Source organism: Camellia sinensis, chromosome 4 (assembly GCF_055761805.1).
Source record: "Camellia sinensis isolate YWXY chromosome 4, ASM5576180v1, whole genome shotgun sequence".
In the NCBI taxonomy this organism is placed as follows: domain Eukaryota; kingdom Viridiplantae; phylum Streptophyta; class Magnoliopsida; order Ericales; family Theaceae; genus Camellia; species Camellia sinensis.
The window spans coordinates 92,134,750-92,278,928 of NC_138964.1; the positions used below are offsets into that span (position 1 = coordinate 92,134,750).

At 40.1% G+C, this 144,179-nt stretch overlaps 2 protein-coding genes and 2 pseudogenes across 16 annotated transcripts in view; all 4 read right to left on the minus strand.

The window, feature by feature from the left end:
* Positions 1 to 25,949: 25,949 nt before the first annotated feature.
* Positions 25,950 to 84,753, minus strand: LOC114277671 (arginine--tRNA ligase, chloroplastic/mitochondrial-like). 12 transcript variants are annotated; one of them, XM_082925331.1, is made up of 19 exons: positions 84,014 to 84,753; positions 82,585 to 82,683; positions 82,247 to 82,438; positions 81,875 to 82,006; positions 81,031 to 81,174; positions 80,554 to 80,732; positions 78,692 to 78,818; positions 76,467 to 76,530; positions 76,204 to 76,332; positions 72,327 to 72,387; positions 72,108 to 72,184; positions 70,917 to 71,001; positions 31,870 to 31,945; positions 31,298 to 31,458; positions 30,779 to 30,859; positions 30,439 to 30,522; positions 30,081 to 30,185; positions 26,832 to 27,018; positions 25,954 to 26,670 (listed from the first exon to the last, which is right to left on the minus strand). In XM_082925331.1, exons 11-19 carry the CDS (start codon positions 72,152 to 72,154, stop codon positions 26,597 to 26,599), a joined length of 900 nt encoding a protein of 299 aa, XP_082781457.1. In that variant the 5' UTR covers positions 72,155 to 72,184; positions 72,327 to 72,387; positions 76,204 to 76,332; positions 76,467 to 76,530; positions 78,692 to 78,818; positions 80,554 to 80,732; positions 81,031 to 81,174; positions 81,875 to 82,006; positions 82,247 to 82,438; positions 82,585 to 82,683; positions 84,014 to 84,753; the 3' UTR covers positions 25,954 to 26,596. The 12 variants fall into 12 exon arrangements, with proteins under 12 accessions (XP_082781463.1, XP_082781457.1, XP_082781456.1 ...); XM_082925330.1 differs by having other exon boundaries at positions 72,327 to 72,431; XM_082925328.1 differs by having other exon boundaries at positions 72,327 to 76,332; positions 82,610 to 82,683.
* On the minus strand, positions 32,934 to 33,843 carry LOC145824728 (fatty acid elongase 3-like pseudogene; annotated as a pseudogene).
* Positions 84,754 to 99,134: 14,381 nt separating the features above from the next.
* The window catches only part of LOC114317669 (arginine--tRNA ligase, chloroplastic/mitochondrial-like), a 53,350-nt gene continuing 8,305 nt past the window's right edge, over positions 99,135 to 144,179 (minus strand). The window contains exons 6-16 of one of the 4 annotated variants that reach the window (XR_014366740.1): positions 108,874 to 108,968; positions 108,671 to 108,746; positions 108,428 to 108,529; positions 108,099 to 108,314; positions 107,584 to 107,664; positions 107,243 to 107,326; positions 106,888 to 106,992; positions 104,381 to 104,559; positions 103,626 to 103,812; positions 103,393 to 103,462; positions 99,517 to 99,587 (exon numbers count right to left, since the gene is read on the minus strand). Coding sequence is in view for 2 of the 4 variants with exons in the window: in XM_082925325.1 (XP_082781451.1) it covers positions 99,518 to 99,587; positions 103,393 to 103,462; positions 103,626 to 103,812; positions 106,888 to 106,992; positions 107,243 to 107,326; positions 107,584 to 107,664; positions 108,099 to 108,314; positions 108,428 to 108,529; positions 108,671 to 108,746; positions 108,874 to 108,935 (1,053 nt within the window). In the remaining 2 variants the exon portion in view is untranslated. Of the gene's footprint in view, positions 99,588 to 103,392; positions 103,463 to 103,625; positions 103,813 to 104,380; positions 104,560 to 106,887; positions 106,993 to 107,242; positions 107,327 to 107,583; positions 107,665 to 108,098; positions 108,315 to 108,427; positions 108,530 to 108,670; positions 108,747 to 108,873; positions 108,969 to 144,179 lie in introns of all 4 variants that reach the window. The other 3 variants (XM_082925325.1, XR_014366741.1, XM_082925326.1) reach the window with 3 other exon arrangements.
* On the minus strand, positions 109,714 to 124,829 carry LOC145824727 (fatty acid elongase 3-like pseudogene; annotated as a pseudogene).

Sequence of the window (144,179 nt, forward strand, 5' to 3'; positions counted from 1 at the left end):
GTGCCTCCAGATTTTCAAGGCAAAGATCACAGCTGCTAACTCTAGGTCGTGTGTAGGGTAATTCTTCTCATGTATTTTCAACTGACGTGAGCCATAAGCTACCACTTTTCCCTCTTGCATCAACACACAACCCAAACCCTCTCGTGAGGCATCACAATAAACCGCATAACCCAACCCTCTCTCCGGAATAATCAACACCGGAGCAGTGGTCAATCTAATTTTCAGCTCTTGGAACGACTTTTCACAAGTCTCACTCCACACAAACTTGACTCCTTTCCGAGTCAGTCTAGTCAACGGTGACGCTAACCTGGAGAAATCTTTCACAAACCGACGGTAATACCCAGCTAATCCCAGAAAACTGCGGATCTCAAATACACTCTTAGGCTGTGCCCAATCTTGCACTGCCTCAACCTTGGATGTATCAACAGACACTCCTTCCCCGGATACCACGTGGCCTAAGAATTTGACTTCCCCCAGCCAGAACTCACACTTCCCAAACTTGGCATACAGCCTATGGGCTCTAAGTAACTCAAGCACCACTCTCAAGTGTGCCTCGTGCTCCTCCTCAGAAGACGAATAGATAAGGATGTCATCCACAAAGACAACCACAAATCGATCTAAGAACTCCCGGAAAACCCGGTTCATCAAGTCCATAAAGACTGCCGGTGCATTGGTAAGCCCAAATGGCATCACCAGAAACTCATAATGGCCATACCGCGTACGGAATGCCGTTTTCGGAATATCCTCATCCCTGACCCTCAACTGGTGGTAACCCGATCTCAAGTCTATCTTAGAGAAACAACGGGAACCCTTCAACTGGTCAAACAAATCATCTATACGGGGCATAGGATACTTATTCTTAACCGTAGCCCGATTCAACTTCCGGTAGTCTATACACAATCTCAAGGCACCATCTTTCTTTTTAACAAAGAGGGCCGGTGCTCCCCACGGTGAAACACTAGGGCGAACAAAGCCCTTATCGAGCAATTCCTGGAGCTGAACTTTCAACTCAACCAACTCTGCTGGAGCAAAACGGTAAGGTGCCATAGAAATCGGCGCCGTGCCGGGCACTAAATCAATAGAGAACTCTATCTCTCGGTGAGGTGGCAAACTAACAAGATCTTCGGGAAAGACATCCGAATACTCACAAACCACCCTCGGTAACACAGCCTGGGTCTCACCACTCTCACCACTCTCAAAGCTGACAAGTAGACTACTAAGCTCACTTCGCCCTCGCGAGTCATACCCCGGTGGCAAAACACTACCAACCCGGTCCCCCAAGAAATGGAACCACTCCCCACTCAAGGTACACAATGTAACCCTCTGGCGGTAGCAATCAATAACAGCCCGATATGACGATAACCAGTCCATACCCAAAATAACATCAAAACCCTTCATGGGCATGACAACAAACGGAAAAGGAAGCCTATAATCGGCGACCTCAATATCACATCCTCTAACACCCTGTTTCAGGATCAACTCACCACCCAAAGGCGATACCACACAAATAGGAGATGCTAACTGTGCTAACTCCAATTCCAAAACAGATGCAAATATACAAAAGAATGAGATGCACCCGTGTCTATCAACACACTAGCAACTGAGTTGCAAAACAGAAAAGTACCTCTCACTACTGATGGAGCCGGTACTAAATCCTGCGCGGTAACAGCATACACGCGCCCCGTAGGCCCCTGGTCTACCTGCTCACCTCTCGGAGCAAAAGACTGCTGCACAGACTGGGATGACGAAGCTCCCGGATTGGCCCTCGAGGCCTGCACAGACTGAGCTGGCTGAAAACCCTGCGTCTGCCTAGAACCAGACGCTCCCGAAGTGGCACTCAACTGTGGGCAAAACCTCTTCATGTGCCCAGGTTGTCCACACTGATAACAAATCAAGAGCTGCCCCCTGCCCAAACTCTGACTCGGCGGTCTAGCTGAAGAAGAAGCAGCTTTCTGACCCCCACCCTTCTGCGGGCAAACAGAAACCTTGTGACCCAGCTGGCCACACTTGTAACAAGTGAATTCCCCCTGACTGCCTCTCCCCGAGCCTACACTCGGCACTGGAAAGGTCGATCTAGAGACTGCACCCTGAGACTGCTGAGGGTTATAACCCCTCTGCCTCCTACCATCACTCTGACTATCCTGGCTCCTCTTGGAGCCTCTCTGACCCTCATCCTCCTCCTGCATCATAAGCTCCATATGAGCTGCAGCGTCCACTAGGTGTCTATATTCTCGAATATAAGACCCACCAATTCTCAACTTAAGGCCCCGCCTCAATTTTCGCTCAAACTCATAGCAATGGCGTTCCTCAGACGCCACCAGTTCAGGTGCAAACCTAGACAGACTGGTAAAAGTAGCCTCAAACTCGGCCACTGACAAGCCCTGCTGATTAAGCCGGCTAAACTGATCCCTCAGCTTCTCCCTAGCTGCTGCTGATAAAAACCTCTCCTGAAAAGCATTCACAAACGCCTCCCAAGTACCACCAACACGAGCTTTCTCGTACTTCCACCATTGACCCGCATCTCCCTTCAGTTGGAAGGATGCCAAGGTCACTTTTAGTGCTCCGTCCTCGATGCCAAGCATCTCAAACGTCTTCGTTGTCTGTTCGAGCCATTCATCTGCCTTAAGCGGCTCTTTAGGATCCCCGATAAACTCGTCCGGATTACACCGAAAGAACTCCCTCTTCAAGAAGGAAGGCCCTGTCTCAGCTGCCTGATTCCCAGCTCTAAGAATACCCAAAGCTCCTGCTATCTCTCTGGCCAAGGCACCCATAGCCTGCTGACCCACTGGCTCGACCACATTGGCCTGCCCAACTCCCTCCTGCACTGCCGGAATCTCACCCTGTAACGGTACTTCTTGCCTCACAGGTCTACCACGCCTAGCACCTCTTCCTCGTCCTGACATCCTAATAAAGGTAACACAGAATGTTAGCACATTCATAGGTGTGCCGAAACTAATCACTCACGTCCTAATGCATGGACAACTGTAATTCACTCCACATAAGCACATAAACACATAAGCACTTACGAATTTCATTTCCGGATAATGATAGTCCCATGGCGTTACTAGAGTTCCGGTTAGAAATAGCATTGATCAAGTGCCTTTCCAACAAGACTCCCAGAAACTCAAGGATCCAATCAACATCCTAGAAATTAAATCCCATACCCACATAGTCACATAAGCATGTTATCACTTAAGCACATAGCATATGATACCACATCTAAGTCTCTATCAAGCGAGACAAACCCATTGTGATCCTAATCACTTCCCACGTACCCAAAGTATTCGAACCCGGTACGCTCTGATACCAAGTTGTAACGCCCTCAAAATAACAACAATAAACCCATCTAATAAGACATACATTTACATATAAACTAACCACATTCTTTCATTTATTAGAGTTCCATTACATAAGTATTACATGTTAACCTCATAACAAAATGCCCTACGGGCTTACAGCTTTCCAAGTTAACACTTGGTTACAACAAAGAGTTCTAACTCGTTTACACATTAAGCCCTTGGCTTGAAATTACATGTAATACATCAACAGTAAAACGACAAAACTATGTCCGCCACTAGCCTCCCAGCTATGTCCTTGGAGGTGGCATGCTTCCTGCACCTGAAAATGATATTCCCATATAGGGTGAGCCACAGCCCAGTAGAAATACACTAAACCAACCATGGACAATGACTAAAACATTAGCAATTGATAGTTGGTCAACACTGATACAATCACATAAATTACATATTTATGTCAATGACTTACAAGTCCCAAGTACTTTTCATTTTCCCTTTTTCAACAGATAAGCATGCTAGCTCTATCATCATTTCCACAGATATGTATAAAAACTATATCTCACATTCAGATAAGCATAAAAGCTATATCCACATTCTCAACAGATATGTATATCAACAATATCCACAGATAAGCATACAAGCTGTATCCACACTCTACAACAGATATGTATATCAACAATATCCACAGATAAGCATACAAGCTGTATCCACACTTCACTTCACAAAGATAAGCATATGAGCTCTATCTTCACTTCTCTAGATGAGCATATGAGCTCTGTCTACGGAGTACATCCCCTATCTCCTCCAAATACCTATCCGGTTTAGAGGTCCATCCCCTATCTTCCCCTAAACCGCGGAGTACATCCCCTATCTCCTCCTCTACACATAACGTATATAAACACATTGGTTCTATATACAATCACACAATACAAACAATTAATGTATTCTAGCAACTGTCAAGTTCCATAACACATTCCATTGATTAGTTTCAGTTTGCCTAATCAACATACATTGTCTACAACAATCACGACTATCCTCCACCGATAGCCCAAAGCAGTTATTTCTAAAACAGAAAATAAATGCACAAATGGATATTCAATCAACATTTCATTTCCTCATTTCTCATCAATTAATTATCCCAATTAATTAAACAATGCAATTAGACCATTTTCCATAATTACCATTTCAACCCTTAGGTCCCATTTTCTTCAATGATTCAGCAATCATTCCATTTTTTTTTTGCTAAACATGCATCTAGGTTTATTATGAATAAAACCCCAACTTTTGTAAAATTACACAAAAGCCCCAAACTTTCACAAAATTACCAAACCAAGCCCAACATCTCAAAATACCCAAATTCAAAGACAAAACCCATAGAGAGGAGTAGGTTATCCCTACCTTGAAGTTTAAGCCACAAAGGAGATGAAGACTCCAAGATCAACTTGCTCCAAATCCAAACTTTTTCAGATTAAATCGAAGCTCTCAACGCCCTCTATCTTTTTAACAAAGGCCCTAGGCTAGATTCACACCCTAGGGAGATCAAATCTTAGAGAGAGTGCAAGTTTAGAGAGAGAGAGTGTCGGATTAAGGGTTTGCTCAAAGAAAAGAAATGAAAAAGTGATGTTTTAGACGCTGCTGTCCGCTGATATAAAACACCCTCGCTCGAGCGAAGGATTGGTCGCTCGAGCGACCAGACACAGAAAACTCTCGCTCGAGCCAAGAAGTTCTCGATCGAGCGAAGAAAAACCCAGACCGCTCGAGCCACGAAACTCTCGCTCGAGCCAGAAACTACAACTCTCAGGTCCAGAACCGGGGCAACACTACTCTCGCTCGAGCGACAAACTCCTCGCTCGAGCGAAGGACCAAAAATCTGGGCAGCAACACTAGGCTCCCAAGCACAACAAACCTGTAACAAACCTGCCCAACACATCCCATAACTCAAAATACAAAGTAAAGAGGATGCAAACTAGGAAATAAACAACTACCAACATCCACGGACACATGTCCGGATCACTGTACAACAAGGGTAAACCTGAGATCGCTATAATAATTTACTAAGAATTTACTGAATAATTTTCTGAGAATTTTGCGTGTAATTTATTGAGAATTTTACTCGGTAATTTAATGACAATTTACTGAGTAATTTATTGAGAATTTACTGCGAATTGACTAAGAAATTTACTGATAAATTACTAAGTTCTTCACCGGGTAATTTAGTTGGAAATTACTAAGTAATTTATTGAGAATTTACTGAGTAAGTTACTAAGAATTTATTGATAATTTACTTAGACTTTATGGATTAATTTATTGAGAATTTACTAAGTAATTTACTTAAAATTTATGGAATAATTTACTGAGAATTTACAGGAAATTTACTAATTAATGTTCGAATAATTTACTGAAAATTAACAAAGTAATTTCCGAATTTTTTTTGATAATTTTATGAGTAATTTACTATCAATTTACTGAGTAATTTATCAAGAATTTATATATAATTTGTGGAGTAATTTGCTGAATAATTTACTAAGAAATTACTTTGAATTTACCAAGAATTTTCTGAGAATTTATTGAGAAATTTACTTATAATTTACTAAGTAATTAACTATGAATTTAACAATAATTTACTGAGTAATTTACAGAGAATTTATCGAATAATTTATTGACATTTTAATGAGAATTTACTAAGTAATTTACTGATAAATTACTGAATAATTCACCTATTAATTTACTTGTAATTTACTGAGAATTTAAGGAGTAATTTATTGAGAATTTACTTAGTAATTTGCTTAGAATTTATTAGATAATTTTCTAAGAATTTACAGATAATTTACTGTGTTATTTTCTTGGAATTTACAGAGTAATTTTCTAATAATTTACTAAGTAATTGACCAAGAATTTTTTGAGAATTTATCGATAATTAACTGAGTACTTTACAGAGAATTACCGTGTAATTTACTGGGAATTTACTTAGTAATTTACACATAAATTTAGTGAGTAATTCACCGAATAATTTACTTAATAATTTATTTAGAATTTACTCAGTAAATTACTAAGAGTTTATTGAGAATTTACTGAGAATTTGTTGAGTAATTTTCTAGGAACTTACCAGTCATTTACGAAGCAATTTACTGAGAATTTGCCGAGTTATTTACCACGAATTTACTATAACTTTAATGAGAATTTGCTGAGTAATTTACTCATAATTTATGGAGAATTTTCTTAGAATTTATTGAAAATTTTTAAAGTAATTTACTTTGAATTTATTGAGTAATTCACCGAGAATTTACCGATAATTAACTGAGTAATTTATAGAGAATTTATTGTATATTTAACGAATAATTTATTGAGAATTTACAACCAATTTACTGAGAAATTACAGAGTAATTCACTGAGTAATTTTTAAAAAAAATTCTGTGAATTTACTGACTAATTTACCAAGAATTTAAAATAAATTTTCGGTGAATTTATAGAGTAATTGACTCGTAATTTACTGAGTAATTCACAAAAAAATTTCTAATGATTTTCTAAGAATTTACACAAAATTTTCTAATAATTTACTGAATAATTTTGCGTGTAATTTATTGAGAATTTTACTCGGTAATTTAATGAGAATTTACTGACTACTTTATTGAGAATTTACTGCAAATTGACAAAGAAATTTACTGATAAATTACTAAGTTCTTTACCGGGTAATTTAGTTGGAAATTTATAATTAATTTATTGAGAAATTACTGAGTAAGTTACTAAGAATTTATTGATAGTTTACTTAGACTTTGTGGATTAATTTATTGATAATTTACTAAGTAATTTACTTAGAATTTATGGAATAATTTGCTGAGAATTTACAGAAAATTTACTAATTAATGTTCGAATAATTTACTGAAAATTAACAAAGAAATTTACGAATTTTTTTTTGATAATTTTATGAGTAATTTAATATGAATTTGCTGAGTAATTTATCAGGAATTTATACATAATTTATTGAAAATATCCAAGTAATTTATTTAGAATTTATTAAGTAATTTATTGAAAATTTACAGATAATTTACAAAGTAATTTATGTAGAATTTATTGAGAATTTAACGAGTAATTTGTTGAGAATTTTCTACGAATTTATGGAGTGATTTGCTGAATAATTTACTAAGAAATTGCTTTGAATTTACCAAGAATTTTTTGAGAATTTATTGAGTAATTTACTAATAATTTACTGATTAATTTACAAAAAAATTTCTTGCAATTTTTTGAAAATTTACTCAGAATTTTCTTATAAATTACTAAGAATTTACTGAATAATTTATAGAGAATTTTACGTCTAATTTACTGAGAAATTTCTTGAGTAATTTAGTGAGAATTTACTAAGTAATTTACTGAGTAATTAACTAAGAATTTACCAATAATTTACTGAGTAATTTACAAAGAATTTATCGAATAATTTATTGACATTTTAATGAGAATTTACCAAGTAATTTACTGATAAATTACTGAATAATTCACTCATTAATTTACTTGTAATTTACTGAGAATTTACTCAGTAATTTGTTTAGAATTTATTAGATAATTTACTAAGAATTTACAGATAATTTACTGCGTTGTTTTCTTGGAATTTACAGAGTAATTTTCTAATAATTTATTGAGTAATTTCCTGAGTAATTGACAAAGAATTTTTTGAGAATTTACTGATAATTAACTGAGTAATTTATAGAGAATTTACCGAGTAATTTACTGGGAATTTACTTAGTAATTTACAGATAAATTTAGTAAGTAATTCACCGAATAATTTACTATGAATTTACTTAATAATTTATTAGAATTTACCCAGAAAATTACTAAGAGTTTATTGAGAATTTACAGAGTTATTTCTGAGAATTTGTTGAGTAATTTTCTAGGAACTTACCAGTCATTTACAAAGCAATTTACTGAGAATTTGCCGAGTTATATACCATGAATTTACTATAACTTTAATGAGAATTTACTGAGTAATTTGCTAAGTAATTTACTCATAATTTATGTAGAATTTTCTTAGAATTTTTTAAAAATTTGCAGAGTAATTTACCTTGAATTTATTGAGTAATTCACCGAGATTTTACCGATAATTAACTGAGTAATTTATAGAGAATTTATTGAAAAATTAACGAATAATTTATTGAGAATTTACAACCAATTTGCTGAGAATTTACAGAGTAATTTGTTAAGTAATTTTTAAAAAAATTTCTGTGAATTTACTGAGTAATTTACCAAGAATTTATATAGAAGTTTCTTTGAATTTACAGAGTAATTGACTCGTAATTTACTGAGTAATTCACAAAAAAATTTCTAATGATTTTCTAAGAATTTGCACAAAATTTTCTAATAATTTACTAAGAATTTACTGAATAATTTTATGAGAATTTTGCGTGTAATTTATTGAGAATTTTACTCGGTAATTTAATGAGAATTTACTGACTACTTTATTGAGAATTTACAGTGTACTTTATTGAGAATTTTACTCGGTAATTTAATGAGAATTTACTGGTAAATTACTAAGTTCTTCACCGGGTAATTTTGTTGGAAATTACTAAGTAATTTATTGAGAATTTACTGAGTAAGTTACTAAGAATTTATTGATAATTTTCTTAGACTTTGTGGATTAATTTATTGAGAATTTACTAAGTAATTTACTTAGAATTTATGGAATAATTTACTGGGAATTTACCAATTAATGTTCGAATAATTTACTGAAAATTAACAAATTTACGATTTTTTTTTTGATAATTTTATGAGTAATTTACTATGAATTTGCTGAGTAATTTATCAGTAATTTGTACATAATTTATTGAAAATTTTCTGAGTAATTTGTTTAGAATTTATTAAGTAATTTACAGATAATTTACAAAGTAATTTATAGAGAATTTATATAGAATTTAACGAGTAATTTGTTGAGAATTTTCTACGAATTTATGGAGTAATTTGCTGAATAATTTACTAAGAAATTACTTTGAATTTACCAAGAATTTTCTAAGAATTTATTGAGTAATTTACTAAAAATTTACTAATTAATTCACAAAAAAATTTCTTGCAATTTTTTGAGAATTTACTCAGAATTTTCTTATAAATTACTAAGAATTTACTGAATAATTTATAGAGAATTTTATGTCTAATTTACTGAGAAATTTCTTGAGTAATTTAGTGAGAATTTACTAACTAATTTACTGAGTAATTAACTAAGAATTTACCAATAATTTACTGAGTAATTTACAAAGAATCTATCGAATAATTTATTGACATTTTAATGAGAATTTACTAAATAATTTACTGATAAATTACAGAATAATTCACTCATTAATTTTCTTGTAATTTACTGAGAATTTAAGGAGTAATTTATTGAGAATTTACTCATTAATTTGCTTAGAATTTATTAGATAATTTACTAAGAATTTACAGATAATTTATAACGCTATTTTCTTTGAATTTATAGAGTAATTTTCTAATAATTTAATCAGTAATTTACTAAGTAATTGACCAAGAATTTTTTGAGAATTTACCGATAATTAACCGAGTAATTTATAAAGAATTTACCGAGTAATTGACTGGGAATTTGCTATGAATTTACTTAGTAATTTATTTAGAATTTACTCAGTAAATTACTAAGAGTTTATTGAGAATTTATTGAGTGTTTACTGAGAATTTGTTGAGTAATTTTCTAGGAACTTACCAATCATTTACAAAGCAATTTACTGAGAATTAACCAAGTTATTTACCACGAATTTACTATAACTTTAATGAGAATTTGCAGAGTAATTTATTGAGAATTTACTGTGAGTTTAATGAGTAATTTACTCATAATTTATTGAGAATTTTCTTAGAATTTATTGAAAAATTTCAGAGTAATTTACTTTGAATTTATTGAGTAATTCACCGAGAATTTACCGATAATTAACTGAGTAACTTATAGAGAATTTATTGAAATTTTAACACATAATTTATTGAGAATTTACAACCAAATTACTGAGAATTTACAGAGTAATTTTTTTTAAAAAAAATTCTGTGAATTTAATGAGTAATTTACCAAGAATTTATACAAAATTTTCTGAGAATTTACAGTGTAATTTACTCATAATTTACTGAGTAATTCACAAAAAAATTTCTAATGATTTTCTAAGAATTTACACAGAATTTTCTTGTCACGACCCCAAACCGCCCCTAGTAGTTTGGTGCCGTGATGGCCAGTAATCCGTAATTACCGAAGGCCAACTTCCAAAAGTTTAACAAGATCAGAGTATAATAAACGGGGCTCTCAAATGCGGAAGCAATAAATCAAAATACAAGTGGTCCATAAGAGCAGTGCATAGATCCAATGTAATGGCGTACATCTTTACAAACTTGAATACAACAAAAGCAAGATATGTGTTACATCTTGATCAAAAGGCTTCTCGAGCCGACATATATAAAATACAGTGAGTACAAGCCAAGAAGCATAATTTTCAAGAAGTGCCGACGTGAATACAAAATAACGCCGACATAATCATGGATCCAAAACAAGCTTTCAAAAACACATTCTAGGCGTCGCCGACGTCCTGCTCATCACCTACATATATATAGAGAGGGTGAGCTTGGATACTCAATGAATGGTACTAAAAATAAAGATTTTGCATGAATATAGCCGAAGTCTTTCAAAACAAAACACGCCAAAACTATACAGATATTAGCCGAGATTCCTTCAAAGCAAAACACATCAAACTCTATCAAAACAAGGGATGAACCGTATTCATCAATCAAATCTCACAAGTCTCAAGGGATGCTTACTTACATCGGTAAAACAAGGGATGAACCGTATTCATCGATCAAATCTCACAAGTCTCAAGGGATGCTTACTTACATCGGCAAAACAAGGGATGAACCGTATTCATCGATCAAATCTCACAAGTCTCAAGGGATACTTACTTACATCGGCAAAACAAGGACTGTACGATCCGTAATCGTTGAGTCAAAGGTACTGCGAAAGTTTATAGTCCTCCAGCACAAGGGACTTGTGTTACTTAAGCCCGTAGCTCCTTTTAACACGATGATCTGGTGTTACTTAGGCCCGTAGCCCGATTTAACATTATGGCACTTGTTACTTAGGACCGTAGCCCGATTTAACATTCTAGTGCTCCCAAGAAAGGACCGTATCCTTTTATACTTAGTGCTGTGAAAGTTTAGAGTCCTCCAGCACGAGGGACTTTTGCACTTGGTACTGCGAAAGTTTAGAGTCCTCCAGCACGAGGGACTTTTGCACTTGGTACTGCGAAAGTTTAGAGTCTTCCAGTACAAGGGACTTTTGCACTTGGTACTGCGAAAGTTTAGAGTCCTCCAGTACAAGGGACTTTTCAAGGATGACATCAAAACAAGGCTATTCATTCATGCTTAGCAAATACTTTCATCAAAACAAGCAAAGCAAGACTTATCAAAACAGTGTAACATAGCTTTATTAAAAGCACCACTCACCTAGTTCTTCAGGTGTAGGCTCAAAGCAAGGGTCAAGATCCTACAATCACATGGCAAATCACATTCTCAAAACAAGCTTTGTATATATACGAATGATCTCGGCATTCTTTCCAGATCCAAGTCAATAACGAAGCAAAACATGCTGGGAGTCTAAACACTGCTCCCGCCCCATGAAAACACACTGGGTACCAACCAGGTCTTTGCTGAGGTCCCACACATCCTTGCCGAGGTGTGGTCCCGCTGGCCACATCAAAAGCAAAGTCGGGAAAACCAGGGTTCCCTTTGAAGAATATGAAGAACAAGATCATTTGGAAGATGGATGCAAGTTCACAACTTGTTACAAAAATCTGAGTTTTCAAGCCAAGAGTTCAAAACATGGACCTGGGTACCCATACAAGAAGGTCATGCAAGAATAAACACAAAAACATGGTTTTCGTTCCAAACTTTCGGATCAAAACGAGACTTTCTTCAAGAATCATATAAAAACCATTTTCTCTTTTTAAAACCAACTTCAAAGCAATGCATGACATGCAAAACGAATCCGATCACGTAATGCAGCTAGATGATCAACAATAACAATCAAAGTAGATCAAGATTCTAACCTCAAAACTCGAATCCAACGAATCAAACCTCGAAGATCAAGCTTGGAAGACTTACTCTCACTCAAGAACTTCTCTTCCTTCTCTCTAGAGCTTCTCTCTCTAAAAACAAAGATTTGAGACCAAAATGATTTGTTTCCAAGTCTGTCGGCTGTCTTAACCATCAGCTCGGACACGTGGCGCCAACGGGTTAGCTCAACTAAAAAAGGTGATTGATAGATAAGACAAGTCTCTGACAATGCGTATGCGGCAAGCTAGGGCAAGGCACATCGGCAAGTAACAACATCGGCTAATGTCAAAGCTTCGGCAACAGGGTGACAAAGACATCGGCTAGAGAGGACGACGCTTGACTAAGCTGTGCCACACCTTGGCCGGGGTGTGCCACATCTCGGCCTAGGCCATACCTGCCTGCGGACAAGGTTCACTAATGTGCAACACATCTCGGCAAAAATGCCCGAGGTGAAGATGGTATCGACCAAGCGGTTCCACAACATTTCAAAGTACCAAGGCTCAGGGTTGGTCAAATCTCAAGATGACCTCGGCTACACGCCGAGCAAAGAACAAAATCATGCAAGCAATACTTAGCCAAAACGAGGCAAGGCAAAACTAGCAAAATAACATATCAAGACAAGATCATGCATGAACGTATGCAAGTATGACAAGAGTAAGGTGAGGGTTGTTACATTTCTAGTAATTTACTAAGAATTTACTGAATAATTTTCTAAGAATTTTGCGTGTAATTTATTGAGAATTTTACTCAGTAATTTAATGAGAATTTACTGACTAATTTATTGAGAATTTACGGCGAAATGACTAAGAAATTTACGGATAAATTACTAAGTTCTTCGCCGGGTAATTTAGTTGGAAATTACTAAGTAATTTATTGAGAATTTATTGAGTAAGTTACTAAGAATTTATTGACAATTTACTTAGACTTTATGAATTAATTTATTGAGAATTTACTCAGTAATTTACTTAGAATTTATGGAATAATTTATTAAGAATTTACAAGAAATTTACTAATTAATGTTCGAATAATTTGTTGAAAATTAATAAAGTAATTTACGATTTTTTTTTGGGTAATTTTATGAGTAATTTACTATGAATTTACTGAGTAATTTATCAAGAATTTATACATAATTTATTGAGAATTTTCTTAGAATTTATTGAAAATTTTCAAAGTAATTTATTTAGAACTTTTAGAATAATTTACTAAAAATTTACAGATAATTTACAAAGTAATTTATGGGAAATTTATTGAGAATTTAACGAGTAATTTGTTGAGAATTTTATACGAATTTATTGAGAATTTATGGAATAATTTGCTGAATAATTTACTAAGAAATTACTTTGAATATACCAAGAATTTATATAGAATTTTTCGAGAATTTATTGAGTAATTTACTCATAATTTACTGATTAATTCACAAAAAAATTTCTTGCAATTTTTTGAGAATTTACTCAGAATTTTTTTATAAATTACTAAGAATTTGCTGAATAATTTATAGAGAATTTTACGTCTAATTTACTGAGAAGTTTTCTGAGTAATTTAGAGAGAATTTACTAAGTAATTTACTGAGCAATTGACTAAGAATTTAACAATAATTTACTGAGAATTTATCGAGTAATTTATTGACATTTTACTGAGAATTTACCAAGTAATTTACTGATAAATTACTGAATAATTCACTCATTAATTTTCTTGTAATTTACTGAGAATTTAAGGTGTAATTTATTGAGAATTCACTTCTTAACTTGCTTTGAATTTATTAAATAATTTACTAAGAATTTATAGATAATTTACTGCGCTATTTTCTTGAAATTTACAGAGCAATTTTATAATAATTTAATGAGTAATTTACTAAGCAATTGACCGAGAATTTTTTGAGAATTTACTGATAATTAACTGAGTAATTTACAGAGAATTTATTGAGTAATTTACTGGGAATTTACTTAGTAATTTACAGATAAATTTAGTGAGTAATTCATCGAATAATTTACTATGAATTTACTTAGTAATTTATTTAGAATTTACTCAGTAAATTACTAAGAGTTTATTGAGAATTTGTTGAGTAATTTTCTAGGATCTTACCAATCATTTACGAAGCAATTTACTGAGAATTTACCGAGTTATTTACCATGAATTTACTATAACTTTAATGAGAATTTACTGAATAATGTATTGAGAATTTACTGTGAGTTTAATGAGCAATTTACTCATAATTTATTGAGAATTTTCTTGGAATTTATTGAAAATTTTCAGAGTAATTTACTTTGAATTTATTGAGTAGTTTACCGATAATTAACTGAGTAATTTATAGAGAATTTGTTGAAAATTTAACGAATAATTTATTGAGAATTTACAACCAATTTACTCAGAATTTACAGAGTAATTTTAAAAAAAAAATTTGTGAATTTACTGAGTAATTTACCAAGAATTTATACAAAATTTTCTGAGAATTTACAGAGTAATTTACTCATAATTTACTGAGTAATTCACAAAAAAATTTCTAATGATTTTCTAAGAATTTACGCAGAATTTTCTAAAAATTTCCTGAATAATTTTCTGAGAATTTTGCGTGTAATTTATTTAGAATTTTACTCAGTAATTTAATGAGAATTTACTGACTAATTTATTGAGAATTTACGGCGAAATGACTAAGAAATTTACGGATAAATTACTAAGTTCTTCGCCAGGTAATTTAGTTGGAAATTACTAAGTAATTTATTGAGAATTTATTGATAATTTACTTAGACTTTACGGATTAATTTATTGAGAATTTACTAAGTAATTTGCTTAGAATTTATGGAATAATTTACTGAGAATTTACAAGAAATTCACTAATTAATGTTCAAAAAATTTACTGAAAATTAACAAAGTAATTTACGAATTTTTTTTTGAAAATTTTATGAGTAATTTACTATGAATTTACTGAGTAATTTATCAAGAACTTATACATAATTTATTGAGAATTTTCTTAGAATTTATTGAAAATTTTTAGAGTAATTTATTTAGAACTTTTAAAATAATTTTCAGAAAATTTACAGATAATTTACAAAGTAATTTATGGGGCATTTATTTAGAATTTAACGAGTAATTTGTTGAGAATTTTAGACGAATTTATTGAGAATTTATGGAGTAATTTGCTGAATAATTTACTAAGAAATTACTTTGAATTTACCAAGAATTTATGTAGAATTTTTCGAGAATTTATTGAGTAATTTACTCATAATTTACTGATTAATTCACAAAACAATTTCTTACAATTTTTTGAGAATTTACTCAGAATTTTCTTATAAATTACTAAGAATTTGCTGAATAATTTATAGAGAATTTTACGTCTAATTTACTGAGAAGTTTTCTGAGTAATTTAGAGAGAATTTACTAAGTAATTTACTGAGTAATTGACTAAGAATTTAACAATAATTTACTGAGTAATTTACAGAGAATTTATCGAGTAATTTGTTGACATTTTACTGAGAATTTACCAAGTAATTTACTTATAAATTACTGAATAATTCACTCATTAATTTTCTTGTAATATACTGAGAATTTAAGGTGTAATTTATTGAGAATTCACTCCTTCACTTGCTTTGAATTTATTAAATAATTTACTAAGAATTTATAGATAATTTACTGCGCTATTTTCTTGGAATTTACAGAGCAATTTTCTAATAATTTAATGAGTAATTTACTAAGCAATTGACCGAGAATTTTTTGAGAATTTACTGATAATTAACTGAGTAATTTACAGAGAATTTATTGAGTAATTTACTGAGAATTTATTTAGTAATTTACAGATAAATTTAGTGATTAATTCATCGAATAATTTACTATGAATTTACTTAGTAATTTATTTAGAATTTACTCAGTAAATTACTAAGAGTTTATTGAGAATTTGTTGAGTAATTTTCTAGGATCTTACCAATCATTTACGAAGCAATTTACTGAGAATTTACCGAGTTATTTACCACGAATTTACTATAACTTTAATGAGAATTTACTGAATAATTTATTGAGAATTTACTGTGAGTTTAATGAGTAATTTACTCATAATTTATTGAGAATTTTCTTAGAATTTATTGAAAATTTTCAAAGTAATTTACTTTGAATTTATTGAGTAATTCACCGAGAATTTACCGATAATTAACTGAGTAATTTATAGAGAATTTGTTGAAAAATTAACGAATAATTTATTGAGAATTTACAACCAATTTACTGAGAATTTACAGAGTAATTTAAAAAAAAAAATTGTGAATTTACGGAGTAATTTACCAAGAATTTATACAAAATTTTCTGAGAATTTACAGAGTTATTTACTCATAATTTACTGAGTAATTCAAAAAAAAATTTCTAATGATTTTCTAAGAATTTACGCAGAATTTTCTAAAAATTTCCTGAATAATTTTCTGAGAATTTTGCGTGTAATTTATTTAGAATTTTACTCAGTAATTTAATGAGAATTTACTGACTAATTTATTGAGAATTTACAGCGAAATGACTAAGAAATTTACGGATAAATTACTAAGTTCTTCGCTGGGTAATTTAGTTGGAAATTACTAAGTAATTTATTGAGAATTTACCGAGTAAGTTACTAAGAATTTATTGATAATTTACTTAGACTTTACGGATTAATTTATTGAGAATTTACTAAGTAATTTGCTTAGAATTTATGGAATAATTTACTGAGAATTTACAGGAAATTCACTAATTAATGTTCAAAAAATTTACTGAAAATTAACAAAGTAATTTACGAATTTTTTTTTGATAATTTTATGAGTAATTTACTATGAATTTGCTGAGTAATTTATCAAGAATTTATACATAATTTATTGAGAATTTTCTTAGAATTTATTGAAAATTTTCAGAGTAATTTATTTAGAACTTTTAAAATAATTTTCAGAAAATTTACAGATAATTTACAAAGTAATTTATGGGGCATTTATTTAGAATTTAACGAGTAATTTGTTGAGAATTTTAGACGAATTTATTGAGAATTTATGGAGTAATTTGCTGAATAATTTACTAAGAAATTACTTTGAATTTACCAAGAATTTATATAGAATTTTTCGAGAATTTATTGAGTAATTTACTCATAATTTATTGATTAATTCACAAAAAAATTTCTTGCAATTTTTTGAGAATTTACTCAGAATTTTCTTATAAATTACTAAGAATTTGCTGAATAATTTATAGAGAATTTTACGTCTAATTTACTGAGAAGTTTTCTGAGTAATTTAGAGAGAATTTACTAAGTAATTTACTGAGCAATTGACTAAGAATTTAACAATAATTTACTGAGTAATTTACAGAGAATTTACCAAGTAATTTACTGATAAATTACTGAATAATTCACTCATTAATTTTCTTGTAATTTACTGAGAATTTAAGGTGTAATTTATTAGAATTCACTCCTTAACTTGCTTTGAATTTATTAAATAATTTACTAAGAATTTATAGATAATTTACTGCGCTATTTTCTTGGAATTTACAGAGCAATTTTCTAATAATTTAATGAGTAATTTACTAAGCAATTGACCGAGAATTTTTTGAGAATTTACCGATAATTAACTGAGTAATTTACAGAGAATTTATCGAGTAATTTACTGGGAATTTACTTAGTAATTTACGGATAAATTTAGTGAGTAATTCATCGAATAATTTACTATGAATTTACTTAGTAATTTATTTAGAATTTACTCAGTAAATTACTAAGAGTTTATTGAGAATTTGTTGAGTAATTTTCTAGGATCTTACCAATCATTTACGAAGCAATTTACTGAGAATTTACCGAGTTATTTACCACGAATTTACTATAACTTTAATGAGAATTTACTGAATAATTTATTGAGAATTTACTGTGAGTTTAATGAGTAATTTACTCATAATTTATTGAGAATTTTCTTAGAATTTATTGAAAATTTTCAGAGTAATTTACTTTGAATTTATTGAGTAATTCATCGTGAATTTACCGATAATTAACTGAGTAATTTATAGAGAATTTGTTGAAAATTTAACGAATAATTTATTGAGAATTTACAACCAATTTACTGAGAATTTACAGAGTAATTTGCAGAGTAATTTTTTTAAAAACATTTTGTGAATTTACTGAGTAATTTACCAAGAATTTATACAAAATTTTCTGAGAATTTACAGAGTACTTTACTCATAATTTACCGAGTATTTCACAAAAAAATTTCTAATGATTTTCTAAGAATTTACACAGAATTTTCTAGTAATTTACCAAGAATTTACTGAATAATTTTCTGAGAATTTTGCGTGTAATTTATTTAGAATTTTACTCAGTAATTTAATGAGAATTTACTGACTAATTTATTGAGAATTTACAACGAAATGACTAAGAAATTTACGGATAAATTACTAAGTTCTTCGCTGGGTAATTTAGTTGGAAATTACTAAGTAATTTATTGAGAATTTACAGAGTAAGTTACTAAGAATTTATTGATAATTTACTTTACGGATTAATTTATTGAGAATTTACTAAGTAATTTGCTTAGAATTTATGGAATAATTTACTGAGAATTTACAGGAAATTCACTAATTAATGTTCAAAAAATTTACTGAAAATTAACAAAGTAATTTATGAATTTTTTTTTGATAATTTTATGTATAATTTAATATGAATTTACTGAGTAATTTATCAAGAATTTATACATAATTTATTGAGAATTTTCTTAGAATTTATTGAAAATTTTCAGAGTAATTTATTTAGAACTTTTAAAATAATTTTCAGAAAATTTACAGATAATTTACAAAGTAATTTATGGGGAATTTAACGAGTAATTTGTTGAGAATTTTAGACGAATTTATTGAGAATTTATGGAGTAATTTGCTGAATAATTTACTAAGAAATTACTTTGAATTTACCAAGAATTTTTATAGAATTTTTCGAGAATTTAATGAGTAATTTACTCATAATTTACTGATTAATTCACAAAAAAATTTCTTGCAATTTTTTGAGAATTTACTGAGAATTTTCTTATAAATTATTAAGAATTTACTGAATAATTTATAGAGAATTTTACGTCAAATTTACTGAGAAGTTTTCTGAGTAATTTAGAGAGAATTTACTAAGTAATTTACTGAGTAATTGACTAAGAATTTAACAATAACTTACTGAGTAATTTACAGAGAATTTATCGAGTAATTTATTGACATTTTACAGAGAATTTACCAATTAATTTACTGATAAATTACTGAATAATTCACTCATTAATTTTCTTGTAATTTACTGAGAATTTAAGGTGTAATTTATTGAGAATTCACTCCTTAACTTGCTTTGAATTTATTAAATAATTTACTGCGCTATTTTCTTGGAATTTACAGAGCAATTTTCTAATAATTTAATGAGTAATTTACTAAGTAATTGACCGAGAATTTTTTGAGAATTTAACGATAATTAACTGAGTAATTTACAGAGAACTTATCGAGTAATTTACTGGGAATTCACTTAGTAATTTACAGATAAATTTAGTGAGTAATTCATCGAATAATTTACTATGACTTTACTTAGTAATTTATTAAGAATTTACGCAGTAAATTACTAAGAGTTTATTGAGAATTTGTTGAGTAATTTTCTAGGATCTTACCAATCTTTTACGAAGCAATTTACTGAGAATTTACCGAGTTATTTACCACGAATTTACTATAACTTTAATGAGAATTTACTGAATAATTTATTGAGAATTTACTGTGAGTTTAATGAGTAATTTACTCATAATTTATTGAGAATTTTCTTAGAATTTATTGAAAATTTTCAGAGTAATTTACTTTGAATTTATTGAGTAATTCATCGAGAATTTACCGATAATTAACTGAGTAATTTATAGAGAATTTGTTGAAAATTTAACGAATAATTTATTGAGAATTTACAACCAATTTATTGAGAATTTACAGAGTAATTTAAAAAAAAATTTTTGTGAATTTACTGAGTAATTTACCAAGAATTTATACAAAATTTTTTGAGAATTTACAGAGTAATTTACTCATAATTTACTGAGTATTGCACAAAAAAGTTTCTAATGATTTTCTAAGAATTTACACAGAATTTTCTAGTAATTTACCAAGAATTTACTGAATAATTTTCTCAGATTTTTGCGTGTAATTTATTTAGAATTTTACTCAGTAATTTAATGAGAATTTACTGACTAATTTATTGAGAATTTACAGCGAAATGACTAAGAAATTTACGGATAAATTACTAAGTTCTTCGCTGGTTAATTTAGTTGGAAATTACTAAGTAATTTATTGAGAATTTACTGAGTAAGTTACTAAGAATTTATTGATAATTTACTTAGAATTTACGGTTTAATTTATTGAGAATTTACTAAGTAATTTGCTTAGAATTTATGGAATAATTTACTGAGAATTTACAGGAAATTCACTAATTAATGTTCAAAAAATTTACTGAAAATTAACAAAGTAATTTATGATTTTTTTTTGGATAATTTTATGTGTAATTTACTATGAATTTACTGAGTAATTTATCAAGAACTTATACATAATTTATTGAGAATTTTCTTGGAATTTATTGAAAATTTTCAGAGTAATTTATTTAGAACTTTTAAAATAATTTTCAGAAAATTTACAGATAATTTACAAAGTAATTTATGGGGAATTTATTTAGAATTTAACGAGTAATTTGTTGAGAATTTTAGACGAATTTATTGAGAATTTATGGAGTAATTTGCTGAATAATTTATTAAGAAATTACTTTGAATTTACCAAGAATTTATATAGAATTTTTCGAGAATTTATTGAGTAATTTACTCATAATTTACTGATTAATTCACAAAAAAATTTCTTGCAATTTTTTGAGAATTTACTCAGAATTTTCTTATAAATTACTAAGAATTTGCTGAATAATTTATAGAGAATTTTACGTCTAATTTACTGAGAAGTTTTCTGATTAATTTAGAGAGAATTTACTAAGTAATTTACTGAGTAATTGACTAAGAATTTAACAATAACTTACTGTGTAATTTACAGAGAATTTATCGAGTAATTTATTGACATTTTACTGAAAATTTACCAAGTGATTTACTGATAAATTACTGAATAATTCACTCATTAATTTTCTTGTAATTTACTGAGAATTTAAGGTGTAATTTATTGAGAATTCACTCCTTAACTTGCTTTGAATTTATTAAATAATTTACTAAGAATTTATAGACAATTTACTGCGCTATTTTCTTGGAATTTACAGAGCAATTTTCTAATAATTTAATGAGTAATTTACTAAGTAATTGACAGAGAATTTTTTTAGAATTTTCCGATAATTAACTGAGTAATTTACAGAGAATTTATCGAGTAATTTACTGGGAATTTACTTAATAATTTACAGATAAATTTAGTGAGTAATTCATCGAATAATTTACTATGAATTTACTTAGTAATTTATTTAGAATTTACTCAGTAAATTACTAAGAGTTTATTGAGAATTTGTTGAGTAATTTTCTAGGATCTTACCAATCATTTACGAAGCAATTTACTGAGAATTTACCGAGTTATTTACCATGAATTTACTATAACTTTAATGAGAATTTACTGTGAGTTTAATGAGTAATTTACTCATAATTTATTGAGAATTTTCTTAGAATTTATTGAAAATTTTCAGAGTAATTTACTTTGAATTTATTGAGTAATTCGCCGAGAATTTACCAATAATTAACTGAGTAATTTATAGAGAATTTGTTGAAAATTTAACGAATAATTTATTGAGAATTTACAATCAATTTACTGAGAATTTCCAGAGTAATTTGCAGAGTAATTTAAAAAAAAAAATTGTGAATTTATTGAGTAATTTACCAAGAATTTATACAAAATTTGCTGAGAATTTACAGGGTAAGTTACTCATAATTTACTGAGTAATTCACAAAAAAATTTCTAATGATTTTCTAAGAATTTACACAGAATTTTCTAGTAATTTACCAAGAATTTACTGAATAATTTTCTAAGAATTTTGCGAGTAATTTATTTAGAATTTACTGACTAATTTATTGAGAATTTACGGCGAAATGGCTAAGAAGTTTACTGAGAAATTACTAAGTTCTTCGTTGGGTAATTTAGTTGGAAATTACTCAGTAATTTATTGAGAATTTACTGAGTAAGTTATTAAGAATTTATTGATAATTTACTTAGACTTTATGGGTTAATTTATTGAGAATTTACTAAGTAATTTACTTAGAATTTATGGAATAATTTATTGAGAATTTACAGGAAATTCACTAATTAATGTTCGAATAATTTACTGAAAATTAACAAAGTAAGTTACGAATTTTTTTTTGATAATTTTATGTGTAATTTACTATAAATTTACTGAGTAATTTATCAAGAATTTATACATAATTTATTGAAAATTTTCAGAGTAATTTATTTAGAATTTTTTAAATAATTGACTGAAAATTTACAAATAATTTACAATGTAATTTATAGAGAATTTAGTGAGAATTTAACGAGTGATTTGTTGAGAATTTATGGAGTAATTTGCTGAATAATTTACTAAGAAATTACTTTGAATTTACCAAGAATTTATATAGAATTTTTCGAGAATTTATTGAGTAGTTTACTCCTAATTTACTGATTAATTCACAAAAAAATTTCTTGCAATTTTTTGAGAATTTACTCAGAATTTTCTTATAAATTACTAAGAATTTGCTGAATAATTTATAGAGAATTTTACGTCTAATTTACTGAGAAATTTTCTGAGTAATTTAGAGAGAATTTACTAAGTAATTTACTGAGTAATTGACTAAGAATTTAACAATAATTTACTGAGTAATTTACAGAGAATTTATCGAGTAATTTATTGACATTTTACTGAGAATTTACACAATAATTTACTTATAAATTACTGAATAATTCACTCATTAATTTTCTTGAAATTTACTGAGAATTTAAGGTGTAATTTATTGAGAATTTACACCTTAACTTGCTTTGAATTTATTAAATAATTTACTAAGAGTTTATAGATAATTTACTGCGCTATTTTCTTGGAATTTACAGAGTAATTTTCTAATAATTTAACGAGTAATTTACTAAGTAATTGGCCTAGAATTTTTTGAGAATTTACCGATAATTAACTGAGTAATTTACAGAGAATTTATCGAGTAATTTACTGGGAATTTACTTAGTAATTTAAAGATAAATTTAGTGAGTAATTCACCGAATAATTTACTATGAATTTACTTAGTAATTTATTTAGAATTTACTCAGTAAATTACTAAAAGTATATTGAGAATTACTGAGAATTTGTCGAGTAATTTTCTAGGATCTTACCAATCATTTACGAAGCAATTTACTGAGAACTTACCGAGTTATTTACCACGAATTTACTATATCTTTAATGAGAATTTACTGTGAGTGTAATGAGTAATTTACTCATAATTTATTGAGAATTTTCTTAAAATTTATTGAAAATTTTCAGACTAATTTACTTTGAATTTATTGAGTAATTCACCGAGAATTTACCGATAATTAACTGAGTAATTTATTGAGAATTTACAACCAATTTACTGAGAATTTACAGAGTAATTCGCTGAGTAATTTTAAAAAAAAAAATTCTATGAATTTACTGAGTAATTTACCAAGAATTTATACTAAATTTTCTGAGAATTTACAGAGTAATTTACTCATAATTTACTGAGTAATTCACAAAAAAATTTCTAATGATTTTCTAAGAATTTACACAGAATTTTCTAGTAATTTACTAAGAATTTACTGAATAATTTTCTGAGAATTTTGTGTGTAATTTATTTAGAATTTACTGACTAATTTATTGAGAATTTACGGCGAAATGACTAAGAAGTTTACTGAGAAATTACTAAGTTCTTCGTTGGGTAATTTAGTTGGAAATTACTAAGTAATTTATTGAGAATTTACGGAGTAAGTTATTAAGAATTTATTGATAATTTACTTAGACTTTATGGGTTAATTTATTGAGAATTTACTAAGTAATTTACTTAGAATTTATGGAATAATTTATTGAGAATTTACAGGAAATTCACTAATTAATGTTCGAATAATTTACTGAAAATTAACAAAGTAAGTTACGAATTTTTTTTTGATAATTTTATGTGTAATTTACTATAAATTTACTGAGTAATTTATCAAGAATTTATACATAATTTATTGAGATTTTTCTTAGAATTTTTTAAATAATTGACTGAAAATTTACAAATAATTTACAATGTAATTTATAAAGAAATTAGTGAGAATTTAACGAGTGATTTGTTGAGAATTTATGGAGTAATTTACTGAATAATTTACTAAGAAATTACTTTGAATTTACCAAGAAGTTATATAGAATTTTTCGAGAATTTATTGAGTAGTTTACTCCTAATTTACTGATTAATTCACAAAAAAATTTCTTGCAATTTTTTGAGAATTTACTCAGAATTTTCTTATAAATTACTAAGAATTTGCTGAATAATTTATAGAGAATTTTACGTCTAATTTACTGAGAAATTTTCTGAGTAATTTAGAGAGAATTTACTAAGTAATTTACTGAGTAATTGACTAAGAATTTAACAATAATTTACTGAGTAATTTACAGAGAATTTATCGAGTAATTTATTGACATTTTACTGAGAATTTACACAGTAATTTACTTATAAATTACTGAATATTTCACTCATTAATTTTGTTGAAATTTACTGAGAATTTAAGGTGTAATTTATTGAGAATTTACTCCTTAACTTGCTTTGAATTTATTAAATAATTTACTAAGAATTTATAGATAATTTACTGCGCTATTTTCTTGGAATTTACAGAGTAATTTTCTAATAATTTAATGAGTAATTTACTAAGTAATTGACCTAGAATTTTTTGAGAATTTACCGATAATTAACTGAGTAATTTACAGAGAATTTATCGAGTAATTTTCATAATGTATGTGAAATCTGATTCAGAATTTCTGAAACAAAATTTTCATTCTCCAAGTTAAGGGAGCTCCTAGTTGGTAGTGAAAGCTATAGAGGAAGAGCACCACATGAACAGACAGCTAAATGGTTTCTTATAAAAAAGTTGGCTAACATAAAGTAAAAAGTGATTTTAGTTCAAATAAGAATCTTAAAGGAATTATAAAAATAACCAAAACTGACCCAAAAACGGTAAAGAAAGTTGTCAAAGTAAATAGATAAGTTTGAGTAAAAATGAACACATGCACGCGCGCACAGATTCACTACATGGACCAAACATGTGACAAAGTACATAAACTATCTTAAAAGGCTTCAAAATTGCATATCGTTTATGAAAGATTAATCACAAAGACCAAACATGTGACGAAGTATCACATAAACTAAATAGCCAATAACAACTATCTTCATTTTCATTTCTCCTTCAGAATGTTTAAGATGATGCAGTTGAAACTTACATTAAGTGACCAAAGTATAAGGGTCTTTCTGTGCCAGTAATGTTAATTTCCAGTTCCACAACAAAAACTCATCTCTAAACCATAAGGATGCTCGACCTCCTAATACTTACATTGCTATGATTAATAACAAGAAATTACCAAAAAGATGTATAATTATCTGCACAAAAATAAGGAAAAGATTTACCCACCTTTATATTTGAATAAGGCAACTTTGTGTCAATTTTGATCAAATTGATAACACCGATTACATTTTAATCAATCGAAAACCACTAACAACTTAATCAATGAGACAAAATCATGAATCCTGAGTCAATTGACATAAGGACCGAAATTTTAAACATCAAAATGACATAAGGACCGAAATATAAAAAATATCAACGTAATTTACACAATTAAGTATTTTTATAACTTTAGAGGAAAATATTTCATCAATATACTTGAGATGAATATAAAACTACTATTTTCATGTGTTTTTTCCTATCCTAATCATAATTTAATATGCATTAACATATTAATGCGTATATTTAAAGTGTTTTGAATAAAAGACTTGTAGGAAGAGTTAGATTAAAGATTTGAAGAAGAATTTGGGAGGCATGGACAAATTGTTACAGAACATTTTTTAGGATACACCACATCCACATGTAATATATTAACATTGTTTTACCCCAAACATTGCAACTGTCAGTTTACAAAGACAAAATCCAACAACAGCAACACAATCAACATTTTTTTTAACAGCAACAAAAGAAAGATTTTATTAAGATAGAAAAGAGAAGTACAAAAGGAGGACAAGCAACACACAGTCAACATTGCCAAGTAAAAAAATTAACGAGGATAGAGGATCTTACTTAACAGCCCCATAACCAACTGCCTCAGCTGTTTGATCAAGCTCCTCCTCTGTCCATTTATCAGCTTTACCTGATCAAGATTTGAAGAGATTATATCAAAACTTCAGTTTTAACTAATGTATCAAAAAGATGAGATGCTATGTCATGCATGAGTTCATAGATATGAGGAACATAAAAAGCGCTACCTTGCTATAGGAAAACAACTAGAGTGCAGATCATTCATTATTATACCTCGTTCTACAAGAGCTGCTTTACAGCGACTCTTTGCTTTATCCAACAAATCAATTAATCGAACCACTTCAGTACTGCGAGTTTGAAATCGTTTCCCATCCTCTCCAAGAACAAGACCAAAACCCACATGGTTAGTTTTAGGATACATATTCTCACTAGCTGGAAGCCAACCAACACGTTTCGCAGCCTAATAGAAGGAGAGATAGAAAGGAAGGCCGTCAAACTCACAGTGGTATGTTACCCATCTCTCTACAAAGCATGAAAAGTCATGAAGCACAGGACATGACATTTGATACTTGTAGTGAAAAACATTTCAAAGTGCTCTCGCTGGCCAACATAATTACATGGATTATCCATTCGGCTTTTTCTTCGTTAAGACGATACCTAATTATTGAAAGCAGCTGGTTTAACTGAAATGCACTCATTCCGCTACCGCTCCAACAAAAGGTGCACAAGCAATGCATGTCCAACCATGACATTTAAGTTCAAATAGCAGTCACATATTACCCAGGTAAACTTTAAAATTGGGTCATAAAATTCCATCTAGCAGATCTCTTTTCAATCACATGAACCACAAGATGATTCTATCATATAATTTATATCTTTAAAGGAAGAAACATGGAGAGATGCATTATATAAATCATGCAGATCAGATGCTAGATTAAACATATATAAGTATAGATGCAAGAATGAATGACATATTGAAGGGTCATATAATTTACACTTTAATCAACTCCAAATTTTAAAACACTAACCAAAGAGCCGCAAGATCAGTGGAAGCATAGTTGAAACCACCATCCTTCTTCACAACAATTAAAGGTATATTTTTCCCCTCAATAAAGATCACACAAGCACCTTCACTTTCTTCAATTAATCCTTGCTTACCCAATTCCTCCAAAACTCCAGGTATATATGGATTGTAAAAGCTTTCTCCCCGACGGGAAGGCAAAAAACAAAATAATTACAAGTGATTTTGCCACTCAATCATAGGAACAGTTGATTTCATGAGTACGATATGTTCATTACTCATGAAATTCAAGGGCGGGCAAATCATGCCACCATCTGACACTCCCTACAACTTCACTTCCAAATAGGGTTTTAAATAGCATGTGTAACAATAATCAAATTCAAGAATAAGCAAAATGTAAGACTTATGAGAGAGAGAGAGTTGCTATATATCACAAAAAGTCTTCACCCCCTCTGTGTTTCCCATGTGTCATGGTAAGTCCCACTATGTTTTAATATGGTGGATCCTACACATATACTACACATACACATTGCTTTTATTGCATGGAAAACATAGGAAGCAAGGTTCTGAAAAGCGGTTGCGGTCGCCATAACGATGGCGGTGGCTGTGGCGCGGTTGCGGGGTGTAAATGCCGTAGTGTAACGGTTGCGGTAACCGGAACCGTGAATTTTTTTATTTTTCACACAATTTGAAAAAAACTTACTGATACGCATATTTTTTTCCATGATCATATTTATTGGGTTAAAAATAAATATTGATCAATTTTTGTAAATTTTTAAGTATGATCCAATATATTTCATATTTTTAAATCACTATAAACTGAATTTTTTACATTTTATTTTAATAATGAATGACTTTATATTATACAAAAAATCAATCACTAACTATTATATATAAGATAAACAATGACAAAAGTAAGAGAAAGAATAAGAGCCTAAATATATATATATACATATTTTAACCAAGCTAAATAGCTAATGACCATATTTATTATTATTATTATTATTTTCAAACAATATATAGATAGACATACACAAACAAAATGGTTGAGTGATAGCAGTTGAATAGAATAACATAGGTTTTACAGCTTCAACAAATCAATAACATGTTCTTCATCTTCCCTCCTCTCTCTATCTCTTGCTCCTCCATTTTCTCTTTATCTTCCCTCTTCTCTCTATCCCTCTTCCCCCATTTTCAACTTTTTTTTGTGTGTTTTTTCGAAAGAAACAGTTTGGAACCGTTACGTAACGGTGCGTAACAGGCCATTACGGCTGTTACGACACCGTTACGACCGCTACGGCAGCTGCTACGGCCGACACACCTGTGAATCTCAATCACACTGCAAAAGCGGCCGTAACGGGTGGCGGTAACCGCCAAAACCGTTACGTAAGCTTTTTAAAACCTTGATGGGAAGTGAAATAAAATGGTGAAAAAAGAATTTGGTGATAAATAGCATTTCTCTATCAGAAAACATTAAATATATAGATATATGCCATTATAGTGCATTGTTCTGCTGAACACTTGACCTGTATCAGATGTGAAGCAGAAGAATTTCTCAATGTCAAAGACTATCACTGGGCAAACACACAACTTTGACTTCATACTGATGAGACATTTTATGGTTAACATAACCACAAATCAGCATTAACCAACTTAGTCACTCTAGCCTGAACATGTTCTGATGCATTCCTCACTCGTTACACATCTACCATTCAACAATGAGAATCCAATAATTATAAATATATATATATATATATATATATATGTATAACATTTTCCATAAACTTTCAATTTTACAATTGTTCAAAATCCATTGTAAAAGAATCATCGTCTACAACACCAAATGCCACCTCAAAACCAACACCTATCTATATCTTTACTTTTAATTTTCCTGATTGAAACTAGCATATAAAATACTAGTTCTATTGAATTGAGTAATTTGCTTGAGTCCAAAATAAAAAAGAATAAACAATGATAAATTACATTTATGGGCCTCTGGCCTCCCATACTCTAAGCCTGTACCATACTAATGTCCTCATTGCATAGGCAATAATGTAATTCAACTAAGATTCATAGTCTAGTCTTGCCACAGTTCTTGTGCCCACTAATTTAAAGTAATCTTTTAGTTATTACAGCTATACAAGAAGTAACTAAGATGACGAAATAACAATGTTTTGCCTTTGTAGAATTGTGATCTTAGATATCAAGCTACCATCAGTTCAAGTAGTCATACAAAATGGCCAACCTGACAACATCAGTCAAAATATAAAGTGACAATGACTTAAAGCAGATACATTTGAATCGGATGAAATATACAATTGGTGGGGCAGGGGGCTGTGAACCATAAACCAAGAATGTTCTATTTTCAGCATGCACGCTATAGATTGAAATCAAAAGTTGGGGTCTTTTTTACGTGGCTCCATGGCGCATAAACAGGTGTGGAAAATACAATCAATGTTTGATATTGTCATTAGTTAGAAAGAAAAATATCAGTTAAGTACCTTCTCCTCTATCTTAATTCCTAGGCGTTGATAAACTCTTGGATATCCCCTTCGACTGATTTCACAGATTTGTGCCCATGCCTTTCGATACTTCTCTTCCCCACCCTGTGATACAAGTTATGCCATAGGAAATGAAACCAAATAAGATAAATGATGAAACATAATGAAACCTCGAGATAAAATCATTAACCAAATTTTCTTCCTAAAAGAAGAAACAAAATTTATAGTTTATAAATCAGATTTCCTCCAAAATAGAAAATTGAAATTTACAGCTTTTAAGTTCTTTTACAAATGAGAAATTTAATTATTACTATAATCAACCTCACAAGTCTTCAAGGCATAAAGGTAAGTGATTCACCTGGAAACTGACCACCGCTTGTTGTGCCCTCTCCTTGAATCCAGGATCACCGTCAAGTCTTTGCTTTGATGCCTTATAGAATGCCTAATAACAGCATTCAAGTTAAACCAATAATACCCACTTTCATTGAATTTCATGATTCATTTCAATGAAAAAAAATTGAATCAAAGGCATAAGTTGCTCAAGCAGCACAAGCAACTAGTTACTTGAATTGTTTGCTAATCTAAGCAAGGGACTTTGTTGCTTGGATGTAGCATAAAAAATATTCAAGTGACATGAAGAAGTATTATGTCTGTACCAATTCAGGAAATGGACCTATTTTCCAAAATTTTTATCTCACCTCGGGATCTCCGATAGCTTGATCATTGACAACCTCCACGTTCGGAAATTTTTCGAAAAGAAATTCAATTAGCATACCAAACTGCAAAACATAAATAATATCTTTAAGACATAATAGGAAAGTAACAAAAAAATTATCGAAATAGGCTTTCATAATTCAGACAGCAAAGAGGCCATAATATTATCACCTTCTAGAGCAGCAATAATCAACAAAAAATTTGAAAGAGCATAATTTTTCCACTTAATACAATTATACAAGAAGGGTCTGTTGGAGTTCCTTCTTCCACCACATATTAGGGAAGGAAAAGGCACCGAAGAACTTCAAACTACTGTTTCACCCAAGAAATTATTTTGATCCAAATGAAAAAGTTGACTCATAAAATAGGGCAACCCATGACTGAAACCCTCATCAAAAAATAAATAATTTTAACAGAACTTATATAAAATTTCAAGATAAAAGAGAGAAAACAAACACACATACAGAATGCATGTGCTCACACACACACACACACACACTTACCTGTGTACCCCAGTCACCAACATGGTTTCTCCAAAGAACCTCAACATTTGAAAACTCCAGCATACGGGCTAGAGTGTCTCTAATAATTGTAGATCTCAAGTAGCCGACACGCATTTCTTTAGCAATGTTGGGTGAGGAAAAGTCAACCACTGCCCTTTTGACTGTAAGTTTCGGCGACCATGTTTCAAAACCATTTATTAGCATCTTTTGGATGCTCTGCAGTGGCAACAATATATTTTAGTAAACAAGACATTCACACTGAGTGAAGAAACCAAGATAGCTCATGATCCTATCATTCCTATCCATTGCTGTCAAAAATTAAATAATACCCTTGCTATCCAATCTTTTGATAACACAACATTCACAAACCTAGGTCCAGCTATACTACATTTGTCTACCATTTCTGATTTTGGTAGATTGTTCATACTGGCCTTAAAGAAGAAAAACGCACAAACTATCATTTAATAGTATCAATTCAATATTGAATACAAAAATCATAGCATTACTGATGAACTAAGTTATTAGAGACAGGAAGTGCAACATAGAGAATATGGAGTGATCAATGTCAATACCTTTCCAATAGGTTGGGGACCTGTCAATTCGGAACCCTTGCCTTTTATTTTTGTCCATAAGCTCATGGCATTGTTGCTGCACCAAAAGAATTCCAAATTTAACAATTAAAAAAAAAAAAAAGGCATACAAGAGTTTCCATTGCTATAAAAGCCCGAGAAATTTTAGAGGTGATCACCACTAAAATTTGAGGATTCAAGCATTCTATATCTTTTGCTGAAGTTAGGTGTGAGTAGTTGTATTGTATGCGCACACATGCATGTGTGAGAGTCTTCAATTCCTCTAACATGTCACATTTACTAGATATGTTACACGGACTTCTCTAAAAGCATGAAGTAGCTGTGTTAGACATGCAACACTTGGATAAGGTACATGTGTTCGACATGACTAACTGGACATGCCCCGAGCAAACATGCCAAGTACACATAAAACTCTATAGTGCAACTCATAAACTAATAAGGGGGCTTTTAGTTATGATTTAACTCAATATTCTATGGTTGCTATCCTGACTTGTAGAAACACTAACTAATAATCTAGGAAGTTCAAATTTTAATGTCTGAATGACTTTTTCAACAGCCAATGAATTTGATTAGCTTTCAAAAAATATACTATACTTACTCATATCAAATTGCTAGTATTATTCTTAAAATAAAATACATACAACTAATTGAATTTTTTTTATTATATGTACCCTTCTTTTTTTTTCCTTTTTTGTTTGTTGAAAATTTGGTTGAAACTAAACACCATCAAGTCTGCTGAAGCTGAAATAAATAAACCAAACAATAAAAAACAAAAATTTCCCCAAAGATTGAACTAGCAAAGAATTTGACTATGAATTTAGTAATCAATATGCACAAATTTTTAAAAGAATACTATGAACTAGCACTAGTTTTCTTCCTGGAAACAAGAAATCAAAAGAAAAATTACTAAGAATTATTGTATATAATCTGTCTATCTCCTAACAATTCATTTGCATAACATATATATACTGATAAAATTCGTCACTATATTATTACCCCTGAATCCAAAGTCACAAAGTGAGAGAGAGAAAAGAAAAACCCACCACTCAAATATCCTTGTTTTTGGCCATGTCCGTGTCTACATCTCCATCTTTAATGGCATCAAAATCAGCAACCTTTCTCCTCCGAAGATGCATCTTGACATAGAAATTAAGAAACAGCGAGAGAATGGCAGCATTGAGAACCGAATTGAAGCCCCAAGCCCCAATTCCATTAAACTCACCTTTCCAAAAATGAAGCAAAAGCACACCCGCATGGCACAAAACATTACAACCGAGAAGAACAATCTGACCAGTGACCACAAAGGGGAAACAAGCACCGGGCAAACCAATGGCAATCCAAAATCTGTAGCCATAAACAAGAGAGTAAACAGAGGTGGCAATGAGAATGGCAAGAACTTGAAAAGATTGAGAGAATTCGAGCCAGAGGAAGGACATGAAGATGAGAATGGAGTGGTTGACGAGGCGGAAGAAAGAGAGGTGGCGGCCGCGGAGGATGGAGAAGAAGGTGCGGAAAGTGTGGAGGAAGCGGGAGAGGTAGAAGAGCTACTAGAAGAAGACGCGGCCGGAAGGGCGGGTGCCGAGGGGGAAACAGAGGAAGCCATTGGAAAGTGGTTTTGGAGCTAGCCCAGAACCAGCGGGCGTCGCAGATCTCGGAGGCGGAGGAGAAGAGGAGGCCGGTGAGCTGTGGTGGCGATGTTCGACGGTGGAAGATTGACAGACACTGGTCGTGTGCGATAATGAGATGAGGGGTGGTGATGATTGATTCTCTGTGTGATAGAGAGAGACAACGGGAGAGCAAGAGAGAGAAAGAACCGTGTGAAGAAGTAATAGATTTGGGCAAAAATTTAGGTGCCAATATGAAATATTTCCCAATAAAATTTTGAACACATCTGCGACTAAATTTTAGTCGTTGAAGATAGGTTACCAAAGATAAAAAATAAAAAATAAAAAATAAAAATTATTTGGCGACAAATAATTTTTTGTCGCTGAAAGTAAGTTTTTGGCGACTAAAACTTTAGTCGCCAAAGAGGTATTTTCCATTCGGCGACTAAATATTTTAGTAGCCAAAAATAAATATACGGCGACTAAATTTAAATTTGTCACCGAAAGTAAGTTTAACTTTAGTTGCCAAAGGGAAAAAATAATTTTTTTATTTTCCATTCGGCAACTTTTTATTTCCCATTCGGCGACTAAATATTTTAGTAGTCAAAAGTCAATATACAACGACTAAGTTTTTTTTTTGTCGCCAATTCTGGCATTTTTAGCGACTAAATTCCGCCACTGGCCGTCAAAGCCTTTTTAAGAAAGCTGTGGAACTCTCTCGTCTCCACATCGCCGGCGTCGCTTTCTCTCCCGTCAGCACTCCTTCCGATTTGGCCGCGGTGCTTTGCAAATTGAATTGGCATCCTGTGGATGTTTTGAAGTTTAACTTGTCGGATCTTAAACAATATGCGAGTAATTTGGAGAAATAGCAGTCCTATTTATTGATGTCTCTTGAAAAGATGAAGAGTAAGAGAGACAATTCATGGAAAGGAGATGATGAGGAAGTTGTATTCACTTTTGAGGAGCTCATGTCAGATGATTTTGATGTGTTGTTGTTCAGTCGTCTGAAGCAACGAAAAATAATGAAGAATGTGAAGCGATGGTGAGAGAATTGCTAGTTCATGATCATGATTTGTTTACATTTCAGATGCACTTAAATGTATTTTTTAGAAGCACTTAATTTAAATGTATTTTGTTTGGATTTAAATTTTTTTGTGTAGATGAAATACGCAAAGTGCTTGATAAAATGAACGATTCAAATTATCGAAAGCGGCATGTTGTAGGCCTCATGGGCCAAAATAATGCTCTCCAATCCAAATTTTGAAATGGAAGGGATCTTCCTCTTAATTCGATTCCCTACTCCCTATGAAACCTCTTAAATTAGAAAGAAAAAAAAAAAGAATTACTAATGTAGTTATTTTATATGAAGGAATTCTCTCCGATCCACTCTTAAATTAGAGAGAGAAAAAAACACAACCACTAATGTAGTTATTTTATATGAGGAAATTCTCTCCGGTCCATAATTTGAGCTGAAGAGCGCTATTTAGTCTTATGAGGTCTGTCATAGATCTCGTTTTGATAATTCGAACTATTAAAGATGTTGGACATTTCATTTTTTATTTTGTGAACACAGAAAAATTATATTGATTTAATAATCAAAAGCGTGTTTCAAGATTTTTACAAAATGGTTGGCAATTAATTTCATTCAAAAATTAGTATTTTTCGAGCTGATAATGAAAAAGAGTACTTCAATGAATATCTAGGGAATTTTTTAAGGGAAAAAGGTATTTTTCATCAATCTATATGTCGTGACACTCCTCAACAAAATGGTATTGCCGAAAGAAAAAAAAAAAGCATTGACTGGAAGTAGCCCGAGCTATAATGTTCTCTATGTATGTTCCCAAATATCTATGGGGAGATGCCATTTTGACAGCCTCTTATTTAATTAAAAAAATGCCTACCCAGGTTTTGCAATATGTCACACCCCTAGAATATTTCAAAAAAACCTTTCCTGATTGCAGAATTAATTCAGATTTGCCTTTAAAAAATTTTTGCTATACTATTTTCGTTCACATACCTAGCCAAATTCGATCCACACTTGATCATAGAGCAGAAAAATGTGTTTTCATCGGGTATGCTCCAAACAAAAGAGGCTACAAGTGCTATAATCCTCAAACAAAAAACATTCGGGCGATTATGGATGTCTCCTTTCTTGAAACTCAATCCTATTTTACCAAAAATTCTCTTCAAGTGGAGAAAAAGAGAAAGGAAGAAAATTTTTGGCAAACAACTTTGGATCCCTTACCAGATCCTATTCGATCTCCATCCCTTGTTTTCTGAAAAACAAGAACAGAAACAGGGTATTCAAGATATAGAGAACGAAGGAAATCCCAGTCCAACTTCTCCAGACATAGAAGGCTCACAAGCAGGGGGAGAAATACTACAATTGGAAAAAACTATTCCCGAACTTGAGTTTTTGGTTTATGCTCGGAAAAATACTCAAAGAAAAAGTAAAGACTAGCCAGCCACTCTACCACAAAGCCAATCAGAATCTCCTAAAAAAGGTCCCTCAAGTAGTTCAAGTATTCCTAATCTGGTTCCTCCATCATCTGTCTCTACTTCATCTCCATTTCCTTCAGCGGTTTTACCTAATGTTATACCCACAGACTGTGATCTTCCTCTAGCCATTAGGAAAGGAATTCGAAAATGTACCCAACATTCCATTGCGAAATATTTATCTTATGATAAACTATCCAAAAGTCATAGAGCATTTACTTCAAAAATATCTAACTTGTTTGTTCCTAGAATTATTAAGCAAGCCTTGGATGATCCTAATTGGAAATCAACAGTTATGGAAGAGATGAATGCTCTAGAAAAGAACGGTACTTGGATGTTAGTGAATCTGCCTAAGGACAAAAAGACAGTAGGGTGCCAATGGGTATTTACAGTGAAGTGCAAAGCTGATGGTAGCGTGGAAAGATATAAGGTGAGACTCGTGGCAAAAAGGTTTACACAAACCCTCGGGATTGACTACCAAGAAACCTTTGCTCAAGTTGCCAAGATGAAGTCAATTCGGGTTTTACTGTCACTAGCCGTTAATTCCAACTGGCCTCTACATCAATTAAATGTAAAAAATGCCTTCTTAAATGGAAATCTAGAAGTCTATATGAACCTACCTCCAGGTTTTGAAAAGAAGTTTGGTATAGATAAAGTCTGCAAATTAAACAAGTCTCTATACGGCCTCAAACAATCCCCAAGGGTGTGGTTTGAACGTTTTGGGAAGGTTGTAAAAAACCTTTGATACAGTTAAAACCAAGCATACCATACTATGTTCTATAAACACTCCAGAGAAGGTAAAGTAACTATCTTGATTGTTTATGTAGATGACATAATTCTAACAGGTAATGATAGTGCCGAATCAGAAAAGTTAAAGAAGGGACTTGCTAAAGATTTCGAGATAAAGGTCCTGGAGCACTAAGATACCTTCTTGGAATGGAGTTTGCTAGATCTAAGGAGGGCATTTTTGTCACTCAGCGCAAGTACACAATTTACTTGCTCAAAGAAACAGGCTTGCTCGGATGTAAAACTGCTGAAACACCAATCGAGCTCAACTTGAAGCCACAACATGCTAGAATTGAAGATGTGGTGAATATAAACCAGTTTCAGAGACTTGTTGGAAGACTGATATACTAATCTCACACACGTCCCGACATAGCATTCGCACTAAGAAGAGTAAGCCAATTCATGCATTCACTAGGAAAGGAGCACATAGAAGAAGGATACAGGATCCAAAGGTATCTAAAGGGAACTCCTGATAAAGGCTTGATATTTAAAAAACAAGGACATCTTCAAGTGGAAGTACATACAGATGCAGATTGGGCTGGAAGCATCACTAACCGGAAATCTACCTCAAGCTATTGTACCTTTGTTGGAGGAAATTTGGTTACTTGGCAAAGTAAAAAACTGTAGGGGGGAAGAAGGTGATTAGAGAGGCAAAACTATGCTAATGGTCCAAGAATGGTGGAAGTGGCTTGAGAATGAGCAGCAGCAACTGTCTGGAAGTTGGAGAGTGTGCAGCTGGGTGAGGGTGAAGCAAGTAGCACAAGAAGAAATGTATGGCAGTGCCAAAATGGGCAGCATCTCCCCCAAATCCCCAAAATTCCTCTTGTTGAATCTTGGGAAATGGGTCCTATTTATAAGCTTTTCTTTGGTACCAAGAGGACATCAAGTGGCCAAATAGAGAGAGGACATGTGTCCCAAAGGATCACATGGAATATTCTGCCTTGAGCCACTGCGCTGAAGGTGCCACGTGTCCTTCTACATGTACTGTGTACTATATGTTTGCCTCCGCAACTACCTTTTTGAGCCTCTGCAAGTGTAGTTGCGACGGGAGTGTTTGGCGCTGCAACACCCTCTTGAGCCTCAGCAAATGCAGTTGCGAAGGGAGCGTTTGCCGCTGCACTTGCCTTCTCAGCTCGAACCTCAGCAAGTGCACTTGCAACGGTAAGCCTTGCTGCTGCACTTGCCATCTCAGTTCTACTTGGCCAGTACACGCATTCTCAGGACTCCATTAGTCTGCTATCAACTATGTTCGTGCTCACCGCAGCGAAGCCTTCACCCTTAGCCACCTAACCACAAACTCCCCAGCTTCCCAGAGCGAAGGCCATAATCAAGCCTGCTATCAGTCGTGCTGTTCCATAATACCAAGCCCAAGGGGCTTCCTTAGTCCTGCCTGTGCGACTAAGGCAAGTCTGTGACCTGGGTAATGGAAAGGGAGTCCCTTATGCTTAGGCTACCCTGCTCCCATCTTCGCGGGATCGCCGCGGTAAACTAGTACCCTGGGCCTACTAGCAGCTCCAACCTAGCCATAGAGCCTGCTATCAGCACCAAGTTAAATGAATTTTGGGGCCTGCTATCAGCCCTAGGCTAGTAATGCCTTGGGGCCTACTATCAGAGCCAAGCATTAGCCTCTACTTGCAGAGGGGAAGCTTTTCCCAAAGGCGGCTATCACCTTGGCGGGATGTTCCCTTCGCAAGTTAGTTACGACGGCCGTAGTTGCTGCGGTAGTCATTTCCCGTGGCAAGTTCAAATGGCATAACCAACAATATTGGAGATGGCGGCGCCAATAAAGATGTTGGAGATGGCGGCGCCAATAAAGTGCCTCTGCAACTTGGGCGCTGTAAGTAATGTCTCTGCAACTTAGTTGCTTCGCTTCTCTCTTTTCCTCAGCAAATCCAGGTGGCGGCGGAACCGAGAATACATGGAATGGCGGCGCCGAGACAAAGTGCCTCCACAACTTGGTCGTCGCAAGTGTCGCTTCTGCAACTTAGTTGCTTCGGCTTTCACTTTCCCTCATCAACTTTGGATGGCGGCGGAGCTGAAGATATTAGGAATGGCGGCGCTAAGGCAAAGTACCTCAGCAACTTCCCCGCTGCATGTGTTCCCTCTGCAACTTAACCGTCGCATGTGTTCCCGTTGCAACTTGACTTTCTGGAATTTTCCTTCGTGGAGTCCGTTTAGACCCTTGGCGGGTCGGACCAACTTGACTTTCTGGAAGGTCGTTGACTCCATCGTTCCTGATGCCCTTCCTTTGAAGGAGCCTCTGTTTTCTTTTATTGAGGCTGCTTTGGATGATGCTGACATGGTGAACCCAGTCTCTGTGCTGCGGTTTCGCGTGGAGCGTGGTGACTTTCCCCATTCATACATCTATTATCACACTCACACCGGCCCTCCAATAGCCTGGTCCCTCTGGGTTGATGACATCATTGCAGATGGTGACTTCGAGCAGCGAATGCGGGATGTTCGTCTCTACAATGCCGTTTCGATTTCGAGGGAGTTATCAGCGCGCAAAGTACAGACCAACACTGATATGATTGTCTCCCACTGAAGCCGAGACACTCACACTTTTTCTTTGGCATGGAGGCAGATAACTCCAACCCTCGAAGATGTTACCGTCCTTCTGCGCTTGAGCACTCGTGGAGATCACCCCTTCGATCCAGCATCCCTGACTCCTGTGGAACAAGTTGCTGTCACTGCCCTCCAAGATGCCTTTCCAGAGGCGCGAAAGTATGGCTCTTGGTATGATCTTAAGACTGGGGAACTACTCCAGGAGAGGCCCAAGAGGGACAAAACCACTTATCTTTCCTGGCTGAAGCATTTCTTCAAGGACCTGCAACCAGTTGTGAGCGACATCACAGAGGAGAGTCGCAACTAGTAGTTGGGCCAGGCTACCGCGGCGACTTGTACTTGGTCGCCTTCGTCAGTTACTTCATTTCGTTTTTTTGTTCTCCCAAGCAACCCCATCTACTTTAATCCCCCGCCGGTGAACAAAAAAGCCAAGGAACTTCCTGGCAGTAACTCCGAAGGCACACTTGAGAGGGTTCATCATTAGGCAGAATTTGCGGCACTGTTGAAAAACTTTTTCCAAGTCACAGAGGTGTCGGTTTGCCTCGGTAGACTTGACCACCAGCTCATCCACATATACTTCCACTTCATGATGCAACATATCATGGAACACTACAGCCATAGCCCATTGGTAGGCTGCCCCCGCGTTTTTCAAACCGAAGGGTATCACTGTATAGAAAAAATTTCCCAAGGGTGTTCTAAATGCTGTTTTTTCTGCATCTTCTGATGCCATTTTGATCTGGTTATAACCACTGAATCCATCCATAAAGGAGAACATCTTATGGCCCGCAGTAGAATCGACAAGTGTGTCAACATGGGGCAATGGAAACTCATCTTTCGGGCAGGCCTCATTCATTCAGGTTGGGAAAGTCCACACAGACCCTAATCTGGCCGTTCTTCTTCTCCACAGGCACAATATTTGCTAGCCAAGTTAGGTACTGTATAGGCTCAATAAACTTGGCCCTCGGCAACTTTTCTACCTCTTCCTTAATCTTTGCCTCAAGGTCAAGGTGATACTTTCGAGCATGCTGCTTTATTGGCTTAGAGTTGGGAAAAGTATCCAGGTGATGGGTGACAAGAGATGGGTCAAGACCAGGCATCTCATCATATGTCCAAGCAAAGACGTCACTGTACCGCTTCAGTAGTGTTATCAATTCTGCCTTAGCTGTTGGAGCCATTGTGTCGCTGATGAACACAGGGCTTGCTCTGCCCTGGTAAGTCGCTGAGGTTGACCTCAGCAAGTACCTCATGTTGCGGTTTGGGTCTATCTTGCACGCATTCAGGGGCGGGCTCAGGCATCTCCACCAACTCTTCTTGGGACTCGTCATCGTCACATTTATTTGTCTCGGGCCATCCTCCCAAGGTATGAAGCCTGGCCTCTACGACCTGTCATAGGTAGTAAATTGTCTTACTCCCTTCCGCACCTCAACAATCTTGGGCGGAGGACTTGTGGACTTGCTGCTCCACTTCTGCTCACTACTTTCTGGAGCAACCCCTGCATCCCGAATGCCTTCCCATTTTGGCAATTTTACTCCTACAACTTTACCGGTCCTTGGAGTTTCACTCGTTGACAACTCAGTAAAGAAAACTGCATCCGAATAGTGTGCCTCCTCAACCCCAAATGGCTGTTCAAATGCATTTATATGGTTACTGTGCGCTTTTCCAACTTTGCCTTCACACATTGGTGATAACTCGACGGGATAACTCCATATCGGTGCGTCCAAGCTATGCCAAGTATCATGTGGCAATTTGTGTCCGCTTCAATCACATGAAACTTGGTTGCGGAATGGATCTCACCAACTGTTAAGTCCACGACCACATGGCCCTTGGTATGTTTTTTCTCGCCGCCAAAACCCGTCACAGTGATGGGTTGGCGAACCATCCTGGACTCTGGGACACCAGCCTTTGCAAAGGTGTCAGTAGTGATGATGTTTATGGACGCCCCCACCATCAAGGAAAGCACGCTTGAACTCTACATCATTGATGTATGCTGTGGCAAAAAGAGGACGATTATGGGGAAATGGGTATGCTCTATCAGCCTCTAAAAAAGTAATGGCCCCATAAGCTTCCTGGATGCGCCGAGGCGCATATTCCTTAGCCTCAGCAACCATCACCATGGTACACTTCAAAGATATTAATGAGGGCTTTTGTTGCTTCCAACCTGGCGGTTTGGCTCAGCCCCAATTGGTCGAAGAAGGTGCGAAACTTAACAGAGTTTTGCAAGGCCTGGGCATTAGCATCCTCTGCGAATTTTGCCTCTGCAGGTACACTGTCTCAGGGAGCTGGCCGGTTGCAATTTCTTCTAACTCATCATAGTAAGACGCCATATGCACTTGATCACGCACAAGCCCGAGATAGCCAATCATATATGTACATTCTTCCCCTTCCCCTTGTGGTTAGGATAAGGGTCCTTCCGCACATCACGGTTGCCGGCATCTTTGAACTTCAGCTCATTTGCGTCAACTTTCTTCTTGAAGATACTTTTCAAAGTCCAACAGTCCCTAAAAGGGTGTCTAGTGGTTCTGTGCTAGACACAATAACCGGGCTTTCTTTGTCCTTCTTGGTTGGAGGGACATCAACTGGAGGCAAGTTAAGTTCACCATCAGCTACCCATTCTTTAACCAGAGACTTAACATTCTCAAGGCTTCAAGGACATGGATTTCTGTCCTCATAACTCTTTCTTTTCCGAGAGGACGTCGCCTCCCCTTGCGAGCGCCTCCCTCCTGCAGAGGTTACTGCAGCAACTCTGCTACTGCGAGGGTAGCGGTGGCTGTCACGAGATTTGTGCAAGGGACCAATGGTACTGAGGTTCCTAGCTGCCTCAATCAAGGCTGAAATGGTAGGCAGATTATGATTCACCAAGAAAATTTTGTAGTCGCGTATGGCACCCTCCACACATATGCTGACTAAATGGGCCTCATCCACTGGTTCATGACAGTCAATAGCCTTATCTCGGAACCGCTTAACATAGTCCAGTATATCTTCGCCCTCCTTTTGGACATCTCGCCCAAGGGTGAGGGTTGTAACTTTCGCTTTGACCTCGAAGAACTTCGTGTGGAACTTGTTCACCATCTCCTCCCAACTCTTGATCGAGTTGGGAGCCAAGTTCACATACCATCTGCAAGCCCTTTCAGTAAGTGGACTTGGAGAACTCCCGAAGGCGCAGAGAGTGGTCACTCACTGCCATGGACACCAAGAGTTTCAATGAACCTCACCACCTGTTCTCTGGCATTGCCTTGTTTCCCATCAAACTTAATAAACATGAGTATGGGGCCCTCACATCTGAGTCGTGGAGAGATGGGAGTTGCTTCTTGCTCGAGCATAGCTTGTACATCGGCTAGAGTAAAAAAGTGAGTGGGCTGGAATGGTCCAGTCTGCTCCTGGGTAGTTGAACCAACGGCCGCACCGTTCGCCTGAAGTAGCACCAGAGGCACTGGATCAGAGCTCGAACCTCAGGGAACAGGTTAGGCACTAGGTTTGGGACTGCTACGGGCGAAGGTGCTTGCGCTGGAGCTGGTCGAGAAGCCATGGCCATAACAGCCTCAGTGAGAGTTTGCAAAGCTGCCAGGATCTCCCTCTGCATATCCTGGAGTGACTAAACTGCCTCAATCACAACACTGTGGTCACGGTCCTCCGCATGTGCTGCTCCGCCATTTGAAGAGCCTTGCTGAACTTCATCCTCTGCCATTTTTTTCCAGTGAGGTGTGTAAACTACTGCGGGTATGAACCATCAACAAAGCAGCCTCCCCAGCGGAGTCGCCAGAAATGTAAGGGGGTTCGAGGTCAGACAAGGTGATTAGAGAGGCAAAACTATGCTAATGGTCCAAGAATGATGGAAGTGACTTGAGAATGAGCAGCAACAACTGTCTAGAAGTTGAAGAGTGTGCAGCTGGGTGAGGGTTAAACAAGTAGCTCAAGAAAAAATGCATGGCAGTGCCAAAATGGGCAGCATCTCCCCCAAATCTCCAAAATTCCTCTTTTTGAACCTTGGGAAATAGGTCCTATTTATATAGGCTTTTCCTTGGCACCAAGAGGACACCAAGTGGCCAAATAGAGAGAGGACATGTGTCCTGGATGATCACATGGAATATTCTGCCTCGAGCCACCAGGCTGAAGGTGCCACGTGTCCTTCTACATGTACTGTATACTATCTGTTTGCCTCCACAATTACATTTTTGAGCCTCAGCAAGTGTAGTTGCGACGAGAGTGTTTGGAGCTGAAACTCCCCCTTGAGCCTCAACAAGTGCAGTTGCGACGGGAGCGTTTACTGCTGCACTTGCCTTCTCAGCTAGAACCTCAGAAAGTGCACTTGCAGCGATAAACCTTGCTGCTGCACTTGCCTTCTCAATTCTACTTGGCCACTGCATGCATTCTCAGGACTCCATCAGTCTGCTATCGACTATGTTCGTGCTCACTGCAGCGAAGCCTTCACCCTTAACCACCTAACCACAAACTCTCCAGCTTCCTACGGCAAAGGCCATAACCAAGCCTGCTATCAGCCGTGCTATGCCTTAGTACCAAGCCCAAGGGGCTTCCTTAGTCCTGCCCGTGCCACTAAGGCAAGTCTATGACCTCGGTAATGGAAAGGGAGTCCCTTATGATCTGGCTACCCTGCTTCCGTCATCGCGGGATCACCGCGGTAAACTGGTACCCTGGGCCTGCCATCAGCTCCAACCAGTAAGTCTTGGGGCTTGCTATCAGGGCCAAGTTAAATGAATTTTGGAGCCTGCTATCAGCCTTGGGCTAGTAATGCCTTGGGGCCTGCTATCAGCGCCAGGCATTACCCTCTTCTTGCAGAGGGAAAACTTTTCCCAGAGGTTGTTATCACCTTGGCAGGATGTTCCCTCCACAACTTGGTTGCGGCGGCAGTAGTAGCTGCGGTAGTCATTTCCCGGGGCAGGTTCAAATGGCATAACCGACAATATTGGAGATGGCGGCGCTGACAAAGTGCCTATGCAACTTGGACGCCTCTGCAATTTAGTTGCTTCGGTTCTCTCCTTCCCTCAGCAACTCCAGGTGGCGACGGAACCTAGAAAACTTGGAATGGCGGCGCCAAGACAAAGTGCCTCCGCAACTTGGTCGTCGTAATTGTCGCCTCTGCAACATAGGTTCTTCGGCTTTCTCTTTCCCTTTTCAACTTTGGATGGCGGCGGAGCCGAAGATATTAGGAATGGCGACGCTAAGGCAAAGTTCCTCGGCAAATTCCCCGCTGCATGTATTCCCTCTGCAACTTGACCGTCGCATGTGTTCTTGCTACAACTTGACTCGGTCGTTTTCCTTTGTGGAGCCTGTTTGGAACCTTGGTGGGTCGGACCTACTACGGCCCACTGTTGGCCCACTTCCCTTGGACTTTAGCCCATGCTCCTTTTTCATTCCTGGTTGCCACTTTGGGGTGACCTCAGTACTTAGGCCCTCACTTAATTTGGGGTTTAATTTCTGACCCTCTACATTTGTCCCCTGCCCCAGTGGGGGACACATTCCAGGTTTCCCGTGCGTGCATGACGCCAGCAAGTAACCCAAGGGTTATGTCGGATGGGTCAGAAGTTGTGTCAGCTCTTAAAAGGATTACCCTCTTCACTGACGGGTCATAATGGCCCTTGGGTCCACTGCTCCCCCACTTCCGCCCAAACACACTTCCTGTCTCCTTGTCTTCTTCTCTGCCTTGTCCCCACTTTCCAAAGTCTTCTTTACTTTTCTTTATACTGCCTTATGGCCAGCACAAGGTTTCTACCCAACAGGGCTGACCCACCCCCTACTGAGTGGAGGAGGGCCTCATACTTCGGAGGGCTAGCTGACCCTTTCTGGAAGGCCATTGACCCCTTCGTTCCTGATGCCCTTCCTATGGAGGAGCCTCTGCTTCCTTTTGGTGAGACAGCTTTGGACGATGCTAACATGGTGAACCCAGTCTCTGTGCTGCGGTTTCGCGTGGAGCGTGGTGACTTTCCCCATTCATACATCTACTATCGCACTCACTCGGGCCCTTCAACAGGCCGGTCCATCTGGGTTGATGACATCATTGCAGATTTCGAGCAGCGATTGCGGGATGTTCGTCTCTACAATGTCGTTTCGATTTCGAGGGAGTTATCAGTGCGCAAAGTACAAACCAACACTGATATGGTTGTCTTCCGCTGGAGCCGCAACACTCACACTTTTTCTTTGGCATGGGTGGAGATAACTCTAACCCTCCAAGATGTTGCCGTCCTTCTGCGCTTGAGCACTCGTAGAGATCACCCCTTCGATCCAGCGTCCCTGACTCCTGCACAACAAGTTTCTGTCACTGCCCTTCAAGGAGCCTTTCGAGAGGCGCGGAAGTATTCCTCTTGATCTAATCTTAGGACTGGGGAACTACTATAGGAAAGGCCCAAGAGGGATAAAAGCACTTATCTTTCTGGCTTAAGCATTTCTTCAAGGACCTGCAACCAATTGTGGGCGACATCACAAAGGAGAGTCGCAACTCCATAGTTGGGCCGGGCTACCGCGGCAACTTGTACTTAGCCGCCTTCATCAGTTACTTCAATTTTTTTTTTTTGTTCTCCCCAGCAACCTTGCTGAGAGTATTAACCCTCTTGTGTTCCCTTTGGCTGTCAAACATTGCAGCGGCAGCCAGATCCATCTGGCCCCCCTCTTCTTGGGGAACTTATACTTCTGCCTTGATCTCATCCATTCGGAGATGGAGCGATCCATGGGCCGCTATGATGTGTCGAGCTCTTTGTACACACTCAGTTCCTGACTGCTTTCTTCTATGAGAGATTCCCTGCCACGGGCCCTGTCCCTAAAGAACATGGGCCTTACTTCATAGACTAAGTCCTTGATGCAAAGCGTCGTCCTGTTCTAGATGCAATGGATCGACCTGTCACGAGGCAAGTGCGCCACTCCCTCCCTCCCTCGCATCTCTCGGTGGTCTGGTCTTGGCACCAACAGACCCTTTGCAGATTATGTAGACCGCATGGAGGAGTGTGTGTTTCGTCCTTTCACTCAGCTTTTTCCAGGCATTTCTGTGGTTCCATTCTATTTTTTCGAGGCTTACCATGTTGATTTCTCCCTTGACAGTGTCCAGGCCAACTCCCTTCTTATTGTTGCCATGATACGCCCCGGATTTCTACCCGAGTGGAACGAGGAGGGCATGTCCGGTGTCATCTATCGACCGGAGAGGGTCCCTTAGCAGTTCGGCATGGAACAAGGCGTCCCACATGCCCCTCCGCTTCAGACTGATTACCACCAGAGCTTTCAGCAGTTTGCCCGTGATTATACCGCTCTACTTGGGAGGGCTTAGGCTTCATGGAGCTTTCCTCACTTGGAAGAGAGGGCGTTTTTACTGCGACTAAAAGGCTGTTCTGGCACCCTAACCTCAACTCTTTCTTCCACTTTCGCAACAGTGCTCCCGTAGTCCCTGCGATGGAACCTATCCCGCAGCCTAACTTATCTCTTCGTCTGCCCTCTGGCCGAGGGAAACAAACCAGTATATTCTATTGCTTCAAGCTTCTATCCCTCCATACCGTGGAGAAGCCTCACCCGTAAGGGCAAATTGCCCCCCTTCAAGTCGGCACGACAGTTACAGACGACCTGCTCCAGATTAAGGACAGCCCAAGAGCCAGCGGCATCAGTTGCCGATGCACTTGCCTCACCAAGTAGGAAGAGACTCCGAAAGGTACCCATACTTAGAAAATATTTTGCATTGCTTCCTTGGACTTCTTACATTTACTTTGGTAATCACATAACCTTTTTTCTTTACAAGGCCAACCGGCCATACCACCGGCCCCGGATGTTCTTCTACTGCCATCGGAATTTCCTCAGATTCAGACGATGACAACGACGACGACCTTCCCATTGCTACAAGGGTCACAACGTTCAGGACCCGCAGGACAGTACTTTCAGATGTTGAAGAAGAACCAAGCGCTGAGGCTGCACCAACTACTGAGGCTGAGCTAGTTGTGGAGCCTGCAGAAAATGAAGTTCCCCCTGCTAGTTGTGGAGCCTAATTGCAAAGGGTGCAGAGCCTCCAAACCCCGCTGATTCTGTGCACTCCGACCGTTCCTCTGTCGGCGGAGATTATTTTTTCCTGCGACCCCAAGGGAAGATAGCGGCATGAGTCCTCCAAACCCCGCTGATTCTGTGCACTCCGACCGTTCCTCTGTCGGCGGAGATTATTTTTTCCTACGACCCCAAGGGAAGATAGCGGCATGAGAGAGCAGCTGGAAGTTGCACCACCTCCCTTTGGAGCTGCATCTGGTGGTTCCTCCCAGTCCACTGAGTCTCCATTGGTTAACCAGACCACACTTCTGAACGCCCAAGTGGCTGAGGAGAGTGCAAGTGTAGCGACTGCTTCCACTATTTCTACTGTGACCCCTCTAAATTTGGACCGACTTGCAGAGGTAACTGTCACTTTGGCCACCTACACTGTTACTGCTGTCGCTAGGACCTCTGAACTAGTTGCTTCGGCAACCTCTGAACAGCTGGCAGACTTGTACCCCACGCACTTTTCGGAAGTGCCAGCTGACCTTGGGGTATCCCAAGATTTTTATACTAGGATGGATACCACTGCTGTTCCAGATCTGAACGTTGGAGACTACCAGATGGATAACCTCTTTTCAGAGCGACATGACGGTGCAGGCAGCTTTAGTCTTTCTCGCGAGGCTAGTTCACCCTCTCGCCAACGCTGTATCTACCCATTCCAATGCTGCTGGGCAATCATCTTCAGGGGAAGTGCGTCGTCCTCAGACCTTTGGTTGCTCCACCAATCTCCCTCCAGTGATTAAAGCTGGTGGGGGTGTGAGTGAGTCCCCTCAACCCTCAGAGAAAGTTTCTTTTCTAAGTTACTGGGTCTCCTCCGTAGCTGCTCCCACTCTCGCCCCGCATCCAGGCGCTGCACCCCGGCACCTTTACTGCTCTTAACATTCCTAGATCTATGGTGCACATAGCACTGCTGGAGTCACTCGCCAGCTTCACTCACGACCTTGTTACAAAGAAGATTCTGACAACCCCTAGCAAGTTCGTGGAAAGTGCTGAGGCAAACCTGAGCGGCTTTCAGAGGAACGGTTTGGACCTATTGTGTATGAGGGATAGGCTTCAGGCAGTCGATGGTTTCCTCGAGCATGCAGACAACGTGGTGATGATAGGGCCAGTTTTGAACCCATCATCTACTCGTCACCTTGTAGTACCCGCTGCTGCTTTCCTCAGCAACTTTGTAGGGGCCTTCCGATCTTGGTGAGAACTTGGGAATTGGTTGCCCCCGCATGATTGCGTCCACTGTCTTCCATACCAAGTCCGCTTTATTGAACTTCTTGTGCTGAACAGATTGATTGTAGGCACGAGCTACGGATTAATGATACTTTTCCATTGCCCGCGAGGTCCGATCTCTTATTTCTTTAGCTGCCTCTATGTCATTCTTTCTGCTGTCTGGAACTAAGTGTGCTGACATAGCCATTCTTGCTGAGGGTACTGCCAACTCAACTGGTAACACAGCTTCGGACCCGTACACTAAGGAAAATGGGGTTGCCTGAGTTGGCTTTCTCTTTGACGTTCTATACGCCCAGAGTGCTACGAGGAGTCGTTCAGACCATGTGCCCCTGCTTCATCCATCATTTTACTCAATATTCGGATGATGGTTTTGTTGGTCGCCTTAGCTTGTCCATTCCCACGGGGGTAGTATGGACTAGACTTGTGCTGCTTGATCTGGTAGGCGTTCAGCAGTCTTCCCACATGACGATTTACAAAAAAAGTTCCGTTGTCGCACAGCATTACTTTTGGTATGCCAAACCTACAGATTATGCTTTCTCTGATGAAGTTGGCTACTCCTGTCCCGTCTACCTTCCTCATTGGTATAGCCCCCACACCCACTTGCTACTAACTTCAGTCGCAGTAATCTGTGGCCTTTCGATTGCTGCCCAATCAAATGCCCAAGTATGGAACACGTAAGGGGTCTTGATGTTGTGCAGCTCAACCGCCGGTGCATGTATCAAGTTCCCAAACTTCTGGCAGGATTGCCAACTCCTTACCAAGTTTTTAGCATCTTCTTCCATTGTCGGCCAGTAGTAGCCGAGGTGAATGAGATGTCCATATAATCGCTGCCCTCTTTGATGTTCTGTCTTGTGTGCTTCCCTCAGCACCTCATTTGCCTCGTCCTTTGGTCAAGGAAGAAGCGGAGGGCCCGCCTCTTAACTCTGATTGCATCGGCTTTGTTCTCAGGCCGTGTGCCATTTCCAAGGTAGTTGACATATGGCTGCCTCCATTCTTCACTGCTTAAGAAATGGGCTTCCTCTTCCTTAGGAGAGGATTGGCATTTTGCACATTGCCTCTGCAACTCAGTACTTTCCTTTTCCATCTCTGGCCAGTAATACCCTTACCTCTGTATCCGTCGGTATAGACTGATATCTCCTACTCCACAAGGCTTAGCATGGTTCTGCTTAACTCTATAAGTTGCTTCTTGTCTACCGACGCACCTTGCCAGCAAGTTGTTGGCACCGCGAAAACACAACTCTCCTCTGAAGAGCATAAATTATGCAAGTTCGGCTGGTCTGATTGTTCCCTGGCCCGTTTTCAACTGTTTTGTTGGATTATATCGGCTTTCCATCCCTTAGCATCTTGCACTGTATGTTCTTCGGCTAACACTGCTGGTGCTGTTCTTTTCTCGATGACGATCGCTATACTATCATCTAGTATATCCAACTTTGCCCCCAGCATAGCCAAGGCATCGGGGAAACGGTTATGTGTTCGAAGGGTATGCTAGATTTGGACATCATCAAATTAAGTGAGCAACCCTTGAACCACGGTGCGATACGAGCCCAACAGAGGCTCCTTTAAGGCGAAATCACCCATTGTTTGCCTGACAACTAACTCGGAGTCGCCCCAAATTTTCAACTTGCGGAGGCCCTTCTTTTGGACAACAATTAGGCCCAGTATCAACGCCTCATATTCAGCCTCGTTGTTTGAACATTTAAAATCAAGCTTATATGATAGATGAAACTTCTCTCCTTCTTCACTGGTTAGTGTTATGCCAGCTCCGCCTTTTCCCAGATCCCGAAGCTCCATCAAATTTTAAGTCCCAATAAGCCTCAACTGCAACTGCTGACACATGGACCTCACTTGGTAGAGATACCTCTGCAGGTTCATGTTCACCAGATGGGAATTGGGCAAGTAAGTCTGCAAGTTCTTGGCTCTTAATAGCCTTGGGATTAACACAAGTGATGTCATATTCTGCTAGAGCCAAAAGCCATCTTGCCATTCTTCCAGTCATAGCGGGTTTGCTTAGCAAGTAGCGGACTGGATCACTCCGGGGTCACAACATGGATCGGGTGTGCCAAAAAATAGTGGCGCAACTTCCGCGCTGTGAAGATTAAGGCTAAACAATGCCTCTCAATTGGGGTATATTGCGACTCGACACCATTGACTTTGCGACTGATGTAATAGACTGGCTTCTCAATGCCATCTATGTCTTGGACAAGTAGAGCCCCAATAGACCGAGGTGTAGACATCAGGTACAGTAGCAGAGGCTTGTTGGGTTGTAGGGCAATCATTGTAAGTGCTTTCTTCACCATATCAAATGTCTGTTGGTGTTCTCGCAACCATTCAAACTTGCGATTCCCTTTCAAAAGTGTCCCAAAGGAAAAGGTTATCTCAGCAAGGGCTGGAATGAACCCCCTCAGGTATGACACTTTGCCTAGGAATTTCTTCAAAGCCTTTTGAGAGCGTGGTGGTAGCATCTCCATGATTGATTTAATCTTATCCCCATCTACTTCAATCCCCCGCCGGTGTACAAAAAAGCCAAGGAACTTGCCGGTGGTAACTCCGAAGGCACACTTGAGAGGGTTCATCTTTAGGCAGAATTTGCGGCATCGCTGAAAAACTTTTTCCAAGTCGCAGAGGTGTCAGTTCACCTCAATAGACTTGACCACCAGATCATCCACATATACTTCCACTTCATGATGCAACATGTCATGGAACACTACAGTCATAGCCCGTTGGTAGGCTGCCCTCGCGTTTTTCAAGCCGAAGGGCATCACCGTATAGAAAAAATTTCCCAAGGGTGTTCTAAATGCCGTTTTTTCTACATCTTCTGATGCCATTTTGATCTGGTTATAACCACTGAACCCATCCATAAAAGAGAACATCTTATGGCCTGCGGTAAAATCAACAAGTGTGTCAACATGGGGCAATGTAAACTCATCTTTCAGGCAAGCCTCATTCATTCAGGTCGAGAAAGTCTACGCAGACCTTGATCTAGCCGTTCTTCTCCACAGGCACAATATTTGCTAGCCAAGTTGGGCACTGTATAGGCTCAATGAACTTGGCCCTCGGCAACTTTTCTACCTCTTCCTTAATCTCTGCCTCAAGGCCAGGGTGATACTTTCGAGCATGCTGCTTTATTGGCTTAGAGTTGGGAAAAGTATCCAGGTGATGGGTGACAAGAGATGGGTCAAGACCAGGCATCTAATCGTATGTCCAAGCAAAGACGTCACTGTACCGCTTCAGTAGTGTTATCAATTCTGCCTTAGCTGTTGGAGCTATTGTGTCGCTGCCTACTCTGCCCTGGTAAGTCGCTGAGGTTGACCTCAACAAGTACCTCCTGCTGCGGTTTGAGTCTATCTTGCACGCATTCAGGGGCGGGCTCAAGCGTCTCCACCAACTCTTCTTGGGAGCCGTAATCGTCACATTTATTTGTCTCGGGGCCATCCTCCCAAGGTATGAAACCGGGCCTCCAAGACCTGTCATAAGTAGTAAACTGTCTTACCACCCTCCCGTACCTTAACGATCTTGGGCGGAGGACTTGTGGACTTGCTGCTCCTCTTCTGCCCACTACTTTCTGGAGCAGCCTCTGCATCCTGAATGCCTTCCCATTTTGGCAATTTTACTCCTGAAACTTTACCGTTCCTTGGAGTTTCACCCGTTGACAACTCGGTAAAGAAAACTGCATCCGAATAGTGGCCCTGTTTGGTAGAGCTGTGGGAAAGTGATTATAACTTATAGCCTAACGGCTTATAACTTATAACTGTGAACATAAGCTGATTTTTGACTTATAAATTAAGCTTCTCCTCCCCCACTCAAAGAATAAGTTGATTTTTGACTTACAAAAAGTTATAAGCTGTGTTATTAAGCTGAACCAAACACATCAAAATAGTTTAAATTAAGCTAAAAGCAGAAATAAGCTGAAAATATGCCCTACGAAACAGGGCCAGTGTGTCTCCTCAACCCCAAATGGTTGTTCAGACGCATTTATATGGTTACTGTGCGCTTTCCAAACTTGGCCTTCACGCATTGGTGATAACTCGACGGGATAGCTCCATATCGGTGCGTCCAAGCTCTGTCAAGTATCATGTGGCAATTTGTGTCCGCTTCAATCACATGAAACTTGGTTGTGGAACGGATCTCACCAACTGCTAAGTCCACGACCACATGGCCCTTGGTATCTTTTTTCTCACCGCCAAAACCCGTCACAGTGATGGGTTGGCGATCCATCCTGGACTTTGCAAAGTTGTCAGTAGTGATGATGTTTATGGACACCCCCGCCATCAAGGAAAGCACGCTTGAACTCTACATCATTGATGTATGCTGTGACAAAAAGATGACGATTATGGCGAAATGGGTATGCTTTGTCTGCCTCTGAAAAAGTAATGGCCCCATAAGCTTCCTCGATGCGCCGAGGCGCATACACCTTAGCCTCGGCAACTTCATCATGGTGCACTTCAAAGATATTAATGAGGGCTTGTTAACATATTATATTAGCCTAAAGTGTTGGCATATTATATTAGCCGAAAGATACATTAGGGTCTGTAATCATTGTGTGCCCTCAGGGATCACCTTATAATTGTCTTTCTTGTAAACCCTAATCTTCATTTATAAATAGGGGGTGATATTCTATCATACCCAAGCTGGTTACCCAAGCTTCATGGTATCAGAGCATCACCTCTAGGGCTAGGGTTCAAAGCATACCTAGTTGGATCATCTGCTGAATCGATCTTCTGCCACCATCATCATTCCGCTTCTTCTTCGTCTCCGTTTCAGCTCGTCCGCTCGTCGATCTCCTCCAGCAGTTCAGCCCTCGTCTTCATCTGCTTCGTCTTCGTCTCAGCTCCTCAGCTCGTCGATCTCCTCCCACAGTTCGTCGCTCGTCTTCATCATCCTCATCGTCCTCTGTCGTCTTCGTCCCTTGTTCCCCTCGTCGTCCTCTGATCTCAAACCCAGGTATATATAAATATATATATATATATATCCTGATATATATATAACTATAGCCTGATATATATATTTATATATAAATACATGTATATATAAATAACTCAACATATATATATATATATAAAAACAAAAAAACAAACAAAAAAAAAAACAAACAAAAAAAAAAACAAAAAAAAACAAAAAAAAACAAAAATATGGTTTCTTAATTTTGTATGTCTTTATAGTGATCATTGTGCCTGTTATCCCACGACCACCTTCCGGGTTTGTGATTACCACTAGTTTTGTTGCGGGTTCGGTAGTATTGTATCCATGACAGATTCCACCAGTGTCTCCCCTTCTTCTCAAACGCCAAAGAGTGAGAGTCCCATTCTACCTACTACCATGACTGAGAACCCCAACCCTAGTCTGAAAATCACCACCTCTCTATTTAATGGTCAGAACTACCTTGCATGGTCTCAAAGTTTGACTATGAAGAGCCGAGTGAAGATGGGGTATGTTGATGGCAGGATACAGGCACCAAGTACCACTGACTCCGGTTATGACCAATGGGAGATTACCAACTCTTTGATTATGAGTTGGCTTATCCATTCGATGGTTCCAGAACTTGGTGAGAGCTACTTGTCTATGGAGACTGCCCAGGACGTTTGGGAGGCTGTGGCTGTTACCTATTCCCGCAAAGGGAATTTTTCACAGGCATTTGAGTTGCGCCGCTCTATTGAGAGCTCACTTCAGGGGGAGTAGACTGTTCTTCAATACTTCACTTTCCTCACCAACGGCTGGAAACGTCTTGACCACCTGGAAGACTATAAACCCGTTTGCCCTACTGATTCTGTCGGGTACAAGCAGTTCATCGCACGGGAACGGGTCTTTAAATTTTTGGCTGGCCTAAATGTGGAGTATGATCCAGTTAGGGGTCGAGTTCTGAGTATGGACACTCTTCCTTCACTTCAGGAGGCATTTGCCTATGTACAAAAAGAGGAGAGTCGCCGGTCTGCTATGATGTCCCCAGTCTCTACTGACCGTTCCGCATTACTGTCTACTCCTCGAGATGGTCTTAGCCTGCCTCCTCCGTCTGTTGCTAAGGAGTCTGTATTCTGTGATTATTGCAAGAAACCGGGGCATACTCGTGAGACGTGTTGGAAGCTTCATGGGACTCCATCCGGGGGTCGAGGTGATCGGTCTGGTTCTCGAGGAGGTCGGTCAGGCCAATCTAGAGGACGTGGTTCCTATTCCCGGGCTCATCAGTCTAGTGTCGTTGATACCCTTGATTCTCATTCTCCTTCTGTTACCCAAGCTTCTGATACTGAGCTGGAGGATGCTTTGCGCCAATTGTTGGATCGCCGATCTTCTACTGCTCTCAGTACCGTTTCCTCGTCCTTTGCCCGCTCAGGTAACTTAGCATCTTCTCCTTGTGCTTTCCTGATCATTGTCTTTTTCAGGACCTTGTCACGGGGAGGACGATTGGCAGTCGTAGTGCAGAAAATGGTCTCAACTTCCTCGATCAACCAGACAAACTTGCTTATTCTTCCACCACGTCTTCTACTACCCTCGCTGATTTATGGCTATGGCATCGGCGTCTTGGGCATCCCTCATTTCATTTACTTAAGCATTTATTTCCTTCTAGTTTCGCAAATCATCATGTGTCCGACTTTCTTTGTGAGTCTTGTCAACTTGGAAAACAACATAGAGCTTCTTTTGCTCCCAGTTTGAATAAAAGCTTCGTTCCTTTTTCATTAATACATTCTGATGTTTGGGGTCCCTCTCGTGTTCTGTCTGTGAAAGGTCATCGCTGGTTTGTTACATTTATTGATGATTTTTCTCGTGCTACTTGGGTGTATCTCATGAAAGATAAGAGTGAGGTTTTCTCTGTGTTTCGCACTTTTCATAAAATGATTTGTACTCAGTTTGGGGCCACTATCAAAATATTTCGTTCTAATAATGGTGGGGAATACATAGATTCTGGGTTAGGACAATATTTCTCTACTCATGGCATTATCCATCAGACCTCTTGCACCAATACCCCTCAACAAAATGGGGTGGCCGAACGCAAGAATCGGCATCTTCTTGACATGGCTCGGTGCATGTGTTTTTTTATGAATGTGCCTCGGCCCTATTGGGGCGACGCTGTTCTCACCGCTGCCCATCTTATTAATAGTCTCCCTACCCAGGTCTTGAACAAACAGGCTCCGCTTCACGTCCTCCTCGGTTCTCCGTCCTTGTTTTCTATTCCTCCCAAAATATTTGGTTGTGTCTATTTTGTCCATAATCACTCTCCCTCTCGTGGTAAGTTGGACCCTCGCTCCCTCAAGTGTGTTTTCCTTGGTTACTCTCCTACTCAAAAGGGGTATAAATGTTACCACCCTTCTTCTCGTAAGTGGTTTGTGTCCATGGATGTCACTTTCTTTGAGTCCCAGTCCTTTTTCTTGTCCTCTCCGGTGTCACCGTCCTCATCTCCGGGGGAGCCTTGGTGTGAAGTGAGTCCTGTGCCCCCTATGGTGGAACCAGTTGTTCTTGCACCACCCTCTACTACTGTGCTTCCTATGATGGAACCAGTTGTTCTTGCACCCCCCTCTTCTCTAGAACCCACTGTCACCAAGAATAAGGACGGGCATGTTTATGTCCGCGACATAGACAGAAAACAAGTTAACTGGATACACGGGACCGTCTCTGCTACTCCACTGCCATCTCCTGCTTCTGATGAGAGTCTAGGTAACTTTGAATCTCTTGAGTCCATTGATCTTGATGTTCCTATCGCCAAGAGGAAGGGTGTGAGATCTTGTACTCAACATCCTATCTCACAGTTTGTATCCTACTCTCATTTGTCATCCTCATATAAAGCGTTTGTGTCCAATATTTCCTCTGTTAGCATTCCTAACCATTTTCAGGATGGTCTTGCTACCTCTGAGTGGAAACTAGCCATGATTGAGGAAATGAAAGCACTTAGGAAGAATGGCACTTGGGAATTGACTGAGTTACCTACGGGCAAACGACCTGTGGGATGTAAATGGGTATATACTGTGAAACACAAAGCAGATGGGTCTATTGAGCGTTACAAGGCAAGACTTGTGGCAAAAGGGTTTACTCAGACATATGGCATTGATTATCAGGAGACCTTCGTACCCGTGGCTAAAATGAATTCAGTCAGAGTACTTCTCTCTCTAGCAGCTAATCTAGATTGGCTGCTTTATCAGTTTGATGTCAAGAATGCTTTTCTCCATGGTGACCTCGAAGAAGAAGTATATATGGACATTCCTCCGGGTTTCGAGGATCATCAAACAGAAGGCAAAGTATGCAAACTTCGGAAGTCATTATATGGTCTCAAACAGTCTCCAAGGGCTTGGTTTGAGAGATTCACTCAGGCTATGGTCAAATATGGCTTCAAACAAAGTCAGGCAGATCACACATTGTTTGTGAAACATTCCTCACGCGGTAAGACTACAGCACTTATTGTTTATGTAGATGACATAGTTCTTATAGGCAATGATAGTGGGGAAATACCTCTGTTGAAGAAATATTTAGCTCAAGAGTTTGAAATCAAAGACTTGGGAAGCTTGAAGTATTTTCTGGGAATTGAAGTTGCTCGCTCTAAGGATGGGATATTTATCTCGCAAAGAAAATATGTGCTTGACCTGTTAAAGGAAACTGGGATGCTTGGCTGCAAGGCATGTGCCACCCCACTGGAACCCAATCAGAAATTGGGGGATGATGAAGGAGGAGAAGTTGCGGATAGGAGGAGCTATCAACGATTAGTGGGTAAGCTCATTTACCTATCTCACTCCCGTCCTGATATTGCTGTCGCTGTCAGTGTAGTTAGTCAGTTTATGCATGCTCCTCATCAGATTCACTTTGAGGCTGTCATGAGAATCTTGAGGTATTTGAAGTCTGCTCCTGGTAAAAGTCTGTATTTTTCAAAGTATGATAATCTTCGTGTAGAAGCCTATACAGATGCTGACTGGGCTGGGTCAGTAACTGATAGGAGATCAACTTCAGGGTATTGCACATTTGTTGGCGGCAACCTAGTTACTTGGAGGAGTAAGAAACAGAATGTGGTTGCCAGGTCAAGTGCAGAAGCTGAGTTTAGAGCTATGGCACAAGGTGTGTGTGAACTTTTATGGATCAAATTACTGTTGAGTGATCTAGGTATTGATCAAACGGACTTCATGCGGTTATACTGTGACAATAAGGCCGCCATCAACATCGCTCACAATCCAGTTCAACATGACAGGACAAAACATGTTAAGATTGATCGCCACTTCATTAAGGAGAAACTCACTAGTGATACCATTTGTACTCCTTTTGTCCAGTCTGGTGAACAACTTGCTGACATTCTCACCAAGGGAATTGGGAATAAACCATTTCATGAAATATTAGGCAAGCTGGGCATGAGAGATATCTTCGCACCAGCTTGAGGGGGAGTGTTAACATATTATATTAGCCAAAAGTGTTGGCATATTATATTAGCCGAAAGATACACTAGGGTCTGTAATCATTGTGTGCCCTCAGGGATCACCTTGTAATTGTCTTTCTTGTAAACCCTAATCTTCATTTATAAATAGGGGGTGATATTCTATCATACCCCAAGCTGGTTACGCAAGCTTCAGGGCTTTTGTTGCTTCTAACCTGGCGGCTTGGCACAGCCCCAACTGGTCAAAGAAGGCACGAAACTTAACAGAGTTTTGCAAGGCCTGGGCATTAGCATCCTCTGCGAATTTTGCCTCTACAGGTACCGTCTCAGGGAGCTGGCCGGTTGCAATTTCTTCTAACTCATCATAGTAAGACACCATATGCACTTGATCACGCACAGGCCCGAGATAGCCAATCATATATGTACATTCTTCCCCTTCCCCTTGTGGTTAGGATAAGGGTCCTTCCGCACATCACGGTTACCGGCATCTTTGAACTTCAGCTCATTTGCGTCAACTTTCATCTTGAAGATACTTTTTCAAAGTTCAACAGTCCCTAGTAGGGTGTCTGCTGCTTCTGTGATAGACACAATAATCCGAGCTTCCTTTGTCCTTCTTGGTTGGAGGGACATCAACAGGAGGCAAGGTAAGTTCACCATCAGCTACCTATTCTTTAACTAGAGCCTTAACATTCTCAAGGCTGCAAGAACATGGATTTCTGTCCTCATATCTCTTTCTCCTCCGAGAGGACGTCGCCTCCCCTTGCGAGCGGCTCCCTCCTGCAGAGGTTACCGCAGCAAATCTACTACTGCGAGGGTAGCAGTGGCTGTCACGAGATCTGTGCAAGGGATCAATGGTACTGAGGTTCCTAGCTGCCTCAATCAAGGCTGAAATGGTAGGCAGATTATGATTCATCAATAAAATTTTGTAGTCGCGTATGGCACCCCTCCACACATATGCTAACTAAATGGGCCTCATCCACTGGTTCATGACAGTCAATAGCCTTATCTTGGATCCGCTTAACATAATCCACTATATCTTCACCCTCCTTTTGGACATCTCGCCCAAGGGTGAGAGTTGTAACTTTCTCTTGAACTTGGAAGAACTTCGTATGGAACTTGTTCACCATCTCCTCCCAACTCTTGATCGAGTTAGGAGCCAAGTTTACATACCAACTGCAAGCCCTTTCAATAAGTGGACTTGGAGAACTCCCGAAGGCGCAGAGAGTGGTCACTGCCATGGACACCAAGAGTTTCAATGAACCTCACCACCTGTTCTCCGACATTGCCTTGTTTCCCATAAAACTTAATAAACTTGGGCACTTTATACCCAGTTGGGTATGGCATGGTTAATATCTCCTGAGAGTATAGGGCCCTCACATCGGAGTCGGGGAGAGATGGGAGTTGCTTCTTGCTATGCTCTTGCTCGAGCATATCTTGTACATCGGCTAGAGTAACAAAGTGAGTGGGCTGGAATGGTACAGTCTACTCCGGGGTAGCCGAACCAGCGGCCGCACCGTTCGCCTGAAGTACCACCGAAGGCACCTGGATTGGAGCCCGAACCTCAGGGAATAGGTTAGGCACTGGGTTTGGGACTGCTACGGGCGGAGGTGCTTGCGCTGGAGCTGGTCGAGAAGCCATGGCCATAATAGCCTCAGAGAGAGTTTGCAAAGCTGCTAGGATCTCCCTCTGCGTATCCTGGAGTGACTAAACTGCCACAATCACAACACTGTGGTCACGGTCCTCCGCATGTGCTGCTCCGCCATTTGAAGAGCCTTGTTGAACTTCATCCTCTGCCATTTTTTCCAGTGAGGTGTGCAAACCACTGCGGGTATGAACCATCAACAAAGCAGCCTCTCCAGCAGAGTCGCCAAAAATGTAAGGGGGTTCGAGGTCAGAGAAGGTGATTAGAGAGGCAAAACTATGCTAATGGTCCAAGAATGGTGGAAGTGGCTTGAGAATGAGTAGCAACAACTGTCTGGAAGTTGGAGAGTGTGCAGCTGGGTGAGGATGAAGCAAGTAGCTCAAGAAGAAATGTATGGCAGTGCCAAAATGGGCAGCATCTCCCCCAAATATCCAAAATTCCTCTTGTTGAACCTTGGGAAATGGGTCCTGTTTATTTAGGCTTTCCCTTGGCACCAAGAGGACACCGAGTGGCCAAATAGAGAGAGGACATGTGTCCTAGATGATCACATGGAATATTCTGCCTTGAGCCACCAAGTTGAAGGTGCCACGTGTCCTTCTGCATGTACTGTGCACTACCTATTTGCCTCCGCAACAACCTTTTTGAGCCTCAGCAAGTGTAGTTGCGCCGGAAGCGTTTGGCGCTGCAACTCCCTCCTGAGCCTCAGCAAGTGCAGTTGCGACGGAAGCGTTTGACGCTGCACTTGCCTTCTCAGCTCGAACCTCAGAAAGTGCACTTGCAGCGATAAACCTTGCTGCTGCACTTGCCTTCCCAGTTCTACTTGGCCACTACAAGCATTCTTAAGACTCCATTAGTCTGCTCACTGCAGCGAAGCCTTCACCCTTAGCCACCTAACCACAAACTCCCCAGCTTCCCAGGGCGAAAGCCACAGCCAAGCCCTGCAATCAGCCGTGTTATGCCTTAGTACCAAGCCCAAAGGGCTTCCTTAGTCCTGCCCGTGCGACGAAGGCAGGTCTATGACCTGGGTAATGGAAAGGGAGTCCCTTATGATCGGGCTACCCTGCTCCGATCTTCACGGGATCGCCACGGTAAACTGGTTCCCTAGGCCTGCCATCAGCTCCAACCAGTAAGTCTTGGGGCCTGCTATCAATGCCAAGTTAAATGAATTTTGGGGCATGCCATCAACCCTGGGATAGTAATGCCTTAGGGCCTACTATCAGCGCCAGGCATTACCCTCTACTTGCAGAGGGGAAGCTTTTCCCAGAGACTGCTATCACCTTGGCGGGATGTTCCCAACGAAAGTTGGTTGCGGCGGCAGTAGTTGCTACGGTAGTCAGTTCCTGTGGCAAGTTCAAATGGCATAACCGACAATATTGGAGATGGCGGCGCCAATAGTGCCAATGCAACTTAGGCGCCTCTGCAACTTGGTTGCTTTGGTTCTCTCCTTCCCTCAGCAACTCCAGGTGGCAACGGAACCGAGAATACTTGGAATGGCGGCCCTAAGATAAAGTGCTTCCGCAACTTGGTCGTTGCAACTGTCATCTCTGCAACTTAGTTGCATCGGCTTTCTCTTTCCCTCGTCAACATTGGATGGCGGCGGAGCCGAAGATATTAGGAATGGCGGCGCTGAGGCAAAGTACCTCGGCAACTTCCCCGCTGCATGTATTCCGTCTGCAACTTGACCGTCGCATATGTTCCCGCTGCAACTTGACTCGGTCATTTTCCTTCGTGGAGTCTGTTTGGACCCTTGGCGGGTCGGACCTACTCCGGCCTACTGTTGGCCCACTTCCCTTGGACTTTAGCCCATGCTCCTTTTTCATTCCTAATCGCTTCTTTTGGGCGACCTCAGTACTTAGGCCCATACTTAATGTGTGGTTTAATTTCTGACCCTCTACATTTGCCCCCTGCCCACTGGGCGACACGTTCCTGGGCCTAGGGAAGCGTGTCGGCGCCCTTTTGCTACTTTCTTTATAAACAGCGCCCTTGGGTCCACTGGTCCCCCACTTTAGCCCAAATACACTTTCTGTCTCCTTGTCTTCTTCTCTTTCTTGTCCCTACTTTCCAAAGTCATTTTTACTTTTTTTTATACTCCTTACGGCCAGCATAAGGTTTCTACCCGACAGGGCTGACCCACCCCCTATTGAGTGGAGGAGGGCGTCACACTTCGGAGGGCTAGCTGACCCTTTCTAGAAGGCCGTTGACTCCTTCGTTCCTGATGCCCTTCCTTTGGAGGAGCCTCTGCTTCCTTTTGGTGAGGCCGCTTTGGATGATGCTAACATGGTGAACCCAGTCTCTGTGCTGCGGTTTCGCGTGGAGCGTTGTGACTTTCCCCATTCATACATCTACTATCGCACTCACTCAGGCCCTCCAACAGGCTAGTCCCTCTGGGTTGATGACATCATTGCAGATAGTGGCTTCGAGCAGCGATTGCGGGATGTTCGTCTCTACAATGCCGTTTCGATTTCGAGGGAGTTATCAGTGCGCAAAGTACAGACCAACATTGATATAGTTGTCTCCCGCTGGAGCCGCGACACTCACACTTTTTCTTTGGCACGGGTGGAGATAACTCCAACCCTCCAAGATGTTGTCGTCCTTCTGCGCTTGAGCACTCGTAGAGATCGCCCCTTCGATCAAGCGTCCCTGACTCCTGCACAACAAGTTTCTGTCACTGCCCTTCAAGGAGCCTTTCGAGAGGAGCAGAAGTATTGCTCTTGGTCTGATCTTAGGACTGGGGAACTACTCCAGGAGAGGCCCAAGAGGGACAAAACCACTTATCTTTCTGGCTGAACCATTTCTTCAAGGACCTGCAAGCAGTTGTGGGCGACATCACAGAAGAGAGTCGCAACTCCGTAGTTGGGCCCCGCTACCGCGGCGACTTGTACATGGCCGCCTTCGTCAGTTACTTCATTTTATTTTATTTTTGTTCTCCCCAGCAACCCTGCTGAGAGTATTAACCCTCTAGTGTTCCCTTTGGCTGTCAAACTTTGCAGCGGCACCAGATCCCTCTGGCCCCCCTCTTCTTGGGGAACTTATACTTCCGCCTTGACCTCATCCACTCGGAGATGGAGCGATCCATGGGCCTGCTATGATGTGTAGAGCTTTGTACACACTCAGTTCATGACCGCTTTCTTCTATGAGAGATTCCCTGCCACGGGCCCCGTCCCAAAGAACATGAGCCTTTCTTCACAGACAAAGTCCTTGATGCAAAGGGTCGTCCTGTTCTAGATGCAAAGGGTCGACTTGTCACGAGGCAAGTGCGACACTCCCTCCCTTGCATCTCTCGGTGGCCTGGTCTTGGCACCAACAGACCCTTTGAAGATTATGTAGACCGCATGGAAGAGTGTGTGTTCCGCCCTTTCACTCAGCTTCTTCCAGGCATTTTTGTGGTTCCATTCTCTTTTTTCAAGGCTCGCTGTGTTGATTTCTCCCTCGACAGTGTCCAGGCCAACTCCCTTCTTACTGCTGCCATGATACGCCCCGGATTTCTACCCGTGTGGAACGAGGAGGGCATGTCCAGCGTCATCTATCGACCGGACAAGGTCCCTGAGCAGTTCGGCATGGATTAAGGTGTCCCATATGCCCCTCCGCTTCAGATTGATTACCACCAAAGCTTTCAGCGATTTTCTCGTGATTAAACCGCTCTACTTGTGGAGGGTTTAGGCCTCATGGAGCTTCCCTCACTTGGAAGAGAGGGCGCCTTTACTCCCAGTAAAAGGCTGTTCTAGCACCGCAACCTCAATTCTTTCTTCAACTTTTGCAACAGTGCTCCCGTAGTCCCTGCGATGGAACCCATCCCGCAGCCTAACTTATCTCTTCGTCTGCCCTCTGGCCAAGGGGAAATAGACCAGTATATTCTGTTGCTTCAAACTTCTATCCCTGCCTACCGTGGAGAAGCCTCACCCATCTGTGGCAAATTGCTCCCCCTCAAGTCGACACGACAGTACGAATGAACCGCTCCAGACAAAGGGCAGCCCAAGAGGCAACGGAATCAGTTACCGAGGCACGTGCCTCATCAAGTAGGAAGAGACTCCGAAAGGTACCCATACTTAGAAAATATTTTGCATTGCTTCCTCGGACTTCTTACATTTACTTTGGTAATCACATAACCTTTTTACTTTTAGGGCCCACCGTCCATACCACCGGCCCCGGATGTTCTTCTACTGCCAACGGAATTTCCTAAGATTCAGACGACGATAACGACCTTCCCATTGCTACAAGGGTCAAAAGGTTCAGGACCCCCAGGACAGTACTTCCAGATGTTGAAGAAGAACCAAGTGCTAGGGTCGCACCAACTACTGAGGCTGAGCCAGTTGTGGAGGCCGCAGAAAATGAAGTTCCCCCTGCTGTGGAAGCTATTGTGGGCGGCCTAGTTGCTAAGGGTGCAGAGCCTCTGCTGATTCTGTGCACTCCGACCGTTCCCCTATCGGCGGAGATGATTTTTTCCCTGAGACCCAAAGGGAAGATAGCAACATGAGAGAGCCGCTGGAAGTTGCACCACTTCCCTTTGGAGCTGCATCTGGTGGTTCCTCCAAGTCCACTGAGTCTCCATTGGTTCAGCAGACCCCACTTCCGAACGCCCAGGTGGCTAAGGAGAGTGCAATTGTAGCGGCTGCTTCCACTGTTCCTGCTGTGACCCCTCTAAATTTGAACCGACTTGTAGAGGTAACTATCACATTAGCCACCCACACTGTTACTGCTGTCGTTGGGAACTCTGACCCAGTTGCTTCGGCAACCTCTGAACAACTGGCAGACTTTTACCCTACTCACTTTCCGAAAATGCCAGCTGACCTTGAGGTATCCCAAGATTTTTATACTGGGATGGATACCACTGCTGTTCCAGATCTGAACGTTGGAGACTACCAAATGGATAACCTCTTTTCGGAGCAAAATGACAGTGCAGGCAGCTTTAGTCTTTCTCGCGAGGCTAGTTAACCCGCTGGCCAACGCAACATCTACCCAATCCAATGCTGCTGGGCAATCATCTTCAGTGGAAGTGCGTCGTCCTTAGACCTTTGGTCGCTCCGCCAGTCTCCCTCCAGTGATTGAAGCAGGCGGGAGTGTGAGGGAATCCCCTCAGCCCTCATAGAAAGTTTCTTTTTTATGTTACTGGGTCTCCTCTGTAGCCGCTCCCACTCTCGCCCCGCATCCAGGCGCCGCACCCCGGCACCTTTACTGCTTTTAACGTTCCAGGATATATGGTGCAGACAGCACTGCTGGAGTCACTCGCCGGCTTCATTCATGACTTTGCTACTAAGAAGATTCAGACAACCACGAGCAAGTTCGTGGAAAGTGCCAAGGCAAACCTGAGCGGCTTTGAGAGGAACGGTTTGGACCTAACGTGGATGAGGGATAGGCCACAGGTAGTCGATGGTTTCCTCAAGCATGCAGACAACGTGGCAATGATAGGGCCAGTTCTGAACCCATCATCTACTCTTGTCAACTTGTAGTACCCGCTGCTGCTTGCCTCAGCAACTTTGCAAGCGCCTTCCCATCTTGGTGAGAGCTTGGGAATTGGTTGCCCCCGCATGATTATGTCCACTGTCTTCCATACCAAGCCCCCTTTATTAAACTTCTTGTGCTGAACAGATTAATTGTAGGCACAAGCTATGGATTGATGATACTTTTCCATTGCCCGCAAGGCCCGATCTCTTCTTTCTTCAGCTGCCTCTATGTCATTTTTTCTGCTGTCTGGAACTAAGTGTGCTGACATAGCCATTCTTGCTAAGGGTACTGCCAACTCAACTGGTAACACAGCTTCGAACCCGTACGCTAGGGAAAATGGGGTTGCCTGAGTTGGCTCTCTCTTTGACGTTCTATACGCCAGAGTGCTATCAGTGCACAATGTACAGACCAACACTGATATGGTTGTCTCCCGTTGGAGCCGCGACACTGACACTATATTTTTGGCATGGGAGGAGATAACTCCAACCCTCGAAGATGTTGCCATCCTTCTGCGCTTAAGAACTCGTGGAGATCACCCCTTCGACCCGGCGTCCCTGACTCCCGCAGAACAAGTTTCTGTCACTGCCCTTCAAGGAGCCTTTCGAGAGGAGCGGAAGTATTGCTCTTGGTCTGATCTTAGGACTGGGGAACTACTCTAGGAGAGGCCCAAGAGGGACAGAACCACTTATCTTTCTGGCTGAAGCATTTCTTCAAGGACCTGCAACCAGTTGTGGGCGACATCACAGAGGAGAGTCGCAACTCCGTAGTTAGGCCGGGCTACCACGGCGACTTGTACTTGGCCGCGTTCGTCAGTTACTTCATTTCTTTTTTTTTTCTCCTCCCCATCAACCCTGTTGAGAGTATTAACCCTCTGGTGTTCTCTTTGGCTATCAAACTTTGAAGCGGCAGCCAAATCCCTCTGGCCCCCCTCTTCTTGGGGAACTTATACTTCCGCCTTGACCTCATCCACTCGGAGATGAAGCGATCCATGGGACCGCTATGATGTGTAGAGCTCTTTGTGCACACTTAGTTCCTAACCACTTTCTTCTATGAGAGATTCCCTGCCACGGGCCTCGTCCCTAAAGAACATAAGCCTTTCTTCACAGACGAAGTCCTTGATGCAGAGCGTCGTCCTGTTGTAGATGCAAAGGGTCCGCCTGTCACGAGGCAAGTGCGCCACTCCCTCCCTCCCTCGCATCTCTCGGTGGTCTGGTCTTGGCACCAACAGACCCTTTGCAGATTATGTAGACCGCATGGAGGAGTATGTGTTTCACCCTTTCACTCAGCTTCTTCCAGGCATTTATGTGGTTCCATTCTATTTTTCCGAGGCTCGCCATGTTGATTTCTCCCTCGACAGTGTCCAGGCCAACTCCCTTCTTATTGCTGCCATGATACGCCCCGGATTTCTACCCGAGTAGAACGAAAAGGGCATGTCCAGCGTCATCTATCGACCGGACAGGGTCCCTAGGCAGTTTGACATGGATCAGGGCGTCCCATATGCCCCTCCGCTTCAGACTGATTACCACCAGAGCTTTCAGCGGTTTGCCCGTGATTATACCGCTCTAGTTGTGGAGGGCTTAGGTTTCATGGAGCTTTCCTCACTTGGAAAAAAGGGCGTTTTTACTCCGACTAAAAGGTTGTTCTGACACCGCAACCTCAACTCTTTCTTCCATTTTTGCAACAGTGCTCCCGTAGTCCCTGCGATGGAACCCATCCCGCAGCCTGACTTATCACTTCGTCTGCCCTCTGGTCGAGGGAAACAGACCAGTATATTCTGTCGCTTCAAGCTTCTATCCCTCCCTACCGTGGAGAAGCCTTACCCGTTTGGGGCAAATTGCTCCCCCTTAAGTCGGCACAACAATTACGGACGACCCGCTCCAGACTAAGGACAGCCCAAGAGGCAGCGGCATCAGTTGCCGAGGCACGTGCCTCATCAAGTAGGAAGAGACTCCGAAAGGTACCCATACTTAGAAAATATTTTACATTGCTTCCTTGGACTTCTTATATTTACTTTAGTAATCACATAACCTTTTTTCTTTTCAGGGCCCACCGGCCATACCACTGGCCCCGGATGTTCTTCTACTACCATCGGAATTTCCTCAGATTCAGACGACGACAACGACGACGACCTTCCCATTGCTACAAGGGTCACAAGGTTCAGGACCTGCAAGGTAGTACTTCCAGATGTTAAAGAAAAACCAAGTGTTTGGGCCACACCAACTACTGAGGCCACACCAAAAATGAAGTTCCCCCTGCTGTGGAAGTTGTTGCAGGCGGGCCTAGTTGCTGAGGGTGCAGAGCCTTCAAACCCCGCTGATCCTGTGCACTCCGACCGTTCCTCAGTCGGGCGAGATGATTTTTTCCCTGAGACCCCAAGGGAAGATAGCGGCATGAGAGAGCCGCTGGAAGTTGCACCACCTCTCTTTGAAGCTGCATCTGGTGGTTCCTCCCAGTCCACGGAGTCTCCATTGCTTCAGCAGACCCCACTTCTGAACACCCAATTGGCTGAGGAGAGTGCAAGTGTAGCGGCTACTTCCACTGTTCTTGCTGTGACCCCACTAAATTTGGACCGACTTGCAAAGGTAACTGTCACTTTAGCAACGCACACTGTTACTGCTGTCGCTGGGACCTCTGACCCAGTTGCTTCGACAACCTCTGAACAGCTGGCAGACTTGTACCCCACTCACTTTTCGGAAGTGCCAACTGACCTTGGGGTATCCCAAGATTTTTATACTGGGATGGATACCACTGCTGTTCCAGATCTGAACGTCGGAGACTACCAGATGGATAACCTCTTTTCGGAGACTACCAGCCGGCAGACTTGTACCCCACTCACTTTTCGGAAGTGCCAACTGACCTTGGGGTATCCCAAGATTTTTATACTGGGATGGATACCACTGCTGTTCCAGATCTGAACGTTGGAGACTACCAAATGGATAACCTCTTTTCGGAGACTACCAGCTGGCAGACTTGTACCCCACTCACTTTCGGAAGTGCCAACTGACCTTGGGGTATCCCAAGATTTTTATACTGAGATGGATACCACTGTTGTTCCAGATCTGAACGTTGGAGACTACCAAATGGATAACCTCTTTTCGGAGCGACATGACAATGCAGGCAACTTCAGTCTTTCTCGCGAGGCTAGTTCACCCGCTCGCCAACGCTGCATCTACCCATTCCAATGCTGCTGGGCAATCATCTTCAGGGGAAGTGCGTCATCCTCAGACCTCAGGGAACAGGTCAGGCACTGGGTTTAGGACTGCTACGGGCAGAGGTGCTTGCGCTGGAGCTGGTTGAGAAGCCATGGCCATAATAGCCTCAGCGAGAGTTTGCAAAGTTGTCAGGATCTCCCTCTGCGTATCCTGGAGTGACTGAATTGCCTCAATCACAACACTGTGGTCACGGTCCTCCGCATGTACTGCTCCGCCATTTGAAGAGCCTTGCAGAACTTCATCCTCTGCCATTTTTTTCCAATGAGGTGTGTAAACCACTGCGGGTATGAACCATCAACAAAGCAGCCTTCCCAGCGGAGTCACCAGAAATGTAAGGGGGTTCGAGGTCAGAGAAGGTGATTAGAGAGGCAAAACTATGCTAATGGTCCAAGAATGGTGGAAGTGGCTTGAGAATGTGCAGCAACAACTGTCTGGAAGTTGGAGTGTGCTGCTGGATGAGGGTGAAGCAAGTAGCTCAAGAAGAAATGTATAGCAATGCCAAAATGGGCAGCATATTCCCTAAATCCCCAAAATTCCTCTTATTGAATCATGAGAAATGGGTCCTATTTATATAGGCTTTTCTTTGGCACCAAGAGAACACCAAGTGGCCAAATAGAGAGAGGACATGTGTCCTAGAGGATCACATAGAATATCCTGCCTTGAGCCACCATGCTGAAGGTGCCACGTGTCCTTCTGCATGTACTGTGTACTATCTGTTTGCCTCCGCAACTACCTTTTTGAGCCTCAGCAAGTGTAGTTGCGACGGGAGTGTTTAGCGCTGCAACTCCCCCTTGAGCCTCAGCAAGTGCAGTTGCGACGGGAGCGTTTGCCACTGCACTTGCCTCAGCAAGTGCCATTGCAGCAATAAACTTTGCTACTGCACTTGCCTTCTCAGTTCTACTTGGCCACTACATGCATTCTCAGGACTCCATTAGTCTGTTGTCGACAATGTTCATGCTCACCGCAGCGAAGCCTTCATCTTTAGCCACCTAACTACAAACTCCCCAACTTTCCCGGGCGAAGGCCACAGCCAAGCCTGCTATCAGCCGTGCTGTGTCTTAGTACCAAGCCCAAGGGGCTTCCTTAGTCCTGCCGGTGCGACTAAGGCAGGTTTATGACCTGGGTAATGGAAAGGAAGTCCCTTATGCTAGGGCTACCCTGCTCCCATCTTCGCGGGATCATCGCGGTAAATTGGTACCCTGGGCCTTCTATCAGCTCCAACCAATAAGTCTTGGGGCCTGCTATCAGCCCTGGGCTAGTAATGCCTTGAGGCCTGCTATCAGCACCAGGCATTACCCTCTCCGTGCAGAGAGGAAGCTTTTCCCAGAAGCCTCTATCACCTTGGCGGGATGTTCCCTCCGTAATTTGGTTGCGGCGACAGTAGTTGCTGCGGTAGTCATTACCCTCAACTTATATCTATATTTTTTTTATATTGTCCATGATACACTTGTTATAAATAACATTATTTTTTTGATGTTTCTCGAAATCAATCGTAAAAACTTGCATGAAATATTTTTGTAAAAATTTTCGTTATTGTAATTAATAAGTGCCTCTAATTTAATTTTCTGCCTTCGTCACTGGCTGTCAAAGCCTTTTTAAGAAAGCTGTGGAACTCTCTCGTCTCCACATCGCCGGCATCACTTTTTCTCCCGTCGGCACTCCTTCCGATTTGGCGACGGCACTCTGCAAATTGAATTGGCATCCTGGGCATGTTTCAAAGTTTAACTTGTCGGATCTGAAAGAATATGCGAGTAATTTGGAAAAATAGCAGTCCTATTTATTGATGTCTCTTGAAGAGATGAAGAGTAAGAGAGACAATTCATGGAAAGGAGATGATGAGGAAGTTGAATTCACTTTTGAAGAGCTCATGTCAGATGATTTGGATGTTGTTGTTCAGTTGTCTGAAGCAACGAAAAATAATGAAGAATGTGAAGCGATGGTGAGAGAATTGCTAGTTCATGATCATGACTTGTTTACATTTCAAATGCACTTAAATGTATTTTTTAGATGCACTTAATTTAAATATATTTTGTTTGGATTTAAATTTTTTTGTGTAGATGAAATACGCAAAGTGCTTGATAAAATAAACGATTCAGATTATCGAAATGCGGCATGCTGTAGGCCTCATGGGCCAAAATAATGCTCTCTAATCCAAGTTTTGAAATGAAAAGGATCTTCCTCCTAATTTGATTCCCTACTCCCTATGAAACCTCTTAAATTAGAGAGAAAAAAGAATCACAAATGTAGTTATTTTATATGAGGGAATTCTCTCCGATCCACTCTTAAATTAGAGAGTGAAAAAAAAACACAACCACTAATGTAGTTATTTTATATGAGGAAATTCTCTCTGGTCCATAATTTAAATTGAAGAGCGCTATTTAGGCCTCGTTTGGCATAACCTATATAATCCATCTTTTTATCTTTTTTCCATCACATCACCTCTCTACTTTTCTGCACATCTATTCGTAAAAAGACAAAGTGCACTTTTTTAGGACACCCCAAACCAACCCTTAGTCTTATGAGGTCTGACATAGATCTCGTTTTGATAATTCGAACTATTAAAGATGTTGGACATTTCATTTTTTATTTCGTGAACACAGAAAAATTATATCGATTTAATAATCATAACCTATTTAATTTATTGCATTTGTCACAACGAAAAAAAAAGGACAATTGTAATCTATTCAATTTAAATTAATTTTACAAACCTGTATCTCAGCTCTCCGAAAGCGAGCTATGCTCCTTCCTAATGCCCCAAAATAAAGAAAAAACAGACGAATTTCCTGAGAAAAACTGTAGAATAAAAGAACAATGCTTACATTAGCACATATGTAAGCATAATGATGAGGGGAAGAACTAGGAGAGTGGCAAATATCAAGCACAAAAAATACTTCAACATTCCAAATAAATAGTAACTGCAAGTTAATAACACCTGCAATAAATTTATGGTCATTTTTTTCCATTTTTGTTTGGTTCTGTTTTGAATGAGAACCATCATGGCTCGAGCTTTGACAGCTTCTTAATCTAGACAAGGTCTCTTCTTTTTTTTTATAACAAAACAACTAACTCATTGTAGCACGCAAACATAAAAATTCTTCTCAAAGTATTTTCTCCCCCCAACCTAAACGATGCATTGTCCTCAATGTAAAAAGCAAAATCACAGACGTTAGGAGATTAGCTTAAATAATGAACCATGTCTATATATAGATATGTATATATATATATATTTTTTTTTTTTTTTGAGCATCAACAAAAATTTTATTAAAAAAGTAAAGATGAACTATGAACCTACAAGGGATTATGGCCAAAAACACAAGGGAAAAAAATTACAAACGAAAAACTAACAACTCGTAAAAGTAACATTGCTTTTATTATTATGTTTATGGGTCTTGATAAATAGGGCCTTTTAATTCAATGGACTCCTCTCCTCTTCAGGTGGGAAATTCTCCAAAACTGGTTTAAAACGTTGGCCAATCACTTTAAAAACATTACCATTCCTGGGATTTTCAATCTCAACGGCCCCATGAGAAAAAACAGTTTTAACTATGAAAGTTCCGGTCCATCTAGATCTCAATTTACCGGGAAACAAATGTAGTCTACTTTTATACAAAAGAACCTTTTTGTGAAGGCTCAACAATTCATTTGAGTACAAACAATATTAACATTAAAAACATATCATATACAATGACACGGGGAGGACAAGTCAATCAACTAGGGGCCCTTTTTTCTTTCAAAACAGCACCCCTTTCCTGCTCCCTTATCTATAAAAATATGAAATCTTGCCTTTAGGCAATAGCAATATTATCTTTTATTCGATGAAAAGCTACAAACACAAGACCGTTGTGAGTAAAAAGGTATATATATTATGTAGAGGATTAGAAAATTAAGATAAAAATTACCATCTTGTTGCGCTGAATTCGAGCAGCCCAAGCACCGTTGACAACATTGCGGTCAGATCTAGTGTTCTTGCTATTATCTAAGTCACCCAATATATATTACATAAAAGGAACAAATAAGAAACAAAAGATGGGTAGTAATTAAACGGAAAAACAAATAAATATTTGAAGAGCAAAATCAAAATATAAAAGGACTGGAGGTACAATGAAATCTTGTCTAACCTTTGAGAGAGGTTTTGTGGATGTTATGAGATGATTTCAAAGCAAACCGAGTCTTATGGCCCTGGTTGAGCAATTTATATTGTTGATGGCTCAAATGTAGTTTTTCTAAAAATTTAAATTAAATGCATTAAATCACAATTAAATATAAATTGAGAGAATGAATATAATATCCAAAATTCCTAGAATAACTACGTAATTTTAAGCATTCATCACACCTCCCAACCAGCTTTAATTTTAGAACCTAGCAATTAAGGCGACTAAAATAAAATCAAAAAGAAAAATAAAAGCAACTACTCTAAACCACTTCCGCAAGAAATCACAATTGAATTTAGCACATGCAACAAGCCCTTAATCCAATAGATTACCCCTCATGGACGAGTTAAAGTCTCGTGTTTCCAAAGATGTTACCCACAAACATCCAAAAATTTCTTTACTAAAACAACTTCTTTCATTCTCATGCCAAGGTTAAAGAACCAGTCATGAATTTCACAACCTTAACAAGATAATCAATCAAAGTTCAAAAGACTAGCAGCAAGTAAAGATATCTCATGACATTCAAAATTTGGAGTGTGTGAAAAAAGTTCAACCAACACAGACACAACCTTAGCCTTAAAGTGAAATATAACCCAAATCTCTTTTTGAAACATGCTTCGACTCAAATCTCACCAGTTATTGCACTCAACAAATAAATCACTCAGAATATGGTGCAAAAATTGCTCTCAATATATGCGAGTAGAACAATGTAAATCAAAGGCAAAATATCCCGCATACTAATTTTTTGAAAAATGCTAATATGAAAGAGTAAATAAATAGTCTCATGAATGGAATATCAAATACTGAGAAATAAAATTTCTAGAAATGTTACCCACAAACGTCAAAATTTTTTTTACTCGAAGGATTTCTTTCGTTCTCATGCTAAAGTTCAAGAACAAGTCATGAATTTCACAACCTTAACAAGATAATCAATCAAAGTTCAAGACACTAGCAGCAAGTAAAGATCTGATGACATTCGGAATTTGGCGTGTGTGAAAAAGTTTAGCCAACACATACACAACCTTAGCCTTAAAGTGAAATATAACCCAAATCTCTTTCTGAAACATGTTTCGACTCAAATCTCACCAGTTATTGCACTCAACAAAAAAATCACTCAGAATATGGTGTAAAAATTACTCTCAATATATGCGAGTAGAATAATGTAAATCAAAGGCAAAATATCCCGCATACTAATTTTTTGGAAAAACGCTATAATGAAAGAATAAATAAATAGTCTCATGAATGGAGTATCAAATACTGAGAATTAAAATTACCACACCATCACCCCAATCCATCATGTCCACTTGTAAACTATACCACACTCAAGATCAAATAGGACTTTTGTTTGGTTGTAATGCTTGGGTTGAAGAATTACGAAAAAATAATAAAAAGCCAAAGTTGAATAAAAAAAGGACGTCTGAGAGACAATTGGCATAAAAATAAACACAATTAGAGCATTATTCCAAATGCCTTGCTCTTTCTATTACTTTTCTTTTTGTCTTTTTCAACTTCCTCCTGCTTTTTTTTTTTTTCTTTTTGTTTTTTTTTCCCTTCGTTGAACACAATTTATTTCTTCTTCTTTTTTTCAGCTTTTCTCCTTTTTTTTTTCTTTTTTTTTTCCAAACAAATTTGCCATTGTCAAACTCAAATAATCCCGACATATCTACAAAAGTAAAAAGAAAGTATGGGTTGTGGGGTTAAACAAAGAAAGGCTAACATAAAGGCTCAAATTGGTTTCTAATGGTTCAAGAAGTAATAATAAAAGAAAGAAAAATAAATAAAAGGCTCAAAAAAACAAAGATGGCCTAAAATCATCTCTCAAGAATTAGTATGGTCCTTCAACTTTCATGATCTCAGGGAATAAAAGTGTCATAACAAATTGATTTATTCTCAACATTCAACCAAAATGAAGAAATAATGAGACTAAACAACAAATTAATGTCCTTCCAAAGAAAATTAAGAGTAGATGTATAGTAACCCTCCAATAAATGATTGGCACAAAACTCACAGGGTGAAAAGTCTCCACTATCATTCTTCAAGATTTTCAAGTCATATCCACTTATCAACTAAAAATCATATTCATGTGGCTAAAGTGCAGTGCAATTATTTCCAAATACGAACGCATGAAATACTTTAACAAAGTAGCTAGCATATCAAACTTCAACACAATTTCTCAAGTTAAAGCAATAAAATACTACAAGTATGCCGAATCACTCAATGCATAGAACAATACATTACCATGCACACCTTTTTTTCTTTTTTTAAACAAAACAACTAACTCATTGTAGCAAGCAAACATATAAATTCTTCCCAAAATAAGTATTTTATCCCCCCAACCTAAACGATGCCTCATCCTCGAGGGAGTAAAAAGTGTGATAACAAATTGATTTGTTCTCAGCATTCAACCAAAAATGAAAAAAAAATAGTGAGACTAAACAACAAATTAATGCGCTTCCAAAGAAAAATTAAGAGTAGATGTATAATAACCCTCCAATAAATGATTGGCACAAAACTCACAGGGTTAAAAGTCTCCACTATCATTCCTCAAGATTTTCAAGTCATACCCACTTATCAACTAAAAATCATATCCATGTGGCTAAAGTGCAGTGCAATGATTTCCAAATATGAACACACGGAATACTTTAACAAAGTAGCTAGCATATCAAACTCCAAAACAATTCTCGAGTTAAAGTAATTAAATACCACAAGTATGCCCAATCACTCAATGTATAGAACAAAAGAATAACATGAGCACTAAATTTTTATTTTTTTTTAACGAAATAACTAACTCATAGCTGCAAGCAAATATATAAATTCTTCTTAAAATAAGTATTTTCTCCCCCCAAACTAAACAATGCATTGTCCTGAATGTAAAAAATAAAATCAAAAAGTTAAGGAGATTACCTTAAATGATTAACCATGTCTATATGTGCCATTGCCTGCAAGTGGTTAGCACCAAAAACACAAAGGAAAAAAAATACAAACGAAAAACTAACAACTCCTAAAAGTAACATTATTTTGAATAACATGCACAAACCGGATCATTGGAAATTTTGATCAATTATTTTGAACAACTTTTTGAATGGAGTAAAGGAAGTTGGAATCGTCAATCTCTAATTATCTAAAAACTACGAAAAGGGTGTTTTTGGTTTCTATAACGCGCCACAACAAATGAAACACAAAATTCCAACAAAATCTCCACAAAAGAAGAGATAAAATTGCATAAGATAATACATGTATTAGCAGTTCACTCTTTGCATGTTTTTTCCACATGAAACTGTTAACAAAGTTTTTTTTTCCCACTTTTCCTTCCATTTCTTTTTCCCTTCTCATACAAGATCCTCCGGATGCTTATCATGAAATATAGCCCAAATTATTGGAAAGGAATTTCCAAACCTCACACATATGTTGGAACACTATAGCAATTGCAATCAAATACTTCACAGGATCAATATAAATGAATTATATATTACATATATATATAACACCACGTATATCAGTATAACCAATTGCCCTATTTTTGTTTCATCACAGAGTAGTTGAAAAAGGCATCATTTCAATACATTATGTAAACAAAAACCTATGAACTACTCAATTCTCAATTCAACAGCACACCCAATTTTCAAACAACACAATTCAAATAATTTTCGTTGAAACTCAAATTAAATTGTATGAATCGAATCGTGCATCATACAATTCTAACACCATACTAGTCAGAACCTGTAAAAGCCATGTCAATAGAATTATTTTGATCAATTACTCATGAAATAAAATATCCATTTCCAAGGAATTGTAGCAATGTAAGTGAATTTATTCTTCAGTGATAACTAAGATTAGAAATTACATGGTTGTCGACTCTGCTAGCTGGTGCCGGACACAAGACGAGATCCGCTTCCAGTTCAGGTTGAAGATATGCAGGCACCCCCATCACCTTCTATCTCCATGCCCATGTTAGCGTCCCAAGAATCACGCTCTGCATCACAAAATCAAAAAGGATAAACGAAAAAAAAAAAAAAACTAAAAAAAACGAGGGCCCAATTTAGTCTCCATTTCCAAGCAATGGCAGCAACATAAGTGAAGGAATTATTGAGTGATAACTGAGATTACCTGGTTGTTGACTCACTGCTCAGTTGAGGAATTCTTTAGTCTTCATCACTTGTGTTACTACTCGCTGCTCAGTTGCCATTGAATAAAAAAAGGTCTACATTAATCGCCCAAAAAACACATGGATTTATTATATATAGCCCAACAGACATTAATTATGTAGCAACTACCACCAATAAACTACTAAGTGAATTTTTAGACCATGTTGTTGTAGAAGCTACACTGAAATTTCGAAATCTTAACAAGAGAAAACTTCTAACTAATTTCCCTACATTACTCCCTCAGGTATGATTTGAGATTGGCATGATTCTTTGCTTAGGATTTAGTTTCTTTATTTGACTGAATTTTCAGATTTAGAAGTAGAAAAGAAGAAATATGAAACATGGATATCAAATATTTTGGTAACTTATCCTCCTGTAACATCAGTCTTGCATTTGTAGTTTTCTCCATTATTGCTAAAGCTCCTGAAATGTAGAGAAGCAAGTTCCTCATGTCATCTTTCTGTTCTATTCTTAATAGATATATGTAACTTATTTTATTGGAATGGTCTTAGTTATAATTCTTGTAATTGTTGTGTCCTCAAGATATTTGTATATGACAAATGCTAAAAGTGCTGGATATTGGGATTGAAATAAAGAAGTGTCTTGAAAATAGGTCAAACAGTTAAAAGAAGTGCATTAATTTCAATAAAAACTGCATTGAATTTAATAAAAAGTCTTGTGTTTTCAAATTTATTTTCTGGTCTACTTTTCGTGTCCTTGAGGCACTTGTTAACAAGACCCTTCATATATTGGTATTCATAATTATAGTTTTATTTTATTTTCGTCCTGTCAATGCTACTTCATAAATAAATTTTGTTCCTTACGTGATGCCACATCTTATTTTGTATGTTTAAAGTTATTATGCACCTTCCCGACCTTGTTGGAACAAAATATAGTATAGTAGTTTCGTACTGAAGCTAATTGAGCTTAATGGAGATTTGAACAACTAAACACATATGTTTAATTTCAAAAAGGAGGATCTAAAAGAATCCTTAGAGCCTAGTGTCAAGAGAAAATTGAGAAACTAATTGGCATGAGTAGTATTTTATTTTTGAGTTACGACTTATGTCTACAAATTGGCTTTCCTACTTAACAAAACGAATAAAAATAGAATCATCTTTACCGACTCAAACATGAATGAATGAAGGTCCTCATACTAGAATCAGCATCATGTAGAACCACCTCTCCAAAATAAAGAAAAAATAGACGAATTTCCTGAGTAAAACTATAGAATAGAAGAACAATGGTTACATCATCACATATGTAACCATAATGATGAGGGGAAGAACTAGGAGAGAGGCAAATATCACGCACCAAAAATACTTCAACATTCCAAATAAATAGTAACTACAAGTTAATAACACCTGCAATCAATTCATGGTCATTTTTTTTCAAGTTTTGTTTGTTTCTTGTTTGGTTGAAGGGCTATTTTTTATAAAATTAAACTTTTAAATAACTGAAAATCTCGGCGGTTGCCTCGCCCTCAATCTCCGTCATCATCTCCAAATTACATGGACTACCCTAACAGGAATTGCAATGTATGTAGAACTCTGAACGTGAAGTAAAAGCAAAATTAAATAAGATGAGACAAAAACAATACACATTTTTTAACAAAGGAAAAGTGCGGACATGCATATAGGAGTCACCCAAAAAAAAAAGAAGCAACAACATTATTTAACGGGAATTGCATTTTTATAACTAAAATCTATGGCGGTAGTGATGGAAAATTATTTGTACATCCACAAGCAAAGATGTAGGCAAGTTGCACCCTGCCATGACACAATATACATTGAATGCTTTGATTTTCAAGCTTTTCCAATAAAAGCCTCAGAGTACTACCAAAACAAAACTTGTCTCAATTCTACTAAAATAACTTTTTTACCTCATAAGAGAAAATTTGGTCTATAAATAGAGTAAAAGTTTTCACTGTAAGTAGGGGAACCAATGCATATATTAAAGCTGAAACACATAATAAAGCTAAAACAGAACATGAATTTCAAAATTACTATACAGAGTGAAAACATTGTGACATGCATCAAGAATAGAGTCAAAGTGAAAATATTGACATCATGCAATGCTATAGCAAAATACACATCAAGAGAGAGAGGAGAGATAGCGACAGTGGTGATTAAGAGTTTGATGAGGGTGTGTGGTCATAAAGCAATCAATGGATAGAGAAATCAATACCAGTAAAAGAAGACCACTAGAGGTTTGAGATTGAGAAATCGAAGCCACTGAGCATTGAAAAATCTTGTTAAGTTGCAAATAAACCCTAGCTATGAAATCTTCAACACACTTCATGAAGCTTGTTCGCCTGATCATATTGAAATCACATAAACAAAAATAATCACAAGAATAATCAAGCAATTTTATACAGATTTCAATTAATCTCAAGCAATTTGAAGCAAAATTTAAGCAATTCTCCATCATCAGAAAGACGATTACAGAAAAAGAAATAACTAGATTTCAAGATACGTGATGGATTTCAGACGATCTCACATTTCTTCTTCGTCTACTTCGTCTTAGGGTTTGAGTATGGTTTAGGGGGTTTCTGCTGCTTCGTCTAAGGGTTTTTTTGTGCTTCGTCTTCATGTTCTCCATCAGAAACACGATTTGAATGAGTCAATTTCAAAGGTTTTGGGTTTCTCAAATGAATAGAAGCTAGAGAGATCGAAAGGGTTTAGGTTTATGGAGAGAGAGAGCAGCGATGGAAGATAATGGAGAGGGAGAGAGAGAGGCGTCAATAAACAAAGGAGTGAAAAGAGAGAGGAGACCGTTATAAAACCCTAATTTTGAAGCGGTGGAAGATTAGTGAGAGAGAGGGGTCTAGAAACAAAGGAAGGAAAAGAGAGTGAAAGTTGTGAAACCCTAATTTTTAACACGTTACCTTGGGGGTAAGCGGAAGCAAGCTTCAACCAACCAAGCTACCTTAAAATGTTGATATGGAACTGAAATTAATAATTTATATATATTTATATACTAGTGTATGCCCGTGCCTAAAGGCACGGTATAAATATTGTTGAGATCAAAATGCAATCATAATTTATACGTATCATGCAAAAATTTGTAAAATATGTAACTTTTTTTGATAAAAATACTAAAAAAATATAAAGAAATATTCATTTTATTGATTAAAATATAATTAATCTAATTTGTTGGCAAAAAAAAATTTTGAGGACAAAATATAAATAGATGGTCCGTTTGGTTTGGATTTTCAAATAATTTTATAATTAAAGTTTGGTTGTATATTTTGAAAATAATTTTACAAATTTCAAATTCAAAACTTATTTGGTTTACAGCTTTCAAAAATAATTTTTAAAATTTTCAATCTGTATTTTATTACTTTTAGTAAACTTTTTAAATATTTTAATCAACATTTTTTACTTTTTCAGATCCATTCAATCTGAATAACTTAAAAATTATAAAATTTAGAGTAATGTTATAAAATTTACACTTAAAAATTTTTAAAATAATTTTCACAAATTTGAAATAAAATTTTATAATTTTGCATGATTTATGAATTTTTATGTATTTTAAGTATTTGAACTCAAATTATAGTAAATAATACATTTTAATTATTTTTTTATATTTTGTATAAAATAAATACTAACAAAAACAAAAACATAATTTGTTCCCAAGAGAGTGAGGCGACGATGGCCGTGGCCGCGACGGACAACAAAACACACTTTGTGTCCAAGAGCCACAACAACCCAAAAAAATAAAAAACAAAAAAAAAACTCTTCACCCCCACTTCATCTCACTCTTTCAAATTTCAAATTTTAAAACACACACTCACTCTCTCTCTCTCTCCCCTCAAAACAGACTTTGCTACCCCAAGAAGAGGCCAAATTTGTAAAGGCCAAAACAATAATCCTGCCATATAAAGTGTTTGAGACGTGAGAGAAAAGAGTATTTGGGCGGGACTCAAGTGTTTGGTACATTTTAAAGGATTGATCTTAACCATTGATACACACTTAGAATTAATTTAGACCATTAAAAATCATTTTGGACATTTTTAAAAATCATCCTGCCATATTATATAAATTTACCTTTGCCATTGCCACTATGTCAGGCACAATGCCTTGGGTCTCAAATCCCCAACAATGGCTCCCAGTGTGAGCAAACCCAGATTGAACCTCATCGGCAATACAAAGCCCTCCTGCTTTCTCAATACTGATGTATACGGCAGGGAAGGAACCTGGGGCCAATTCAATAATTCCACCCACTCCTTGCCATTTTAGAGAGTAGTTCAAATTAGACAGTAACTCGGAATAGGTTGTATTAATAGGAAAATGATATCCTCACACAATTTTCGTACAGAATTTAAGACAAAAATAATGTGGCAATGACACTCTTGCAATTATGAACCATAGTGATGGGCATTTGACTATCAATGCAAGGATATAAATGCGACACATCATTTTGCATAAATTTTTTTGTGTTAAATCCTGTGTGTACGTCATTACCCTAATCAATATAGCCACAAAAGGAAACAATAAAAACAAATTTACATAGACGATGCTTACCTGTATGGCTTCAGAAATAAAACCAGCTACATGCCCTGAAGTTCCAAAGGTAATGAGATCTTCGACATCTCTTGCATACTTCTCCCTGTCTGAACCAAAGACTCCACTGTATGGATCTGGGTTAAGGGCATGGTGAACTCCGCTCTGTTGACCAATCCAAAAAGAATGCCAGGATTAGGGAACTGGATTATCTTTAATAATAATTTGGTTGCATTGCATTTGTGAATGCTAATTTATGATTACTTGGTTCTTTAGTTAAGGATAAATGTAGTATAAGGTAAGATTGAAAGCTTCACAAAATAATTATTCTTCAATATGTTTAGTATCTTCAGCAATATCAACTGTAAAGTATAAATGTTAACATAAAGCTACCAATGGTAAAAATAAGAAAGTAAACACAACAATCATGCAAATAACAAACTAAATTACGATATCCTCTGAGTTAACCTGTATGTCTGTATTGGCCACCGAATTCTAATAAAAACAGGAAATCAAACCCCAAATTACATATGTATTAATGAAATGAAGAAGAAGAACAGAGAGAGAAGGGGGGAAAAAATAACAAATAAACAACTCTAAAAATGTATGTATTCATGAAATAAAGGAGACGAACAGGGAGAGAAGGGAAAAAATATCAAACCCACAACACACCAATCAACAAACTGTACATAACCTTGAAGGGAATGTACAATAAAGAGCTGCACGAAGCCCGAAATTGGGGGTAAAATACCTCTGTTCTTGAAGACGACAGTGGGATTTGAACTCTAGCAAGCCAAATCAGTCAAAAACAAAAACAGTGAGAGAAGGGGAGAGGCAGAAATCGAGTGAAAAGACTCAATCTTACCTTGCGAGAGCACCGTCGGTAGCGAAGGGAGCCGAATTGAGCAGCGTAGCGAAGAGCCTGCAGAAGATTGTCTGTTCAGCACTGAAACAACAGCACCATCGAGCGGTGGACACAAAAGATCATCCTTCATGTCTGAAAATAAACAGGGTGCATAGTAATTCAGTACATTTCGTGAATTTAATTATCTTAGTTTGTAAAAACCATGGTGCATATTGGTTTAATATTTCCACACAATGAAACAAGTGCAACACAGTGAAATTATGAAGTCTGCTAAATGAGAAATTATGAAGTCTGCTAAATGAGAGGATATGAGTCAATTGAATTCCAAGAAAGTTAATTTTCCACAAACTCAGTAACCAGCTGGAAACCCACCCTTTCTTGGGTCGTTAGCCGCCGCGAGCATCCCCAAGTTTGGACCCTCCAACTTTTGAGCAACGAGCTGGCAAATAGTCCTACCGTCTACGGAGTGTAGGGCATGGCATGGCCCTTCTTCTTGAGCATTGACAATGGCTGCATACTGGTCACCAAGAGAAGATGTCCATAATACAGCGCATTGGGAATTAACTGCACAAACCGTATTCTACCATATTAGAAGGGGTTCAATGGCTAGTCACTGTAACATTTTATAAAATGTATCGAAAGTAAGTGGTTTTGATAACTAACTGTATGAAAGTATCTCAGAGCCATTATAGAGGAGAGTGGATACAAACCCATGACCAAATGATTTAAGAAAACCTGAGTCGTTGCAGTAGGAATGTTCTCATGTTGATTCCTCCAGCTCCACCTAAAACTGCTTTCAGTTTTTTACCCTGCAAAGGCACAATAAGTAATCATGATTGCGAAGTCAGACAATTAATACTTCAAAATGCTTCTCCTCTTTATATATTGTGCAAAATAACAGTTTTATGAGACATTTCTATGCTAAATTTGAAAGAACAAGGTTGGTATCTTTTTCATTTTTAAAGTTCCAGTTTTCTTGTTTCAGAAAAAATAAATAAATAAATAAATTGAACGCATCTCTACTCTTCACATTGTTTTAATTTTTGTGTGCAAAACAATTTTTAAAAATTCAAAAAGAAAATTTAAATAAGTTTTTTTATTTTTATAAAGGGGGTGTAACTGAATTCTCCTCCCCCCCCTCAAAAAGCAGTTTGACAAACAAATTTTTCATGTCAACTTTCATTTTTTTCTCAGGAAAAAAAAAATGGTAGAAAATGCGTGCAAAGTGTGCAAGCAATATGATGACCTTTAGGACAATGGTGGGTGTCATTGATGGCAATGCCCTTTTGAATGGTTGGATATAATTGGAAGGTGCGGGTGGTGGAGAAAAACTTCTAGAACTGGAGAAGTCACCCATTTCATTGCTAAGTACTATCCCTGTACTTTGTGATTGAAATCTTGAACCGTAGTAATCATTCAGAGAAGTGTTCAGTAAAGTTACAAATAGATATTCATTACAATATTTTTAATTAACTAATTTCTTTTTAGCATTTCTTTTTAGCATCAACTAGATAATAAGAGGACTTGAGCCTCTGAAACTAAAGGTTTACAAAACAACCACAACACAAGGCAAGTACCTGTGTGAGATTAGTGAATTGCAAATCACAAAGCTATACATGCCCACTGTATTATACTGAATCCCATTCAATTGTTTTTTGGTACTCTATCAGGATATGAATCTAAAAGTCTAATTAATCGGACAATTTTCACCAGCCGTGTCCACTTCAAAAAAATGATTAACGACGCACATATATCATTGTTCTTTATCTTCTTTTCTTCCCTTCCTGTCTAAATTCTTTTGTTTTCTGTGCTATCTACAGAATCATATGGAAAAGTTACTTATATAACGGCAATCAAAAATTTATTTATATAGCCATTATGTTGATTTAACTTGAGTACTTCGTAATATTACACCATTGCCTTATACATGGAAGCAACCAAATGGCTTAATGGGAGTGGACTCTCTTCAGTTTAATCGAAGGACTTTTTAATCTAAAATCTAAACTCTACGGACATAATATACTGATACAAACAAGTACTCATTTCCAGAGAGTCTAAGTAGATAGGACAAATTTAAATAAATATATCACAGGTACCATAATCTATCACAACAGTGAAAACAATTACTGAAATGCTTACTTGCTGCAACCGTTGGATGACCTTCAAAATCGATACAATACGCTCTTGCTCATCGACCTCGCTGAAATGCTTCCGCCACCGGTCCCAATCCCAGTCTTCATCATCAACCACTTCACTTCCTCTCTCGAAAACATCAACACTCTTCAATACACCTTTCGACTGGTTACGGTTCTTAACCGCGTTCCTCAACACCTCCTGAATCACCGAATCCCACCGACGGTTAACGGAGGATGAGTTATCCGATGGAGAAGCTGAGGCCGAGTCATCGTTGTTCCTGTGGCACCGACAGAGTGCAGAATCGGAAACCCTAGAGAGAGAGTGAGGGCTTGATGAGAGAGAGTAGGATGATCGTCTCAATCGGGAGGAGATTTTAGGGTTTTGGAAGGCGAATTTGTGGGGGTTTGGATCGGAGCGAGGGGATGGAGAAGGGAATGTTGGCGGAGAGTCGACGCCATGAGAGAGAGATTAGAGAGGGAATGTAGGGATAAGGATGAATTTCAGAGAGAGGCCAAGCTCAGCAGTGAGTCCCAGCCGAGTAATTTTCAGAGAGCGGCAGATGCGGACTACGGCGCTGCTGCGGAAGAGGGGCGTCGTTGATGTGGTTGTGAAGGAGGCGGTGGTTCTGGTAACGGTGGTGCGACGGCGGCATTAGGGATCGAGAGAGAATCCTAGAGAGAGAAAGAGAGCGTGAGAGAGCAAGTGGAGAGAGGCAGTTAAGAGACGTTTGGCAGACGTGGGAGAGAGACTAGAGAGTGTTTGGGCGGAAAAAAAATTAAACTCAACCGCAGATATTGATCATTCAAACAAAATGTAACATATTTTCAAAATTTGTTTAAATAAATACATTTTAACATATTTTTAAAAGTTGTTCTGTCTTATAATATAGATATTAGTTTTATCTTTATGCTTTTGTATATATATAAGTTGTTTTTATTTTTTTTTAAATAATTTTTTATTTTCTCATTTCACTCATCACTTTTAGCCACTACTCACCACAACTATCAATAAATGGCGAGTTCCGACCAAACTCTGGCAACTCTCTAGTAAGTGGGTGATCGTCGTTGTGATTTTCAATTATCAATTGGTATTCTTCAGGTCATCTTATGTCCTTCGACATCGTCCAACTACTAAATTCGGCAAATAAGTTCGACTGCCCATTACTAACAGCTACCACATCTGTCTACCCTTCATTTTTGTCCATTAAATTTGATAACTAATCATCACACTGTTAATTTTTTTATTTAAACCCTCTCATTCTATTTCAATGCGATATTCAAACTTTTTAATGTAAATTTAAAATTATTTTATTTAAGCCTTTCAACTTCATAATCAAGTTTGTGTAATCTAATTTATAATTAAGGCCTTACACTTTTTTTTGTCTTTAACATTTTTTTCAATTTATATATAAAAAAATAATATTTTTTCAATTAAAATAATTTTAAAATAAAAGAAAGTTGAAAATATTGAAAGCAAAAATAAATAAATAAATAAATAATAAAAACTGTATATTTTTAATCTTTGATGAAGTCCCTTTCATTCACTTTCTGCTCTTATTAATTTTTTTTTTCTTTTTATCTTTTTGTTCGTTATGGGGATATAAACTGAAGCAACGTAACTTTGAATAGATCACATAAGTGAAATGATTTATTTATCGAATTTGTTGTCACTCGAATCGTTTGAATTTGTACCAGCTGGACGATTGGTTTCACCCTCGTCTATCGCAGTTGTCATCCTGTCATCTAGATGACTAGTGTGAATAAATTCATACAATTCATACGGCACCAAATTAGATGAATGTAACATTCCTGATCACAAAAATGGGTCAGGGATTTGCGGGGCAGGAAAAACCGAACCCCATTAGAGGCGAGACGGTGGAATAAAAACGGTCTTCGTTAGAGATGAGGAATGGAAATGGAAAAAAATAATAATAATTGGAGATTGGGAACAGAGAGTGTAAAACTCACCCTTCTCGTCTCACTGCCATTCCTATTTATAACTTCTCCAACTGGTCGGGTAGGAGTTGGGCATTGGCCGAGTCGGACTGGATAAAATTTTATCACTTTATAAGCAATTTGTGTTGAGCTGATGTAATCAATTTAAGTCAAATCTAAAATTAATAGTATAATATAATTTTGAATTCCAATTATTATATATATATATTTTTTAAATGCAAGCGAACTAATTTTTATGAAATTAAAATTGTATTAAAAAGTCATCCAATCTAACGTTCTAACATACATAAAAATATATAATAATATTTCACTTATTACAAATACTTTAATAATTAAAATGTTATGTACTATAATATTATGCATTGAAGCATGAGGACGAAGCATAGCTCGCTTTCGGAGAGTTGGGATACAGGTTTGTAAAATTAATTTAAATCGAATAGATTACAATTGTCCTTTTTTTTTGTGACAAATGCAAATTAAATAGGTTATGATTATTGAATCGATATAATTTTTCTATGTTCACAAAATAAAAAAATGAAATGTCCAACATACTTAATAGTTCGAATTATCAAAGCGATATGTCTGATAGACATCACAAGACTAAACAGCGCTCTTCAGCTCAAATTATGGACCGTAAAGAATTTCCTCATATAAAATAACTGCGTTAGTGATCGGGTTTTTTGTTTCTCTCTCTAATTTAAGAGTGGCCCGGAGAGAATTCCCTCATATAAAATAACTACATTGGCGATTGTGTTTCTTTTTTCTTTGTTCTTCTCTCTCTAATTTAAGAGGTTTCATAGGGCATAGTGAATCGAATTAAAAGGAAGATCCGTTCCAGTTAAAAAATTGGATTAGAGACCATTGTTTTGGCCCATGAGGCCTACCACATGCCCCGTTTCGATAATTTGAATCGTTCATTTTATCAAGCACTTTGTGTATTTCATCTACACAAAAAATTAAGTCCATTTGATAACTATAACTTATTTAATGTATTACTTTTTCACCAACAAAATTGACGACAATTGTGTTCTTATCCGACATGACTGCAACACTTATTTTGAAGTGTCAATACTTCATAGCACCTAGGTCTCTGCAACAACTTTCTAAAAGTCCTTATTGACCGGTATCCGGTTTTGATCAAATAAACTTTACCATTGCCCAAAACTTTACAATGCATAAGGTTCATTCTATCTTTTGATGATAATCGATATTTATATTTTATTCTTATTATGTGTTTTTTATTGACATTTTTCATTTTGTTTACATATTTTTATTGCTTAAGAGTTATGTGGTCCAAACATTACCATGCATACATATGATATTAGGATAGTTAATTATTATTATTTATTTTATTTTATTTTTATCAAACTAAACTAAACCTTGTATTTCAAACCGATCCAACCCAATAATTTGTCTGTGTATTGTCCCCCACGGCCACTGATCCCAACCACATTGATTTTTGTTATATGTTCTTCTTATTACGTGTTTTTTATTGACATTTTTCGTTTTTATTTACATACTTTCATTGTTTGAGAGTTCTCCGGTCCAAACATTACAATGCATACATATGATATTAGAATAGTTTAATTTTTTTTTTTTTTTAATCAAACTAGACTAAGCTTTGTATTTCAAACTGTTCCAACCCAATAATTTGCCTTTGTATTGTCCCCCAGAACCACTGATCCCAACTACCCAATTCTGCTAAATTTAATGTCCTTTTTCATTAAGTTTAGTAATTAAAATGCATTTTTTTTGTTGTTAATTTTACTTAAGAAAAATAGATAAATGATTTAGATTGAAAACTAATCAAAATATTAAGGTTTAAATTGATCAAATTAAAAATTCAAGATTTATTTTGTTAGAAGGATAATTTTTTTTTTCTTTTGGATAATTTCTCCTAACTAATATTGTTGGAATGAAATAAAATAGAATGATCAATTTATTTTATACATTATAAATATTCATTATTGACTAAAAAATAATTATTACGAAACAAGATTCGATACAAAATTAAGAGACATCTATTATTAAAGAGACAACACTATATTTTAAAATTAGAAAATTGGAGAGATATGTTTCACTAATTTTCCTTTTTATTATTGTATGGTAAATCAATAAGGAATTTTATTTTTTTGATTTAATTCTATCGAATAAAATATTTTGATAAGTGGGCATTTGTAATTTTTTAAAGTACAGAGAACAATCTATATTTTAAGCAAATCGTTAGGGATGTATTTGTAATTTATCCATTATGGAAATGACCAATTAGTTTCACTGAATTTTTTTCTTTTTTTAATTAAAAATATAGAATTTTTTTTAAAAAAAAATATATGGTTTAACCATTCTAATAAAATAAATTATAAGTTTTTAATTGTGTCAATATAACCTTTAATTTAAATTATTTGTCTATTTATGTCAAATAAAATTGATGAAGGATTAACATTTAAGTCATTATATTAAATATATTTCAAAGCAATTCCAAATTTTTTCTATTTCCAAAACTATTTCAAATCAACTTTAGCTCTATTACTAAAGCTGCATTAACTGAACCAATATCTAAGTTGAAGTATGCAGTACATCATATTTTCAAATTAATCAATTTTTTTTTTTTAATTTTTATGAAACTTTTTAAAGAAGTTATTTGTTACTAATTCATATAAAAATTTAAGAATTTGTATATCGAATTAATAAAAAAAATATTTATGAAAATTATGAAAAAAAATGTGTTAAATTTAAATTTGGATGATCAATGTAGAATGAGTAACTAATTTTTAAAATGTTGGTTGGTTTAAAATTATTCAAAAATAATTTTTAAATTTTTAACTCATATATATTTTTTTATATTTATAATGAAATTGGCCACTTGTTTTTCAGATACATATACTTAAAAAGTTCAAAAAAAAACAACTTGAGAAATCTTTAAAAAATTTAATAAATACAAAAAAATATATATTAATTTATTTTTTGTATATTTGTTAATATTTAGCGTTTTTTTTTTTAATAAAAAAAGATCATAAATTTTATATGTTTTAAGTGTATTTAAATTGAGTGAATCTAAAAAGAGCTCTGCTACGTAGCTTGAATTTGAGCTTGGCCCGAATGGCTCGAATTTCATCTTATCGGTCGTCTGTGTAACGCCCTGTATTTTATTAGTCGGATAACATTACCAATATTCATTAATTTAGTCCATTTACAAATGACAATTCATTTTTTGATGAATAAATAAATATACATGTTCCCTCTCGCTACACAACAATGTCATTTATATACAAATAAAAGAAATGCCCTGAGGCTTACATCCATATTACATACAATGAAAAAAAATACTGATCTCTGAACTACGAGTATATCTTACAACCTCAAAATAAAATCATAAGATTGTTCCATGTCCTAATATTTGAAATCTTCAATTACCTGTGAAGTTTATTAACGTGGGATGAGCACTAATGCTTAGTAGGAATCTCATAGTTCTAAAACAATAACTAACACATAGATAGAAATGATCATCCATGCAGGGTGATACTATATAGCAAGGTGACGTTTTGCATGCCCAAAATATCATAAGTAGAGTATCATTTTCTCAAAATTCATTTGAACATTCAAGAGAACTTTATAAACATTTATCACCGAACATTCAAAGACAACTGTCGTACACTCTATTCCCACTTATCTATCTGTTACATCATATCAACATTTATCATCACTAGTAATTCGACTTGAATCAAGAATATAAACCCCTTTCAATTCAATTTCTCAAATATTTACAATTGATTTCAAATCCCTCTTTCAAACAAACATTTGTTTTCAATCTATTAAATAAATCCTCAACCTAATTAAAAACCTACTTAGACCAAAATTTCGAATCTAGGATTTTTAAAACGACTTATCATTTATAAGATTAGAGGATTCACCCATCATAAGATCATTCTTCACAAATTCACACAAGATTCTTCATTTTTACTAAAACTTCCAACCCAATTATACCACAATTACCATAAATCCATAGTCCTTAACTCAAATTGATATTACTATTACTCACAAAATAAAACTCATAATCTTCAGGTCACAAAACAACCCGGTGAGTTCATCATCATCAACCCCTTACCCAATTACCATTTCTTTCAAGCAATTTCTATATGCATTTTCCTCTGTACAAAATCACACAACACATTGAAATTTCATAAGTTCATTACGAGTCATACACATTATCTCTGACTCAATACATTTCTCAACACATTCCATCTTTTGCCAGCTTGATATGGCGGAATAGCAGGCACCCAACTCACAACACCTTCTACGTTTTTCCGACTTGAGACGGCGGGATAATGGGCACCCGAAAATATTTTATACAATCCCTACATTTACTGACTATTACATGACAAGATGCGGGCACCCAAAAACGTTTAATACAATCCCCACATTTACCGACTATTATACGGCAGGACGTGAGCACCTAAAAAGCATTTAATACAATCCCTACATTTACCGACTATTATACAACAGGATGTGGGCACCCCGAAACATTTAATACAATTCGCACATTTACCGACTATTATGCGGCAGGACGTGAGCATGTCTCTTCCTAATATCTTCAAAGAAAGAAATGAAAAAAAAAAATCAAATAACTTCATGCTGACATCATGACATGTGAGCCAAAGAAGTTCAAAACAGAAAGAGAGCTGTGATGAAAGAGAAAGTTGCATTACATGCATAAAACTAGGATTGCTGGATGGCAAACTAGAAAAGAATGATAATATGACTTCAACTTCAGCAAGTAATGAAAGAAAACACTCAAGGAATGTGATGATGTTTGATAGTAACAAAAACTTCCCTTCCCTAGCTGTTATATATATTTAATTATTTATACATGTACATAACTTTTGGCAAGTCATGTAGGAAAAAAAAATGAATATTTAACAACCTTAATTTAAATCGCTTTAGTGTTTGTTTGATTCAACATGACTTGGATGGCAAAGCATACATTAATATGATCTTTTGCGGGCATAGTCCCCAAAACAGGCATTTGTACAGCTTAAATCACCTGTAATATGAATAGAATGGGTGCCAACAACCATAGTTGACCGTCGACTCCAGCAGTTTCTCCCCAAACAACGTCCATTCTCCTAGCCTACAATTAACAACGGGATCAAATGGTAAGAGTCATCCCAGACTTGCAGAGGAGAACAATTGCAATAAACATTATATGCCCACCAAAAAAAAGTTCTATTTGTATTTCAGTGGGCCATAAAAAACTAGCACAGATCGGCTAGAAGACAAAAACATGGTTATTGCAACTAGCAGAAGCAAAAGAACTCATTGAAGTTCTGCAAACCATGCAGGGCGACAAGGTTTCACAAAGAGCACACAATCAAGTGCAGACACACATGCAAAGTAGACTACAGAAAGAACTGAAGATAATAAAGGCAAAAATGAAGCATGCACAGAAATTCTTTGGTGAAAGGAGTTTTTTTTTTTTCTTTTGAATTACACCTTGCCGAGTGCAATATGTGTACATATGTGTACAAAGCCTTTGCCGTTGATATCTATTTTGTAGAAACATTGCAACCCCTTGCATGATAGCCCATTGAAGGAACAGTTGCACCCCTCTTCGCAAAGTACATGTACAATCTCACTCATTAAAAAAAAAAACAAAAACAAAAACAAAAACAAAATTTCAATATGCACTTAAGAAGGATAATAACCTGCTTCTGGGTCTCCCAAGTGAGACTGATAAGTGTCATGGCCATAGCGAAGTAGTGATGTTTTATCCATCTACATCAGCACAAGTGCAAGCATTAACATATTCTGTGGTTGTATGGATATTAATCTAAGAGGCAGATAAGAATCACAAAAAAAAATCCAATGCATTTTCACATTTTCATCCAAGTTCTGACACAATTCGGCAAATAAAGAGAATGAGCCTGCCAGTTGAATAAAAAGCATGATATGAGTCCAGTAATATTGAACGTGGCAGAAATTCGCTGGAATTAGAATGTAGCTGCTGCTGCTGCATATAAGAGAACAAGATACTGTCAGAAAAACTCGATTTAACAAAATTACACATGTCTATTTGGAGTCAACTCAATGAATTCATTTGCAACATGCAGCTCCATCTAGAGTAATATCCTCCTTTCATTATTGACAACCATTATTTTTCTTATATACTCTACCCTCAGTTCATTTTCTAATTCATTGCAATATGCAGTTTGACAACACACTGTATAAATTCATTTATTGAATATCATGCTATAATTTTAAGCATTGAAGTCAAAAGATTCTTCTGGCAACTCTATTTTATAGCATAAATTCATTGCCAGTAAAATTGCATATTCACTTTCCCTCCTGAAAGGCATGGGAGATGAAATTACTAATGTCTGACTATGAAAATATGTTTTAAAAAAATCTCAATCACAAATACACGAATAGTTTAAATGATGAAGAATAAAGGCAAGGCAATCTTAGCACAAAATTCAACCAAATGCATATAAGATCATATCAAATTACCATGGGCGAATATCACTTCCATTCACTCTAAGTATGTTCTCTCGCAAAGCCAAACCTGTGTAGAGAATTAACAACCATGCCTGAAAATAATATGCTCATTACGCTTAGAATAAAAAAAACAAAAGTATAGTAAACAAATCAAAAAGTATACTTGCGGCACCGCAGAAAAACTTTTTCCAAGTCGCAGAGGTGTCGGTTTGCCTCGGTAGACTTGACCACCAGATCATCCACATATACTTCCACTTCATGATGCAACATGTCATAGAACACTGCAGTCATAGCCCGTTGGTAGGTTGCCCCCGCATTTTTCAAACCGAAGGGCATAACCGTATCGAAAAAATTTCCCCAGGGTGTTCTAAATGCTGTTTTTTCTGCATCTTCTGATGCCATTTTGATTTAGTTATAACCACTGGACCCATCCATAAAAGAGAACATCTTATGGCCCGCAGTAGAATCGACAAGTGTGCCAACATGGGGCAATGGAAACTCATCTATCGGGCAAGCCTCATTCATTCAGGTCGGGAAAGTCTACGCAGACCCTGATCTGGCCGTTCTTCTTCTCCACAGGCACAATATTTGCTAGCCAAGTTCGTTGCTGTACAGGCTCAATGAACTTGGCCCTTGACAACTTTTCTACCTCTTCCTTAATCATTGCCTCAAGGTCAGGGTGATACTTTCGAGCATGTTGCTTTATTGGCTTAGAGTTGGGAAAAGTATCCAGGTGATAGGTGACAAGAGATGGGTCAAAACCAGGCATCTCATCGTATGTCCAGCAAAGACGTCACTGTACCGCTTCAGTAGTGTTATCAATTCTGCCTTAGCTGTTGGAGCCATTGTGTCGTTGATGAACACGGGGCTTGCTCTGCCCTGGTAAGTCGCTGAGGTTGACCTCAGCGAGTACCCCCTGCTACGATTCAGGTCTATCTTGCACGCATTCAGGGGCGGGCTCAGGCATCTCCACCAACTCTTCTTGGGATTCGTCATCGTCACATTTATCTGTCTCGGGGCCATCCTCCCAAGGTATGAAGCCTGGCCTCCAAGACCCGTCATAGGTAGTAAACTGTCTTACCGTCTTCCCGCACCTTAACAATCTTGGGCGGAGGACTTGTGGAGTTGCTGATCTCTTCTGCCCACTACTTTCTGGAGCAGCCCCTACCTCCCGAATGCTTTCCCATTTTGGCAATTTTACTCCTGCAACTTTACCGGTCCTTGGAGTTTCACCCGTTGACAACTCAGTAAAGAAAATTGCATCCGAATAGTGTTCCTCCTCAACCCAAAATGGCTGTTCAGACGCATTTATATGGTTACCGTGCGCTTTCCCAACTTTGCCTTCACGCATTGGTGATAACTCGACGGGATAGCTCCATATCGGTGCATCCAGGCTCTGCCAAGTATCATGTGGCAATTTATGTCCGCTTCAATCACAAGAAACTTGGTTGTGGAATGGATCTCGCCAACTGCTAAGTCCATGACCACATGGCCCTTGGTGTGTTTTTTCTTGCCGCCAAAACCAGTCACAGTGATGGGTTGGCGAACCATCCTGGACTCTGGGACACCAGCCTTTGGAAAGGTGTCAGTAGTGATGATGTTTATGGAAGCCCCCGCCATCAAGGAAAGCACCCTTGAACTCTACATCATTGATGTATGCTGTGACAAAAAGAGGACAATTATGGGGAAATGGATATGCTCTGTCTGCGTTTGAAAAAGTAATGGCCCCATAAGCTTCCTGGATGCGCCGAGGTGCATACTCCTTAGCCTCAGCAACTTCATCACGGTGCACTTAAAAGATATTAATGAGGGCTTTTGTTACTTCCAACCAAGCAGCTTGGCTCAGCCTCAACTGGTCAAAGAAGGTACGAAACTTAACAGAGTTTTGCAAGGCCTGGGCATTAGCATCCTCTGCAAATTTTGCCTCTGCAGGTACACTGTCTCAGAGAGCTGGCCGGTTGCAATTTCTTCTAACTCATCATAGTAAGACACCATATGCACTTGATCACGCACAGGCCCGAGATTGCCAATCATATATGTATACCCTTCTCCTTGTGGTTAGGATAAGGGTCCTTCCACACATCACGGTTACCGGTATCTTTGAACTTCAGCTCATTTGCGTCAACTTTCTTCTTGAAGATACTTTTCAAAGTCCAACAGTCCCTAGTAAGGTGTCTAGTGGTTCTATGATAGGCACAATAATCCGGGTTTTTTTTGTCCTTCTTGGTTGGAGGGACATCAACTGGAGGCAAGGAAAGTTCACCATCAGCTACCCAATCTTTAGTCAGAGCCTTAACATTCTCAACGCCGCAAGGACATGGATTTCTGTCCTCATAATTCTTTCTCTTCCAAGAGGACGTCGCCTCCCCTTGCGAGCGGCTCCTTCCTGCAGAGGTTACCGCAGCAACTCTGCTACTGCAAGAGTAGCGGTGGCTGTCACGAGATCTGTGCAGGGGACTAGTGGTACTGAGGTTCCTAGCTGCCTCAATCAAGGTTGAAATGGTAGGCAGATTATGATTCACCAATAAAATTTTGTAGTCGCGTATGGCACCCTCCACACATATGTTGACTAAATGAGCCTCATCCACTTGTTCATGACAGTCAATAGCCTTATCTTGGAACCGCTTAACAGAGTCCAGTATATCTTCGGCTTCCTTTTGGACATCTCGCCCAAGGGTGAGGGTTGTAACTTTCTCTTGGACTTGGAAGAACTTCGTGTGGAACTTGTTCACCATCTCCTTCCAACCAAGGTCACATACCAGCTGCAAGCCCTTTCAGTAAGTGGACTTGGAGAACTCCCGAAGGCGCAGGGAGTGGTCACTGCCATCGACACCAAGAGTTTCAATGAACCTCACTACCTGTTCTCTGGCATTGCCTTGTTTCCCATCAAACTTAATAAACTTGGGCACTGTATACCCAGTTAGGTATGGCATGGTTAATATCTCCTGAGAGTATGGGGCCCTCACATCTGAGTCGGGGAGAGATGGGAATTGCTTCTTGCTACGCTCTTGCTCGAGCATAGCTTGTATATCGGCTAGATTGAAAAAGTGAGTGGGCTGCTATCAGCCCTGGGGTGGTAATGCCTTGGGGCCTGCTATCAGCGCTAGGCATTACCCTCTGCTTGCAGAGGGGAAGATTTTCCCAGAGGCTGCTATCACCTTGGCGGGATGTTCCCTCCGCAAGTTGGTTGCGGCGGCAGTAGTTGCTGTGGTAGTCATTTCCCGTGGCAAGTTCAAATGGCATAACCGACAATATTGGAGATGGCAGCGCCGACAAAGTGCCTATGCAACTTGGGTGCCTCTGCAACTTAATTACATCGATTCACTCCTTCCCTCAGCAACTCCAGGTGGCGACGGAACAGAGATTACTTGGAATGGCAGCGCTAAGACAAAGTGCCTCCGCAACTTGGTCATCGCAACTGTCGCCTCTGCAACTTAGTTGGTTCGACTTTCTCTTTCCCTCATCAACTTTGGATGGCGGCGGAGCTAAAAATAATAGGAATGGCGGCGCTAAGGCAAAGTACCTCGGCAACTTCCCCGCTGCATGTATTCCCTCTACAACTTGACCGTCGCATGTGTTCCCACTGCAACTTGACTCTGTCATTTTCCTTCGTGGAGTCTGTTTGAACCCTTGGCGGGTCGGGCCTACTCCGGCCCACTGTTGGCCCACTTCCCTTGGACTTTAGCCCATGCTCCTTTTTTATTCTTGGTCGCCTCTTTGGGGCAACCTTAGTACGTAGGCCCATACTTAATTTGGGGTTTAATTTCTGACCCTCTACATTTGCCCCCTGCCCCAGTGGGGGACACGATCAAAGGACTTTTTTTTTTTTTTTTTTTTTACTTTCTCTATTGGTATTATGGGTGAGTACTTCTACTTATAGTTTCTTGGAAGACCTGTGAATCCTTTATGGATTTATGTTTTTGTTCTCAATTTAAAGCCCTCAATTCCAATCATTTTGGTAGAATCATTACTGATTTTATGCTTTTAGTTTTGAGTTTTTTAGTTTGATAGAATCTATTTTTTTTTTTAATAAAAAAAATCATTAAAAGAAAACAATTGTCACAACTCAAATTCAAACATGACCATAAAAGAAAGGCTGTCAGGTTGGTAGAGATGGTAATTGGAGATGTGTTATGCATGTGTATATATAGGCATGAATTTTAGTTTGATAAATTGTTTTGTGTTGACTTGGCCATGGTTTGAACTTAATTAACTACTATGGTCTATAATCAAATACATGTAAACTTGGAGGCCAATCATGATTTTATTTTATTTTTTTATATTAACAAGCTTTCATGGTCTGTGGTTTGCTTGATTAGCAATCTACCAGAGCGGTTACAAGAGTAACATAGTCTTCCAATTGCAGCAGTAGACCACCAATTCATGGTCACTTCAAATTTTTAACCGTCTCCCTGTCCTTTCTTTATGAATCCCCCAAACCTCTCTCCCTCTCTCCTTCTCTCCTTGTTTGAGAGAAGGAACAAACAACCTCGGTTATAGGCTTCTCTAAGATTTTATTCTTCAAGTAGAATCAACGTATCGCTTTCAGAGCTTGTGATGTACTCTCTCTCTCTCTCTCTCTCTCTCTCTCGTTTTCTTCTTGTTGTTCCTTGACTAATTGCTTTTTAATTATTTGGTTTTATTGTGTTCACAGAGTTAGTTAATAAGCAATCATCTAGTTATATCAACTGTTAATAATTATAATTCTTATGAATGTGCCTATGTATATTTGAGATATTTGTCTGTGTAAAAAGGTCTATAGTATAGAATCAGGTGTTATCCCTGCTGGGCCAACTTAGCGAAATCGTTCCAAGCCACCTTCTTTCAAGAACTGGATTGGCTAATAATGAGTTTGCTTAGTTCATCACTTTAGTCAAATATCTGTAATAATTTCTGCAATTGTTAGGGTTAATTTTGACAATTTTCAAACCCTACTGTGGGTCAATAACAACAAATTTTGGTATGCTTTTGCAGCCTAGCATGTGAATCCAAGATTTAAACTTTAAGAAGAACCATTGAAGTTAATTGTTGGAAGAATTGTATAAAATAAAAACCGACAATTTATACCACCCCTCCAATTTTCTCACATTTCAAAGCATAATTGGTTTTTATGGCGTTAACAACATAATCACTAATTAGATATTGGCCATACTTGTTCCGCTGAGCTCGATTATTCATTGTTATTTTATTTTATTTTTATTTTACTATGGATCTGTTTGATTCCCTTGAAAAATTGCTTTATAGTAAAGATTGGTTTATTTTGTATGGGTATTGTTGTTCACCTGATGTTGATGGAGCAAAGCTTATATATGCTTATTTGTTTTTATTTTTTTGGTAAGGTGGCATTTCAAGTGAACCCAAAAAGCCCTGCTTCGTCCTTTTATCTTGCTCTCCCTTTTTGGTTGAAATGTTTGAATATTCAATAGCATTAGTTTACATTATGTATTGTTTCTTTATGTTGAATTTCTTTCTTTTTGCTTTTGTACTTGGTTTGCTTAAGAAACACATTGCTTCCCATAGCTTGTATGAGACACACGATACATTTTGTTTTTTCTTTTCTGTTAATAGTTGAAAATCAGGCAGATGACTGCCATATTATCTTTTTTGATGGACCTTCAAACTAAATGATGGATCTATTGGAACAGCAGCCAAGGTTGGACATGTTTTGAAAATTCTTTGAAAAACTAGATGTACAAGTATGTATGTATAATTGCTGTGTGCGTACTGTATGTATGTGTAAGTATTCAATTACTAAAGCTTAAACTCAACAAAATTGCAAGAAATTGTTTACAAGTTTCTAGGGTAGGTATGCTTTTATGATTTACCTAATTAAATCCATCGTCACAAGTTTACAGCCAAGTATTTAAGTTGTTTATTACCACTACAAGAATTTTCACTTTTGGCGACTAAATTTTTAGTCACCAAAAGTCAATTTTTAGTCGCCGAAAGACTTTAGCGACTAAATTTTTTGGTCGCAAAATTAATAGCCAAAGAGTAGTCGGAAAAGTAATTTTAGTCGCCAAATGTATTCATTTGCCAACTAAATATTTAGTCACCAAAGGGTTGAACATTAAATTAAATTAAACCCTTTTCGACGACCAAACTTTTAGTCGCCTAAAGTCCCACCTTTTAAGCTACTAAAATTATAGTCAGCAAAGAGTTCTTTTTTGGCTACTAAAAAATTAGCCACCGAAAGTCCCCCATCTTTGGCTACTAAATGTTTAGTCGGCAAAGAATTCCTCTTTTGGCTACTAAATATTTGGTCGCCTAAAGTTCTACATTTTTGGCTACTAAAATTTTAGTCGGCAAAAGTGTGTTTATAATTTAATTTTTTGTTTTTAACTACGAAATATTTTAATCGCCAAATGTTTGATTTTCTTTTGGCTACTAAAGTTTTAATCGCCAAATGTCTTTTTTTTTTGGCTACTAAACTTCTAATCGCTAAATGTCTTTTTTTTTTTTTTTTTGCTACAAAACTGTTAGTCGCCAAATGTCTTTTCCCAATTTCTTTTTAGCTACTAATTGTTTAGTTGCCAAAAACATGATATTATGTTTTATCGCGAAATTATAATTTCTCCACAACCTGTCTATATACAATGCAACCTATAATACGTAAAAAATAAAATGATACATACTATCAATCATTCCACAATCTGCATCCATATACCAAAAATAAATAACAATAAATATAAAAGTCCATACAAATCAACTATTGTCCAAACTAAAATAATAATTCTATACAAAATATATCATACAAAAATCAAAGTCCTCCGTATACAGAAAAATACATTTACTACCAAGTGAAATTACTATTTGGCATGGTACAAATTACCATCGTAATATGTACCACAACAAAAGGTGATATATGTACCACGACAAAAATTTTCTATGGACCATGACAAAACATCCTACATGTACGTCGACAAACGGTATATATGTACCACGACAGAAGGTGATTTATGTACCACGACAGTCATTATCTGTTGATTGTCAAAAGTTTTCTGTATCAGTAATAATGAACTACACAAAAGCTGAGGACGATAAAAGTATTTTATTAGTTCTACACAAAAGTGAAAATTCTTCTCCATACACCAATATGGATTATCCACAAGTCCACGCAACAAAGCCATCTACAAATAAAAACAAAAAACGAAACATTAAAATTGGTTACAAAATATCAATTCAGTCAACCATATGAAACATGTTCTAACATGCATTTAAAGTAGAACAATCAAGAAATGTCTTCTTGGAAATAAAAGAAAAGTATATATATATATATATATATATATATATGTATCATCCAATATTCATTCCAACCAGCTGCACAAACAATGTAATATGCAATTTCTTCGTCCTATAAATATATAAAGGCAATTATTAGAATGTGTAGATCTTATTTTAATAAAGTTGTTGCTTTTTTAACTTAGTGTTGCAAGTTTTTCGACTAAGTGTAAGGCGTATTCGAGGCTGTTTTGAATTTTCGCCTTCGAAACGCCCTTTTTCGACTAAGTTTAGGACGTATTTGGCTCTAACTCCCGACCTACGATTCCGAATTACGTTCCGTCAGTTCTCACAAATCCTATTTGTCATGAGGGAACTATCCGTGTGAGCCATACGGTGGTTCGGTGGCTATTATGAATTTTTGCACCCGAAACGCCATTTTTCGACTAAGTTTAGGGCGTTTTCAGTTTATCATGGCGAAGCAATCCGTGAGAGCCACACGGTCGTTCGGGAGTTGTTTTGAATTTTTGCCCCCGGAAAGCCCTTCTTCGACTAAGTTTAGGGCGTATTCGGCTCTAACTTCCAACCTACGGATCCGAATTACATTCCGTCAGTTCTCACAAGTCCTATTTGTCATGGGGGAACTGTCCGTGTGAGCCACACGGTGGTTCGGGGGCTGTTATGAATTTTCGCCCCTGGAAAGTCCTTTTTCGACTAAGTTTAGGGTGTATTCGGCTCTAACTCCCAACCTACGGGTCTGATTTACGTTCCGTCAGTTGTCACAAGTCCTATTTGTCATGAGGGAACTATCCGTGCCAGCCACACGGTGGTTCGGGGGCTGTTTTGAATTTTCGGCCCTGAAACACCCTTTTTCGACTAAGTTTAGGGCGTACTCGGCTCTAACTCCCAACCTACGAATCTGAATCACGTTCCGTCAGTTCTCACAAGTCCTATTTATCATGGCGAATCTATCCGTGCGAGCCACACGGTCGTTCGGGGGCTGTTTTGAATTTTCGCCCACACATGACCCTTTTTCGACTAAGTTTAGGGCATATTCGACTCTAACTCCCAACCTACGGGTCCAAATTACGTTCCGTCAGTTCTCACAAGTCCTATTTGTTATGGGGTAACCGTCCATGTGAGCCACACGGTAGTTCGGGGGCTGTTATGAATTTCCGCCCCCGAAAAGTCCTTTTTCGACTAAGTTTAGGACGCATTCGGCTCTAACTCCCAACCTACAGGTCCTGATTACGTTCCGTCAGTTGTCACAAGTCCTATTTGTCATAGGGGAACTGTCCGTGTGAGCCACACGATGGTTCGGGGGTTATGAATTTTCGCCCATGGAAGGTCCTTTTTAGACAAAGTTTAGGGTGTATTCGGCTCTAACTCCGAACCTACGGGTCCGGTTTACGTTCCGTCAGTTGTCACAAGTCCTATTTGTCATGGCGAAGTTATCCGTGCGAGCCACACGGTCGTTCGAAGGCTGTTTTGAATTTTCGCCCCCCGAAACGCCCTTTTTCAACTAAGTTTAGGGCGTATTCGGCTCTAATTCCCAACCTACGGGTCCGAATTACGTTCTATCAGTTCTCACAAGTCCTATTTGTCATGGAGGAACTGTCCGTGTGAGCCACACCGTGGTTCGGCGGCTGTTATGAATTTTTGCCCCCGAAAAGTCCTTTTTCGACTAAGTTTAAGCCGTATTCGGCTCTAACTCCCAACCTATGGGTCCGGTTTACGTTCCGTCAATTGTACAAGTCCTATTTGTCATGGGGGAACTGTCCGTGTGCATCACACGGTGGTTTGGGGGCTGTTTTGAATTTTCGCCTCTGAAATGGCATTTTTCGACTAAGTTTAGAGCGTACTCGACTCTAACTCCCAACCTACGGGTCCAAATTACGTTCCGTTAGTTCTCACAAGTCCTATTTGTCATGGCGAAGCTATCCGTGCGAGTCACAAGTTCGTTCGGGGCTGTTTTGAATTTTCGCCCTCGAAACGCCATTTATCGACTAAGTTTAGGGCGTATTCAGCTCTAACTCCCAACCTACGGGTCCGAATTACGTTACGTCAATTATCACAAGTCCTAGTTGTCACGGTGAAGCTATCCGTGTGAGCCACACGGTAGTTCAGGTGCTGTTTTGAATTTTCGCCCCCAAAACGCCTTTTTTCGACTAAGTTTAGGGCTTATTCGACTCTATCTCCCAACCTACAGGCCCGAATTACATTCCGTCAGTTGTCACAAGTCATATTTGTCATGGGGAAGCTGTCTGTGAGAGCCACACGGTGGTTCGGGAGCTGTTTTGAATTTTCTCTCCCGAAAGCCCTATTTCGACTAAGTTTAGGCCGTATCAGCTATAACTATGGTAAAGCCGTAAACATTCCTAGTGGGCTGCTTGAGTGCCAAATGAGAAGTTAATGTATGTGAAATCTGACTCAGAATTTCTGAAACAAAATTTTCATTCTCCAAGTTAAGAGAGCTCCTAGTTGGTAGTGAAAGCTATAGAGGAAGAGCACCACATAAACAGACAGCTAAATGATTTCTTATAAAAAAGTTGGCTAACATAAAGTAAAAAGTGATTGTAGTTCAAATAAGAATCTTAAAGGAATTATAAAAATAGCCAAAACTGACCCAAAAACACTAAAGAAAGTTGTCAAAGTAAATAGATAAGTTTGAGTAAAAATGAACACATGCACGCGCGCACAGATTAACTACATGGACCAAACACGTGACAAAGTACATAAACTATCTTAAAAGGCTTCAAAATTACATATGGTTTATGAAAGATTAATCACAAAGACCAAACATGTGACGAAGTATCACATAACTAAATAGCCAATAACAACTATCTTCATTTTCATTTCTCCTTCAGAATGTTTAAGATGATGCAGTTGAAACTTACATTAAGTGACCAAAGTATAAGGTTCTTTCTGTGCCAGTAATGTTAATTTCCAGTTCCACAACAAAAACTCATCTCTAAACCATAAGGATGCTCGACCTCCTAATACTTACATTGCTATGATTAATAACAAGAAATTACCAAAAAGATGTATAATTATCTGCACAAAAATAAGGAAAAGATTTACCCACCTTTATATTTGAATAAGGCAACTTTGTGTCAATTTTGATCAAATTGATAACACCGATTACATTTTAATCAATCGAAAACCACTAACAACTTAATCAATGAGACAAAATCTTGAATCCTGAGTCAATTGACATAAGGACCGAAATATAAAAAATATCAATGTAATTTACACAATTAAGTATTTTTATAACTTTAGAGGAAAATATTTCATCAATATACTTGAGATGAATATAAAACTACTATTTTCATGTGTTTTTTCCTATCCTAATCATAATTTAATATGCATTAACATATTAATGCGTATATTTAAAGTGTTTTTGAATAAAAGACTTGTAGGAAGAGTTAGATTAAAGATTTGAAGAAGAATTTGGGAGGCAAGGGCAAATTGTCACAGAACATTTTTTAGGATACACCACATCCACATGTAATATATTAACATTGTTTTACCCCAAACATTGCAACTGTCAGTTTACAAAGACAAAATTCAACAACAGCAACACAATCAACATTTTTTTAAACAGCAACAAAAGAAAGATTTTATTAAGATAGAAAGGAGAAGTACAAAAGGAGGACAAGCAACACACAGTCAACATTGCCAAGTAAGAAAATTAACGAGGATAGAGGATCTTACTTAACAGCCCCATAACCAACTGCCTCAGCTGTTTGATCAAGCTCCTCCTCTGTCCATTTATCAGCTTTACCTGATCAAGATTTGAAGAGATTATATCAAAACTTCAGTTTTAACTAATGTATCAAAAAGATGAGATGCTATGTCATGCATAAGTTCATAGATATGAGGAACATAAAAAGCGCTACCTTGCTATATAGGAAAACAACTAGAGTGCAGATCATTCATTATTATACCTCGTTCTACAAGAGCTGCTTTACAGCGACTCTTTGCTTCATCCAACAAATCAATTAATCGAACCACTTCAGTACTGCAAGTTTGAAATCGTTTCCCATCCTCTCCAAGAACAAGACCAAAACCCACATGGTTAGTTTTAGGATACATATTCTCACCAGCTGGAAGCCAACCAACACGTTTCGCAGCCTAATAGAAGGAGAGATAGAAAGGAAGGCCGTCAAACTCACAGTGGTATGTTACCCATCTCTCTACAAAGCATGAAAAGTCATGAAGCACAGGACATGAAATTTGATACTTGTAGTGAAAAACATTTCAAAGTGCTCTCGCTGGCCAACATAATTACATGGATTATCCATTCGGCTTTTTCTTCATTAAGACGATACCTAATTATTGAAAGCAGCTGGTTTAACTGAAATGCACTCATTCCGCTACCGCTCCAACAAAAGGTGCACAAGCAATGCATGTCCAACCATGACATTTAAGTTCAAATAGCAGTCACATATTACCCAGGTAAACTTTAAAAATGGGTCATAAAATTCCATCTAGCAGATCTCTTTTCAACCACATGAACCACAAGATGATTCTATCATATAATTTATATCTTTAAAGGAAGAAACATGGAGAGATGCATTATATAAATCATGCAGATCAGATGCTAGATTAAACATATATAAGTATAGATGCAAGAATGAAAGACATATTGAAGGGTCATATAATTTACACTTTAATCAACTCCAAATTTTAAAACACTAACCGAAGAGCCGCAAGATCAGTGGAAGCATAGTTGAAACCACCATCCTTCTTCACAACAATTAAAGGTATATTTTTCCCCTCAATAAAGATCACACAAGCACCTTCACTTTCTTCAATTAATCCTTGCTTATCCAATTCCTCTAAAACTCCAGGTATATATGGATTGTAAAAGCTTTCTCCCTGACGGGAAGGCAAAAAACAAAATAATTACAAGTGATTTTGCCACTCAATCATAGGAACAGTTGATTTCATGAGTACGATATGTTCATTACTCATATGAAATTCAAGGGCGGGCAAATCATGCCACCATCTGACACTCCCTACAACTTCACTTCCAAATAGGGTTTTAAATAGCATGTGTAACAATAATCAAATTCAGGAATAAGCATAATGTAAGACTTATGAGAGAGAGAGAGTTGCTATATATTACAAAAAGTCTTCACCCCCTCTGTGTTTCCCATGTGTCATGGTAAGTCCCACTATGTTTTAATATGGTGGATCCTACACATACACATTGCTTTTATTGCATGGAAAACATGGGAAGCAAGGTTCTGAAAAGCGGTTGCGGTCGCCGTAACGGTGGCGCGGTTGCGGTTGCGGGGTGTAAATGCCGTAGTGTAACGGTTGCGGTAACCGGAACCGTGAATTTTTTTATTTTTCGCACAATTTGAAAAAAACTTACCGATACGCATATTTTTTTCCATGATCATATTTATTGGGTTAAAAATAAATATTGATCAATTTTTGTAAATTTTTAAGTATGATCTAATATATTTCATATTTTTAAATCACTATAAATTGAATTTTTTACATTTTATTTTAATAATTAATGACTTTATATTATACAAAAAATCAATCACTAACTATTATATATAAGATAAACAATGACAAAAGTAAGAGAATAAATAAGAGCCTAAATATATATATATATATACACATATTTTAACCAAGCTAAATAGCTAATGACCACATTTATTATTATTATTATTTTCAAACAATATATAGATAGACATACACAAACAAAATGGTTGAGTGATAGCAGTTGAATAGAATAACATAGGTCTTACAGCTTAAACAAATCAATAACATGTTCTTCATCTTCCCTCTTCTCTTTCTATCTCTTGCTCCTCCATTTTCTCTTTATCTTCCCTCTTCTCTCTATCCCTCTTCCCCCATTTTCAGCTTTTTTTTGTGTGTTTTTTCGAAAGAAACAGTTTGGAACAGTTACGTAATGGGGCGTAACAAGTCGTTACGGCTGTTACGACACCGTTACGACCGCTACGGCAGCTGCTACGGCCGACACACCTGTGAATCTCAATCACACTGCAAAAGCGGCCGTAACGGGTGGCGGTAACCGCCAAAACCATTACGTAACGGCGTTACATAACGGTTGCGGCCGCTTTTTAAAACCTTGATGGGAAGTGAAATAAAATGGTGAAAAAAGAATTTGGTGATAAATAGCATTTCTCTATCAGAAAACATTAAATATATAGATATATGCCATTATAGTGCATTGTTTTGCTGAACACTTGACCTGTATCAGATGTGAAGCAGAAGAATTTCTCAATGTCAAAGACAATATCACTGGGCAAACACACAACTTTGACTTCATACTGATGAGACATTTTATGGTTAACATAACCACAAATCAGCATTAACCAACTTAGTCACTCTAGCCTGAACATGTTCTGATGCATTCCTCACTCGTTACACATCTACCATTCAAGAATGAGAATCCAATAATTATAAATATATATATATATATATATATGTATAACATTTTCCATAAACTTTCAATTTTACAATTGTTCAAAATCCATTGTAAAAGAATCATCGTCTACAACACCAAATGCCACCTCAAAACCATCACCTATCTATATCTTTACTTTTAATTTTCCTGATTGAAACTAGCATATAAAATACTAGTTCTATTGAATTGAGTAATTTGCTTGAGTCCAAAATAAAAAAGAATAAACAGTGATAAATTACATTTATGGGCCTCTGGCCTCCCATACTCTAAGCCTGTACCATACTAATGTCCTCATTGCATATGCAATAATGTAATTCAACTAAGATTCATAGTCTAGTCTTGCCACAGTTCTTGTGCCCACTAATTTAAAGTAATCTTTTAGTTATTACAGCTATACAAGAAGTAACTAAGATGACGAAATAACAATGTTTTGCCTTTGTAGAATTGTGATCTTAGATATCAAGCTACCATCAGTTCAAGTAGTCATACAAAATGGCCAACCTGACAACATCAGTCAAAATATAAAGTGACAATGACTTAAAGCAGATACATTTGAATCGGATGAAATATACAATTGGTGGGGCAGGGGGCTGTGAACCATAAACCAAGAATGTTCTATTTTCAGCATGCACGCTATAGATTGAAATCAAAAGTTGGGGTCTTTTTTACGTGGCTCCATGGCGCATAAAACAGGTGTGGAAAATACAATCAATGTTTGACATTGTCATTAGTTAGAAAGAAAAATATCAGTTAAGTACCTTCTCCTCTATCTTAATTCCTAGGCGTTGATAAACTCTTGGATATCCCCTTCGACTGATTTCACAGATTTGTGCCCATGCCTTTCGATACTTCTCTTCCCCACCCTGTGATACAAGTTATGCCATAGGAAATGAAACCAAATAAGATAAATGATGAAACATAATGAAACCTCGAGATAAAATCATTAACCAAATTTTCTTCCTAAACGAAGAAACAAAATTTATAGTTTATAAATTAGATTTCCTCCAAAATAGAAAATTGAAATTTACAGTTTTTAAGTTCTTTTACAAATGAGAAATTTAATTATTACAATCAACCTCACAAGTCTTTAAGGCATAAAGGTAAGTGATTCACCTGGAAACTGACCACCGCTTGTTGTGCCCTCTCCTTGAATCCAGGATCACCGTCAAGTCTTTGCTTTGATGCCTTATAGAATGCCTAATAACAGCATTCAAGTTAAACCAATAATACCCACTTTCACTGAATTTCATGATTCATTTCAATGAAAAAAAATTGAATCAAGGGCATAAGTTGCTCAAAGCAGCACAAGCAACTAGTTACTTGAATTATTTGCTAATCTAAGCAAGGGACTTTGTTGCTTGGATGTAGCATAAAAAATATTCAAGTGACATGAAGAAGTATTATGTCTGTACCAATTCAGGAAATGGACCTAATTTCCAAAATTTTTATCTCACCTCGAGATCTCCGATAGCTTGATCATTGACAACCTCCACGTTCGGAAATTTTTCGAAAAGAAATTCAATTAGCATACCAAACTGCAAAACATAAATAATATCTTTAAGACATAATAGGAAAGTAACAAAAAAATTATCGAAATAGACTTTCATAATTCAGACAGCAAAGAGGCCATAATATTATCACCTTCTAGAGCAGCAATAATCAACAAAAAATTTGAAAGAGCATAATTTTTCCACTTAATACAATTATACAAGAAGGGTCTGTTGGAGTTCCTTCTTCCACCACATATTAGGGAAGGAAAAGGCACCGAAGAACTTCAAACTACTGTTTCACCCAAGAAATTATTTTGATCCAAATGAAAAAGTTGACTCATAAAATAGGACAACCCATGACTGAAACCCCCATCAAAAAATAAATAATTTTAACAGAACTTATATAAAATTTCAAGATAAAAGAGAGAAAACAAACACACATACAGAATGCATGTGCTCACACACACACACACACTTACCTGTGTTCCCCAGTCACCAACATGGTTTCTCCAAAGAACCTCAACATTTGAAAACTCTAGCATACGGGCTAGAGTGTCTCTAATAATTGTAGATCTCAAGTGGCCGACACGCATTTCTTTAGCAATGTTGGGTGAGGAAAAGTCAACCACTGCCCTTTTGACTGTAAGTTTCGGCGACCATGTTTCAACACCATTTATTAGCATCTTTTGGATGCTCTGCAGTGGCAACAATATATTTTAGTAAACAAGACATTCACACTGAGTGAAGAAACCAAGATAGCTCATGATCCTACCATTCCTATCCATTGCTGTCAAAAATTAACTAATACCTTTGCTATCCAATCCTTTGATAACACAACATTCACAAACCTAGGTCCAGCTATACTACATTTGTCTACCATTTCTGATTTTGGTAGATTGTTCATAATGGCCTTAAAGAAGAAAAACGCACAAACTATCATTTAATAGTATCAATTCAATATTGAATATAAAAATCATAGCATTATTGATGAACTAAGTTATTAGAGACAGGAAGTACAACATAGAGAATATGGAGTGATCAATGTCAATACCTTTCCAATAGGTTGGGGACCTGTCAATTCGGAACCCTTGCCTTTTATTTTTGTCCATAAGCTCATGGCATTGTTGCTGCACCAAAAGAATTCCAAATTTAACAATTAAAAAAAAAAAAAAAGGCATACAAGAGTTTCCATTGCTATAAAAGCCCGAGAAATTTTAGAGGATTCAAGCATTCTATATCTTTTGCTGAAGTTACCTTGTGTAGTTGTATTGTATGCGCACACATCCATGTGTGAGAGTCTTCAATTCCTCTAACATGTCACATTTACTAGATATGTTACATGGACTTCTCTAAAAGCATGAAGTAGCTGTGTTAGACATGCAACACTTGGATAAGGTACATGTGTTCGACATGACTAACTGGACATGCCCCGAGCAAACATGCCAAGTACACATAAAACTCTATAGTGCAACTCATAAACTAATAAGGGGGCTTTTAGTTATGATTTAACTCAATATTCTATGGTTGCTATCCTGACTTGTAGAAACACTAACTAATAATCTAGGAAGTTCAAATTTTAATGTCTGAATGACTTTTTCAACAGCCAATGAATTTGATTAGCTTTCAAAAAATATACTATACTTACTCATATCAAATTGCTAATATTATTCTTAAAATAAAATACATACAACTAATTGAATTTTTTTTTTATTATATGTACCCTTCTTTTTTTTTCCTTTTTTGTTTGTTGAAAATTTGGTTGAAACTAAACACCATCAAGTCTGCTGAAGCTGAAATAAATAAACCAAACAATAAAAAACAAAAATTTCCCCAAAGATTGAACTAGCAACGAATTTGACTATGAATTCAGTAATCAATATGCACAAATTTTTAAAAGAATACTATGAACTAGCACTAGTTTTCTTTCTGGAAACAAGAAATCAAAAGAAAAATTACTAAGAATTATTGTATATAATCTGTCTATCTCCTAACAATTCATTTGTATAACATATATATACTGATAAAATTCGTCACTATATTATTACTCCTGAATCCAAAGTCTCAGGGTGAGAGAGAGAGAAAAGAAAAACCCACCACTCAAATATCCTTGTTTTTGGCCATGTCCGTGTCTACATCTCCATCTTTAATGGCATCAAAATCAGCAACCTTTCTCCTCCGAAGATGCATCTTGACATAGAAATTAAGAAACAGCGAGAGAATGGCAGCATTGAGAACCGAATTGAAGCCCCAAGCCCCAATTTGATTAAACTCACCTTTCCAAAAATGAAGCAAAAGCACACCCGCATGGCACAAAACATTACAACCGAGAAGAACAATCTGACAAGTGACCACAAAGGGGAAACAAGCACCGGGCAAACCAATGGCAATCCAAAATCTGTAGCCATAAACAAGAGAGTAAACAGAGGTGGCAATGAGAATGGCAAGAACTTGAAAAGATTGAGAGAATTCGAGCCAGAGGAAGGACATGAAGATGAGAATGGAGTGGTTGAAGAGGTGGAAGAAAGAGAGGTGGCGGCCGCGGAGGATGGAGAAGAAGGTGCAGAAAGTGTGGAGGAAGCGGGAGAGGTAGAAGAGCTACTAGAAGAAGACGCGGCCGGAAGGGCGGGTGCCGAGGGGGAAACAGAGGAAGAAATTGGAAAGGGGTTTTGGAGCTAGCCTAGAACCAGCGGGCGTCGCAGATCTCAGAGGTGGAGGAGAAGAGGAGGCCGGTGAGCTGTGGTGGCGATGTTCGACGGTGGAAGATCGATAGACACTGGTCGTGTGCGACACTGAGATGAGGGGCGGTGATGATTGATTCTCTGTGTGACACAGAGAGACAAAGGGAGAGCAAGAGAGAGAAAGAACCGTGTGAAGAAGTAATAGATTTGGGCAAAAATTTAGGCGCCAATATGAAATATTTCCCAATAAAATTTTGAACACATCTGCGACTAAATTTTAGTCGCTGAAGATAGGTTACCAAATATAAAAAATAAAAAATAAAAATTATTTGGCGACTAAAATAATTTTTTGTCGTTGAAAGTAAGTTTTTGGCGACTAAAACTTTAGTCGCCAAAGAGGTATTTTCCATTCGGCGACTAAATATTTTAGTAGCCAAAAATAAATATACCGCGACTAAATTTAAATTTGTCACCGAAAGTAAGTTTTAACTTTAGTTGCCAAAGGGAAAAAATAATTTTTTTATTTTCCATTCGGCAACTAAATATTTTAGTAGCCAAAAGTCAATATACGGCGACTATTTTTTTTTTTTTGTCGCTGAAAGTAAGTTTTTGGCGACTAAAACTTTAGTCACCAAAGAGAAAAAATAATTTTTTTATTTCCCATTCGGCGACTAATATTTTAGTAGTCAAAAGTCAATATACAACGACTAAGTTTTTTTTTTGTTGCCAATTCTGGCATTTTTAGCAACTAAAATCCGACACTGGCCATCAAAGCCTTTTTAAGAAAGCTGTAGAACTCTCTCGTCTCCACATCGCCGGCGTCGCTTTCTCTCCCGTCAGCACTACTTCCGATTTGGCCGCGGTGCTTTGCAAATTGAATTGGCATCCTGGATGTTTCGAAGTTTAACTTGTCGGATCTTAAACAATATGCGAGTAATTTGGAGAAATAGCAGTCCTATTTATTGATGTCTCTTGAAAAGATGAAGAGTAAGAGAGACAAACTTGTATCTCAGCTCTCCGAAAGCGAGCTATGCTCCTTCCTCATGCTTCAATGCGTAATATTAGAGTACATAATATTTTAATTATTAAAGTATTTGTAATGAGTGAAATATTGTTATATATTTTCATGTATGTTGGAACGTTATATTGGAGGACTTTTTAATACAATATTATTTTATAAAAATTAGTTTGCTCGCGTTTAAAATATGTACAATTTTATTTTTATATATATTTTATAAAAATTAGTTTGCTTGCATTTAAACCAACATCAGCAACAAGCATTCCAACAGAAAACCAACAGCCAACCAGCAACTGACCAACAACACAAGTGCACTAGAAAACCAATTGTAGTAGCCCAAGTTTACAATGGTTGTGATAGATTTAGTGTGTGTTGTTGGAGAGAAGGAAAGAGAGATTTTCAAAAGAGACTATATAAGAGAGAGTTGTCACCATCTCCTCCCTACTCCAGGTTTTGCTCCCACTGTGAAATGTGGTGGTGTTGCCAATGAAGAAGGAACGGGAGGAAGATGGAAGAAAACAGTCGAAGATAAGGGGGTGTTTGCTTGTTATGCTAATATTAATGTGGCTTGTTTGGTTGCAAGGATAGATTCAGTTTTTTTTTTGGGTCAAAGATAGAATGTTAGTATGTTAGTAAAATTAGATTGAAGTTAGGAGTGAAGAAAGTCGTAGGAATGTGATGCTTGGGAAAAAGGGAGCTGCTACACCTGTGGAAAACTCAGCCATGATTGCATCAAATGCAAGTGCAAACAAGGTTTTTAAAACCATGGAAGAATGAAAAATCTTGAGTATGGTGTGATTATTGCAATAAACCACACCATACTAGAGAAAACTGTTAGAAGAGTTAGGCTTGCTGATGGCAATTTCTCACCCATTGTAGGAAAAGTTCAAATAAAAATTTTAGAAAATATTACTCTTCACTCTGTCCTTCATGTTCCTAAATTGGCCTGCAAGTTGTTGTCTGTCAGTAAATTATCCAAAATCTCTCACTGTCGTATTGTTTTCTTTGACTCTCATTGTGAATTTCAGGACCGAAACTTGGGGAGGTTGATTGGCAGTGCTAGAATGGTCAATGGTCTTTACTACTTTGATGATGACATATCCAGCAATAAAACAACTCAAGGCTATGGTTGTAGTATGAGTTCACTTTCGGCTCGCGAGCAAAGAATGCTTTGGCATTTTAGACTAGGACATCCTAGTTTTTCATATCTTAAACATTTGTTTTCTAACTTGTTTAAAAATTTGGATTGTTCGTCTTTTCAATGTGAAAGTTGTTATTTATCTAAAAGTCATCGAACTACTTATCTTACAAAACCCTACCGTGCCTCTAAACCATTCTACTTAATTCATAGTGATGTGGGGTTTCTCCGAGGTTACCACCATGACTGGTGTAAAGTGGTTTGTAACTTTTATAGATGATCACACTCGGCTTTGCTAGGTTTATTTGATGAAAGACAAATCTAAAGTAAAAAGCGTGTTTCAAGATTTTTACAAAATGGTTGGCAATCAATTTCATTCAAAAATTAGTATTTTTTGAGCTGATAATGAAAAAGAGTACTTCAATGAATATCTAGGGAATTTTTTAAGGGAAAAAGGTATTTTTCATCAATCTATATGTCGTGACACTCCTCAACAAAATGGTATTGCCGAAAGAAAAAAAAAAGCATTTACTGGAAGTAGCCCGAGCTATAATGTTCTCTATGTATGTTCCCAAATATCTATGGGGAGATGCCATTTTGACAGCCTCTTATTTAATTAAAAAAATGCCTACCCAGGTTTTGCAATATGTCACACCCCTAGAATATTTCAAAAAAACCTTTCTTGAATGCAGAATTAATTCAGATTTGCGTTTAAAAATTTTTTGCTATACTATTTTCGTTCACACACTTGATCATAGAGCAGAAAAATGTGTTTTCATCGGGTATGCTCCAAACAAAAGAGGCTACAAGTGCTATAATCCTCAAACAGAAAACATTCGGGCGATTATGGATGTCTCCTTTCTTGAAACTCAACCTGGCCTGTTTTCAACTGTTCTGTTGGATTATATCGGCTTTCCATCCCTTAGCATCTTGCTCTATATGTTCTTCGGCTAACACTGCTGGTGTTGTTCTTTTCTCCATGACGATGGCTATACTATCATCCGGTATATCCACCTTTTGCCCCCAGTGTAGCCAAGGCATCGGGGAAACGGTTGTGTGTTCGAGGGGTATGTTGGATTTGGACATCATCAAATTAAGTGAGCAACCCTTGAACCACGGTGTGATATGGGCCCAACAGAGGCTCCTTTTTGTGGGCAGCGATTAAACCCAGTATCAACGCCCTAAATTTTCAACTTGCAGAAGCCTTTCTTTTGGGCAGCGATTAAACCCAGTATCAACGCCTCATATTCAGCCTCATTGTTTGAACATTCAAAATCAAGCTTATATGATAGATGAAACTTCTCTCCTTCTTCACTGTGCCAGCTCTGCCTTTCCCACCTCCCGAAGCTCCATCAAATTTTAAGTCCCAATAAGCCTCAACTGCAGCCGCTGAGACATGGACCTCACCTGGTAAAGATACCTCTGCAGGTTCATGTTCACCAGATGGGAATTGGGCCAGTAAGTCTGCAAGTGCTTGGCTCTTAATAGCCTTGGGATTAACACAAGTGATGTTATATTCTGCTAGAGCCAAAAGCCATCTTCCCATTCTTCCAGTCAGAGCGGGTTTGCCAAGCAAGTAGCGGACCGGATCACTCCGGAGTCATAACATGGATAGGGTGTGCCAAAAAAATAGTGGCGCAACTTCCGCGCTGTGAAGATTAAGGCTAAACAATGCCTCTCAATTGGGGTATATCGCGACTCGACACCACGATTGATTTCAGCAGTGTCCCAAAGGAAAAGGTTATCTCAGCAAGGGCTGGAATGAACCTGAGGTATGACACTTCGCCTAGGAATTTCTTCAAAGCCTTTTGAGAGTGTGGCGGTGACATCTCCATGATTGATTTAATCTTATCCCCATCTACTTTAATCCCCCGCCGGTGTACAAAAAAGCTAAGGAACTTGCTGGCAGTAACTCCGAAGGCACACTTGAGAGGGTTCATCTTTAGGCAGAATTTGCGGCACCGTTGAAAAACTTTTTCCAAGTCACAGAGGTGTCGGTTTGCCTCGGTAGACTTGACCACCAGATCATCCACATATACTTCCACTTCATGATGCAACATATCATGGAACATTGCAGCCATAGCCCGTTGGTAGGCTGCCCCCGCGTTTTTCAAACAGAATGGTATCACCGTATAGAAAAAATTTCCCAAGGGTGTTCTAAATGCCGTTTTTTCTACATCTTCTGATGCCATTTTGATCTGCTTATAACCACTGAATCCATCCATAAAGGAGAACATCTTATGGCCCGCAGTAGAATCGACAAGTGTGTTAACATGGGGCAATGGAAACTCATCTTTCGGGCAGGCCTCATTCATTCAGGACGGGAAAGTCCACACAGACCCTAATCTGGACGTTCTTCTTCTCCACAGGCACAATATTTGCTAACCAAGTTAGGTACTGTATAGGCTCAATAAACTTGGCCCTCGGCAACTTTTCTACCTCTTCCTTAATCTTTGCCTCAAGGTCAAGGTGATACTTTCGAGCATGCTGCTTTATTGGCTTAGAGTTGGGAAAAGTATCCAGGTGATGGGTGACAAGAGATGGGTCAAGACCAGGCATCTCATCGTATGTCCAAGCAAAGACGTCACTGTACCGCTTTAGTAGTGTTATCAATTCTGCCTTAGCTGTTGGAGCCATTGTGTCGCTGATGAACACAGGGCTTGCTCTACCCTGGTAAGTCGCTGAGGTTGACCTCAGCAAGTACCTCCTGCTGCGGTTTGGGTCTATCTTGCACGCATTCAGGGACGGGCTCAGGCATCTCCACCAACTCTTCTTGGGACTCGTCATCGTCACATTTATTTGTCTCGGGCCATCCTCCCAAGGTATGATGCCTGGCCTCCACGACCTGTCATAGGTAGTAAATTGTCTTACTCCCTTCCGCACCTCAACAATCTTGGGCGGAGGACTTGTGGACTTGCTGCTCCTCTTCTGCCCACTACTTTCTGGAGCAAACCTTGCATCCCAAATGCCTTCCCATTTTGGCAATTTTACTCCTACAACTTTACCGGTCCTTGGAGTTTCACCCGTTGACAACTCAGTAAAGAACACTGCATCCGAATAGTGTGCCTCCTATGGCTGTTCAAATGCATTTATATGGTTACTGTGCGCTTTTCCAACTTTGCCTTCACGCATTGGTGATAACTCGACAGGATAACTCCATATCGGTGCGTCCAAGCTATGCCAAGTATCATGTGGCAATTTGTGTCCGCTTCAATCACATGAAACTTGGTTGCAGAACGGATCTCACCAACTGCTAAGTCCACGACCACATGGCCCTTGGTATGTTTTTTCTCGCCGCCAAAACCCGTCACAGTGATGGGTTGGCGAACCATCCTGGACTTTGGGACACCAGCCTTTGCAAAGGTGTTAGTAGTGATGATGTTTATGGACGCCCCCGCCATCAAGGAAAGCACGCTTGAACTCTACATCATTGATGTATGCTGTGACAAAAAGAGGACGATTATGGAGAAATGGGTATCCTCTGTCTGCCTCTAAAAAAGTAATGGCCCCATAAGCTTCCTGGATGCGCCGAGGCGCATACTCCTTAGCCTCAGCAACTTCACCATGGTACACTTCAAAGATATTAATGAGGGCTTTTGTTGCTTCTAACCTGGCGGTTTGGCTCAGCCCCAATTGGTCAAAAAAGGCGCGAAACTTAACAGAGTTTTGCAAGGCCTGGGCATTAGCATCCTCTGCGAATTTTGCCTCTGCAGGTACACTGTCTCAGGGAGCTGGCCGGTTGCAATTTCTTCTAACTCATCATAGTAAGACGCCATATGCACTTGATCACGCACAGGCCCGAGATAGCCAATCATATATGTACATTTTTCCCCTTCCCCTTGTGGTTAGGATAAGGGTCCTTCCGCACATCACGGTTGCCGGCATCTTTGAACTTCAGCTCATTTGCGTCAACTTTCTTCTTGAAGATATTTTTCAAAGTCCAACAGTCCCTAGTAGGGTGCATAGTTATCAGAATCCCGATCCGGATCTTATGATCCTACAATCTTACGATCTATTTAAGTACAATCGATCCGGATCGTGTAAAAAACTCCTTATAGGTAGGATCTTTCGATCCTGGTAGTGGGATCTTATAGGATCGTAGAATCCCGATCCGAATCCGATCCAATTTACAAGCCTTATTTTGTATTGTATGACATTTTTTATTGTAAATTTTATGTTTGTTGTCTAAATACCAATTTATGTGGTCAAAATAAATAATAAAAATTAAGTAGTATTGAATCAAATAGACTAAGAAAAACAAACTAGAAAATAAACATTCAAATATTGTGATAATTTAAAAAAATTAAATAGTCGGAAAAACAAACTTAGCTTTAGCAGAGTCTAAGAAGGGTAAGATGATTGCAATTTTATCCTAATTTTTGGAAAGATTATTTTTGTGACTTGAATCCGCTCCACCAGGGATGCTAACGACAAACCTTATCATTCGGTTAAGTTATTCTTTTGAGTTTTTAATATATTTTCATATCCAACTTTGTTAAATATTTTTTCTTCACTTTTTATGCATTATTGTAGATTGTAAAGTATTTTGTTATAGAATTCTTCTTCTTCTTCACTTTCTTTTTTGATGAAATACAATACTTTTGCCATCGAGTTGTCTATTGTATAATATTATATGTACATTTTACATATAGTATTATATTTTTCATAATATCTTCACTTTTTTTTAATAGAATATAGGCTCATTTCGTGTATACTTTATAAGAAATATTTATTTAAATTAAATTATTATGTAATCTGTCCTTTTCGGTAGGATCTTACGATCCTCGATCCGATTCTATAAACACCTCCAACGATCCAACGTAGGATCTCGATTTTAACAACCTTGGTAGGGTGTCTAGTGGTTCTGTGCTAGACACAATAATCCGGGCTTTCTTTGTCCTTCTTGGTTGGAGGGACATCAACTGGAGGCAAGTTAAGTTCATCATCAGTTACCCATTCTTTAACCAGAGACTTAACATTCTCAAGGCTGCAAGGACATGGATTTCTGTCCTCATAACTCTCTTTTCCGAGAGGACGTCGCCTCCCCTTGCGAGCGCCTCCCTCCTGCAGAGGTTACCGCAGCAACTCTGCTACTGCGAGGGTAGCGGTGGCTGTCACGAGATCTGTGCAAGGGACCAGTGGTACTGAGGATCCTAGCTGCCTCAATCAAAGCTGAAATTGTAGGCAGATTATGATTCACCAAGAAAATTTTGTAGTCACGTATGGCACCCTCCACACATATGCTGACTAAATGGGCCTCATCCATTGGATCATGATAGTCAATAGCCTTATCTCGGAACCGCTTAACATAGTAGAGTATATCTTCGCCCTCCTTTTGGACATCTCGCCCAAGGGTGAGGGTTGTAACTTTCGCTTTGACTTGGAAGAACTTCGTGTGGAACTTGTTCACCATCTCCTCCCAACTCTTGATCGAGTTGGGAGCCAAGTTCACATACCAGTTGCAAGCCCTTTCAGTAAGTGGACTTGGAGAACTCCCGAAGGCGCAGAGAGTGGTCACTGCCATGGACACCAAGAGTTTCAATGAACCTCACCACCTGTTCTATGGCATTGCCTTGTTTGCCATCAAACTTAATAAACATGAGTATGGGGCCCTCACATCTAAGTCGTGGAGAGATGGGAGTTGCTTCTTGCTACGCTCTTGCTCGAGCATAGCTTGTACATCGGCTAGAGTAAAAAAGTGAGTGGGTTGGAATGGTCCAGTCTGCTCCTGGGTAGCTGAACCAACGGCCGCACCGTTCGCCTGAAGTACCACCGGAGGCACCTGGATCGGAGCTCGAACCTCAGGGAATAGGTTAGGCACTGGGTTTGGGACTGCTACGGGCGAAGGTGCTTGCGCTGGAGCTGGTCGAGAAGCCATGGCCATAACAGCCTCAGTGAGAGTTTGCAAAGCTGCCAGGATCTCCCTCTGCGTATCCTGGAGTGACTGAACTGCCTCAATCACAACACTATGGTCACGGTCCTCCGCATGTGCTGTTCCGCCATTTGAAGAGCCTTGCTGAACTTCATCCTCTGCCATTTTTTTCCAGTGAGGTGTGTAAACCACTGCGGGTATGAACCATCAACAAAGCAGTGTCCCCAGCAGAGTCGCCAGAAATGTAAGGGGGTTCGAGGTCAGAGAAGGTGATTAGAGAGGCAAAACTATGCTAATGGTCCAAGAATGGTGGAAGTGGCTTGAGAATGAGCAGCAGCAACTGTCTAGAAGTTGAAGAGTGTGCAGCTGGGTGAGGGTTAAACAAGTAGCTCAAGAAAAAATGCATGGCAGTGCCAAAATGGGCAACATCTCCCCCAAATCTCCAAAATTCCTCTTCTTGAACCTTGGGAAATAGATCCTATTTATATAGGCTTTTCCTTAGCACCAAGAGGACACCAAGTGGCCAAATAGAGAGAGGACATGTGTCCTAGATGATCACATGGAATATTCTGCCTTGAGCCACCAGGCTGAAGGTGCCACGTGTCCTTCTACATGTACTGTATACTATCTGTTTGTGTCCACAATTACATTTTTGAGCCTCTGCAAGTGTAGTTGCGACGAGAGTGTTTGGCGCTGAAACTCCCCCTTGAGCCTCAGCAAGTGCAGTTGCGACAGGAGCGTTTACCGCCGCACTTGCCTTCTCAGCTAGAACCTCAGAAAGTGCACTTGCAGCGATAAACCTTGCTACCGCACTTGCCTTCTCAATTCTACTTGGCCACTGCATGCATTCTCAGGACTCCATCAGTCTGCTATCGACTATGTTCGTGCTCACTGCAGCGAAGCCTTCACCCTTAATCACCTAACCACAAACTCTCCAGCTTCCTAGGGCAAAAGCCATATCCAAGCCTGCTATCAGCCGTGCTATGCCTTAGTACCAAGCCCAAAGGGCTTCCTTAGTCCTGCCCGTGCCACTAAGGCAGGTCTATGACCTGGGTAATGGAAAGGGAGTCCCTTATGATCTGGCTACCCTGCTTCCATCATCGCGGGATCACCACAGTAAACTGGTACCCTGGGCCTGCCATCAGCTCCAACCAGTAAGTCTTGAGGCCTGCTATCAGGGCCAAGTTAAATGAATTTTGGGGCCTGCTATCAGCCTTGGGCTAGTAATGCCTTGGGGCCTGCTATTAGCGCCAGGCATTACCCTCTTCTTGCAGAGGGAAAGCTTTTCCCAGAGGTTGCTATCACCTTGGCAGGATGTTCCCTCCACAACTTGGTTGCGGCGGTAATAGTAGCTGCAGTAGTCATTTCCCGTGGCAGGTTCAAATGGCATAACCGACAATATTGGAGATGGCGGCGCTGATAAAGTGCCTATGCAACTTAGACGCCTCTGCAATTTAGTTGCTTCGGTTCTCTCCTTCCCTCAGTAACTCCAGGTGGCGACGGAACCGAGAATACTTGGAATGGCGGCGCTAAGACAAAGTGCCTCCGCAACTTGGTCGTCGTAACTGTCGCCTTTGCAACTTAAGTTCTTCGGCTTTCTCTTTCCCTCGTCAACTTTGGATGGCGGCGGAGCCGAAGATATTAGGAATGGCGACGCTGAGGCAAAGTACCTCGGCAAATTCACCGCTGCATGTATTCCCTCTGAAACTTGACCGTCGCATGTGTTCCTGCTACAACTTGACTCGGTCGTTTTCCTTCGTGGAGCCTGTTTGGAACCTTGGCGGGTCGGACCTACTACGGCCCACTGTTGGCCCACTTCCCTTGGACTTTAGCCCATGCGCCCTTTTCATTCCTGGTCGCCACTTTGGGGCGACCTCAGTACTTAGGCCCACACTTAATTTGGGGTTTAATTTCTGACCCTCTACATTCGTCCCCTGCCCCAGTGAGGGACACATTCCTGGTTTCCCGTGCGTGCATGACGCCAGCAAGTAACCCAAGGGTTGTGTCGGATGGGTCAGAAGTTGTGTCAGCTCTTAAAAGGATTACCCTCTTGACTGACGGGTCATAATGGCCCTTGGGTCCACTGCTCCCCCACTTCCGCCCAAACACACTTTCTGTCTCCTTGTCTTATTCTCTTCCTTGTCCCCACCTTCCAAAGTCTTCTTTACATTTCTTTATACTTCCTTATGGCCAGCACAAGGTTTCTACCCGACAGGGCTGACCCACCCCTTACTGAGTGGAGGAGGGCCTCATACTTCGGAGGGCTAGCTGACCCTTTCTGGAAGGCCATTGACCCCTTCGTTCCTGATGCCCTTCCTATGGAGGAGCCTCTGTTTCCTTTTGGTGAGACAGCTTTGGACGATGCTAACATGGTGAACCCAGTCTTTGTGCTACGGTTTCACGTGGAGCGTGGTGACTTTCCCCATTCATACATCTACTATCGCACTCACTTGGGCCCTCCAACAGGCCGGTCCATCTGGGTTGATGACATCATTGCAGATTTCGAGCAGCGATTGCGGGATGTTCGTCTCTACAATGTCGTTTCGATTTCGAGGGAGTTATCAGTGCGCAAAGTACAAACCAACACTGATATGGTTGTCTTCCGCTGGAGCCGCGACACTCACACTTTTTCTTTGGCATGGGTGGAGATAACTCTAACCCTCCAAGATGTTGCCGTCCTTCTGTGCTTGAGCACTCGTAGAGATCACCCCTTCGATCCAGCGTCCCTGACTCCTGCACAACAAGTTTCTGTCACTGCCCTTCAAGGAGCCTTTCGAGAGGAGCGAAAGTATTGCTCTTGATCTGATCTTAGGACCAGAGAACTACTCCAGGAGAGGCCCAAGAGGGACAAAAGCACTTATCTTTCTGGCTTAAGCATTTCACCAAGGGCCTGCAACCAGTTGTGGGCGACATCACAGAGGAGAGTCACAACTCCGTAGTTGGGCCGGGCTACCGCGGCGACTTGTACTTGGCCGCCTTCGTCAGTTACTTCATTTTTTTTTTTTGTTCTCCCCAGCAACCTTGCTGAGAGTATTAACCCTTTAGTGTTCCCTTTGGCTGTCAAACTTTGCAACGGCAGCCAGATCCCTCTGGCCCCCCTCTTCTTGGGGAACTTATACTTCCGCCTTGATCTCATCCATTCGGGGATGAAGCGATCCATGGGCCCGCTATGATGTGTGGAGCTTTCTACACACTCAGTTCCTGACCGCTTGCTTCTATGAGAGATTCCCTGCCACGGGCCCCGTCCCTAAAGAACATGAGCCTTTCTTCACAGACGAAGTCCTTAATGCAGAGGGTCGTCCTGTTCTAGATGCAAATGGTCGACCTGTCACGAGACAAGTGCGCCACTCCCTCCCTCGCATCTCTCAGTGGTCTTCTCTTCGCACCAACAGACCCTTTGTAGATTATGTAGACCGTATGGAAGAGTGTACTCCGCCCTTTCACTCAGCTTCTTCCAGGCATTTCTGTGGTTCCATTCCCTTTTTCCGAGGCTCGCCATGTTGATTTCTCCCTCGACAGTGTCCAGGCCAACTCCCTTCTTATTGCTGCCATGACACGCCCCCGATTTCTACCCGTGTAGAACGAAAAGGGCATGTCCAGCGTCATCTATCGACCGGACAGGGTCCCTAAGCAGTTCGACATGGATCATAGCGTCCCACATGCCCCTTCGCTTCAGACTGATTACCACCAGAGCTTTTAGCAGTTTGCCCGCGATTATACCGCTTTACTTGTGGAGGGCTTAGGCTTCATGGAGCTTCCCTCACTTGGAAGAGAGGGCGCCTTTACACCCAGTAAAAGGTTGTTCTGGCACCGCAACCTCAATTCTTTCTTCAACTTTTGCAACAGTGCTCCCGTAGTCCCTGCGATGGAACCCATCCCGCAACCTGACTTATCTTTTCGTCTACCCTCTGGCCGAGGGAAACAGATCAGTATATTCGGTCGCTTCAAGCCTCTATCCCTGCCTACCATGGAAAAGCCTCACCCGTCTGGGGCAAATTGCTCTCCTTCAAGTCGGCACAACAGTTACGGTCAACCCGCTCCAGACTAAGGGCAGCCCAAGAGGCAGCGGCATCTGTTGCCGAGGCACGTGCTTCACCAAGTAGGAAGAGACTTCGAAAGGTACCCATACTTAGAAAAAATTTTGCATTGCTTCCTTGGACTTCTTACATTTACTTTGGTAATCACATAACCTTGTCTCTTTTCAGGGCCCACCGACCGTACCACCGGCCCCGGAGGTTCTTCTACTGCCATCGGAATTTCCTCAGATTCAGACGACGACAACGACCTTCCCATTGCTACAAGGGTCACAAGGCTCAGGACCCGCAGGGCAGTACCTCCAGAAGTTGAAGAAGAACCAACTGCTGGGGCTGCACCAACTACTGAGGCTGAACAAGTTGTGGAGGCTGCAGAAAATGAAGTTCCCCCGGCTGTAGAAATTGTTACGGGCGGCCTAGTTGCTGAGGGTGCAGAGCCTTCAAACCCCGCTGATTCTGTGCACTCCGACCGTTCCTCTGTCGGCGGAGATGATTTTTTCCGTGAGATCCCAAGGGAAGATCGCGGCATGAGAGAGCCGCTGGAAGTTGCACCACCTCCCTTTGAAGCTGCATCTGGTGGTTCCATCCAGTCCACTGAGTCTCCATTGGTTCAGCAGACCCCACTTCCGAAACGCCCAAGTGGCTGAGGAGAGTGCAAGTGTAGCGGCTGCTTCCACTGTTCCTGCTGTGACCCCTCTAAATTTGGACCGACTTACAGAGGTAACTGTCAATTTAGCAACCCGCACTGTTACTGCGGTCGCTGGGACCTCTGACCCAATTGCTTCGGCAACCTCTCAACAGCTAGCAGACTTGTACCCCACTCATTTTCCGAAAGTGCCAATAGGCCTTGGCGTATCCCAAGATTTTTATACTGGGATGGATACCATTGCTATTCCAGATCTGAACGTTGGAGACCACCAGATGGATAACATCTTTTCGGAGCGACATGACGGTACAGGCAGCTTCAGTCTTTCCCGCGAGGCTAGTTCACCCGGTCGCCAATGCTGCATCTACCCATTCCAATGCTGTTGGGCAATCATCTTCAGGGGAAGTGTGTCATCCTCAGACCTTTGGTAGCTCTACCAGTCTCCGTCCAGTGATTGAAGCTGGCGGGGGTGTGAGGGAGTCCCCTCAGCCCTCAGTGAAAGTTTCTTTTCTAAGTTACTGGGTCTCCTCCGTAACTGCTTCCACTCTTGCCCCGCATCAAGGCGCTGCACCTCGGCACCTTTACTGCTCTTAACGTTCCTGGATCTATGGTGCAAACAGCACTGCTGGAGTCACTTGCCAACTTCATTCGCGACCTTGCTACTAAGAAGATTCTGACAACCCCTAGCAAGTTCGTGGAAAGTGCCGAGGCAAACTAGAGCGACTTTGAGAGGAACGGTTTGGACCTATCGTGGATAAGGGATAGGCTTCAGGCAGTTGTTGGTTTCCTCGAGTATGCAGACAACGTGGCGATGATACGGCCAGTTCTGAACTCATCATCTACTCGTCAACTTGTAGTACCTGCTGCGGCTTGCCTCAGCAACTTTGTAAGGGCCTTCCCATCTTGGTGAGAACTTGGGAACTGGTTGCCCCTACATGATTGCGTCCACTGTCTTCCATACCAAGTCCCTTGCGAGGGGCTCCCTCCTGCAGAGGTTACCGCAGCAACTCTGTTACTACGAGGGTATTGGACTTGGAGAACTCCCAAAGGCGCAAAGAGTGGTCACTACCATGGAAATCAAGAGTTTTAATGAACCTCACCACTGGTTCTATGGCATTGCCTTGTTTCCCATCAAACTTAATAAACTTGGGCACTATATACCCAGTTGGGTATGGCATGGCCAATATCTCCGGAGAGTATGGGGCGTTCACATCTGTGTCGAGGAGAGATGGGAGTTGCTTCTTACTACGCTCTTGCTTGAGCATAGCTTTTACATCGGCTAGAGTAACAAAGTGAGTGAGCTGGAATTGTCTAGTCTGCTCCTGGGTAGCTGAACCAGCGGCCGCACTGTTCGCTTGAAGCACTGCCAAAGGCACCTGAATCGGAGCCCGAACCTCAGGGAACAGGTTAGGCACTGGATTTGGGACTGTTACGGGCGGAGGTGCTTGCGCTGGAGCTGGTCGACAAGCCATGGCCATAACAGCCTCAGTGAGAGTTTGCAAAGCTGCCAGGATCTCCCACTGCGTATCCTGGACTGACTGAACTGCCTCAATCACAACACTGTAGTGACGGTCCTTCGCATGTGTTGCTCCGCCATTTGAAGAGCCTTGCTGAACTTCATCCGCTGCTATTTTTTTCCAGTGAGGTGTGTAAACCACTGCGGGTATGACCCATCAACAAAGCAGCCTTCCCAGCGGAGTCACCAGAAATATAAGGGGGTTCGAGTTCAGAGAAGGTGATTAAAGAGGCAAAACTATGCTAATGGTCCAAGAATGGTGGAAGTGGCTTGAGAATGAGCAGCAACAACTGTCTGGAAGTTGGGGAGTGTGCAGCTGGGTGAGGGTGAAGCAAGTAGCTCAAGAAGAAATGTATGACAGTGCCAAAATGGGCAGCATCTCACCCAAACCCCCAAAATTCCTCTTGCTGAACCATGGAAAATGGGTCCTATTTATATAGGATTTTCCTCTGCATCAAGAGGACAATAAGTGGCCAAATAGACAGAGGACATGTGTCCTAGAGGATCACATGGAATATTCTGCCTTGAGCAATCAGGCTGAAGGTGCCACGTGTCCTTCTGCATGTACTGTGTACTATATATTTGCCTCCGCAACTACCTTTTTGAGCCTCAGCAAGTGCAGTTGCGACGGGAGCGTTTGCCGCTGCACTTGCCTTCTCAACTCGAACCTCAGCAAGTTCAGTTGCAACGGTAAACTTGGCTACTGTACTTGCCTTCTCAATTCTACTTGGCCACTACATGCATTCTCAAGACTCCATTAGTCTGCTATCGACAATGTTCGTGCTCACTGCAGCAAAGCCTTTACCCTTAGCCACCTAACCACAAACTCCTCAGCTTTCCCAGGCGTAGGCCATAGCCAAGCCTGCTATCAGCCGTGCTGTGCCTTAGTACCAAGCCCAAGGGGCTTCCGTAGTGCTGCCTGTGCTACTAAGGCAGGTCTATGCTCTGGGTAAAGGAAAGGGAGTCCCTTATGCTAGGGCTACCCTGCTTCTATCTTCGCGGGATCGTCGCGGTAAACTGGTACCCTGGGCCTGCTATCAGCTCCAACCAATAAGTCCTAGGGCCTGCTATCAGCCCTGGGCTAGTAATGCCTTAAGGCCTGCTATCAGCGCCAGGCATTACCCTCTCCTTGAAAAGGGGAAGCTTTTCCCAGAGGTTGCTATCACCTTGCCGGGATGTTCACTTCGCATGTTGGTTGCGGCGGCAGTCATTTCCTGTGGCAAGTTCAAATGGCATGACCGACAATATTGGAGATGGCGGCGCCGACAAAGTGCCTTTACAACTTGGGCGCCTCTGCAACTTAGTTGCTTCGGTTCTCTTCTCCCTCAGCAACTCCAGGTGGCGACGGAACCGAGAATACTTGGAATGGCGACGCTAAGACAAAGTGCCTCCGCAACTTGGTCGTCGCAACTGTCGCCTCTGTAACTTAGTTGCTTCGGCTTTCTCTTTCCTTCATCAACTTTGGATGGCGGCAGAGCCGAAGATATTAGAAATGGCGACACTGAGGCAAAGTACCTCGGCAACTTCCCCGCTGCATGTATTCCCTCTGCAACTTGACCGTCGCATGTGTTCCCGCTGCAACTTGGCTTCGTCATTTTCCTTCGTGGAGTCTGTTTGGACCCTTGGCGAGTCAGACCTACTCCGGCCCACTGTTGGCCCACTTCCCTTGGACTTTAGCCCATGCTCATTTTTCATTCCTGGTCGCCTCTTTGGGACAACCTCAGTACTTAGACCCATACTTAATTTGGGGTTTAACTTCTGACCCTCTACAAAAACAGAACGTAGCGGCTAGAAGTAGTGCTGAAGCTGAATTTAGATCAGTGGATCATGGAATTTGTAAAGCTTTGTGGATCGAGAGATTATTGGAAGACTTAAAAATTCCAAGAACATCACCAATGGAAATTTACTGTAACAACAAGGCAGCAAATGCAATTGCACATAATCTTGTTCTTCACAACAGAACTAAGCATGTGGAAGTCGACAAGCACTTTATCAAAGAAAAGATTGAGAAGGGATTGATCTACATGTCTTATAAACCCACTGCGGAATAGATTGCGGATGTTCTTACAAAGGGACTACACAAAAGGCAGTTCGACCACCTAATCTACAAGTTGGCCATGGAAGACATAGTCAAGCTAGCTTGAGGCGGAGTGTTGGAAATGGGAAGAAAATAATTCTGTCAGGATATGGCTAAACTCTTTAGGATATCGCAACTGTAAATATCTAGATTTAGTCAATACTATAGAATAGGAAAGTTTATATTTAGAATTAGAATTAGTAGCTAAATAGTAGCTAATCAGTCCTCAAAATCAGTACCTAATCAGTCCCTTATTTTATGCCATGTATATCTCCTATTAATAGAGGTGATGTGTGTACATTGTTTAAATATGAGAATAAGAAATATTATTCTTTCTAGCTTTCATTCAAAATAATAAAATCCAGTTTTCCAACTAGTACCAAGCATGTAGATTTTGAATTTCTAAACAAATTTAATTAAGGCATTTCAAAATGGCCTATTTGACTGATCAATAAATTAATGGAAGGAAAATAACACGGTGCAGCTGATAATAGAGTAAGTAGAACTTCAATTGGCGAACAATAATGCAAGACCCCAAATGTTCTAGCAAACACTCACATGGGTGTTGGTCCCACACCCATGTGAGTGGTAAATTTTTTGGTAAATTTTTTCGTATCCCTAGGCGTTTTGCTCATTGGTGAAATATGGCAAGAGACGAAAACCACAAAAGAAAGACACGAAAAGGAGCATAATGTAACTACTAGGGAATCCTGAAAAACAAACTCACTTGGTAAGTCAACGAGAGATGGAAATAAGCTGAACAAATGATCCAAAAGACATCAATGCTGGAAACACACTTAGAAACGATTTTTCTAATCTTTTTGCGCTTGAGAGGAGATAACTCCAACCCTCGAAGATGTTGCCATCCTTCTGCGCATGAGCACTCGTGGAGATCACCCCTTCAATCCAGCAACCCTGACTCCTGCACAACAAGTTTCTGTCACTTCCCTTCAAGAAGCCTTTCGAGAGGAGCGGAAGTATTGCTCTTGGTCTGATCTTAATACGGGAGAACTACTCTAGGAGAGGCCCAAGAGGGACAAAAGCACTTATCTTTCTGGCTAAAGCAGTTCTTCAAGGACCTGCAACCAGCTGTGGGCGACATCACAGAGGAGAGTCGCAACTCCGTAGTTGGGCCAGGCTACCGCGGCGACTTGTACTTGGCCGCCTTCGTCAGTTACTTCATTTTTTTTTTTTGTTCTCCCCAGCAACCTTGCTAAGAGTATTAACCCTTTGGTGTTCCCGTTGGCTATTAAACTTTGCAGCGGCAGCCAAATCCCTTTGGTCCCCCTCTTCTTGGGGAACTTATACTTCCGCCTTGATCTCATCCATTCGGAGAGGGAGCGATCCATGGGCCCGCTATGATGTGTAGAGCACTTTGTACACACTCAGTTCTCGACCGCTTTCTTCTATAATAGATTCCCAGCCACGGGCCCCGTCCCTAAAGAACATGAGCCTTTTTCACAGACGAAGTCCCTGATGCAGAGCGTCGTCCTGTTCTAGATGCAAAGGGTCGACCTATCACGAGGCAAGTGCGCCACTCCCTTCCTCCATCACATCCCTCGGTGGTCTGGTCGTGGCACCAACAGACTCTTTGCAGATTATGTAGACTGCATGGAGGAATGTGTGTTCCGCCCTTTCACTCCGCTTCTTCCAGGCATTTCTGTGGTTGCATTCTATTTTTCCGAGGCTCGCCATGTTGAGTTCTCCCTCGACAGTGTCCAGGCCAACTCCCTTTTTATTGCTGCCATGATACGCCCTGGATTTCTACCCGTGGGGAACGAGGAGGGCATGTCTAGCGTAATCTATCGTCCGGACAGGGTCCCTGAGCAGTTCGGCACAGATTAGGGCGTCCCACATGCCCCTCCGCTTCAAACTGATTACCACCAGAGCTTTCAGCGGTTTGCCCGTGATTATACCGCTCTACTTGTGGAGGGCTTAGGCTTCATGGAGCTTTCCTCACTTGGAAGAGAGGGCATTTTTACTCTGACAAAAAGGTTGTTCTGCCACCGCAACCACAACTCTTTCTTCTACTTTTGCAACAGTGCTCCCGTAGTCCCTACGATGGAACCCATCCCGCAGCCTAACTTATCTCTTCATCTGCCCTCTAGCCGAGGGAAATAAACCAGTATATTCTATCGCTTCAAGCTTCTATCCCTCCCTATCGTGGAGAAGCCTCACCCGTCTGGGGCAAATTGCTGCCCTCCAAGTCGGCACGACAGTTACGGACGACCCGCTCCAGACTAAGGGCAGCCCAAGAGGCAGCGACATCAGTTGCCGAGGCACGTGCCTCACCAAGTAGGAAGAGACTCCGAAAGGTACCCATACTTAGAAAATATTTTGCATTGCTTCCTTGGACTTCTTACATTTACTTTGGTAATCACATAACCTTTTTTCTTTTCAGGGCCCACCGTCCATACCACCGGACCCGGCCCCGGATGTTCTTCTACTGCCATCAGAATTTCCACAGATTTAGATGACAACGACGACGACCTTCCCATTGCTACAAGGGTCACAAGGTTCAGGACCCGCGGTGCAGTACTTCCAGATGTTGAAGAAGAACCAAGTGTTGGGGCCGCACCAACTATTTTGGCTGAGCCAGTTGTGAAGGCGGCAGAAAATGAAGTTCCCCCTACTGTGAAAGTTGTTGCGGGCGGCCTAGTTGCTAAGGGTGCAGAGCCTCCAAACCCCGCTGATTCTGTGCACTCCGACCGTTCCTCTGTCGGCGGAGATGATTTTTTCCCTGAAACCCCAAGGAGAGATAACGACATGAGAGAGCCGCTAGAAGTTGCACCACTTCCCTTTGGAGCTGCATCTGGTGGTTCCACCCAGTCCACTGAGTCTCCATTGGTTCAGCAGACCCCACTTCCGAACGCCCAAGTGGCCGAGGAGAGTGCAGGTGTAGCGGCTGCTTCCACTGTTCCTACAGTGACCCCTTTAAATTTGGACAGACTTGTAGAGGTAACTGTCATTTTAGCCACCCACACTGTTACTGCTGTCATTGGGACCTCTGACCCAGTTGCTTCGGCAACCTCTGAACAGCTGGCAGACTTCAACCCCACTCACTTTCCAAAAATGCCAGCTGACCTTGGGGTATCCCAAGATTTTTATACTGGGATGGATACCACTGCTGTTCCAGATCTAAACACTGGAGACTACCAGATGGATGACCTCTTTTCAGAGCAAAATGACAGTGCAGGCAGCTTTAGTCTTTCTCGTGAGGCTAGTTAACCCGCTCGCCAACGCAGCATCTACCCAATCCAATGCTGCTGGGCAATCATCTTCAGTGGAAGTGCATCGTGCTTAGACCTTTGGTCGCTCCACCAGTCTCCCTCCAGTGATTGAAGCAGGCAAGAGTGTGAGGGAATCCCCTTAGCCCTCATAGAAAGTTTCTTTTCTATGTTATTGGGTCTCCTCTGTAGCCGCTCCCACTCTCGCCCCGCATCCAGGCGCCGCACCCCTGCACCTTTACTGCTTTTAACGTTCCTTGATCTATGGTGTAGACAGCACTGCTGGAGTCACTCGCCAGCTTCATTCGTGACCTTGCTACTAAGAAGATTGTGACAACCCCGAGCAAGTTCGTGGAAAGTGCCAAGGCAAACCTGAGCGGCTTTGAGAGGAACGGTTTGAACCTAACGTGGATGAGGATAGGCCACAGGCAGTCGATGGTTTCCTCGAGCATGCAGACAACGTGGCGATGATAGGGCCAATTCTGAACCCATCATCTACTCGTCAACTTGTAGTACCCGCTGCTACTTGCCTCAGCAACTTTGCAGAGGCCTTCCCATCTTGGTGACAACTTGGGAATTGGTTGCCCCCGCATGATTGCGTCCACTGCCTTCCATACCAAGTCCCCTTTATTGAACTTCTTGTGCTGAACAGATTGATTGTAGGCACGAGCTATGGATTGATGATACTTTTCCATTGCCCGCGAGGCCCGATCTCTTCTTTCTTCAGCTACCTCTATGTCATTCATTCTGCTGTCAAGAACTAAGTGCGCTGACATAGCCATTCTTGCTAAGGGTACTGCTAACTCAACTAGTAACAAAGCTTCGGACCCGTACACTAGGGAAAATGGGGTTGCCTGAGTTGGCTTTCTCTTTGACAGTCTGTATGCCCAGAGTACAGACCAACACTAATATGGTTGTCTCCAGCTGGAGCCACGACACTAACACTATATTTTTGGCATGGGAGGAGATAACTCCAACCCTCGAAGATGTTGCCATCCTTCTGCGCTTGAGCACTCCTGGAGATCACCCCTTCGACCCGGCGTCCCGGACTCCCGCAGAACAAGTTTCTGTCACTGCCCTTCAAGGAGCCTTTCGAGAGGAGCGGAAGTATTGCTCTTGGTCTGATCTTAGGACTGGGGAACTACTCTAGGAAAGGCCCGAGAGGAACAAAACCACTTATCTTTCTAGCTGAAGCATTTCTTCAAGGACCTGCAACCAGTTGTGGGCGACATCACAGAGGAGAGTCGCAACTCCATAGTTGGGCCGGGCTACCACGGCGACTTGTACTTGGCCGCCTTCGTCAGTTACTTCAATTTTTTTTTTTTGTTCTCCCCAGTAACCTTGCTGAGAGTATTAACCCTCTGGTGTTCCCTTTGGCTGTCAAACTTTGCAGCGGCAGCCAGATCCATCTAGCCCCCTTCTTCTTGGGGAACTTATACTTCCGCCTTGACCTGATCCATTCGGAGATGAAACGATCCATGGGCCCGGTATGATGTGTCGAGCTCAATGTACAAACTCAGCTCCTGACTGCTTTCTTCTATGAGAGATTTCCTGCCACGGGCCCCGTCCCTAAAGAACAAGGGCCTTACTTCATAGACTAAGTCCTTGATGCAGAGCGTCGTCTTGTTCTAGATGCAAAGGGTCGACCTGTCACGACGCAAGTGCGCCACTCCCTCCCTCCCTCGCTTCTCTCGGTGGTCTGGTCTTGGCACCAACAGACCCTTTGCAGATTATGTAGACCGCATGAAGGAGTGTGTGTTCCGCCCTTTCACTCAGCTTCGTCTAGCTGTGGTTCCATTCTATTTTTTCGAGGCTCGCCATGTTGATTTCTCCCTTGACAGTGTCCAGGCCAACTCCCTTCTTCTTGTTGCCATGATACGCCCCGAATTTCTACCCGAGTGGAACGAGGAGGGCAAGTCCAGCGTCATCTATCGACCGGAGAGGGTCCCTAAGCAGTTCGGCACAGAACAAGGCATCCTACATGCCCCTCCGCTTCAGACTGATTACCACCAGAGCTTTCAGCAGTTTGCCCGTGATTATACCGCTCTACTTGGGAGGGCTTAGGCTTCATGGAGCTTTCCTCACTTGGAAGAGAGGGCGTTTTTACTGCGACTAAAAGGCTGTTCTGGCACCGCAACCTCAACTTTTTCTTCCACTTTTGCAACAGTGCTCCTGTAGTCCCTGCGAAGGAACCCATCCCGCAGCCTAACTTATCTCTTCGTCTGCCCTCTGGCCGAGGGAAACAAACCAGTATATTTTATCGCTTCAAGCTTCTATCCCTCCATACCGTGGAGAAGCCTCACCCGTAAGGGCAAATTGCCCCCCCTCAAGTCGGCACGACAGTTACGGACGACCTGCTCCAGATTAAGGGCAGCCCAAGAGCCAGCGGCATCAGTTGCCGATGCACGTGCCTCACCAAGTAGGAAGAGACTCCGAAAGGTACCCATACATAAAAAATATTTTGCATTGCTTCCTTGGACTTCTTACATTTACTTTGGCAATCACATAACCTTTTTTCTTTTCAGGGCCCACCGGCCATACCACCGACCCCGGATGTTCTTCTACTGCCATCGGAATTTCCTCAAATTCAGACGATGACAACGACGACGACCTTCCCATTGCTACAAGGGTCACAACGTTCAGGACCCGCAGGGCAATACTTTCAGATGTTGAAGAAGAACCAAGTGCTGAGACCGCACCAACTACTGAGGCTGAGCCAGTTGTGGAGCCTGCAGAAAATGAAGTTCCCCCTGCTGTGGAAGTTGTTGCGGGCGGCCTAATTGCTGAGGCTGCAGAGCCATCAAACCCCGCTGATTCTGTGCACTCCGACCGTTCCTCTGTCGGCGGAGATTATTTTTTCCTGCGACCCCAAGGAAAGATAGCGGCATGAGAGAGCCGCTGGAAGTTGCACCACCACCCATTGGAGTTGCATCTGGTGGTTCCTCCCAGTCCACTGAGTCTCCATTGGTTAACCAGACCACACTTCTGAACGCCCAAGTGGCTGAGGAGAGTGCAAGTGTAGCGGCTGCTTCCACTGTTCCTGCTGTGGCCCTTCTAAATTTGGACCGACTTGCAGAGGTAACTGTCACTTTAGCCACCCACACTGTTACTGCTGTCTCTGGGACCTCTGACCCAGTTGCTTCGGCAACCTCTGAACAACTAGCAGACTATACCCCACTCACTTTCCGAAAGTGCCAGCTTACCTTGGGGTATCCCAAGATTTTTATACTGGGATGGATACCACTGCTGTTCCAGATCTGAACGTTAGAGACTACCAAATGGATAACCTCTTTTCAGAGCGACATGACGGTGCAGGCAGCTTTAGTCTTTCTTGCGAGGCTAGTTCACCCGCTCGCCAACGCTGTATCTACCCATTCCAATGCTGCTGGGCAATCATCTTTAGGGGAAGTGCGTCGTCCTCAGACCTTTGGTCGCTCCACCAATCTCCATCCAGTGATTAAAGCTAGTGGGGGTGTGAGTGAGTCCCCTCAACCCTTAGAGAAAGTTTTTTTTCTAAGTTACTGGGTCTCCTCCGTAGCTGCTCCCACTCTCGCCCCGCATCCAGGCGCTGCACCCCGACACCTTTACTGCTTTTAACATTCCTAGATCTTGTTACAAAGAAGATTCTGACAACCCCTAGCAAGTTCGTGGAAAGTGCTGAGGCAAACCTGAGCGGCTTTCAGAGGAACGGTTTGGACCAATTGTGTATGAGGGATAGGCTTCAGGCAGTCGATGGTTTCCTCAAGCATGCAGACAACGTGGCGATGACACGGCTAGTTTTGAACCCATCATCTACTCGTCACCTTCTAGCACCCCCTGCTGCTTGCCTCACCAAATTTGTAGGGGCCTTCCGATCTTGGTGAGAACTTGGGAATTGGTTGCCCCCGCATGATTGCGTCCACTGTCTTCCATACCAAGTCCGCTTTATTGAACTTCTTGTGCTGAACATATTGATTGTAGGCACGAGCTACGGATTAATGATACTTTTCCATTGCCCGCGAGGCCCGATCTCTTCTTTCTTCAGCTGCCTCTATGTCATTCTTTCTGCTGTCTGGAACTAAGTGTGCTGACATAGTGATGATGTTTATGGACACCCCCGCCATCAAGGAAAGCACGCTTGAACTCTATATCATTGATGTATGCTGTGACAAAAAGATGACGATTATGGAGAAATGGGTATGCTTTGTCTGCCTCTGAAAAAGTAATGGCCCCATAAGCTTCCTGGATGCGCCGAGGCGCATACACTTTAGCCTCGGCAACCTCATCATGGTGCACTTCAAAGATATTAATGAGGGCTTTTGTTGCTTCCAACCTGGCGGCTTGGCTCAGCCCCAACTGGTCAAAAAAGACGCGAAACTTAACAGAGTTTTGCAAGGCCTGGGCATTAGCATCCTCTGCAAATTTTGCCTCTACAGGTACCGTCTCAGGGAGCTAGCCGGTTGCAATTTCTTCTAACTCATCATAGTAAGACACCATATGCACTTGATCACGCACAGGCCCGAGATAGCCAATCATATATGTACATTCTTCCCCTTCCCCTTGTGGTTAGGATAAGGGTCCTTCCGCACATCATGGTTACCGGCATCTTTGAACTTCAGCTCATTTGCGTCAACTTTCTTCTTGAAGATACTTTTTCAAAGTCCAACAGTCCCTAGTAGGGTGTCTGGTGCTTCTGTGATAGACACAATAATCCGAGCTTCCTTTGTCCTTCTTGGTTGGAGGGACGTCAACTGGAGGCAAGGTAACTTCACCATCAACTACCTATTCTTTAACTAGAGCCTTAACATTCTCAAGGCTGCAAGAACATGGATTTCTGTCCTCATAACTCTTTCTCCTCCGAGAGGACGTTGCCTCCCCTTGCGAGCGGCTCCCTCCTGCAGAGGTTACCGCAGCAAATCTGCTACTGCGAGGGTAGCGGAGGCTGTCACGAGATCTGTGCAAGGGACCAGTGGTACTGAGGTTCCTAGCTGCCTCAATCAAGGCTGAAATGGTAGGCAGATATTGATTCACCAAGAAAATTTTGTAGTCGCGTATGGCACCCCTCCACACATATGCTAACTAAATGGCCTCATCCACTGGTTCATGACAGTCAATAGCCTTATCTTGGAACCGCTTAACATAGTCCACTATATCTTCACCCTCCTTTGGGACATCTCGCCCAAGGGTGAGGATTGTAGCTTTCTCTTGAACTTGGAAGAACTTCGTATAGAACTTGTTCACCATCTCCACCCAACTCTTGATCGAGTTAGGAGCCAAGTTTACCACCAGAGGCACCTGGATCGAAGCCCGAACCTCAGGGAACAGGTTAGGCACTAGGTTTGGGACTGCTACGGGCGGAGGTGCTTGCGCTGGAGCTGGTCGAGAAGCCATGGCCATAATAATAGCCTCAGAGAGAGTTTGCAAAGCTGCCAGGATCTCCCTCAGCGTATCCTAGAGTGACTAAACTGCCACAATCACAACACTGTGGTCACGGTCCTCCACATGTGCTGCTCCGCCATTTGAAGAGCCTTGCTGAACTTCATCCACTGCCATTTTTTCTAGTGAGGTGTGTAAACCACTGCGGGTATGAACCATCAACAAAGCAACCTCCCCAGCAGAGTCGCCAGAAATACAAGGGGGTTCGAGGTTAGAGAAGGTGATTAGGAGGCAAAACTATGCTAATGGTCCAAGAATGGTGGAAGTGGCTTGAGAATGAGCAGCAACAACTGTCTGGAATTTGGAGAGTGTGCAGCTGGGTGAGGATGAAGCAAGTAGCTCAAGAAGAAATGTATGGCAGTGCCAAAATGGGATAGTAATGCCTTGGGGCCTACTATCAGCGCCAGGCATTACCCTCTACTTGCAGAGGGGAAGCTTTTCCCAGAGGCTGCTATCACCTTGGCGGGATGTTCCCAACGAAAGTTGGTTGCGGCGGCAGTAGTTGCTATTGGAGATGGCGGCGCCAACAGTGCCAATGCAACTTAGGCACCTCTGCAACTTGGTTGCTTCGGTTCTCTCCTTCCCTCAGCAACTCCAAGTGGCGACGGAACCGAGAATATTTGGAATGGCGGCCCTAAGATAAAGTGCTTCCGCAACTTGGTCGTCGCAACTATCGCCTCTGCAACTTAGTTGCATCGGCTTTCTCTTTCCCTCGTCAACATTGGATGGCGGCGGAGCCGAAGATATTAGGAATGGCGGCGCTGAGGCAAAGTACCTCGGCAACTTCCCCGCTGCATGTATTCCGTCTGTAACTTGACCGTCGCATGTGTTCCCGCTGCAACTTGACTCGGTCATTTTCCTTCGTGGAGTCTGTTTGGTCCCTTGGCGGGTCGGACCTACTCCGGCCCACTGTTGGTCCACTTCCCTTGGACTTTAGCCCATGCTCCTTTTTCATTCCTAGTCGCCTCTTTGGGGCGACCTCAGTACTTAGGCCCATACTTAATTTGGGGTTTAAATTCTGACCCTCTACATTTGCCCCCTGCCCCAGTGGGCGACACGTTCCTGGTTTCCTGCGCGTGCATGACGCCAGCAAGTAACCCAAGGGTTGCGTCGGTTCGGTCAGAAGTTGTGTCGGCTCTTAAAAGGATCACCCTCTTGACTGACGGGTCATAATGGGCCTAGGGAAGCGTGTCGGCGCCCTTTTGCTACTTTCTTTATAAACAGCGCCCTTGGGTCCACTGGTCCCCCACTTCAGCCCAAACACACTTTCTGTCTCCTTGTCTTCTTCTCTTTCTTGTCCCCACTTTCCAAAGTCATTTTTACTTTTCTTTATACTTCCTTACGGCCAGCATAAGGTTTCTACCTGACAGGGCTGACCCACCCCCTACTGAGTGGAGGAGAGCGTCACACTTCGGAGGGCTAGTTGACCCTTTCTAGAAGGTCGTTGACTCCTTCGTTCCTGATGCCCTTCATTTGGAGGAGCCTCTGCTTCCTTTTGGTGAGGCAGCTTTGGATGATGCTAACATGGTGAACCCAGTATCTCTGCTGCGGTTTCGCGTGGAGCGTGGTGACTTTCCCCATTCATACATCTACTATCGCACTCACTCGGGCCCTCCAATAGGCTGGTCCCTCTGGGTTGATGACATCATTGCAGATGGTGGCTTCGAGCAGCGATTGCAGGATGTTCGTCTCTACAATGCCGTTTCGATTTCGGGGAAGTTATTAGTGCGCAAAGTACAGACCAACATTGATATAGTTGACTCCCGCTGGAGCCACGACACTCACACCTTTTCTTTGGCACGGGTGGAGATAACTCCAACCCTCCAAGATGTTGCCGTCCTTCTGCGCTTCAGCATTCGTAGAGATCGCCCCTTCGATCCAACGTCCCTGACTCCTGCACAACAAGTTTCTGTCACTGCCCTTCAAGGAGCCTTTCGAGAGGAGCGGAAGTATTGCTCTTGGTCTGATCTTAGGACTGGGGAACTACTCCAGGAGAGGCCCAAGAGGGACAAAACCACTTATCTTTCTACCTGAACCATTTCTTCAAGGACCTGCAACCAGTTGTGGGCGACATCACAGAAGAGTCGCAACTCCGTAGTTGGACCCTGCTACCGCGGCGACTTGTACATGGCCGCCTTCGTCAGTTACTTAATTTTATTTTATTTTTGTTCTCCCCAGCAACCCTGCTGAGAGTATTAACCCTCTGGTGTTCCCTTTGGCTGACAAACTTTGCAGCGGCAGCCAGATCCCTCTGACCCCCCTCTTCTTGGGGAACTTATACTTCCGCCTTGACCTCATCCACTCGGAGATGGAGCGATCCATGGGCCCGCTATGATGTGTAGAGCTTTGTACACACTCAGTTCATGACCGCTTTCTTCTATAAGAGATTTCCTGCCACGGGCCCCATCCCTAAAGAACATGAGCCTTTCTTCACAGACAAAGTCCTTGATGCAGAGGGTCGTCCTGTTCTAGATGCAAAGGGTCGACCTGTCACGAGGCAAGTCCGACAATCCCTCCCTTGCATCTTTCAGTGGTCTGGTCTTGGCACCAAACAACCCTTTGCAGATTATGTAGACCGCATGGAGGAGTGTGTATTCCGCCCTTTCACTCAGCTTCTTCCAGGCATTTTTGTGGTTCCATTCTCTTTTTTCGAGGCTCACCGTGTTGATTTCTCCCTCGACAGTGTCCAGGCCAACTCCCTCCTTACAGCTGCCATGATACGCCCCGGATTTCTACTCGTGTGGAACGAGGAGGGCATATCCAGCGTCATCTATCGACCGGACAAGGTCCCTGAGCAGTTCGGCATGGATTAGGGCGTCCCATATGCCCCTCCGCTTCAGATTGATTACCACCAAAGCTTTCGGCGATTTTCTCGTGATTATACCGCTCTACTTATGGAGGGTTTAGGCCTCATGGAGCTTCCCACATTTAGAAGAGAGGGCGCCTTTACTCCCAGTAAAAGGCTGTTCTCGCACCGCAACCTCAATTCTTTCTTCAACTTTTGCAACAATGCTCCCGTAGTCCCTGCGATGGAACCCATCCCGCAACCTAACTTATCTCTTCGTCTGCCCTCTGGCCGAGGGAAATAGACCAGTATATTCTGTCGCTTTAAGCTTCTATCCCTGCCTACCGTGGAGAAGCCTCACCCATCTGTGGCAAATTGCTCCCCCTCAAGTCGACACGACAGTACGAATGAACCGCTCCAGACAAAGGGCAGCCCAAGAGGCAATGGAATCAGTTGCCGAGGCACGTGCCTCACCAAGTAGGAAGAGACTCCGAAAGGTACCCATACTTAGAAAATATTTTGCATTGCTTCCTCGGACTTCTTACATTTACTTTGGTAATCACATAACCTTTTTACTTTTAGGGCCCACCGTCCATACCACCGGCCCCGGATGTTCTTCTACTGCCAACGAAATTTCCTAAGATTCAGACGACGACGACGACCTTCCCATTGCTACAAGGGTCACAAGGTTCAGGACTCGCAAGACAGTACTTCCAGATGTTGAAGAAGAACCAAGTGCTGAGACCGCACCAACTACTGAGGCTGAGCCAGTTGTGGAGCCTGCAGAAAATGAAGTTCCCCCTGCTGTGGAAGTTGTTGCGGGCGGCCTAATTGCTGAGGCTGCAGAGCCATCAAACCCCGCTGATTCTGTGCACTCCGACCGTTCCTCTGTCGGCGGAGATTATTTTTTCCTGCGACCCCAAGGAAAGATAGCGGCATGAGAGAGCCGCTGGAAGTTGCACCACCACCCATTGGAGTTGCATCTGGTGGTTCCTCCCAGTCCACTGAGTCTCCATTGGTTAACCAGACCACACTTCTGAATGCCCAAGTGGCAAAGGAGAGTGCAAGTGTAGCGGCTGCTTCCACTGTTCCTACTGTGACCCCTCTAAATTTGAACCGACTTGCAAAGGTAACTGTCACATTAGCCACCCACACTGTTACTGCTGTCGTTGGGAACTCTGACCCAGTTGCTTTGGCAACCTCTGAATAGCTGGCAGACTTATACCCCACTCACTTTCCGGAAATTCCAGCTGACCTAGAGGTATCCCAAGATTTTTATACTGGGATGGATACCACTGCTGTTCCAGATCTGAACGTTGGAGACTACCAAATGGATGACCTCTTTTCGGAGCAAAATGACAGTGCAGGCAGCTTTAGTCTTTCTCGTGAGGCTAGTTAACCCGCTCGCCAACGTAACATCTACCCAATCCAATGCTGCTGGGCAATCATCTTCAGTGGAAGTGCGTCGTCCTTAGACCTTTGGTCGCTCCACTAGTCTCCCTCCAGTGATTGAAGCAGGCGGGAGTGTGAGGGAATCCCCTCAGCCCTCAGAGAAAGTTTCTGTTCTATGTAACTGGGTCTCCTCTGCAGCCGCTCCCACTCTCGCCCCGCATCCAGGCGCCGCACCCCTGCACCTTTACTGCTTTTAACGTTCTAGGATCTATGGTGCAGACAGCACTGCTGGAGTCACTCGCCAGCTTCATTCGTGACCTTGCTACTAAGAAGATTCTGACAACCACGAGCAAGTTCGTGGAAAGTGCCAAGGCAAACCTGAGCGGCTTTGAGAGGAACGGTTTGGACCTAACGTGGATGAGGGATAGGCCACAGGTAGTCGATGGTTTCCTCGAGCATGCAGACAACGTGGCGATGATAGGGCCAGTTCTGAACCCATCATCTACTCTTGTCAACTTGTAGTACCCGCTGCTGCTTGCCTCAGCAACTTTGCAAGCGCCTACCCATCTTGGTGAGAACTTGGGAATTGGTTGCCCCCGCATGATTACGTCCACTGTCTTCCATACCAAGCCCCCTTTATTGAACTTCTTATGCTGAACAGATTAATTGTAGGCACAAACTATGGATTGATGATATTTTTCCATTGCCCGCGAGGCCCCATCTCTTCTTTCTTCAGCCGCCTCTATGTCATTTTTTCTGCTGTCTGGAACTAAGTGTGCTGACATAGCCATTCTTGCTCAGGGTACTGCCAACTCAACTAGTAACACAGCTTCGGACCCGTACACTAGGGAAAATGGGGTTGCCTGAGTTGGCTCTCTCTTTGACGTTCTATATGCCAGAGTGCTATCAGTGCGCAAAGTACAGACCAACATTGATATGGTTGTCTCCTGTTGGAGCCGTGACACTGACACTATATTTTTGGCATGGGAGGAGATAACTCCAACCCTCGAAGATGTTGCCATCCTTCTGCGCTTGAGCACTCCTGGAGATCACCCCTTCGACCCGGCGTCCCGGACTCCCGCAGAACAAGTTTCTGTCACTGCCCTTCAAGGAGCCTTTCGAGAGGAGCGGAAGTATTGCTCTTGGTCTGATCTTAGGACTGGGGAACTACTCTAGGAGAGGCCCAAGAGGGACAGAACCACTTATCTTTCTGGCTGAAGCATTTCTTCAAGGACCTGCAACCAGTTGTGGGCGACATCACAGAGGAGAGTCGCAACTCCGTAGTTGGGCCGGGCTACCAAGGCGACTCGTACTTGGCCGCGTTCGTCAGTTACTTCATTTTTTTTTTTCTTCTCCCCAGCAACCCTGCTGAGAGTATTAACCCTCTGGTGTTCTCTTTGGCTATCAAACTTTGAAGCGGCAGCCAGATCCCTCTGGCCCCCCTCTTCTTGGGGAACTTATACTTCCGCCTTGACCTCATCCATTCGGAGATGGAGCGATCCATGGGACCGCTATGATGTGTAGAGCTCTTTGTACACACTTAGTTCCAGACCGCTTTCTTCTATGAGAGATTCCCTGCCACGGGCCCCGTCCCTAAAGAACATATGTTCTTCTACTGCCATCGGAATTTCCTCAGATTCAGACGACGACGACAACGACGGCCTTCCCATTGCTAAAAGGGTCACAAGGTTCAGGACCTGCAAGGCAGTACTTCCAGATGTTAAAAGAAGAACCAAGTGTTGGGGCCACACCAACTACTGAGGCTGAGCCAGTTGTGGAGGCTCTAGAAAATGAACTTCGCCCTGCTGTGGAAGTTGTTGCGGGCGGGCCTAGTTGCCGAGGGTGCAGAGCCTTCAAACCCCGCTGATTCTGTGCACTCCGACCGTTCCTCAGTCGGCGGAGATGATTTTTTCCCTGAGACCCCAAGGGAAGATAGCGGCATGAGAGAGCCGCTGGAAGTTGCACCACCTCTTTTTGGAGCTGCATCTGGTGGTTCCTCCCAGGCCACTGAATCTCCATTGCTTCAGCAGACCCACTTCTGAACGCCCAAGTGGTAGAGGAGAGTGCAAGTGTATCGACAGCTTCCACTGTTCTTGCTGTGACCCCACTTAATTTGGACCGACTTGCAGAGGTAACTGTCACTTTAGCAACCCACACTGTTACTGCTGTCGCTGGGACCTCTGACCCAGTTGCTTCGGCAACATCTGAACAGCTGGCAGACTTGTACCCCACTCACTTTTCGGAAGTGCCAACAGACCTTGGGGTATCCCAAGATTTTTATACTGGGATGGATACCACTGCTGTTCCAGATCTGAACGTTGGAGACTACCAGATGGATAACCTCTTTTCGGAGACTACCAGCCGGCAGACTTGTACCCCACTCACTTTTCGGAAGTGCCAACTGACCTTGGGGTATCCCAAGATTTTTATACTGGGATGGATACCACTGCTGTTCCAGATCTGAACGTTGGAGACTACCAGATGGATAACCTCTTTTCGGAGCGACATGACGATGCAGGCAACTTCAGTCTTTCTCGCGAGGCTAGTTCACCCGCTCGCCAACGCTGCATCTACCCATTCCAATGCTGCTGGGCAATCATCTTCAGGGGAACTGCGTCGTGCTCAGACGTCAGGGAACAGGTCAGGCACTGGGTTTGGGACTGCTACAGGCAAGGGTGCTTGCGCTGGAGCTGGTTGAGAAGCCATGGCCATAATAGCCTCAGCGAGAGTTTGCAAATCTGTCAAGATCTCCCTCTGCGTATCCTGGAGTGACTGAACTACCTCAATCACAATACTGTGGTCACGGTCCTCTGCATGTGCTGCTCCGCCATTTGAAGAGCCTTGCTGAACTTCATCCTCTGCCATTTTTTTCCAGTGAGGTGTGTAAACCACTGCGGATATGAACCATCAACAAAGCAGCCTTCCCAGCGGAGTCACCAGAAATGTAAGGGGGTTCGAGGTCAGAGAAGGTGATTAGAGAGGCAAAACTATGCTAATGGTCCAAGAATGGTGGAAGTGGCTTGAGAATGTGCAACAACAACTGTCTGGAAGTTGGAGTGTGCTGCTGGGTGAGGGTGAAGCAAGTAGCTCAAGAAGAAATGTATAGCAGTGCCAAAATGGGCAGCATATTTTCCCCAAATCCCCAAAATTCCTCTTATTGAATCATGAGAAATGGGTCCTATTTATATAGGCTTTTCTTTGGCACCAAGAGAACACCAAGTGGCCAAATAGAGAGAGGACATGTGTCCTAGAGGATCAGATGGAATATTCTGCCTTGAGCCACCATGCTGAAGGTGCCACGTGCCCTTCTGCATGTACTGTGTACTATCTGTTTGCCTCCGCAGCTACCTTTTTGAGCTTCAGCAAGTGTAGTTGCGACGGGAGTGTTTGGCGCTGCAACACCCCCTTGAGCCTCAACAAGTGCAGTTGCGACGGGAGCGTTTGCCGCTGCACTTGCCTTCTCAGCTCGAACCTCAGCAAGTGCCACTGCAGCAGTAAACTTTGCTACTGCACTTGCCTTCTCAGTTTTACTTGGCCACTACATGCATTCTCAGAACTCCATTAGTCTGCTGTCGACAATGTTCGTGCTCACCGCAGCGAAGCCTTCATCCTTAGCCACCTAACCACAAACTCCCCAGCTTTCCCGGGCGAAGGCCACAGCCAAGCCTGCTATCAGCCGTGTTGTGCCTTAGTACCAAGCCCAAGGGGCTTCCTTAGTCCTGCCGGTGTGACTAAGCCAGGTTTATGACCTGGCTACCCTACTCCCATCTTCGCGGGATCATCGCGGTAAATTGGTACCCTGGGCCTGCTATCAGCTCCAACCAATAAGTCTCGGGGCTTGCTATAGTAATGTCTTGAGGCCTGCTATCAACACCAGGCATTACCCTCTCCTTGCAGAGGGGAAGCTTTTCCCAGAAGCCGCTATCATCTTGGCGGGATGTTCCCTCTGTAAGTTTGGTTGCGGCGGCAGTAGTTGCTGCGGTAGTCATTACCCTCAACTTATATCTATATTTTTTTTATGTTGTCCATGATACACTTGTTATAAATAACATTATTTTTTTGATGTTTCTCGAAATCAATCGTAAAAACTTGCATGAAATATTTTTGTAAAAATTTTCGATATTGTAATTAATAAGTGCCTCTAATTTAATTTTCTGGCTTCGTCACTGGCGGTCAAAGCCTTTTTAAGAAAGCTGTGGAACTCTCTCGTCTCCACATCGCCGGCGTCGCTTTTTCTCCCGTCGGCACTCCTTAGGATTTGGCGACGGCACTCTACAAATTGAATTGGCATCCTGGGGATGTTTCGAAGTTTAACTTGTCGGATCTGAAAGAATATGCGAGTAATTTGGAAAAATAGCAGTCCTATTTATTGATGTCTCTTGAAGAGATGAAGAGTAAGAGAGACAATTCAAGGAAAGGAGATGATGAGGAAGTTGAATTCACTTTTGAAGAGCTCATGTCAGATGATTTGGATGTTGTTGTTCAGTTGTCCGAAGCAACGAAAAATAATGAAGAATGTGAAGCGATGGTGAGAGAATTGCTAGATCATGATCATGACTTGTTTACATTTCAAATGCACTTAAATGTATTTTTTAGATGCACTTAATTTAAATATATTTTGTTTGGATTTAAATTTTTTTGTGTAGATGAAATACGCAAAGTGCTTGATAAAATAAACGATTCAGATTATGGAAACGGGGCATGTTGTAGGGCCTCATGGGCCAAAATGATGCTCTCTAATCCAAATTTTGAAATGAAAGGG

Excerpts from the sequence above, each read along its gene's own strand:
- LOC114277671 (XM_082925328.1), bottom strand. The coding sequence starts at position 72,154 with ATGTTGTCAACGGTGCTTGGGCTGCTCGAATTCAGCGCAACAAGATG. Across the intron at positions 71,002-72,107 it reads GAATTCAGCGCAACAAGATG|TTTTTCTCAGGAAATTCGTC; the intron begins GTAATTTTTATC and ends TTTATTCTACAG. Across the intron at positions 26,671-26,831 it reads AGCAGCTCTTGTAGAACGAG|GTAAAGCTGATAAATGGACA; the intron begins GTATAATAATGA and ends AATCTTGATCAG.